The sequence below is a fragment of the Uloborus diversus genome, chromosome 7 (assembly GCF_026930045.1).
Source record: "Uloborus diversus isolate 005 chromosome 7, Udiv.v.3.1, whole genome shotgun sequence".
Taxonomy (NCBI): domain Eukaryota; kingdom Metazoa; phylum Arthropoda; class Arachnida; order Araneae; family Uloboridae; genus Uloborus; species Uloborus diversus.
This window is the reverse complement of record NC_072737.1, coordinates 70,907,523-71,051,701: the sequence shown is the minus strand read 5'-3', so window position 1 is coordinate 71,051,701 and position 144,179 is coordinate 70,907,523. Positions and strand designations below refer to the sequence as shown.

The window sequence follows — 144,179 nt, the reverse complement described above, 5'->3', positions numbered from 1 at the left end:
TATTTATCTTAGTGAGACAATAATTTCAAAAATGCCTGTTTTTATACCCATTCCACCCCACCTGACCCTACTTAAGAAGTTGACTTTGCATCATTATCTTCTCTTGTAAAATTTTTACTACAGTGGGCTCTCTCTATCTGAACACTCTCTAATGTGAACAACCCGATATTCTGAACACATTTTGATGGTCCCAGCAAAACTCCATAGACTTAACATAGGCTGTTCTCTCAGTACTCTGAACACCCTGTAATGTGAACACTCTAGTATTATGAACGCTATTTTTAACCCTCTTCAATAATTACCTCTCTTCATACTGAATATGTTCACAATCAGTACTCGGGAATTCTAATGAACCAAATTGGAAAACCTAAAATATCTTCACAATTTTATTACAATGACTGAAGAGCATTAGGAAGATGAAGAGAAGAAGAAGAAAAAGTATTTTTGTGGATATTGCTGCATTACAAAAAATCATTCAGCAGAGAAGTATGAGCCCGAAGTTTTTGCCGCTGAACAGTGTATTTCCAGAATTCAACCATTTTATCGAGTAGTATTCAAGCAATTTAAAGTACGATTACCTACAACCAATATGCGGCCGGAAACCTTTTCGCTTAAACGATTGGATGATCACACGTACCGTGTACGAAAATACACAATGCAAATACAAATTAAAATTAGCCTTTTTTACGGGTGATGCACCGATAACTGTATTTAAATATTTTTTAGTTGAATGCTACGTTAAAACCTTTTTTTTTTTTTTTTTGAAATTAAAAAAGAAAGAAAGAAAGAAAAAAACGCAAGAGTTTAGGTCCTACTGAGTTTAATTTGACATTGAACTTGCTACCAATCCCAAAATTCAGCACCTCTTATCTTAAAAACCGGTATGGCTCGATTAGCAAAGTGCTGAACGTGGTCCATTAATGCAATACAATACATATGCATGCATTTACAATCTTCGTATATCTGAACCCTTTTGTTCAGTCCCATGAATGTTCAAAATAGCGAGAGTTCACTGTATTTTCACTTCACACCAAATTGTTTTTCTTATTTCAAGTTTTTCAGATCAACCTCAAGAGTCCTATTACAAAAGAACAAGGCAGAAATGGAGAATCAATACACACTACTCTCAGCATTTATGATTTTTCTGAAACATTTCTGGTAATTTCCTCTAAGGTCCTCCCCCTGAAGACGTATATTTTTTTCTTTTCCCCTAAAAACAGTTTTTCGGATCTGAAAAAATTAGTAAAGTGGGACCCGACAAAGAAGACACGGTGCATACGAATCGCATTGCAGATTTATCTTCAGTAAAGAAGCTTACATTTACTGATATAATTGAGATTGGAAATGAAATGAAGATTGTTTATAATATAGCATTAATGCTATTTATACGTTTGATTGGTGTGTTGAATTTCCATGGTCAGTTCTAGTAATAATGTTGTTGTTGTTGTCTTGTTGGTTGTAATGAGTTTATTGACGCAAGAGCCTTAATAGGCTACTAGCTGCATCGCCCGGCTTTGCGCGGTCTACCTCGAAAATAAAAGGTGTGTCAAGTGACGCGTGTTCAACAATCAGGCTTGAACAAAAAAAAAATCAGTAAAATTTTGTGGTAGATTGCCGAAAAATAACCAAAAAGGAAGCATTTTAAATTCTCTGATTTCAGGAAAAGCCTCAAAACAAAAGTCAAAACTTTATTTGCTCATATTCGAGAAAAAGATGGCAACACACAGTTATCTTTTCTCAATGATTTTCTTCCATAGAGTAAAGAAATTACAAATGTATATTTCTTTACTCTATGTTTTCTTCACGCTACAAATTTTAATAAAAACAGTGTTACAGAAAGTTGCGATGAAGCACGGAATAATAATTTGAATAGAGGAAAGCCTTCGAAAAATAGGGATTTTATGTTGAAATCTAAGTCTTATAATTAATGGTTTTTAATTGATACCTCCGCTAATCATTATCGGAGAATTCTGTTAAATAGCCAAACATAAAGACTGGAAAATTAGGAATCTATCGATACTTGGCTCAATGGTTAGTTCATTGGTGTTCTGGAGAAGTAACTTGAACATACATACATAGATACATACGCTCAGTTTTTAATTATATAAGATACTGCAATGCTATTTTGCTACTAGGCTGGCAATTTAGGATGAGCTGCTTCACTTTTCCAACTGTACCGAAACATGATGTGAAGTCCGACTTCCACAGTACACACATGCCAAAAGGACCCGTTATAAGGACCAGTAATAATATGCTGCTAATAAGAGTTTTTTTTAATTACATTTTTCCGATCGAAGCATATTATTAATTTCTATTTTTTTATGCTTATTTAAAAATGTATTCCCTAATAAACTATTTTTGATAAAAGTTTCACATTGTTTTGCGAATAAATTTTGTTTGTATTTCTTTCTAATTATAATAAAAATTACAAATAAAAAAAAAAACTTTGAATTTTCACGTTTTGAATTCAAATTAGGTTTTTTGGAATGAACTTTTTGGAAATAGTTCCTCCCTATTTTTTCAGTTTTCTACAATTTCATAGCCATTATTTTGATTTGGAGGGGGAAGAGTGCATTATATTAACCATTACCATTGTTCTATAGAGGGGGAAAATAAATGAAAATAAACATTTGTAGTGAATAAAAAAACTTAGGGTGTATTTCCCCAAAAGTTGTTATAAAAATCATTAAAAACAATCTTTTCTTCTGATTTTTCTTGATTATACTGCTAGGGAGTTTGAAAAAAAAAAGAGGTATCAAATAATTTTTCAAGAAATATTTTAATCTGATTTTATAGCAGCAAATTCAAGAATTGAATATGAAAACTCAATACGAAAACCAAAAATAGAAAATAATCATGCTCCATTATGAGCTCACTTAATTTAATTTTCAATCTTAATTAAATCTGTGGCTGTTAGTTTCTTTACTGATGATCTGTGGTGTGATTCGTATCCAACATGCGAAGCTTCAAGATTTTTTTTTTTTTTTTTTACTTTTTACAAAGTGAACATATTTTCGGAAGCAAGTCTTACAGTGAGACCGATGCTCTGGTTTAACATCAAAAATAAATAAAAAAAATGCGGGGAAAAAAACAAAAAAAGATTGTTTTTAATGATTTTTATGACAATTTTTGGGAAAATTCACCCCAAGTCTTCTTTATTCGATACAAATGTTTATTTTCTTTTATTTCCACCCTCTATAGAACAATGACAATGGTTAATATAATGATCTCTTTCTCCTCCAAATCAAAATAATGGCTATGAGATTGTAGGAAACTAAAAAAATGAGGAGGAACTATTTCCAAAAAGTCCTTTCCAAAAAACCTAGTTCAAATTCAAGACGTGAAAACTCGAAGGTTTTTTTATTTTTAATTTTTATTATAATTTTATTAAAGACAAATTGGTTTGATTACTTGCATAACTGACCTTCTATGTAACCTTGAAGAGACTTGGAAGAAACTTGTTATAGGTCATATAAAAAACCTCTTGTGAATGTTCCAAATTTTAAGGGCTGTGGGACTTACTGTACCGTCTTGAGATGTTTACAGGAAATTTTAGCAAAATAAATTAGAAAAAAAAATAATAATTTGAAATTATTTTTATTTTAAAAAACACCGCTTCGACGTACACATTACAGTGAGCTGAAAAAAAGGAAATTTTCGGTAAGCAACTTATTAATATTTTTAAAAAAAGGTTGTGTGTTGACACTCTACATATGGGAAAAAATACTTTAAAAATAGATATTTATGTCTTTAGATTGCGCATGAGTTCCAAAATTGGAAAAAATAACAAAAACCGGTCAATTTTCAAAATGTTTTATGAAAACACAAATGTTTAAAACGTGTTGAATTTAGTTCAAATTCTTCCTTTTAACATATCTTCAAAATTATTTGCACTCCTTTGCAATTATGAATTCGGGCACAAACCTGAAATTTACGTGAAATTTACCAAAAATTGTTTTTTTTTAAACTTTTTGACAAATTGCTGGGGTACGGGGTAGGGAATGAAATGAATCATAACTTTCCTTATCAGATATTGAATTAATCAAGTACACTTTTGTGAAGTTATGATCTAAAAAGAAACACTTGGTCTGAAAAAAAAAAAAAAAGAAAAGAAAACATATGGCGTAAAAATAATTATCAATTCAATCCCCAGGTAAACCGTGATACTAGTATACTGTTAATCTTATGTACAGTGTAGGTGGAGGAGGGGATATACTTCGTCTTATTTTAAAGAACATTTACCCCATTTAAAAAAGCCTATTATTCATTTTGTTTTATTTTATTTTATTTTTATTTATTTATTTTTTTTAAACTGAAAAAAAGAAAAAGATTAAAAGTGGTGGTGCCGGGGGGGGGGGGGGGGGTTACCAATCTACAAGTTCATGCCAGTTCATTTCAAGCATAGTCATGTTTGTTTACTACTCATTTGACCATCACCAGTAAAGGAATCCCATAATTAACTAAGTATAATCTGAAAAATATCATTATTTCTTAAGTCAAATTTTATTCAAATATTCATAAAAATGTGATCCCATTGAGATCCCAACTTGAAATTTCGCATAAATAAAGAAAAAATACACAAAATGTTTTGGGATTTTTTTTAAAGAATATTCATCGCATGTTTTCTGAGAAATTTAAATTTAATTTTTTTAAAATGAAATTTTTTACAAAATTAGTCATGCTGCATATCATATTAAACAGCAACTAATGTACTTTAAAATGCTTTTTACCAAATCTTTCTATCTATATTTAGTGCTGAGTTATCATCCATTTTATGTTCAAGCATCCATGAAAAAAAGAGGGGTTTTCCAAAAATCAAAGTTTTATAAATAAAAAATAAAAGTGATAAAAATCTAAAAATTTGAACTTTTGATTGCCTTGAAGGATACAATCAATGAGCGAAATTTCAAAGAAATGCAAAATTGTGAGTGAACAAATCTCTCAAATTTTGGATCACTTGACATGGAATGACCCGTAAGTGAAAATAAGCGTCCAACATTATAAAGCACAACAGATAGTTCGGAATATTCAATTCATACTTTATCGAAATATCCATTATAAAAAAAGGCGTGTATACATGTTATTTAATAACAAAAGAATATCAGTTTCATTTTAAGAATGCATTTTTTTAATTAAAAATAATAAAATCCGATGAAGAGCTTTGAGTAAATAAACTATATGCATTTTATTTTTGCTAGCATTAGATTAATTTCTGTTCAGATTAAGTCAATGATGCAATTGCAATTTCATTGTGATATTGACTGCTGAAATCCCCAATCAATAGAGTAAAGTCATCCAATAGGTGAGTTTACGAATTAATTGTAACGACCCAATTATGGCAATTATCCAATTTATCCTATTCCTTACCTGGTGCAAAGCACCAGGTAAGGAATAGGTTCAAAATTCAACGTGCAGTTTTCCGATTTTTCCCTGCCTGAGGATTTTTTTCATATCAAACTAACCTGAAAGTTCACTATATGGTTGTATTTTCTTGTATGGGGTACCTTTTTTGATGGGTGGAACAGTATGAATATTGCAACCTATGCAGTTATTAGATATTTTAACTTTGATGCTAACAAACTAGCAACCGTCTGGTCAAAAGCTAGGCTTAAAAATATACAGGATAGTTAAAATAAAAATTTTAAAGTGCTCAGAGGATTATAGCTCCGCTTCAACTTGACGGATCTGAAGGATTCGTCAAATATAGGTTATATAGATCATATGGACGAGTTTTTTTTTTTTTTTTTAATAAAACGAAGTTTAAAATTTCTCTGTCAGGTGGCACTTTAACGGCGTAAAGATAAAAAATGATAATTAAAAATTAAAGAATAACGCATAAATTATTTATTAAAACGCATTTGCTCTCCATGTGTGCATCTTATCTTGCCGGTCCATAATATGCTAAAAGCATATCATCGTAATGTTAACAGCCTCACGTCCCATATAGGGTTATTCCGGAAGAGTAGGACAACGTTTTTTCTTCGCTCTCTGAGAGCTGTACGTTTGCTTATATTCTACTATTGATTGTACATACATATAGCGTATGATTTTTCTTACAAAAATAATAATGTAGAAGGTTATATCTTTAAAGCAATTCCTGTTATGAAGTTTTGAAATTTTTGCTATACCCGAAGAAATTCGGTCTCACCCGAAGTATACCGAGTCAGATGGACCATTTGAGTAGGAGGGACGGACCACAATAAAATTCTTAAATAATTGCACATTTATTGTTGTTTATTTTCATTACATTTTTTAAAATTAATCCTAAAATCTATCAGAATTTACGTAAGCAGACTGTGGCGACATTTTAATTGGTGCTCCAGGAGGTATTTCATCTAGCAACTCATCTTTTATATTGTTTCCTTTCAAATCAGAATAAGGATTAAAAAATATTCCCTTGCCATTACAACATGCTAAAAGTGGAATAGTTCTTCCTTTTACTCTAAATACAATAAATACATTCATTTTCGCTTCTTTAATGACCACTACTTCGCCGAGCCTATTATTCAACTGTAAAACAGTTTCATCTATATTAAAGATTCAAAGAAGCTTTTCAAAAAGATCATTTTCTGGGGTACTACCAAGGTACTTCCTTAAGAAAACCTTTGAACACGCATTTTTTTTCTTCAACGATTTTAACGGCATTTTTCAAATTAGCTACAGTCCATTCCCGCTCGTTTATGAACTTTTTCTAATATGGGTAGTTGACATATTCTAAAAACAGAAAAATATCGTCTTTTGGAATTAGTAATTCAGTTCTTTGAAAATCAATGTTTGAAAAATTCAAGGTTGTATTCAAGGTCCATCTCTCTTGTATAGACATGGTTCACTTATCCCGTCTTAACGTGATACATCTCTCCCGATTGTCTGGGTGAAAAGTACAACACCCTCTAACATTTTACTCTGGATTTCACGTCGCCATTTCAGGTTATTAGGAAGTCGACATGCATCCAGACATTACAACAGCAAAAGCAGTTAGATTACATTAAATACAATAGCTTAGATTGTATAGTTCTAATTATGTAAAAAAAAAATATTCGACTTACAATAAGAAACAATGGTTTTTAGCTAAACAAATACTTTGTTTTATGAGAAGCAAACAGCAGCATGTCATACAAGATATCTTTCCGTACCTGACCAAAATAGTAGTTTCATCTATTGAGAGGCGCAATAACGAAATTTGTGACTGGTCCACCTCACACGGTGTTCCATCTCTCCCGAAATTACACTATTAGAAAAAAAATTAGAGAAAAAATGGCGTAGGATGCTATCTTTCATTAGCATTTCAAGTCCGCTTCATTGTTACACTCATTGATAAACACAAAAGGTGAGAGAAACCAAACAACCAGAAGTCACAAGGGTTATAGCTGGTGACCTTGCTGGACAAGCAATTGGGAGAATACACGAGATGAACGTTCGTCGAGATAGTTGGCGAAAATCATAGCCTGTATTCGTTTCACCATCGAGCAATTGCTCCGTCATACGGAGGTGGCTTAACAGTCAATTCATCTTTTCTAAAGCATTGCGCTTATTCAATTAGAAAACAAACCTTACGATTAATGCGCGCTCTATCTTGTTCATAAACATGTTCACTGTGGATTAATAGATTCTTTTGAACTAAGCATATCCCCTTAAAGGAGAAGTAACGCTAGCTACTCATCGCGTACGCCATGGTTTTTCTCATCCCAACGTTGCGTAAGGCTGTTGACAATTCGGTTTTACACTTTCAACACAATATTGACCGGCAAGGTGTGCGATAGAGCAGATACGTGTGTCAATAAAAATTTAAAAAACAGTATTTGATTTTTTAACTGTTGTTATTTTTCCTTTTATGTCGTTAAAGCGCCACCGGGCGAAAAAATTTTAGAAAACTTTTTTTTTCTGAGCAATCACGAATTTTTTATTAGGCTCACTTGACCGGTGTTGACATTGCTCTGATTTTTCAGATTACCATGACGACGAGGATATATCTTTGTCGTTGTTTTAACATTTATTAGGAGGACAAAATTCCCTCACCTTGGTTAGAAACTGTTTTCGTTCAATCAAGGCTTAATTTGAGCAGATTTTACTTTTAAAAAAAGGCGTGAGTGAAAATTACGTTTTTCAGGGAAGAAAATCAATGTAGATGAACTTAAAAAGCAAAACTACAAAATTTCCAGATTTCTAATCCCTGTCATTTAAAATCAATAAGAAATCAAAATACTCTAAGTGTATACACTAAATTTATATCATATATTTGAAGTTTCATTGAAATTCGTCCAGTAAAACCGAAGCTATAGACCTCTGAGTAGTGTTAGTTTAATTTTAATCACTCTGTTGTATATGGATATTGAATAATAGTAGCAAATTAAGTTAGGGTTTGATTTGTTATTTCTTATCGCGCTAAAAAAAAAAGTTCATTTCTTCAGGAAACATTAAACTTGTAGATGTTTGTCATGTTTAATTTTGAAAAAATCCTAATTATAACAATTAGTAAAATCCTGTACAATATGCAGGTTAAACGGCTAGTTACAATAAATGTAACTAGCCATAATGAGTAATGTATATAATAACATATTAGTAAATACATAAATACCATATGTATTTACTAATATGTTATTATATATCCATGTAATAACATATTAGTAAAACCAAAAAAATTTGGTATGGCCAACAACTATCCCAATTACTTCGAAAAAGTATAGTAATTGGTGACTCACAATTTTAACGTTGATTCTATTTGAATTTCTCTAAATATTGCTAAACTGACACTGAACTTGGCACCTTTGCCGCTAAGCTGTAGAAAAAAAATTGGGAAACAAAAACAAGGAAGCTTTTTAGACAACTGTTCTGAGTTTCGTATGGTAAAGATCATTTCTCCGTAGAATCAAAAAACCCAATTAATCGAAGAGTAAATCTTGGAACCGACAATATTTGTTTAAGCATGGACGACACAACTTGGTTCCTTTCATCTTTCAATACTATTTTTGTGGTCAAAGATTGTTACCAATTCCGTGCAGCTTCAAGCTTTCTTTAAATGACGACACAGCTCTTGAGAAAACACAGGAGATTTATTTACAACTATGTACAAGAAATATCGTTAACAACTGCTAAATAAACCATAGCAATTAGGCAAATGTCGATTAACACCGTATACTCAACGGTCAACTACGTATTTATATCAAAATGCGCAAAAACACAGCGCAAGGCAAAACGCACTTTCCAAAGCAAGAACTAAAACGAGACTAACTCATCCCCCCGTCGGCTGTGGCTATTAATAAATCCTAAAGGAGTTTCCATAAAATTCGAAACTATTCTCGATATTTTCTTTTTATTCCATTCACAAATCTTAGCGTGCAGAAATGGAGAGACCGTATACTTCATTCGAATGTAAGGGGGTTGTATATTCATTACAAGAAACTATTTACAGGTTACGATACTAAGATAACTTTAGATGAAAGATAATGGAATAAACGCCAAATTTAGCTCGATTACAACAAATTAATCACAAAAATAATTACTATTTACAGAATTTGTAACAATATATACATCTATTCTGTTTTTCAGTTTGTCAGCACTAATATTTAAAACATCATTAACTTTTAATTCCATTCATTATTCCACTCATTATTCCATATTTTTCTGTATTGTAACGTGTTTGTATTATTTATTCCAACCTCTGTAGATAACACTTGAATATTCAATACATATTTATTTTACTTGCCGTGTCAAAATGCAACTCAAATAACGAGCCGTGGTACACACTTGTGTTTACCATTATTGCATGTCAATTTTGCCTGTTTCCCTCTTTAAACTTCTCGTGACATTTTATTTGCATTCACGCTACCGGTTTATCACCAAACGTGATGAAAACGAATCAAAAAGACCTGAAGAATGAAAACCATATTTTCCCTATTTATTATTTGGTGGCGATAAAATTCAACAGAAAAGCACGACCTTTCAGTTCTATTCAATAACTACCTCACAATGGATTCATTTTGAAGGAAGCTTTTAAAGGATTCATTTTACACATTTGCAAAAGGAAAGTGCTTTTTCTTTTGTCAATTTCGATCTGTTTGAATAAAAATATTAACACCTTTGTGCAAAATATTTTTTCATAAAAAAAACCTCAATGAAATATATGCTTGACACACAATATATATGTGATAACTTTGCATCAAAATACCCAACAATAAATGTTCGATCTAGTAACTTAGTTCTGTCTTTTGAAATGAAAATGCACTGCAATAATTTCAGTAAATTAAGCCCAACGTTTGGGTTTCTCTTCTGTTTCGGGCTCTGTATGCTTGGGAACGTATCTGCAAGCTCATATAATGTTGACGAAGCATACCGATTTTATTTTGACTGCTTTTTCGACATAGTTTGTGAAAGAAGTAAGTGAATTTTTTCCTACATCTAACATTCCTCAATGAAAGTTAATTTTCGTAAATTCTAACGTAACAAATTGGAAAACAATACTGGCGTGATTATTTGTGTTGTTTAACAATCTTCTTCAACAGAGTAGTAGTTATTGTCAGGGACACCCCGAATTTAAACTTTGGGAGTGCGGAAATTATCTATTTGCCGAATGGTACTCCAAATTTCGCCGAATGATGATAATTTTGCCGAATGGAACTCCAAATTTCGTCGAGCAATAATAACTTTACCGAATGTAACTCCAAGTTTGGCAGAATGGAACTCCAAATTTCGTCGAGCGATCATAACTTTACCGAATGTAACTCCAAATTTTGCAGAATGGAACTCCAAATTCACGCAATGATGATAATTTGCCAAATAGAACTACAAATTTCACCCAATGATGAAAATTTTGCCAAATAGAACTCCAAATTCTGCCGAATAATGATAATTTTGCAGAATGGAACTCCAAATTTCGCCAAATGATGATAATTTGACTAATAGAACTTCAAATTCTGCTGAATAATGATAATTTTGCAGAATCGTCATTCAACACCCGCCCTTAATCGCTTATTACTAAACAACACAATGACATAAGTTCATGCAATTTAAATTTAGGAAGAGCCTTAGTAAACATATCAGCAATTTGTTTATCAGTAGAAACATATTCAATATATATATTTTCAACATTTAAAATATTTCTAATAAACTTTAACTTAACATCAATATGTTTCAATCTACCAGAGCTATTTTCATTAGTTATACATTTGATTGCAGACTGATTATCTTCATATATGACAATGTTATTTACAGTAAGAAATTCACATGCAATATTTTTATAATACACTAGATCTAATAAAGACTTACCAACTGCGAGTACCTCAGCTTCAGTAGAAGAAACAGCTATTGAACTTTGTTTCTTCACGCTCCATAAAATTGGACACTTTTTATAAAAAATAACGTAACCTGAAACTGATTTGCGATCACGCGGATCTGATGCCCAATCTGAATCAACATACATAGATAAATCAACATTAGAGTCACAACACTTACTATACACAATTTTATAATCCTATGTACCTTTTAAATATCGTAAAATTCTTTTAAGTCCGTTCCAAGCCGATTCTGTTGGATTCTCCTGCAATTGGCTGAGACAGTTCACAGCGAACAGTATATCGGGTCGTGTTGTCATCGCAAGATACAATAAAGATCCAACTAGTTCACGGTAAGGTCCTTTGAAGATAGTTCCTTCCTCAAAGTCAGCTGGAGTTGACTTTGCTTCTAAAGGTGTTGCACTCGGCTTGCACTCACTCATGTTAAATCTCTTCAATAGTTTAAGAATATACTCCTTTTGATCTAGCACTAATTTAGTAGAAGTAAATTCCAAACGAATTCCTAAAAATTCAGAAGCTGGTTCGAGTTTGGACATCTGAAATTCATTTTGAAGAAGTTTAATCACAATCATTATTTTTGAAACATCTGATCCAGCGATAAGAATATCATCAACGTATAAACAAATTATTATTTTTCTTCCATTCACAATTCTGATGAAAATACACGGTTCCGAGTTTAGCTGCTTAAAATTAATTTTTAACATAAATTGCGAAAATCTGAAGAACCATTGTCTAGGAGCTTGTTTTAATCCGTATAAACTTTTATTTAATTTGCATACTCTGCCAGATGAATCGTTGAATCCTTGCGGTTGTTCCATAAAAACAATTTCTTGCAACTCACCATTCCGAAAAGCTGTTTTCACATCCATCACATAAGCCATTAAATCCTCTTGAAGAATCGAAACAAGAACTAATCGTAAACAAGGCATTCCAATGACTGGCGAATAAGTTTGTACGTATTCCTTCTGCTGGTCTCCCTTTGCGCAAAGTCTGGCTTTGAGAGTTCCGTTTCTTTTCTTCCTAAACACCCTCTTACACTTTATGGGGGTTGCGTTATCAGGGAGATCTACCAGTTCCCAAGTTTTGTTTATCTGGATGGAGCGCAATTCTTCCCCCATCGCGACTTTCCACTGGGCTTGTTGTTCTTCAGGTAGTCTTGAGATGTTATAAAAGGTCAACGTCTCTTCTGACGTGTACATTGCTTCAAATCGTTCTGGTTTTTTACTTTTTCTTTCTAATCGTCGGGGTGCAGCTGCGGGCGTTTTGGTTTCGTTTTCTCCTAACTCTTTATTTACGTTTCTGTCGTGTTTTTCCTCGTCTTTTTCTTTTCTTTTCAGGAGCTCGTCTGGTGAATTACTTCTATCTTGCACATATACTTTATTTTCATTGAAGCGAACATTACGTGACACAATAACTCTGTGCGTATCAGGATCCATTAATCGATATCCCCTGCTAGAATATCCAATGAAGATCATTCGTTTAGATTTCGGATCTAATTTTTGTCTGCGAGTATCAGGAATTTTGGCATAAGCATCACAACCAAATAATTTTATTTGATTTAAATCCGGTTTCTGGGAATATTTTAGTTCAAAGGGTGACATTTCATTTATGCTTGAACTAGGGATTCTGTTATGAATATATGCTGCAACTTGAATAGCATATCCCCAACAGTAAATTTGCATCATATAAAAGTGCACGGGCTTTATCAAAAAGTGATCTGTTCATCCGCTCTGAAATTCCGTTCAATTCGTGAGTATAAGGGGGGCAGGGATCTATCGTAACTCCAAGTTTATTTGCTATCACTTTAAGTTCACCTGAAACATATTCCTGGGCATTGTCACAACGAATTTTTCGAACGCTTTCATTCAATTTGAGAAACTTTTTGATTTCCACGGGAACATCACTTTTCTTTTTAAGAAGACGAACTTCACAAAAACGAGAATAATCATCAACTAATGTTAACACATACCTTTCACCCGCTTGAGTTGGTGGGTTGACCGGACCGCATAGATCAGAATGGATGGGAGCTTTTTCTCTACTTCGGTTTCCTATTCCTATAGGGTTCGCGGACTGCTTCGCTAACACACAGTTTTCACATAATTTTTCGCTTATTGGTAATCCTAGTTTGCTCAGAACATGGTTTCCGGAGTGTCCTAACCTGCGATGCCACAGTTCACCTCCATCTTTTTCTGCAACAAAGGAGTTTGAAATGAAGGGAACAAAATCACTTGCATATTGACCTTTTGAATTCAGCTTGCACAAAACGAAGTTTGTACTTCCCTTTTCAATAACTGCTTCGTCATTTTTGAAGCTCACAGTGTATCCAGCTTTTTGTATCTGTTTCACTGAAATGAGGTTTCCATTTAGTACTGGAACATATAACACATCTTTCAGTAGGATCTCCTGCACACCGTCATCTAATACACCGCGAATAGTTCCTATTCCTTTTACTTCCAGTTTACTGGTTTTTGCAACGCATGACACAGTTCCTGAGGATGGTTTTAACTCCTCAAACCATTCCCGATGTGCACACATATGAGCTGTAGATCTGCTATCTACTATAAATGACCGATGTTCTACTTCGCCAACAACGAAAGTCACTGCAACTGCTCCATCCTTTGATGATGCATTTTTTTCTGTCTGGACTGTGCAGTTCCTCTTAAAATGTCCTTTTCTTCCGCACTGGTAGTAAACTATGTTACTTCTACAAAATTTCGCAATGTGCCCTGTTTTGCGACACTTGTTACACACTACCCGATGATTTGTAGAAATGGCTGCACCGTTTGATGACTCTGTTTTCCAAGATTTGGGCTCCGAGACTCGACGATCTCTCATCAGCGCTTCAGCATCCAGAAGACGACCGCAAACCAACTCTAAAGTCAAGTTCTCCGAAAGCTGATTTTCTATTGCCGATTTCGATGCGTCATACTCTGCTGGAAGAGACATCAAAAGATAGACAATACTGTCCATGTCACTCACTTTTACGCCACATGATTTTAGCTGGGAAACTAGCCTGTTCATTTCATCAATATGCTCCTGCATGGATGAGTCCTTTTTCATTTTCAAAGTTGAAAGTCTCTTTCTAACCAATATCTGACTGACCGCTCCTTCTCGAACATAGATCGATTTCAATTTTGCAATTACTTCAGCACAAGTCTTTTCTTCCGAAAGCGAAACTAAAACCTTATCACGAAGAAATGATAACATCAAGGCATAGGCCTTCTTACTCGCTAAAAGTTCATTAGCTTTCGAAGAATCCGCTTCACGTTCCAAATACACCTCTAAATTCTTTGCTGCGAAAACCACTTCCATTCTCCTGCACCACAGAGAGAAATTCCTTCCGTCAAAAGGCTCAACGGAATATTTTATCTCGTCTCCCATGTTACTCCGCTACTGCAGTGATTTAGTAGCTGGGTGAAACTTAGAACTAACCACGCTCTGCTGTTGAAAGGTTGTGTAAAGCAGAGATTCAGACAGCTGAACATAAACAAATACGTTTAATACGAAACATGGGGACACACATACAACAAGACATAGAGAAATGTAGTGAAGCCCTGATAAATAGACTGCGGCTCTTTAAATAGAATAGAGGGCAGATTTTCAGTATCCAATGATGTTTCTCAAATAGCAATAAGCTTTCTCCTAAGTCCGATGGTGGATTAAAGAAGAGATTTCGCGAACTCCGTGGAAAGCTGCAAATGTCTCTTCCAATAAGAAATAAGCACAGTTCTTTCTTTTAAACCAATGGAGAAAGCGATTACATTCAACACTTACTTTAAAGAGTAGAGGCAATTTGAGATATTTCTATTTGCTGTGCAAGAAGTCGTAAAGATAACCTAAGAGAATGTCAAGTAATCAAACTTCAATATCGAACGATATTGCACATTTTTTCCTACACAAAGGTAAGTTTGGACTTAACCCCTTTAAATGAAATAAGGATAGTCCGGATCGTCATGAACTCATAAGAGAAAGTTCACAATTATGAGCGTTTCCTTCCAGAAAATACAGAGATTTGATCATTTTTATAAGGGAAGTGTGTGTAAGTCATAGCAAGTCTGTATTTATACACTTGTATACATACTTCTAGTAGACAGTAGAGTATATTTTGTGTAACTCCATACAGCTGAAAAGTAAAGAAATAATAATTAAGTGCAACAGTGTTAATTTTACCAGTCATATCCACTTTTGTGGAGGCCAATATACATTTTTCATAGCGCGTGAGGCCTTTTATCCGACATCACTGCAAGAATATGAAATTTTTGTGTGGCAGTGATTATGGCCACTGGTGGATACATGGCGATTATCATAAGGGTTATGACCTCCCCTATACCGTCGACAACAGTATCCGTCCACATTGTGTTCAAACACTTTATGCATAAAATGTAAAGGATTAAAGTATCTTTTTAATTCGTAAATTATTTTTGAAAGTAAATATTTGAACTACTACTTCGTTTCATTGCCAATGAAATTAATTTGCAACGTTTGTCCCCAATTAGGTGCCTTGTTTCTCGCCAATTTGGTGCTTTTTATTTAACCCCCAAACAGGCTCAAAAATTTTCGTACCAGAAACCATAGTTTCGTTCATGGAGGGAGGAGGGGGTATTCTATAGCATGTCCCCCCCCCAAAAAAAAATAATTTTCTGTATCCGCCCCTGATTATGACTGATGAACTAAATGATCATTGAAAGTCGTAGAAAGAAAGTATTTTCATGCGAGTTACATAAAGTCCTTAAGGAAAGATTTTTTTATACCAGAGTAAAAATGACTGCTGAACGGAAAGAGTATGAATCTTCAGATAAGGAATGGTTCGATGGTATTACCTTCCATTAATTCCGAGTTAAACAAAAGCTGGGATAACGTAGCAGTTTTGAATTTAAAAAGCATTACATTCAATTTCCATTATTTGCGCAGCAAAACTGTACGTTTATATATCAATTATTCCGCTTAATTAAAAAGAAGAAAAAAAACTATCGGCTACCCAAACAATGGTGTCTCAAAAATGAATTCCAGTTCACACACACAATTGGCAGTTATATTAGATACTCAAAATTTTGATTAAAATATACATTTACTGCTGAAAGTGGAAATTTAACAACATAAAAGTAATCTATATTCGATCGTCGCCACATTGAATCAGAACTACTTTGTAGTTATGAGAAATAGTCTTCAGCCTGTTGACACAAATGATCTGTACTCCATCTCCATGCAAAAAAAAAAAAAAAAAAAAATCAGCCTGACGGTTGATCCAGAAAATGATGGATGAACGTTTTTTAATTTCTTTATTTTCTTTGCTTTCGAATTTGGAATTTCCTGACGGTTAATTTTTGGTAAAATTTAAAATCAGCAATTTTTATTGATATTAAATACTTAGAATATAATAGTGAAACATACGTATGAGCTTGAAGAAATGGACATCGAATAGCATATTAGCAGCCTCTTCCGACACGTTGATGAGCAAGAGAAGTGAGCAATTTTATCTCTATCAGCATTTTCTGAAGGTGTTTGAATGCAACCATGTAGCTATGAAAGAGTAAGTTATTAGTCGCTTCGTTTAAAATATTACTTTTATATTTACAGAAGTTCCATTACTTTTCAAAGACTGCGTCTCAAAATTAGACAACAAGGTAAGTTACTCTATTTAGCTTCCTTTGAACGAAATCAATCAACCTTTTTCAATTTGAAACATTTTCAGAAAACTCCTTCGCATTAAAACACGAGGGGAAATGCAGCACGAAAATAAGGTTCTAACTTATAACTGAAATTGGGTACATGTTTTCTCTTACATGTACAATGTACACAAAATTTCCTTCTTCATTAGAAGAGAGAAAAATAACCGTGTTTCTCACATTTATGATTTTTATGAGAATAAAATGCTCTATGTAATGATAGATAGGTATTTTTAAATATATACATAGTATTATTTCATAGATTTTCATACATAGGCGTAAATCAGGGTGGAGGAGGCAAGTGCTTCCTACTTTTTTGAGTCGTGACCAGAGTTATTATTTTGCCCCTTAGTTTTTAAGCAAAAGATTTTTTTAATTGTTTTTCAAATAATCTATGCCTTATTTTCAAATTATAATAAAATATCATTCGTATATTACCAATGCAATTGTAATGAACTATATGCAAAAGTTGCATCTTTGTAGTCAACCACCAATTAGTAATTTCAACCCATAGTTTATCTGTTTTAAACTGCACCACAGTGGCGCAATAAATAGCCCAGAAGAGGTTCGAATACCGGATCCCTAAGTGATGATGACACCCCCCCCCCTCCCAATATCTAGAGGCCTAGTTTACTAAAATCCTAGTTTACTAAAATCCTGTAATCTTAGTTAACTAAAATCCTGTAACCCGAGTTTACCACCTAAATGTAGTAAACTAGGATTACAGGATTTGGACAATGAGTGTTTTCGAGAAAAAGCGGAAATGTTGCTGCATTTCCGAAGTTTTTCTCAAAGCGAAATTTACTTTTAATAGTTTAACTTGTCCTCACATAAATGAATTTACAACCATGTAATAGACGGGTCAAAACAGAACAGTGGCGACCCCAGAAAGGAGGCTCACGGGGCTCGTCCTCCCCTCCAAAATGCTGAGTTGAATGTTTTTCAAAAGTATTCTTTATTATTGATGAGAAGATAAGAATACTTCTTTGGGAAACAAAATGATTTTTATAAATTAATATTAAAATTTGGGAAAATCTTAATTTCTTTCAAAAATAAATCTTTGAATTAAAAATACTTGAAAGTTACAGTTCATTGATCAGCTAATCGCCCCCTCTCCCACCTGTCCTATTTATACTCTTCTTTTTCTAGTTCGTCAGAAAATAGGAAAAATGCGGCTCCTCTGAAGCCCCCCCCCCCCCCACCTTTCTCCCACACACACCGAAATCATTATGGAGCATCTGAAATTTAGTTTTCAGGTCTTCGTCGCGAATTTTCCAGGGGAAAGCTTTCAATTACCGAACAACATCGAAAATCGCTTAAAATTGCGTTTTTATAGAACTTCAGTTTCGAAAAATTACTGGCCCTAATATTAAAAAATATGGCTTTACAACCGCGTTTTTAAGACTTGAATTTCAGAAAATATTCGAGCAAGGGTCCCTATACCACCTTTCTCCAATATCATAAGCTATTCGATTTCTTAAACAACACTTACAAAAATTTTAAGTGGAATAGCCTCTGAATATAAAACATTGCTTTAGTTTTTGACACCTAAATTTTGAAAATTCTACCAGGGAAGAGCTTCAGGACCTTCTTCCATTAAAATCTTCAACGATTGTCTAAAATTGCGTTTTTGAAACTTCAATTTCGGAAACTTGCACGGGGAGGAGAAGCTGATTTCGACCAAAAATATCGATCGGGGACAGTCCCTAAGCTCTATCCCTTACCCAAAGGTTGATAAATATGGCCTACAATTGCGTTTTTAAAGCTTCAGTTACTAGAAATTTCCGCTGAGACCCCTGTGTGTTTTGTTCTCCTAGCATCAGCGAACAAAGTTTAAAATTGCGTTTTTAAAGCTACAAGTTTCAACATTTTTCCGTTAGAGAACTCCCCCTATTAAATAAAAAAAATGTCTTCCTTTTTTCAATATGCCCCTTCCCCTAAAAACTTTTTTCTGGGGTGCCACTGAAATAGAATGTCTCTTGCAGCATTTTAATTGGATGGCAGAATATGAATCAAATAAAATTCCCTTTAAGACAAAGTTTGCCCCCCCCCCCCCCCACTTTAGGTGGCCAAGTTACACCTCTGTTTACATAGAAGTGTATTATCGTCTGCCAAAACGCGTTGTTAAAAATATTATTATTACCCCAGACCAGATTCTCACATTTCCTATCGTAACAATGCTCAGTCTGTCAAGAATTTTGGCAAGAAGAGAGCTATTATTAGAATATAAAAGTACCAAGTGACCACTTGCGTGTACAAATTTTATAGAAGTTAACTTTTAGTATTGGACTCTTTTGAAAGAGTGAGAGATTAAAAGATTTCCAGCTGATAGAATTAAATGAATATACTACTCGAGAAAGTGTGCCATTTACTCGGGAGTAGACGTGTCTAGTGGAGATCCGCAAAGGCTCTGACGTGGGAATCTACTTTTAAATATTCTGTAATCTTGTGTTTCAGTTATTGTTACTTGCCTTCAACATGTTCTGTTCTACAACCAAGAAAACACTTCATTGATGAGAATTTTATGTTGATGTAATGACCCCACTTATCGCATTAGCATTAGTTTTTGCAAAATCCGTCATATAGCAGTGATTCCCCTTTCAGTAATCCAGATGTTAGACTCCATTCTAGGGATAGGTAAGTTAATCATTATTTCTGTTTTGATTACGAGACACGTATTCGTTGTGTTTTTATCAAGGTAGGTAAGTTTCTAACGCTATCAGTTCTCCGTGTGGTGACCAGAGCAAAATAGTCTCAACGTAGTCCATGCGCGTCGTAAAAGGCGATTAAAATGGATATTAATCTAAAGTGTGAGGCACCGTGCTGATGGATGGATAGCATCTGGGTTGTATGATGTCTTAAACGGTTCCCTAGGAACCGGCAAAACCTCGTTGTAATTACCCTTGCACTCGTACAGGGTGGTTATGCGGGTGTTGACCTTTTACCCCTCGCAGTTCCCAGCTCCTATGGAGCTGGTCACTAGCTTGATGGAGAGAACCAGCAATCTTGCTGCTGGAGGAGGTGAGGGTGCAGGTCAGCGACCCACCGACTGAAGGGGGTGAGGGCGAATTTCTGCGATCCCGCTGACTCTGCAATAGGGAGCAGGTGGTACTCATTTATGCACAAAAATGCAACAGGCAGGAGACGGGAGGCGAGAGCCACAGGGCTAGACATTCCTGAAAAGGTAGGAGAAACCAAACGTCTCTGATCGAAGGTTTCAACTCCTTCCCCCCGCACAAACTGCTGCATCTTAAAGAGTAAAGACATGTCAACCACAGTCCTATGCTCACGCAGTGTGTATGTTTAAGATGGCTGTTATGAGACCGTCCAAGAGGTTATCTCGCGATGACATTGAACATATTCAGCTTGTCATTCTAAGGAGGACAGTCCTGATTCTTTCTGAGGATCGCTGCCATAAATGCAGTTGGCTTCTTAGCAAAAATAGTATCAGGAAGGCTTTTGGTTTTTGTACTGGTCTTTACACCTTAAAGCGGCACCTTGCTATAATGGGTGTCAGTAATGATCCAATTTGCATAGGTTACCTCTTTAAGGAGGAAACTATTACTCACACCCTGTGTGATTATGAAGTGTTTTCTGCCTATAGGTTTGAACACCTTGGTCATCATTTGCTTGAACCATGCGAGATTCATGATATTCCTATTAGATGTTTGCTGAACTTTGCTTCAGCTACTGGTCTGTTTCAAAAATTCTGTTTGGAGACTAGTGAAATAGACCTCTGGTCGCAGTGCTTGGTTCGGTTGAGCTCTCTTTTCATTCATTTCATTTCATTTCATTCAAAGCTATCAGTTCAAGTGAACCGAATGACTCAATTCTTCGTTGAATTCTGCATGAATTTTCGCTGAGAATTTGTAATGAAACAGATTTTGGTTTGAATTGAAGTTTAACTTAAACGCTATTTCAATAGAATCATACTTTCGATAAAATTTTGAGATTGGTGAAATGCCTCCCCCCCCCCCAATCTGTAAAAGTTGGGAATTTTGAAGCGGGTATTGTTCTGTATTTTCAGGAATCTGAAGTAAAGACATGCGTAAATACTTACTTATCTCGCAATACGTTCAAAAGGAGTGCGTTGGAAGGGGGGGGGGCATTTTGCTGGATTTCAGTAGAAATAAATGTAGATTTTCATTTTTTGCATTCAACGATTTTTTACGCTTAACTGCATTTGTCACCACACTTTTATCCCTTTTTACTGATATCACTCACTTCCTGACCCAATCTTTTATACTTCTTGATATTTTCAAACTTTTCGAAGTCCTGAAAAAAGCTAGTTGGTGATCTTCACGAGAGATTAGTACTTGGAGAATTGTAATTTATGTACACTTGAAAAGGGTTTTTGTATTGAGGAACGTTTTTTTCGATAGCCAGGCAACTAGAGCAAAAAGTTTTTCAAAAAGACATTGGATTTAACAGAAATTGGGATGACAATCATTGATAAACCTGAGATAGACCATTACACCCTCATATACCTTATATTACTTTCTGCATCACCTACAGCTAACATTCAAGCATTAAAGTCTTGCATCTCACCTGTCGGTAACTTATTGAAAAACGAACATTCATTTTCTGCTGAGAAACAAAATCATTAACACAATCTATTAGGAAAAATGAAATTGCAGAAAATATACCTCTTGATCAAAATATAAAGATTAGTAACCCAAAAAAAGAAACTGAAAGATATTAAAATCTTTATGGTGAATGATTTTGAGAACAAAAATAACGCTGAAATTTGTCCTAAAACGAGGGAAAATCCTCTTAAAGTTTGATTGAATTAAAATTAATTGTGTTGTGATGCTCGAGAGTCGAATGACAGATCTAAAACCAATTAATGTTCTAAAGAAACTTTAGTCATGTTCGCTATAAATCAAAATTTCTTATTAAATAGTGTCAATAGACTTAAAAATTAAGTCTGTAAAAATAAATTCACATAGAAACAGCAAAAGATATACAGAATGAATGCTAAAAGAAAGCTGAAGCAAATGCCAGGCGAAGATTTTTTTTTGTATGACAAAAGTTCCTTATCTAAAATAGGTAACCTGACAAAATAAGTTAATAGTAATGTAAGTAAAAAATGTTTTCTTCTTTTAGACAAAAGAGGTAATTTACGAGTTGTTAATGCAAGCCGCTCCCCCAGGAAAAGAACATTTATGCGTTATGGACGTCTACTGGTCAAACGAACTAGCTCTAAAACTTGCTAATGAATTGGCTTGCAATTTCACTAAAGAAGATTTGGTAAGTACGCGCTTCACATTAAAAGTTGCTGTATTTTTTAATAAAAAAAGGTTTCTATGCATTGTTTATTTGTAAATTTTGCTGAAACGAAAAAGTAAACGGCTCAAGAACTTAGTAAACGGACGTGGGTAAACGGATGAAGAGCCAAAGAAGCCCTGAGGTAAATGGAAACAAACTCGGTTACCCCACTTGTGGTAATCTTGAAAGTAAGCAGTTTCAATTGAACCATATTTTTAATGCTCCTTTGGGTCTAGCCGAACTGTTTCCGGCACTGAAGTGTTTGAAACCACGGAAATCTCCAGGTGAAGATAACATTTTTGCAGAATTTCTCCTGCACTTAGGACCTCGTGCCTGTGAAACCATCTTAAAGCTATTCAATTTAATCTGGCATTCGGGAAATTTTCCCTCTCAATGGTGTAAATCCACTATCATCCCGATACATAAAAAAGAATAAGATCCAAGTATAGTGACAAACTACAGACCTATTTCCCTGACAAGCATTCTCTGCAAAACCATGGAGAGAATTATCCTGTGTAGACTGAACTGGTTTTTGGAAACCAACGGGATCTTGGTAGAAGAACAGGCTGGATTCAGGAAGTTTAGGTCAACCAACCAGCAAGTCTCATTGCTTAGTCAGAAAATAAAAGATGCTTTGGATAAAAGACAGATTCTCTCTGCGGTCTTCATTGACCTAAAGTCTGCTTACGACCTTGTTTGGAGAGAGAACCTCCTTGCGAAATTGTCTGACATCGGAATACGTTCCAATATGCTCAGATGGTTCGATGGTTTTATGAAAACTCGATTATGTAGAGCACGATACAACTATTCCTTGTCGAGATACAGAGCTCTTAAGACCGGCTTACCGCAGGGTGCAGTCTCCAGTTGTATACTTTTTAACATATACATCAATGATTTTATCAGTGAATTGAAAACGATTGACGGATTGCAATGCCTGCTTTATTCTGATTACCTTGTCATCTCGTCTACAGCCCCTAAGAACAAAGCCAAAGTCACCATAGAAGGGATTTTAGGAAAGGCTTTGTTAGTTCTTGAAAGATGGACAGATTCGAATAATATGAAGGTAAATCTTGAAAAGACTTTTGTTGAGTCTTTTTCACTGACGCATCAACCTTTTTACCCTCAAATTTTCTACAAAGGGTGTCAGATACCACTGACTGAAAACTTTATATACCTGAGCGTCAGTTTTGATAGAAAACTTACATGGGGGTCCCATGTGGAGGACATCACCCAACGTGCCATAAAAAGACTTAATCTCCTAAAAATATTAGCGGGTTCTAAATGGGGTTGTTCAAGAGACACGCTAAATTCTACATACAAAACTTATATTCTACCCATCCTTACTGCTGTGAGCCGCTGGTCACAGGACCAGAGCAAGTCCTTCAGCAGTGTGAGACTTTTCAAAATCAGGCTCTACGACTGATTACCGGAGCAGTGAAGACAACACCCATTGACTGCATGTTACTCAGCACTGATAATAGACTTCTAAAGATGATCTTTGAAGAAAGAGCTGTTCTCCTATGGGAAAGAATACTTAGAATCCCTGGGTGTCTGTCTCTGTGGAACCAGGACTCTCTGGTCGGCGGGAGAAACTTAAAATCACAAAAAGGTTTTCGCCAGGATGTAGCTGATATTTCTTCTAAACTAGATTTAAAATATGAGACTGAACAATTTCCTCCCTCCATAAACCCCATTTCTGAAAAAGGTTTCTCCATTCGTCTTAATTTGATTAAGAATGTGTTCAAAGCGGAGACAAATGATGTAGTGTTAAGAGCTCTTGCTCTCGAAACAATAGAATCCTGTTACCCCAAAGAGAAATGGTTGAGAATATATACTGACGGCTCTAAATTGAATGGATGTGTTAATACTGGTGCTGGTGTTTACTGTGAACTTTTTTCTTTTTACACCCCCATTGGCAACCATAGATCAGCTTTCGATGGCGAGATTGCTGCCATTTGCCAGGCCCTGTCGCAGCTCCAGCCACATTTAGACTCTTTTTCAAAAGCAGTTGTATTAACGGACTCAAAGGCTGCACTAAAAGCTATCGATACACCTAGCCAATCCCGAACTTTAACCACCGATAATTGTTTGAAGCTCCTTAACCGGCTTGCCAGAAATAATAAGACAGTTGTTCTTCAGTGGATTCCGGCCCACTGTGGAATCCAAGGTAATGAGATGGCCGATTTTTTGGCCAAAAAGGGAGCATCGGTTCTTCAGAGAACCAATCCTAAGCTTCCATTTAGTAACATCAAAAGCTTAATAAAGAAAACCTTTAAAGACACTTTTCACGAAGAACTCAAAAATCGCAACAGCAATAAACCATGGTTTGAGCTGATTCTGAATGTCCCTAATTGGTCTAGGATGAAATCTGTCGCCATGTTTCGTTTATTATCTGGCCATGATTGCCTACGAAAACATCTCTGTCGTATCAACGTGGTTCCTGACCCTTTCTGCACTTTGTGTGATCTCCACGAAGTAATGGACATGCCTCATTTGTCCAGATGTCCTGCTCTCCCTCGGACATCCATCTGGGAACGCTATTGGATTGCTTGTTTTCATTTATAGGTTTGTTGTTATCCTTTTGATGTTCAACTGTCTTTCTGGCGGTTTGACATACGAGCGGAATTTCACCTGGAAAAGGTCACCTTGGGAACATGGCTATCTGCTCGAAATGGTCAATACTTTTTATCTTGAAATTCCCTCCCCCTTTCGGAAGGAGATAAAAAGCACTTAATCCCTTTTGACCAGGACGTGCTGTCAAAGCTCAACCCCTTTCTTTTCAACGCGTGTCGCAGGGAAGAGTGGAACTCCTCCAGACATGCTGTCAAGGTCCGTCCCGCCCATTTCTCTCCTCAACACGTGTAGCAAACGAGTTGAATTCCTTTCAGCCAGTCGTGTTTTACTAATCACAACTTTCTGTAATATTTATGAAGTAATAATCTAGATTTTAAATCTCTGGAATTGCTATCTCCTACTACTGCTCTAAATTACTATTCACATATTTTATTATTGAATTTAACTACTCATATTCAACATTTATAAAACAATATTTGGAACAAGTTATTTCAATATGATATAGCTAAATGCATTTAGTTATGATTGTAATGTTTTGCATAACCTGAAATGATACGTAATAATAAAAAGCAATAAAGGAATTCCCTCCCCCCTTCCGCGCAACAGCAATTCGTTGTTTTTCTTTTAACGCTGGGGGAAAAAAGCACTGCAAATTTATACATCTATGCATACTTTTTACATACTATGTTTGTATATGTATATTTTTTTCTTTATTTGTGCATTTTTATGTTTCGAATCTCGCCATATTTGAGACTAAGTGATCGTAATAGCGGTATACCTAGGCTTGCCTTATTTCCTAAATGTTCTACCAGGACCCCCCCCCCCCCCCACCGTGGGTATTTCAAAAGGTACACACCCCGGCTGGTTTTCAGAGTGTTTTAGAAGCTCAATGCTATGGATAAATGATTACTAATTATCAGCCTAAACCACTAATAATAAATGATACATGACGCAAGCAGATACATTTAAACAATTTATTTTGTAAACGTTAATCTTTTGAAGTTACTTCAGCAAGAAATGAGGAATTGAATTTTGAACAATATTTACTTGTTTATTGGATTGGCTAGGACTTTTTTAGAAAGTCTTTTTTGTTTTAAATCTTTTTGTAAAATTCCTTACAAGCAAATCCGATAGTAATTTTATAGCTCATAAATTACAAATCTGTACCTCAGAGCTAAACTAACGTGATTCACATACGCTACTTTACAGGAGAGAAAAAAATATGTCATGTGAGTGCAATTTTCGAAAATATGTAAAATATCCGATATTTTCAATCAACGCAAGCTAATGTCTTCAAAATAGTAAATGCATCCTCAAATCACTCTTATTTATTATTATAATGTGCAGACTTAAAATTAAGGTTTCTTTAATTATTCATATCTAATATTCCATTTTACATTTTAGTCGATTTTAATAGAGTTAATATAGCGTTAGCTGTTCTACTCATTTGTCTTCTGTTAGCTACTTTTACACAGTTATATGATTCAAAAAAAAAACAATATGCAACAGTCAGGGGCATAGTCATAAGACATTTTCTTTTGTTCCAACCAATGGTTAACATTTAATTAGGTACTTTTAATATGCATTAAAATTGTTACATTACTAATAATTTTATGAATAAAAAAAATACATTATTTTGTTATATTAATGTGTAATAATACATCATAAAACTATAGTGCATAACTTTTTAGGTATTTTTAATAATAAATGAGCTATATTACTATGATTAATATAATTTTTATACTGAAAATACCGTAGTTGGAAAAATAAATATCGAAAATATCAAAATATCATGATATTTTCAGAACAAATATCGGATATATATCGGCGAACCCTAGCAGTAATAAACAGAAAATTCAAATTTTTGGACTTACGTCAGTCTGGCTACGAGGTACAGAAATGAAAAATTTATTATTTTAAATAATCCTTCACGGTTAATTATTTTTATATTTTTTAGTCATCTGTAATGAAACTTATATTTTACCGAGACGTGAAGTAAACTGGCGGGGACACTGGATTTTTGAATGAAAATCGGGACTGTCTAGGATCCCGTTTGAAAATCGGAAAACAAATACTAAATCCAACATTCACTGATTTATGGCGTATTTAACACAGCTATTATTAAAGAAACACTGACAATCACATGGGATCTAGTATGGGGCGCCTCGATGAGAGGCTCAGAAGGACAGTGTAACCTCCCCAAAAAATTCTCATTTGAAAAATGTGGAAACACGATTGCAACATTTAGATTCTTCTTTCAAATTTTAAAAATTGTTTTTAATGATGCATAATGTTGCTTCTCATTAGATGTTATGTAAGTATGATGTAATGTGCATGCTCATGTTTATCATTTGGAAAAAGTAGAACTTCATTCGAAAATTTGAGAATCCACCTCCCCCCCCCTCTCATTTTATTTCGGAGTGCCCCTGCTAGTAGTTAAGACCTAAGTGACCGAACTAGGTATCAAATCAAAGTTATGAAAACACAATTAAAGCAAAAAATAGTAAACAACGAAATACTTTTAAATTATAGTGGTAAAAAAAAAGTCGCAGCAAAAAAGTTGTTAAAATAATTTTACGAATTTTCATCCCCGTAAAAGGTTTATTAATTAGTATGAAGCATAAATTATGATGATTTTTCTATAAAAATCAAGGTTTTATAATTATTTTTGCTTAAGTTGTTCCAAGGAATTGAAAGATCATATGACTTGTATCAAGCAATCGCACAGATTAAATAGTGATTTGAGATAAATATCAGGCTTTGGGCAAATTGAGATCAATGAAAATTCTGGATTTGTTGCTTAATAAAGTACAAATAGTTAAGCTCTGCTGAAGTTTTATTTTAATTATAAAACGGTTTAAACCTTTATTTATTTTTCTCTATTTATTATTATTCCTTTTTTTACATAAAAGAATAGTTATAAATTCTCACTTAACCATTTCCCCATTTCCATCTTCCTACAAAATACTGTAGATCTTAAGCAACTCCATAGAAATTTCCTTTACTAAGAGTCAGGTCCCATTCTTCTGAATTTCTTCCCCCTCTTAATGAAAAAAATTCCGAGGCTCTTTATTTTTTATTGAAAAGAAAAAGCTACAAACGATTCAATTTTTGATTTTTTTTTTGAAAACTATTCATTTTCATATACTTTTCCATTTTTAATAACAATAAAAAAATATTATTATTGCTCTTTGCTAACAACTGAAGTTTTTTTTTTTTTTTGTATAAATGTTAACACAATAGCTGCCTGGTGTTGTGCAAAATTTTTGCTCTTACTATATATTGTTTATTTAGTTTTTTTTTTTTTTACTTATACAGAATTGAAATTGTATGCTAAGAGATAAATGTTTGTTTTTCTTTGTGATTAAGATAATTATAAGCTGAAGTATTAGACAGAATCGGTGAATTTAAAATGTTTCTGATATTAATGATTGAAATTTGCGACCAAAACCCAAGGCCAATCAGTTAGAGTAAATAAATTTGAAAAAATATCCCTTTTTTTTATATTTTTTATAATGTGTTTTGAGTACAACATCTGCCTAAATGTGCGTAAAACGCGACGTAAGTGCACATAAAAGTTGAAAATTGATCTTTTACGTGTACTCTTTGGTTTTTTTTTTTACAGCATTGTGATTTTATAACAGTTAAAGTTCCTAAATTATATGTTAGTAGCGAATAAAGCCGTAGCTATAAATTTATTTCCAAAAGGATACTTAGTTTGTTTTCGTTCAATTTGAAATCTCACGGCTTTTATTTATTAATTTATTTGAAATGTAATTGAATGTCATTGTCGTCGATTAAATTATGTTGCATCCATTTACAGCACAATCATTAATTAAATGTAAATTTTAAGCTTAGAAGAAAGAGAAGTGGATATTTCATTCTTGGAATCAAGTTTTGCTTTTAGCAGATGCTTTCAATAAATAGCAAGGAGGTTTGTTTAGAAATCTTTGCGTTGATAAGAAGGATGCACTGAACCTTGAAACCCCAACCTGATGAAAGGGTATTGTTTGCATGTGTGAATACAGAAGGTGGGCCCCTGCGCTCCGGGGTGCCGCTCTCAGGAGAGGGGAAAGGAAAAGCAGGATTCTACGCCTTGGACCGTTTGACAACGAAAATTTAGTGTCAGAAAAATACGTGTAAAACGCTAGCGACGTGATCTTGCTACGGCGTGATAAGACGTGCAAAACCGCCGGTAAGTTAAATGTGCCATTGGAAAAAAAAATATTTATGACCAGTTGGGGTTCAAGAAAAAAATGGGGCAAATGGAAACAAACTCTATTACCATACTTGTAGTAATTCTTGAAGGTAAGCTATTTCAATTGAACACCCTTTAGGTTTAAGGTCAGTTGGGGTAGAAAAAGGCATGAGGTAAATGGAAGCGAACTCTATCACCACACTTGTGGTAATTCTTGAAATTGAGCTATTTCAATTGAAACCAGTTTAAGGTCAATTGGGGAAAGAAAACCTGGGGTGAATGAAAAAAAACTTTATCATCACACTTGTGGGAATTCTTGAAACTAAGCTATTTCGATTAAACCCCATTTAAGGTCAATTGGGGCAAAAGAGAACATGGAGTAAATGCAAATAAACAAATTACCACAGTTATGGTAATTCTTGAAACTAAACTATTTCAAATGAATCCCATTCGAGGTCAGCTTGTAAAAGAAAACGTGGAGTAAATGGAAACAAACTGTATGACCACACTTATGAAAATTCTTGCAATTGAAACGTTGGTGAGTGAAGACTAGTAAAAAAGAAGATATTCTCTGAGAGTTTCACGTATTTCCAGTAACCATAAAATTAACAGTCGCTGAAATGCAGCACCAAGAGTAAGAAAAACTATTAAAATACTTATTACTATTGACAATTGTAGAAATTCAGCTAGTTACGTTACAGTTTCTAGAATTTTATTAAGGGTTTGATTTGTACCGCAATTCAATATAAAATTATGGATCATGATATTGTATCAGTCATTAAGTGTATAGAAGAGCCGCACATAGGAGTATTTGGCCAGTAAAACCGGATAAAAACCAAAATCCAAAAGTTTGACGAAAATTGTTTTAAACCTACTTTAATTCAAGTCAGATAACTGTTCTATCAAGGGACAGCAGTAAAAATCTCGCCTGTCACGTTTCCTTTGGTGTACGCTAGTCGGAAGTTAGACATTGTTGGATCCTCTCGCTTTTGCTTTCGACGCGTTTCATGCTACGTCTCCGTTTTATTGTTACTGTATTTGAATGCGATGAAATTTAGTAAAACAAACTTTTAATATGGAAAAGGGAGGTATGTAGCTCCATCTAAAATCCTGCTTCGTTGAATCATTTCGTCATTTGTCATTTTCTTACTCTGAAATTAAATCAAAATTGGATGTTTATTTTTCACTAAAATTTTTAGAAATTAAAGTTTTTGTTTACTTTCCGGGCCGAGCCGGGCTGTACTTTTGTTATGGGCATAAAATATAGACTGTCTGCTATGATATTCTGTAAAAACATCTTCCGCCTATTTCCGCCATTTTGTTTTTAAGGAGTTTAAAGTTGGTGAGTAAAATGTTCAGGAGTTCATGTTCAGGACACAATTGAAATATAAAAACTGTGTTAAGTTTACTGAAATTGGTTCAGAGTGAAGATATAAAAGCTGAATCAATTCAACTTAAATTGTTATTTAGTGGGCACAGTTATTTGCTCAATGATGCTGATTTTGCAGTTATAGAAGCTTATGCAAAAAAATTCCGTATATTTATAACCCTAATGACTAGTATCATATAATACAAAATAGTAAAAGAAAGAACCCTTTCAGAGTTGTCGAAATGAATCCACAAGAATTTCTTTCCACAAAACCATTGGAAGAAGCTGTTACCAACAGAAAAAAAATCAACAAGTGGACTAACAGTAAATTGGCTTAATATGAGATGGATAAAATTGGAAAGGTCAAACCCAAGCAGCATTAAGTTCAAACATAATTTTGACTAGGATGGTACCTTTTGTTGGATTAAAAAAAAAATAGGTAGGCCAGTAAATCAAAAAATATATAACTCAACCTATATTCAGAACAATTTCAAGAGAAACAAAAAAAAAACATATGTTTATTGAAGTATACACCTCCAACTAAACACGACTTTTACAGGTCATTAAGGACAACACATGGAGATCAAGATTTACATTTGAATAACTCGAAAGAAGATGGTGTTTGTTATGATGAATAAACATAAAACTTATGACCATAAATGTTATTTTACTATTTTTACATAATTTTCTTATATTTTTCATCTGCCAAAAGGTATAAGTCCTAAAAGTTTTAAGATGCTGTCATTATTTCAATGAATACTTACGTTTTTATTTACACATCCTGTACATCTCTTTTTTTTTTTTTTTTTGCAGAGTTTACATTTCGAAAAAAGATTTTATACACTTTTCTAATTAAATTAATAAACCAAGAATTTTAAAAACTAATGTATCAAAAAACATTAATTTTCTCAATTTTTGTGTTTTGGACTTAACCGCATTGGCTTCTGAGCGGCTCATATGATATCATGAAAGAATTCAAAGCCATGATACTGGATAAAAAGTTTACATTGTCGGAAGGAAAACTTGAGGAATTAGGGAAATAGGCAGATCATATTGAGTCGTGTTTCGAAGTATTTTTAAACCGAATTCAATTGTAAAGAGGCATCTGAATGCTATATTGATGATTGTATCTTGAAAAATAAAGAACAATGGCTAAGATATTTCATTACTGGTAGACAAAATCGGCGCAATTAGCAGAAACCATCAAAGTCCTTTCAAGAACCAAATTTGTGAAACTAAAGAACTACAAAATCAGGTACTTGTAGAAGAGATGACAAGTGTAGTTGGTATAAGCCAGTGCACTATAAAAATAGTAATAAATCCAAAATCATAAAATAACTAAATTCTTTACCAACTGGATCAATCAAACTTCGAAAGAACAACTATTTCCTCTATAATAATCTAACAGTTGTTATAAAACAGACACCTCAAGAGGCTCTCGCAATCTTTGCAGACAGAGACTTCCCTAGTGGGCATTGGGAAGAAATAAAAATGATAACAAAAGCAATTATCCCTAGACGTTCAAATGCAGAAAGTGTTTAGAAGGAATGTTACCCGGATGAGGACTCTGTACGAGTAGCAGATGCTGTCTCTGAAATTCAACTTCACGTACTGCTTGATCGCGATGGGTTACGACTGTATAATTACAATAGTACAGGGGGAGAAATGTCTTCAGTGAGAAAAATGCAAACTATGGTACTGATAGGGCTGTGATGGGTACCAGCAGACACAGTATAAACAAAAATTTTAAAACATTACCGAAAACGATGCAAATATTAAACAGAGCTCACACTACTCGTTGTAATTATTGATGGTGAAGGAACAAAATTACAAAGTATTATTCAAGATATTTAGATTTTGTCGACCTATACGAGTTAGGTTATCATCCTATGACTAAAGGTATACATAATTTTTTGATGCCAGGTGCTGCAGTTTACCTCTCAAGCAATCCAACCAATTGCTCAATTTTCTTAGAAGGCAGCTGTAACCCGAAATAAGCTCGCGCAGCGTCACCGAGTATATTTTTCACGAGTGGATTGTAAGAGATGCAGACTAAACAGACACTTATCAAATCCTATCCCCCACTAAAGAAGTGGTAATAGACGAGGCAAAAAGAACAAAGTCGTTTTCCATTGAAGCAGCAAATATAATGATCGCATGACGCAAAAGCAAGCAGTAATAAATACTACATGAGCAACCGTTTACAACCGTTAAGAGTATGGAAGAGAAAAAAAAGATAATTTTCTCAGAAATATCTTTTTTTCTTCATATAAACACCTTATTTTGATCTAGTAGCAAGTTTCAATGCAATATATGACAAAAAATCGCATCAAATAATTTTGTCCGGTTTTTTGATACAAATACTCCTATGTGAGCCGTCTAGTTTTCAAAACTGAGATCCCGATTATCAACGTATATATTATCCGTGCAGATTGATTACCACCTGGCTATCCTAAATTTGCTGTTTTCTGTCCCTTTTTAAAATAACTTACTGAACCTTACTGATACAAAAACATTCGTTACATCGCGTCTCACTATATTGCTCATTCGGATATACGGCGCTTTACCTTTGTCTCCGGAAATATTATACTTAAAAAAATATTGTTTCATAGGAAAAAACGGTCTAATGTGTACATCACATGAATACCTTTTTCACCTTTTTAATGATAATAGTGCATTGGAGTAAGCAAGGAAACACTTTAAACATTTTCACCCCTAGTTCGTCAAGAACCGATGCTGAAAAGCGTTTTAGAGAGATTAATTTTTCCAGTATCAAAAATTTTAACGTGATTCAATGGATTATTAACGGATAATTAACGTGATTCATTTCTGTAAATATCGCTAATAGCTCCAAATTACAACCAAATTCAAAAAATAAATATTTTTTGCCAAATTTATCGCCAACCTGGCGATAATGTCGCCAAGTTAGCGACAAAAACTTGGCAATATAAACCAAATATTCGCCAAATTATAACATCACTGGAGTTTGCATTGATATTAACGCTAATTTTTCCCCAAAAAATATGTAAAAGATCCCTTTTGGAACATCAGAATACAACTGAAAGGGGGAGGGGGCGCGACTAGACTCCACTGGGAATTTAGATACCAAATTTCAGTATGGATATTTCGGCCATTTATACGTTCATAGGCATGTATGCGGTAGGTTCGAAAGAAACCACTCAACATTCATTCGGGGATGAGTAAAATGGAAAATTAGGCCAAAATTTGAGAGAAATTACTTTCGCGAATACAATGCTTCCTTTACTATGTAAAGTTAAAATTATCTGTCTCAGAAAGTATTAGCTTCTTTTTCAATCAATAAACAAAACTAGTGGGTCTTCCACCAGACTAAATTCGCTGCAGTTTAAGCTGAAACTTTCGATTTGTATTCCACCATAAAACAAAAAACAAAAAAAAATTTTTTTTTTTTTTAAATTGATAAACTAGGGTTTTTTTTGTTAAATCACTATGATACGATAATGAACACAATCTTTTACTAGGTGCATATTATTCAATTTTTATCGTTACTGGCCTCAGATACATCGCGCTTTAGGATGTATCGCGCATTTTTGTTGTCTCCCGAAAAGAGCGACGTAACAAGAGGTTACTTTTCCATAATTGCACCCTTGCATTGGCAAGAAAATACTGATAAAATTGCAACTGCTGTGTTTGTATATTCATGAACAAGTATCTCGAAAACAAATAATCACTTTCAAGTTTAAAATTTACGACTACAGAATGTGATCTAAAAAGAACTTTCTCTATTTTGAACTAATTTTCGGTTATTAACGTTCAGTTATTTTTCTATTTTCTAAGTTAATTTAAGCATACATTATCTCGGATAGCTGGTTATTCAAAGTTATTGAAAGCTTCATTATAAAAAAATGTGATGTGCATGTATAACTTTTGAAATGTCTTTCGGTAAATAATGTTATTCTTTTAACTGCAGGAAGCGTTATCAGAAATCTTTGCTGGACCGCTTATACAACACTTTTCTGTAAGTATCTTTCGATAATGAGAGTTCAAATTTTAACACAGAATGATTTCAATTACGAATAACTCCTGTTTGCCAGAAAAAACTTTAAAACCATCCTTATTATAAGTACTTTAGAAACAATCTTTTACTTCAAACAGATTTTCATTTTGAGACCATTTCGAGATTAAATCTCCGAATGCAGAAATCTTTGCACCAGTTGGTTTATTTGCATAGAATTTGCAAGAATATCATATTTTGATCTCACTGCCGAAAAAAAAATGGGTCGTCTTTGGATTGTGATTGATAAGGGAAAGTGTAATAAAGGGTGTCCTAAAATTAACTCAAGATTTGAATTGGCCACTATTTTTTCCGTAAATTGTTGGCAGCCGTGAAAAAAGAACAATTTTACAGCGGAGAATTTAGGGTTAATAAAAATGGAGTGTTATGCTACCATACAGCCAGTGAAACAATTCAATTACTGCACGAGGAACAGTAATTGAACAATTTAATTACTGCATGAATCCTGGACTCTCTCGTTTTGGGGATCAGAACTGACAACCTAGATAGTGTGATTTAACACCATTAGATTTCTTCTTATGGGGTTCTTTGAAGTCAAAAGTCTATGTCAAAAAACCCACAACCACCTGTGCATTACCGTGTTGCGATATCGAGCGCCAATAACAGCAACTGCTTGAGCAGCCTAAACTTTCATTATTTTTGAAATAGTTCTTCAATAATGAAAACGCGTTACTGTATCGTTTAACACTCCATTTTTAATAACCCCTAAACTCGCCTCTGTCATATTGTTCTTTTTTCAGGGTTGCTATTAATTTACTTCAAAAATAGAGGCAAATACAAATCTTGCCTTAATTTGAGGATACCTTTACATTTAAGCAATACGGAGAAAGATTCAGAGCAAGGTTGCGAGGTGGCCATTGGCCAATTGATAAATTGTATAGCATTCTACAGAAAGTAGGGGAAAGGGAGGTTTGACCCATAGGGAGACTTGACAAACGGGTATTTTTGAAATGAAAAGGATATTTAGGGAAAACTTCTGTCATATTATTAATTGACTAAAGACGCAACAGTATTTTTCTGGATGAAGCCTTTTCAGAAATAATAAAGGTTTTCCAGAAATTCAATGTTAAATGATGCAACACCTTTGAAGTAAAGTTTGAAGATTTTTGAATTTGTTAAATTTTAATCACCAATTTTAAGGGAAATGAATTTTAAAATTGTAAATATTTTTTCCACTTTTGTAGCTATATATTGATATGCAGTAGTTTTATATAACTTTAATCTAAGTTGCTAGACATTTCAGGTAAACAAAAGAAAGCTACCTAGGAAATTTGAACAGAGCTAACTAGGAAGACTTGACCCAAGAACTAATTTGATGTCTTTGTTTAATTTGATGTTTTTTCAATGAGTTTTTATTCATGAATAGCTAAGATATTTTGATTGAGACCTAATGATTTGATTTTATTTAAGCAATAACTCTAACATTGTGAATAGAAAGGACCTGATTTTTTTTTACTTAATAAATGACTAAATATAAAATGTTTTGGTCAAATAAATTGTTTTTATTTGACAAATAACTAAAATACTAGTAGTCTTTTAGCCCAATGATTTGTTACTTAAAATATTGTTTAAGTCCAAGCTTATAAAGTTTTGAATTCGACTTCTGATTTTCGATAGAGTAAGATTAATTTTAAAAATATATGTAACACTTTTCCTTTTGTACGTTCACTTGAAGTATCACTTATTAAAAAAAAACCCTTCAAATTTGCGTTTTTGATTTCAGTATCTATGAGTCTTCTTACATTCATGGTCACGTCTTCCTAAGTGTTGTGTCAAATCTCCCTAGATATAGGAACAATATACCCACATCCTGATTTGAGGAATATAACTTTTTCTGCACCATTTCTACTTAGATCTGTGCTATCATTTTGAGTCATAATAATGTATGAAATAACAAACTATTTCTATATTTTTTTTTGTTCTAACTCTTCTTAAAAAATATGGAAAATAAAAAACCAAAAATTGGGTCAAGTCTCCCTAGTTTCACCTATTGAAAAGTGAACTTGTATTGGAAAATTGGAGAATGTTCCTGCTGAAGTGCACGCTCTAATCGTTGAGAATATAATTTGAGTAGAATTTGTTATAGAGTAAGAGCCCATGGGCGCCAGACCTACGTCATAGTAAAAATGCCCAAAATTTTTCTGCGTAAGGACATCACAGCATATATAAGGGTACGCTATTATTTAAGTTCAGTCACGCAGGCTTTGGCAGGAAACACGTAGCAAAGTTGCGTCGAAAACTGAATCATTCCATGTCAAGTGACCTCGTCGTCTCCACCCGACCATCTCCAATTTGTACGAAATATTACAGAGGTGCAGACATGTCTTTGAAACTCAATTGTGCAAATTTTTAGCTTGCACCTTTCTTACCTGCTGTGATGTCCTTGAGTAAAAAAAGTTTGGGGCTTTATACTATGACGTAGGTCTGACACTGGTGGGATCTTGGACTATAAGCTTTTAGCATTCAAGCGATTGCTCATAAATGCTAAAAGAGGAATTCATGTCCATTAAGGAAGAGGGTTACCTTTGACAGCCCCCGAAAATTTTGAACTTCAAAAAAAGTTCTGGCCCGAGATAAAGCTAGATAAAGATCACAATCTGGCAGCAATTTCTGACTTACAATTTTCTACAAAATCTTTTTATGTACTTTATCTTTGGAAGGGTACTAGGATTGTTGCGGTTTGTTTAATTAAAAGGAGGGTTTTTTTCTCAGTTTAAAACGATATGCTTAATTTTTAAATATGAGTTTGATTTTTCTTCCAATAATCTTTTGGGAAAATTTTTTTTTTCCTTTTCTCAAAAATGAATTTTCAAAACCTTTTTTACTGTTGGTAAGTACTGTTAAGTTGGATAGTATTTACAATTAATATCAAATTTGTAATAGTCACTAATGAAATTTAGGTGGTGTAGCTCAAATAAAGAAGTTAATAACGTATTCATCATGGCATTTCATTCACAATAACAACAAACTAAAATTTTTCTCAATAGTATAAAAGTGGATTTACCTGTGAAATTTTAATCCTGGATTCTTTTTTGAACGTTTATTAGTACAGTTGAAGGCTACACATGACACCATCATGTTGAAATCCCTTTGAAATTCGATGAAATAGAATAAAGAATTCAGAATCTTACGACATAGCCGAAAAAATTACTTCGTACATATAAGATGGTGGCGCAGTTACCGTAATAGCTTCAAAAAATGCCCTCCGTGTTCCATCCTGTTATTTCTACGTCCATTTATAGAACAGAAAAATAATCTTGCTCTTGACGAAGGCTGTGAAAGAATTCACTTTCACAACTTTCTTTTCTTTCCAAAACTTCTTCACAAACGACAAGCCCATCTTTTTTTTTGTGTGTGGGTGGGTGGGTTGTTTTCACTCATTTTCTTATATTTTATTTCATTGTTTCTTTTTTCATTCCAGAAAGTTTGTTCAAATCTTGATGGTCTTCAAGAATGTGAAAAGCTTGACGAATATAACGTGAGTATATTCAGGCAGTAATCGAAACCTTCTAAGCTGAGATGAAAAAATCGTTGACACCCAAACTAAAACAAGGTTTAAACATTAAATTTAAAAATGAGTTTACAAGCAAAAAATATGTTTACTTCCCATAAATTATTGATTTGAAACTTTTACGAACCCTCAAACCGGGCACGTAATATATATATATATATATATATATATATATATATATATATATATATATATATATATATATGAAAGAGAAGTACAAAGAGTCTGAAAAATGTAGTGTAAAAACCTTTAACGGAGAATGGTTACAAAAAGAGGGATCAGAATAGTATATTAAACCATATCCAGGAGGGCCAATAAAAGTGGTAGCAAGCACAGATGATCTGAAGGGATACCAGACAGTGATAAATGGAAACATCTGTCTGACATACTTACGCCAACATTACCAGATGATTCGAACCTTGGTCAGACAACCAAAACGCCGGTCAAAGACTTCTTCAGTCACTAAAAAAACTTAACCATGCTGTTCAGTTGTTTGAACTTCTTCAGCCAGTAAGAAAGCACAAACCTGCTGTTCTGGTGTCTGTACTTCTTCAGTCACCAAGAAAGCTGAAACCTTTTGCACAAGTGTCTGACCGAGAGTCGAATAATCAGATGAATACAAACGTTAGAGCAAATGTCTTTTTAGAGGAAAGAAGTTCACCTTGTTTCAACAAATGCTAGAATTTCTATTCTAAACAATTCGGTTTGTGCACATCATGTCTACTGGTGAAAATTTCGGTCAGCTGGCAACATTATGAACTGTTTTAGTTCTCAATTTGTGCTAGTTATATCTAATAAATGTTTCCCATTAATCAGTCTTACAGCAATTCCGATTTCCATCCCTGCTTCCACTTTCCGCTGACGCACAGGGTAGAATTTCGACCAAACGTTCACTAAACTATCTCGTTTTGAGATAGCACTCTCCCTTGGCTCAAAATGGGGGAAAGTTCTTCAACTTCTTGCTTGGTATCAGTGCTACAATTGCGAATTTCTCAGCCACCTTGAAGATTTTAACTTAACCCTCCTAAACTGACTTATTCGGTCTCACCTTTTCATCTTCGAAATCGTGACTTAGGTTCATTCTGAGCTCTGCTGGATTGAGGAAGGATTGAGGAATCCACTACTGTAACACCGACACCAAAAAGTTGGAAGAATTTTTCCGCATTTTGAACCAAAATAGACGATGTTACCTCAAAGCGCACTAGTTTTGTGGATCAAAATGCTGCACTATGTGACGTTTCAGGTTATCTACTTCTTTGCAATTCTCATTCCTTTAAATGTAATATTTCTCTCGTAAAGATGTTTTGCTATATATATAGGCACCCTTGTACATTGGACATAATGAGTTTAAAATATACATTTTAAAGTCAAAGCAAAAATTACTACACCGGTGATAAGAAAAAACATCATTTTCATTAAAATGCTTCAAAACATTTTAGTTTTTTTTTTTTTTTTCTATAAAATGAGAATTATGGTCACGTGCAAGAAGTTATACAATAGATATTTCTGTATAAGTTTTTTTTTAAATGAATAACTATTATTAACTCTACGTATACTCACAACAATTCCCGTTAATGAACAACAGAGTAATTCTGTGAGTTTGGAAGAAAAACGACGATTCCATATAATGACAAGAGTAGGAAACTTAAGCATAGAGTACAAAATGAATAATTGCAATAACCTCCAAAGAATAGTACCATGCAAAACTTTTAGAGTGACTTAACACTCAAATTGAAATTAATAATCAATATTGACTCATCAACGTATGTTTCCTAAGGTGCTGCTTAACCTATGCAAAATCAAAAACTTTACAGAGGTTGCTGGTGAAAATTTCAACAATGTCACTAATCTGGGACTGGATTTTCAGCACTTTCTTGGCATCATATTTCTTCAACTTAGCAACGTATAACGCCAAATGATCGCGGGTTTCATTATCATTAGCTACTTTCGTTTTATGTTAATTTTTTACTTTCATGTCTTCAAAAGAAATATCAGTTTAAAACGTTTCATTTCTTCAAAATAAAGAGTTTGTTTTCGTTCTTTTTTTTTTATTTTTATTTTTCTTATTTATTTTTTTTTAAGTTCAAAACTAATGTTTGCAAAGATTTTTGGAAAAAAAAATGTACTTTGCATTAATTGATGTTCTGGAAGCACAGATTAAAATAAATATTTTTTTTTTATTAGCAACAGAAAGTGAGACGACGGATGATATTGTTTTGCAGACTTAAAAATCGTTATTTGTTCTAATTTCTACACTTCAGAGCCATACTAACGTAAATCCAAAATTTGCGATTTCCCTTATAATTAGTGCATTGTATGTAGAGTGTAGAATTCTATTCCGCATCGAGTCATGTGAACGAATAGCTGGAAAAACTTTTGTAATTATCACCAGTGTTAGAAGAGCGCACGTCCCATCATTTTCATGCGCCAGAAAAACGTTTTCCCTCTCTCCTGTAAAGTAGAGATTACATGACTTGCGTTAGTCTGGTTCTAAGGTGCAGATTTTAAGAGTTCTTGCTATCATTTTTTAAATTTTTGTCTCGGCAAGGGACAAGGCGTTGAATGTCCACTTCTTCCGTCAGTTTACCCTATTTTTCGCCGATATTTAAAAGCCCTCCTAACCTTAGATATATCAAAAGGTAAGGTTGAAACTGAAAAACAGGGTCCTCTAGTTTAAATGTCCGAGAAAAGTAGGGGACACCATATTGTCTTCTCACTTCGTGCACATTGTTTAAAGTATTCTATTCTTGTTTACTGTAAAACTTTCGAAGGGCAGTGGACGCCGGTTAATTAAATCAACTGCTTTAATGAATCAAATCGTCAAAAACAGAGCAGAATCCTACTTGAATGAATTAGCAGCTTTGTTATATCAGCCGCTTTATAAAATCAAAACTGTTACGAAAAAACGTGATTCATATAAGCGGCGGCCACTGTAGTACTACATTAAAGGCGCATGCAGTTTGTCTCAACCAGCTGTATACTATCTTGAAGCTGTTCAATTTATGCAACATTTAAACTGAGTACAGTCGTCGAGAACTATAATATACCTAATTGCACTGTCTGGTATAGTGATTTTACCGTATCTACATTGCAAGCATTTTTTACCACTTTGATGAGTATTAAAGTGTCAAATTTAATGTATAATTTCCTTTTAAAGGTATGTTTCCATTCGTTGGTTGAAGAAAGCATGGTAGATGGCTACTGCAAATCAAAGGACAAAAGCATGTTTAATTTTGCAAAATGAAAGTGAGGATGAAACTTCAGAATGTTTTCACATTTCTACTTGCTGCTGAAAATTGAGTTCATAACTCTGATGATGCTGTTAACTTGAAATAAAATAAAGAAAACATCTAATTTGTCACTTATTTAAACAAGGACTTCACATGTCTTCAATAGATTCAAGACATCATACTGTCCATCCACGGATTGCATTTAATTTCCAAACGTCTAGATACGACGAATCTATGTGAATAAGGGGGTTAAGTAAAAATTTGATGCACGTATTCCGCTCATTTGAATGAGACTCTGCTTCTGCAAAAGCTGACATCAGTAAAAAATAATAGATTCGTCCATTTCCGGCTGTAAAACTGATGTTTGTCTTTTCATTCAATCCGTGGTCAGACAGTAGTCAATTTTTATACAGCATCAGGAATGGCTCCAAAAATTTAGAATTTCGGAAATAATAAAACAATACCTTTGTTATGTTTGAACAATGTCACTGTTTCACTAGTCCCTCTACGCTTAGAAATTTCCAAATCATGCTTAACAAATTGGGTAAAGTCTCTAGTTGTTAATTGGGACCGGGCACCAATTGTGGATGAAAGTATTTGCACCGTTTTTCAAGTTAGTAAAATTTGTCTCTTTGAGTACACGTATTATGAATCGATTCGAGAGGTTCAGTCACTTGGAGAGGAGGGAATGGACCCGGGCAGCATTTGTACACCAAAGTTTGAATTCAATAGCTTTAAAAAGAAAATGAGAAAAGTAGATTATATGTGCAAAATTGATTTTGTATATGAATGAGAGCTATCAAAAATTATTAGACATTTTCGCACATTTATATTGCATACAAACAGCTGTTCTATATGTGGACAAGAGCGCGAGAGTTTCTAAGGTAAACGGAAACATATACTTATTAAAAACTAGCTCTTACACGCGACTTCGCTCGCGTCCATGTAAATCTTGTTTCGATTCAGGTTTATGACCAATACAGGCTAGAGCCGCTATATAGATAGGCCGCCGCATCAGCTTAAGTTTTGCCATTTTGGATAGGATTTTTCATTGTTGCGCTGCTAGGGTTACCACAGCAAAGTTTCGGGTTTCGACAAATTTGCCGAAATAATATTTTATTTAATGAATAATTCACGTGCCGCTAATAATTGCTCACAGTGAAAGCGATAACTCGCCAGAAAAGACAACCACTCAAACACGCGCTCCGATCCAAAATGACTAATTTTAAGCTGATGCGCCGACTCGTATATACAGGAGCCTTAATACAGGCAGAAACCCAATAGTTACAAAGAAAGAAAAACTACATAATTTAAATGAGGAAAACTTATAGTACTAGAGAAAAGAAGTTAGGGAAGACAATTCTTAAAAATTTCTATTCGAATAAGGTCAACAGTTCTTAAACAAAGTTGACATTTCCCTTAAATCCCAGTCCCCGTCAAATGGTGCCCGGCGCTACGCCGGTTATCTAAATTAATGAATGTTTTTTTGCTGGAGAAAGGAATGGAGATTACGTGACTAATGTCGCTCATAAAAAATATAAGAAGAAAAACGCCTAAAACTGTAAAGGCAAATCCCAAAATAGAGTCAACAGCCATTACAAATCCTAATTCGAATTTAAATCCTAAAATGTCACTTTAGAGTTAGAACAACAAACCTTTAAAATCCTCATCAAAAGGAAGTCAACAATTTCTTAATAACATCAACGGCCTCGTTTAAAACACCAAAATGATCGGAATAAAAATCCCGTTAAAATCTGAGTAAGAATAAAAGTTTAAGGAAATTCCCATTTAAAAGAGGATACTCGCACATAAAACTTTACATTAAGTAAGAAAAAACATTCACTTACATCCCCATTAGAATAGCAACACCAGCCTTTTCACCACATCGGTTCTTTTTGAGCAATCACGATTGCTTATTGTTCTCACTTGACTGTTTTGAATTCCTGTGCTTTTATTTTCCCACCAGCACCCTCTGCCAGCACCACCGTCGCGTCGACCGGCCTCACGATGCTGCTCCTCTTGCGAAAACCGTCTCCAGGTTGGTCCATATCCTACACACACACGCTCATGCCTGCGCACAGACACAAACACACACTCCTACACACACACACATATACATACTAATGCCTGCACACAGACACAAACATATATGCCTACATAAACACACACACACATACACACACTCATGCCTGCACACACACACACGAACGCCTACACACAAACGCGCGTACACACACAGCACTGCATACTCAACACGCACACACATGCATTACATACACACACGCACCCACAGACATGCGCCTACACAAACACACACGCGCATTCATACACACAAACGCTCATGATTGCGAAAAACATAATTTGAATTCAAGATTGCAAAAATTCAAATTAATATATATATTTTTTAACTGATTTAAAAGTAGTTTCTCGAAATCGCGAAAAAGTCTTTTTTTTTTTGTATTGAACTGCTCGCTACTCTACTTTTTTTCCAAAGTAGTGCTCTACACTACAAACTACTAAAAATGTAGCTACTACAGTAGCGTCGCTACTTGTAGCGCGCTGCTTCCAACCACACTGTATAAATACTATAGAAACCACAAAAGTCAACTGTCCATTTTTCCTCTCCCTTAACTGCGGGAGAACTCAACAGATATCTATGGGACGGACAAGACGAATTCAACGCAGTTGGTTCTGTACCAAATATATGAACAATAAACCAGGATGACGAAAAGACTGACGACCTAAACCTGCTGTAACAATACAATACTACAATCCTCCCCCCTCTCTTTACTATGAACATTTGCTGCAAGTGAACTGGCTTTGATTGCTATTTTTTTACACAAGCACCGTAGAACTCCTATTACAATCTGCAGAACACTTCAACTTCTGTCTAGCAGCATCATGTCATTTTCACTGTTTTCGACATCCTCGAAAGTACTGAGTTCCTCCCTAACTTCTGGGTCCTTGTATTGATGTCTTGTTGCGCAGATGCCTCGTGTATTCTGCGGAGCCAGAAGCTTTTGGACCTAAGGTTTCTCAACACTAAAATGAAGCCCCAAAAATCCGGGATAATTGGCTTCACCATGATTTGAACTCTGTTCGGTTGCGTACCCGAACCTCATTGGAACACCACAGCGAAAGACAAAAATTCATCAAAATAATAGTAATACTAATAATAAAATAAATACGCAAAGTATTTTGTTCAGACATGACTTTAATGTACAAATCAGAGAGAACTGTAGATGTGTTGAGATCTCCCTGTTACCCACTGTTGAAATCTCAAATTACACAATTTTTGAGAACCACTAAAAACCAAAACCATTCATCGACACTGATTATTGTTGTCAATGCCAATGTTATAACTTAGGCTCTGTAAACTTGATGAACTTACTTCATTGGCTTCGAATATTTACTTGCTTAACCCGGTAAAACTCACATGCTAATTAACACACAAAAGGTTTAAGAACATTTTACCGAGCAAATTATCATAACGTGGAACATAGGCGAGCAAATGAACATAGCAAATTGGCGAGAAATTCATCATCCATTATTTGTAAATATACAAGCTAACCAAATGACCTTTTAATTTTCAACTACGGGCGAAGTCGTTCGGGTACCGCTAGTCTTTACTAATAATAAAGTAGAAAGTCCCTCTGTCTGTCCGGATCTCTCTCTGTCAGGATCTCTGTGACACGCATAGCGCCTAGACCGTTCGGCCGAATTTCATGAAATTTGGCACAAAGTTACTTTGTAGCATGGGGGTGTGCACCTCGAAGCGATTTTTCGAAAATTCGATTGTGTTCTTTTTCTATACCAATTTTAAGAAAAAAAATTCCTAGCAAATTATTACAACGTGGAATAGTAAATTACGAAATCATCATAGCGTGGATCCGTAACATGGGAGATCCATTTAACATAGCCAATTGGCGAGAACTTCATCATCCATTGTTTTTTAATATACAGGCGAACCAAATGCCCTTTTGATTTTCTACTACGAGCAAAGCCGTGCGGGTGCCACTAGTGAAGAATAAAAGAGTTCTTGCCTATGTGCATGCAGGACGCAGCAGCCCCTCACCTCGAATTCTCGGAAGTAAACACACTGCACATTAATTAATTTTGTGTACACAACGAGGTTCATAGTGTTACAAAACTATATTAAGTATACTGAGTATTTTTTTGAAAATCTAATGATAGTGTCGCAGCAGAGAGCGAAATTGTGAAAACACTAAAACGTAGAAAAGTTGGACTAAATTTAATTTGCAACTCCAGAGCTCGAATACGCTAGCTTGCAGTGATTAACAATACTACCGAACCAACAACCTTTCAACAGTTTATGGTGTAAAGTAATTTCAGAAGAATAGAAAAGAAAACTTCCCACAACACGATGAAAAATTACTGCCATTCACTAAGCTTTAAAACAAGTTTAAAAGTTACGGCATTTGTTTGTTTTACCTTTTTCATCCGGCATTAGACAGTGGCTGCAGCGCACGCTATAGTTTATTGGAGTTGCGAATAGTCAACATTCAAACTTTCAAGCAAAGGCTGAAATATAATATATCAAATGTTACAGTTTGCAGTCGATTTTACTAATTATGGAGTACCACTGTTTTATGAACTTGTTAAATAATAAATATGCTTGCGTTTATTCAGTAAAATCATTTAAAGTAAAAGTAAACGTTTGACGTTTGAGATTTTCATACAGTCACCAAATTTTGGGCAATCGTCCTTTCAATCTGATCAAATTGTCAAGGCCTAAAACATTTAGTGTTCAGAATATATTGACATTATTAGCATACTTTATGCTACATTGAACCCTCACCTGCTGGACTCTCTTGATGTAGTTAGTATGTGGTGAACTGATAAATAAGAGCGGTGAGAAAGGTTGTAACACTGGTGCAAGTGAAATTAGTTTATGTTTTTCTGTATTATCGGTAAGCATACGTTTTTAATATTATAATTACATTTAAAGGATTAATAAGGCATTGATTGCGATGAGTAAAACAGCTTGCAGTTTCCGGTGAATGGTAACCGATAGCGAGCACATGGCGGTAGCCAGAGTTGGGCAAATTTCAATTGCATGAAGAATTAAAGATTAACAATTGATTAATTGATAAACGTTACCACAACAACTAAGAATTGATCAATTGTAATTGTGGAAAATTACAATTAACGATTAATTAATTGTTAATTGTAGTTTGCTACAATTAACAATTGTCAATTGTTTTATGAATTTTAATTAAAACTAACTCTTAAAAAAAATACTAGTTTTGTATAATATACTGTGCAGGCGACAGGTCTACCTGGGACGTGGACGCTGGACGGATACCATATTATTATCTATTTAAATACACATGTTAGCAACTAATAAAAGATCAATGCTCAACAGTAACTTTATTACGAGCAATAAATTATTTACTGTAGCATATGACTTTTCCCACAAAATCTTATGTTTCCAGCGAAATTTACTCAGAAAAGGTATATTTCAATTAAAAATTCAGAAACATTTTTTTTCCTTTTTTTTTAACTAATAAAATTCTAAATAACATCTGAGAGAAATTTCAGAAACGTATATTAATTATATACATGATTATTATTTTTTTTTAACAGAGCTGTCTCTGAGACCTCACGTCCCCTGTTATGTCCTTCTTTCTCACCTCCCCTGTTATGGGTTAAACTAAAACAATGATTTACACAAATTTAAAACACTTAATTAAAACACAAACATTTACGTTTGGAAAAAGCTTGCCTAGACGAGCCTATTTCACGCGGCGAGCAAGCAATCAGCACTGAACGAAAATACGAAATTGAATAATACTTTTGACTCTGTACCCTGCGCTGTACCAATTGATACATAAAGTTAATTGTTAGTTTTAGTTGTTTCATAAAACAATTAAAAAAATTAATTGCAATTATTTTAATTGTGAAAAACGATTAACGTACATTAATCCAATTAAATTAATTGCAAAGTGCAATTAATTGTTCAATTGCAATTAATTTAATTGCAATTACTTTTTTACTCAATTAACAAGGCAATTGAAAAAATAATTGATTAATGCCCAACACTGGCGGTGACTCCTTATCATTGGGGCAAACTTAAGCAGGCAGAATTGTGAAAGCTACGCAAATCCCAATCACAGCATTACGACGCTGCCAGGGTAGTACTATAGTTAATAATTAAAATCCTAATATGTTATAAAAATACAACTCATACGAAAAATTAACACACTTAAACTAGGATAACAGTGTTTTCTTCACTAACTTCAAAAGTTCATTTTTATTAGTAAACTTGTTGTAGAAGTTTGGTGATAACATTTTTATTCCTAATGAATTTCAAATAGAATTTTACTTCCATAACTAAAAATAATAATGATAATGTAAGAAATGAAAACCAGACAAGAGCTCTGAACAATATATAGAACAATGAATAAATAAATTTAAAAAGAAAAAACGGGTAAAATATAATAGAAAAAAAAATAGATTTTATCGTGTCGGTTTTTTTTTTTTTTTTTTTTTAACGCGCACGCCGGAGGGTGAATCCATGAATTTCGTGATTTTCCGGAGGGGGTCCGAGGAGGTCTAAAGTTTGGAAATCTCCGAAATTGTGAATTAATACAAAAATAAGTGATTGAATGAACAAATAATTGAATTATTAACTGAAATAATGTGAATGAATAGTTAATAAAGGAATACGTAAGTGGTTTGATAAAGGATTGAATAAGTAAATGAAATGGACTGCTTCACTTTGCCCCATCTGCTTTGTCTCGCATGCACTTGACTAACTGCACAAAGCATTTAAAATACAAATAAGCTTAAAGTTAAACAAACAAATACTGCACTGAATATTAGGAAGTCTCAATTAATATTTAAGATGTTAATATCAAGAACCTGATCACATTTAATAATGACAAAAATAATTTTTGACTCCCAACAAAATATTACAATATGAGTATCAATTTTTGAAAATTGCTTGCTTTATCATATTCCTTGATTTTTAGAGGTAAGTTTTTCTTGACTGGAATAGACTACATGTGTTACTACATAGTTAAAATATGACTAGGCAGGTGGTGCTAAAATCAAAGTAAATATTTCACCATTTCACTTTGCTCACATTCCCCTAAATCGCAATTTAAGAGAGTTTATATTGATTAATTTAGCTCTTTTCCAAGAAATACTTAACATATTTCAAAAAAAAAAAAAAAAAAAAAACGAAACAAGGAAAAATCACTGGAAAGTCACTAAATACATACCCATATGAAATGTCACATGCTCTTGACCCAGACGTTTTCCAGGATGAAACTTGTAAGTTTTTCACATTTTACACAAGAGATTTTGGTTCTTTGGATGTGATCCCCAGTTGTATTTGGCCTACAGTTGCTTTTTTTTTTTTTTTTCAATAAATCGAATACGGTTTTTCAACAATTAAAAAAACCAATAACCGGAAGGTGCTCTTGAAAGAAAACATTTTTAAATTACGCTACTGAAGTTCGGGTTCAAGTTTGCTGAATTGCACATTCAAAAATAGAAGGTGCTAAAGGACTGGGGTTACTCAGGACTCCGCGCGACTTTTCTTGGGTTAATTTCTGAATTTAGAAGAGTTTCGATCAATAGCGATGAAGAATATTTTTCGGTCATGCCAATTCAGTGGCTTTCCATACGTCAAACTAGAGTACAGACCTTCTTTTCAAAGGGTTTTCCCATAATTTTTGAGATTTTCCCGGCGTTGAGATGCCCTTAAACTGCAAGAAATGTATTTTGTTGTGCATGCCAAGTAGATGGAGGCATTTTCGGTCCACAATGTATGACACATTGACACTTGCAATGTCATTCATCTATCATGCTGATAATACCATATTTTTTTTATTTGTTTTTGCTTTCCGTGTCATAATGCAGTCCTGAAAATTGCGCCTTGAGGGGCACTGCTTTCTGTTTGTCGTTATCGCATGTCACTTTGTTTATTTTCCGCTTGAGACCTTTGGTGATATTTTATTTGTATTTGAGCTACTGTTTTCACCAAACGTGATGAAAGTGAACTAAAGAATCGTGTGGAACAAAAACTTCTTTTTCCCTCAGTTGTTTAGCAGTAATAAAATTCTGCAGAATAGCACGGACTTCTATACAATAACCATCTCACACAATGTATTTATTTTTAAAATGTTTCTTCCTTTTGTCTTTGTTGGAGATGTTTAAACAAATGTATAAAATGTGTTCACTCAAAATATTTCATTCCATTATACCTTGATAATATGCGTTTATAAATGATAACTTTGTATCAAAATACATTGCAAAAAATCTGAGGTCGGTCCAGTTTAATTCTGTCGCTTAGAATGAACATGAACTGCAATAATTTCGTTAAGTTAGACCTAATGTTTGGATTTCTTTTCTGTTTTGGTATCTGCATGATCGGAAATGTATCTGCGGGCTCATATAATGCAGACGACATATACAGCTTTTATTACGACTGTTTTTCCGACATGCTGTGCGAACGAAGTAAGGGCCTTTACTTTCATTTCGAAGACGATAGTTTCCTCAACTTTGAACGTAGCATGTTAGAGAGTAGGATTAAAATGAAGTTTTAAAGTCATTGTTACTTGTCAATCCGTCAGGAATCTAGCTATAGAGATTGACAGCTGCCCTATAAAACGCATGTGCCTTGTTAATTTATTTCCGTACATTTTTCTGGTACAATAATGTAGATGTCCTACTGGTCGAACAGGATAAAGTATTGCGAGATTATACTATTTCATATTGTAAATAATAGGAGAGACAATTATGTAGTGATCACCTTTTGAGATACAGCACTCGCAGTGAACAAGAAATAAGGCTCGATTGCACCATCCCTTTTTAGCTGTTGGCGCACAAGTTAAATCAGCTCTTATACCCTCTAAAGATCTAAGGTCAACCAGTCAATCAATTTTTGTTTGATCCCGTTCATTGCTTCTCGAGATTTTCAGTCACAATCGAAGAGCAAGTGTTCGAAAAGTTTCATGAAAATCTGAGACGGTCAGGTTAAGATTTTTTTTCTGGGTTGAATTGATATGGAATGACCCTCTTAGAAACACAAATGATGTTTTTTGACCATATATTGTGAGACAAATTGCGTTACAAAAGGATTTTTTTTTCCAGGTATTAGATAATAAAACATGTACCAGAAAAAGAGAACGTTCTTAATGCTTAACTAACTAGATTTTTTTTTCTTTTTGTTTTAGAAGTGCCATTACGTGTGAAAGAATGCGTCGTAAAGGTACATAACAAGGTAAGTGTCTCCATTCAGCCTTCTTTAAAATCTTGATTTAACACAAACTCCAAATTTGCATGTCCGGAGTAAACTCAGAAACTATCAGATCTACTTTTTCGAAATTTTCCCATTTTGAGTAGGTTACTGATGGTAAGGCTTACAAACCGTTTAAAAAATCGAGGAATAGTTCTTTTTTTATTCAAACTTTAATTTTTGGACCACGGACCTTTCTGCAGGGTGTCCTGAAAAAGACTATTTTCAAAAATTTATAACAGGAAAACGGTAAATGATAAATAAATAATTCTTGCAGAAAATTCATGTGGTGGGCCGTAAATTCCCCCCCCCCCCCCTGAGTTCCAAATTTTAGTTGAAAACTTTTGCAATAGATGGCGCTGCAGATAGTAAGACCGTAAATAAAAAAAAATTTGAAAATTACACCATAATTTTTCGAAAATAATGAACAAAAGAACAAAACAATATTTTCAAACAATCGTCGGCTGTAATCCCACGTCGCAATCGGAGGAAAAAATCGGTGAATTTCAATTCTTCTTTTTTTGACTTACCGGTTTACTATGTGCATAGCTATGTGCTAAGCGCCATCTATTAAACCATTTTTGAATTAAAATTTTGAACACTGAGGGAAAACATTTAACGCCCACTACATGAATTTTCTGCAAGAATTTCTTTTTTATCGTAAACCGTTCTCCTGTTATAAATTTTTGAAAACAGTCAGTCTTTTTCAGGACACCTTGTATATGAAATAACTGTCGTATCGAAAGATTTTAGTTTTATTAGAAAAGAGTGGAAAAAATTCACTTCTAAACCCTTTTTTTTTTCTCTACCCGTGGGAAAAAAGAACGGACTCGTTTAATCAACGAACAAAAACGTTATGAGAATGTTGAATAAGTGAAAATCAATTCTTAGCTCGACATTTGAATCGCTGCCGATTGTCTAGAATGGTGCCGGAATTAATTCAAAATTACATTATAGTGCTTGAAAATTATCTTTCTAACAAAAAACTAACGTGAATGCAGCAAGATGAGAATAATTTACCGTAATTCCCAATACCAAAAAAAGTTTAATTTAGACTTATTGTCAAAGAATTGATTCGCTGAAATAGACAAAAATAAGTATAATAAAAAAATGCAACTGAAAATTTATTCAACGATTATAGCAATTGCAGGAATAAAGACATTTTTTTGCATTGCAAAAATTTTTTATTCACTGTGCCTCAAAGCCAATCCAACATAATACACATTATCACTACTTTTGAGGATAACGTAAAAACGTTTCTCTAGTGCATACGAATGTTGGACCTTGCGCTCTTATAACATTTGTTAATAAAGGGTGTTTTTTTAGAGGTATAGAACTTTAAGTTGGCAACAGTGTTCGATATGTGTGCCATTTTGATAGCTGTCACTTGTTTAGTGTTCAGTTTGGTTTGCCATTTCATCATGAATAGACAACAAGACGGTGCAACATGCCACAGAGCGCGTGTCACAAGTGATTTATTGAAAGAAACGTTCGGTAAACAAATAATTTCGCGTAATGGACACGTAAATTGGCCTGCAAGATCATGCGACTACCTTTTGTGGGGCTATGTGAAGTCTCTGGTCTACACCGATAAGCCACAGACGATTGACGCCTTGGAAGAGAACATTGGCCACCTTATCACTGACATAAGGCCTCCATTGCTGCAAAAAGTGAGAAAACTGGACTTTCCGATTGGACTTTCTCGGAGACAGCCGAGGTGGCCATATGCCAGAAATCATATTTAAATAAAAATGGCAAAGAATCATCTTTCGAATAAAGCAACATTCATGGCAATAAACAACATTTATCTGTGTTTTATTTGAACCTAAAGTTCTCTACTTCTAAAAAAACACCCTTTATTTATAAACATTTTTTTTTTCTTTTCTTTCTTTTCAGAATTACATTGTTATTGCTCAATGCGGAATACGATTCTTAATACAATGTAGTTATAAACAGAATATCGATAAGTGGATTTACGTTAGTCTGGCCCTGAGGTACAGATTTGTCGCTTGACTTTTAAAAAAGTAAATAATTGTGTTGTTTTAAAATATTTTACCTTTTAGACAAAAGACACCTTTTACGAACTTTTCAAAGAAGCCACTCCCCCAGAAAAACAACATTTATGCTTTATGGACGTTTTCTGGTCAGATGAAAACGCTGTAGAATTCAGTAATGAGATGTTTTGCAAGCTCAATGAAGAGCAAATGGTAAGTAAGAGCATCAAATAAATATTTATTTTTTATTTATTTTTTATTTATTTATTTATTTAATTAATTTATTTATTTATTTATTTTTTTGTATAAAGTCAGTTTTTAACATTTCTTCTTAATTTATTTTAATTTTAGACTTAGAAATAAAACTGAAATTTTTTATTCGGTTTGTAATTTAACTCGTGCAAACCCGATAATTATTTACATCTCAGTAGTAGTGCATACATTTATTTACAACTAAGCAGTAGTGTATACATATATGCCGAATTTCATCTTTCTATGCCTTGCCATTTTTCCGGAAAGAGCGATACAAATGCACACACACACACGCAAACTAACATCTTATTCTATTAGAGGAAAAGGTGTAAAAAGGGGCACAGAGGTGTAAATATGGGCACCCCTCCCTAGTGCTAAAGACTGGTGACGAGGACTGTTACTAATATAAGATAACAGAGAGCAGTTGAAGGCATTCTTTCAAGTAGGATGTAGTATGTGTGCAGCATGAGTTTTTGTTCAAATTGATGTTGACTGCAAACTTTTTAGAGAAGTGGGAAATCGTTTTATTTTCATGTTCTTATGTTTAGTTAAAAACAATTTCACAGTGATATCCGGAAAGCGGAGATCTTAAGCTACTTTTTGAAGCACACAAGGGTTGCGTTCAATGAGCGACCGGTTGCTCATCACATGACAAATAATGACGTCACCACCAATACTTTAGCATTGACTGATGTCATTAACTGTCACGTGATCAATCGACCAGTCGCAACCGTTTGAGCTCGTTAAACGAAAGCCATTAGTCATGCACGCTTCTACGTTTCATGTGATGGTGGCCATCTTTCTTACGTGTAGTTGGGGTAAATATGGCCCCCTTTTTAAAAAGTGCCCATAATAACATCCCCTCTTTTTTTTAACTAAAAAATTTATTTCTCAAGTGATGCTACTTGCATCTTTCATGATGTAAACTACTCTGGAGACACTCGGGGAGAAGTGTGAATGAAATGTGTTTCGTGCTAAATTTGAGTACACTTAGATTGTGCTGGGACTGAAAAGAACCAGTTATGTTTGCGATTCCTGAAAATATGTTTTCCCTGTAGGAAAAATTCTCCATAATTTTGCATAGTTTTATCCTGTTTTTAAACAATTTTGGTGAATTTATTTTATAGGTGCCCATATTTACAACCCATTTTTTCTGATGACTTTTTTAAAGCTTTTTATAAATTGTCGTTTCGAAATGAGATTGAATTTCAATGAAGACGATCTTCAAAAATCCACCTACATACTCCACAAGATATGCCAAGAATATAACATGACGATCTGAATCCCGAAAACTAAAACAATGGCATTTAGGGGAAAAGATCCAATTAGAAGTAAAATTGTTATTGATAATAGAATTATTGAACAGGTGAAGCACTTCAACTACGTAGAATGTGACATCCCCTTTGAACACGACAATGATGTTCAAAACAAACTACACAGTTTAACACTTATGTACAACCCTTATAAGAACCCTAAAGAGAAAAACGAGAAAGGAAACACAACTGCAGTTCTATAAAGTTATGGCGGTGCCAACCTTACTATGCAGTTCCGAAACATGGACTTTGAGCACTCAAGAAACTAGTAGAATTCGAGCAGCACAGATGAAGTATTTGCGATCACTGAAGAACTGCACTATCCTAGACAAAATAAGGAATGAATCTATTAGAAAGGAATCACAGATATTCGGCCTCAATAAAAAAAATTACGGAATATCGTTACGATTGGAAAAACCATGTTCGACGTATGACACGAGGGAGACTTCCAAGAGCTGCCTTTTATTACAGACCAAGCGGCATACGAGACCGTGGTTGGCCCAGGAAACGGTGGGGCGACAAAGAAGCCGGAACAGGCTATTTGTCTAATACTTAATGATGATGATGAAATGAAATTTGCGATATTAATCATTGCTTTGCCTTCTCGCTTTTAAGGTACTTGTCATAGTTGTTAACGAAAGACAAAAATCTAGAATTTTTCGAATCGAAAGTAACTTTAAACCAAAAACAAAAGAAGGTACCTATATTAACATTTTCCTCTATACCTGTAGATAGTTGTAAGTGGCGTTCTGTTTAACTAAAGGCCGTTTTGTTGTATATTCTACGCGCCGAATAAAGCGCTTGCATCTTGTCTCGATATTCCTTTGAAGCAACTTTGCTCAATTGCAGCTGTTTGGTTACAGCCCTTGGTCGTAGCTTAAGTAGCGACGTGCCCGACATCATGGGACTAAATGCCGCTTTCTTTCAATGTCTGCTATCATGAAGTAATGTCCTTTGCTTCTTGATTGCGGATTAACATAAAGTGAATAAGAAACCATAATGAAAAAATAATAATAATAATTTGAATTTTGAAATTTTGAATTCATATTATGTGTTTCGCAATCACGAGTTGCGACAGGACCCAACTCATTGGAGTTATTGTTTCTAGAAACGGCTCCTGTGCCTCCAAACCTGCCCCTCCTCCTGGGCGGTTAGGTGTGTATAGTTGTGTGTGTGCGTAGACCTGTGTGTACGCTCGTAGGCGTGTGTGTATGTGTGTGAAGGCATGTGTGTCTGTGTGTGAAGGCATGTGTGTCTGTGTGTGAAGGCATGTGTGTCTGTGTGTGAAGGCGTGTGTATGTGTGTGAAGGCGTGTGTATGTGTGTGAAGGCATGTGTGTCTGTGAAGACGTGTGTCTGTGTGTGAAGGCGTTTGTCTGTGTGTGAAGGCGTGTGCGAGCGTGCGTGTGTGTGTGTAGGACATGGACGCCGCAAACTAGGAGAAGCGGATTCGGAGGGACAGTGCTCAGGACCAGAAGAGCCGCGCCAGCAGAAGACGGCGGGCGGTGGTGGTGCAGAAGACCCTGGTCCAAGCTGAAAAAGGAACCGAACATCAAAGAGGGTCAAGTGAGAACAATAAGCAATCGTGATTGCTCAAAAACACACTATTTCACCATAGCAGGCATAGGAAGAATGCATCTTCTAGCACCAAGAAGGTGGACATGTTGCTACTTTACTCTACAGCTAGTGGTACCCGCACGGCTTTGCCCGTAGTTGAAAATTAAAAGGTCATTTGGTTCGTCTGTATATTTACAAATAATGGATGATGAATTTCTCGCCAATTTGCTGTGTTCATTTGCTTGCCCATGTTATAGTTCCACGCTGATAATTTGTTAATTTACTCGTTCACGTTGTGATAATTTGCTCGGTAAAATTTTCTTAAAATTGGAATAGAAAAAGAACAAAATCGAATTTTCAAAAAATCGTTCCGAGGTGCATACCCTCATGCTATAAACTAATTCTGTGCCAAATTTCATGAAAATCGGCTGAACGGTCTAGGCGCCATGCGCGTCACAGAGATCCTGACAGCCAGACAGAGAGACTTTCAGCTTTATTATTAGTAATAAAGAAAATATTCAGAGCTTTTTCTGGATAACCTGTGCGGTTTTGTCTTTACAATGTTCAAGATTCATCGGCAGCATTTAACGATAAATCCAGCCAAAGCTACGCAGATCGGCTCAGAACAAAAGGCACAGCATGCTGGCAGAGGGAATTTTGGCACTTCATGACAAGGGAAGGGTTCACACCGTAACTCATATATCAGCTTTATTGACTCCCTTGGCTAGGACGTTTCGGACCTCCCTAGCACTGGTTATACCTCATGACAAACAATTTTTCCCCCTTTTGATATCTCAAATATCATCGAACGACCGATACGACTGAATTCAGTTCGACAAACGAGAATCTCAAGAAACGTTTGAAATTCAGTTTTAAAACTACAGTTTATCGCAAACCTTTTGCTGTTTCTTTTCCTCCTCATAGACTATCGTTTCATCCTCCTCGTCAAAAATATTCTGTTTTTAATATTTTCGCTTTCGGTGCTATTAATATCTGTTTTTCACCGGAACTTCTTAAAGAGCAGCTTAACTATCTTAAAGCTGAGGCAATTGATAGAGACTCTCCGATTACTTTGATTCCATTTATAAAAAGCTGTCTAATAAATCCTCTCTCAAAATCAATGTTCTCAACAGAACTTTCATCACAAAGAATTCGGTTGCTTTGTCGTAATTTCCATTTGTCAGTTATCAGATTGTTATGATTCTTAAACGTTTACAGTTCCAAGTGGCGTTCTTTCCTATTGATACACTTTCGTTCTCTTTTCTTACAGATTTATTCCACAAGATATAATTGTTATGGAATTTATACAACTAATAGCAGTTGCAATCTTACCTATATAGATCAAACTTGGTGTGCTTTCAAATTTCGCTTAAAAGGGCATTAAAGTTTTCTGAAAAACCATTTAATATGTCTATTCGAACATTGTTGAGATTCAAATCACTCTATCGATTTTAACTGATATAAAATTATCCGAAAATACCACAATTACTCAAATCTTCATTGAGAATATTTCCATATCTTAAGGAATTGTTCTAACATAGTAAACAATCTTAAAGCTATTTCGTATTATTCTGCTCTGGCTTCCATTTTTTATAGTTTTGTTTTTGTTTTTAAAATTTAGTCCTTTTTTTTCCATCGATTTTTATCTACCTTGCATGCTTTATTATTTTTTCTCTTCATTTTAAATTATCTTGCTTAGTTATTTTTTAACTTGTAATCGATTTTGTAACACGCAGTTGGCATTTTCCCTTTCTTCTATTTGTCTTTTTCCGAAATTTTTGTGTTTACGTTTCAGTTTCTTTTCTCTTTCATTCTACTTTTTCTTTTCTTGCAGTTCACGGTTAATGAAATTGTCTTATTTGTTTTAGAGGCTAAACCTTCCGCAGATATAAATTCCTTTTCGCTTACGTTGAGTACCAGTGAGAAAGCTCATATTCATTGTTTACATCCCTATTGGTTCTTTATTGATTTATAATTTTCTCATTGGTGTTCTGTTGAATCGCTATTTTACCTTTTTTAGCTGTTTAATTTTCTGTTTCGTTGCTTTTGTCGAACATCTCTTCATCCAAACGCTCGCATCTTTTGCATTGAAAAAAGGGTTCATTGGAACGCCGATACAGGTGTCTGTAGTAATCTGCAATTTTGCGCAATTAAACGTTGTTATTTCTCACATTTCTTTTCAGGCACAAAGATGTTTTTTTCAACTCAGCTGTTTAGAATTTCTGAAAACACCACTTTACTAAACATTGTATCAGTCATTTTATAATGGTATTTTTTTGTAACATATTTAATATAAATACAGTGTTTTAAGGCCGTCTGTCAATGACAAATAATTTTTAAAAATCATCAAAAATGGACTAGCGCTTCAAGTATATGGAGGCTTTAAACTTTTCAAAGTAATGTCTCACTTTGTGCGTATTGCAGATACGATTTGCCCGCTAAGCACATTTGTTTAGGAAGCATTCACGTATTAACTTCGTCCAAACATTTAATTAACTAAGTAAATGGAAGATCCTCTGCGTAGACAATTATTTCGAATCCCTTCTCAATTTGAACACCTTTTTGAAAAGTTGTCGTGTTGGTACCACATATCAGTAACTTCAAAAGCAGTACGAGTTCTGAAGTACAGAAAGCATTACTACCACAACCAGAACTTTTGTATCTATTGAAATGCCTTTCGGTAAATAATAACATTCTTGTTTTCTTCTGCAGGCCAAGTTGTCAGAAGTCTTTGATGAGCCGATAATGGAGTATGCTTCCGTAAGTATCTTTTAAGAAATGGTACTGCGTGTTTAAATGCAGAAGGGCTATTCCACCGTCACGTGTGGAACAAAAATACGCTTAAATTTCATTAACATTTCGTCATATCTCTTAATATTTTAATGAAACAGGGGTAACATTTTTTTAATCTTGACGTTTGATACAAAGATACTAATGACACAATTATATTTTTATTAAAAAATTTTGTTATTTAAAATAAAATTTATTTACATGCGTCAAGTGCGGGGCATCCAAAGTAAACCTATGGGAACTTGCTTATGAATAAGCTAATATTTTTGCTCTATTAATACAACAATGACGAAACAAATTGTAGATTTTCAAAGCTGTGGTTCCAACGTTAAGGAAAAATGTCTCATTAGTTTAGAAATAATTATTTAAACCATTGAAAAAATAATATATATATGCTCATTCCATTGAAAATGGTCATTTTGTCCCACACGTGACAGTTTCTACATTTCATAAAAAAGAAATAATTTTTGAAGAAAGTTTTTGCTTAAGAAGTCACACATGCGTTTGTGATTTCTTAAGCAACAAAATTTTGTTCATCATCCTATTAAATTATTCTTTTCCGTGGAATGGCCCACAATGATTTTAATCATTGTCTAAAGTGAAAAAAATGATTGCCCTTTTTCTCCGAACAATTTTTGAAAGGGGAAATAAAGAAAATGCAGAAAAAAGCTGAAAACTTTAATAGCAATTCGTCCTTTCGCAATTTCTTTTATAGTGGACAAATCTTGTTCCATATATATGCCGGTGCATTGCTTGTTGGAGCCTTTCTTGCATTTCCTGCTTCAGGCAATTGGTGTTTAGGCAACCACTAGGTCTCAAAGCGTGAGCTAACTAAACGTGCTCGTGAAGAATATTCTAGTATAAATCAACATGAGCATATATGAATGCATCAGCATGAGCAAGAGTCCATGTTTAGTCTATAAAATGATCGAAACGGTCATTTGATATGCAAAGATTATTATCCGTCAAACATTCATAAAAGAAATGCATGCGAAGAGATTCTGTGTTTGGAGTGTGGTACCTCTGGATGGACACAAATACCTCCATGTTTTTCCAAGGAGGACCGTGAAGCTCAGGTTTACAGAGATGACATCCTTGATGCTCATGTGCACCCATATGCCAGGGCAATAGACGATGCTTCGCTGTTACAGGACAAAAAGGCAAGCAGGCTTGTATCGTAGATGATTATCTTCAACAGGCACATGGAATGGCCAGCTCGTTCGTAGGACTTGCATCCTATCGAGCACGTTTGGGATACTTTAGGGTGGCGTCTAGCTGTTTTCAATCCGCCCTTTCTGACTCTTGTCACACTTGCAACTGCTTTGCAAGAAAAATGACTCGAATGACTCTCTTATCCTATGGACCGCGTAACTGATTGCATCACACATCGCTGTATGCGTCATATTTCCCCTTGTGGGGATCATATTCCATATTGAAGGTACTTTTCCTATAGAAATTGACGTCTTCGGTTTGCTTATTTTATACAGGAGCTAGTTTCCATACCACAATTGTCTGGTAATTTCTTATTTTATACCTTACTATGTGCTGTATATTGTGGATAAGTTTCGTGAAGTTCTACATGTTTGAGTAATAGTCATTTTTGTAATATTTCCTTAATTGATAATAACTAGTCGCGAACAAATGACCTTTGTCAATCATTTGATAAAACGATTTTGGTGAGGTGAAAAAAATATACTTCTAGTATATTTTCGTTATGTGATTGAGAAAGTAAAAATAACAAGCTTTGCAATCTTTAAGGCAACTCTGCTCTTGGCAAATTTCAATTGAAGTTAAATCAAGACACGTTGTTGTCTCTAACCAATGGCTGCTGAAAAAAGTAAAACTAAGATCCATCCATTTACGTAGGATGTGACCTGTTCAATAAGACATCTATCTACCTTGGCCGAATAAAATTAAAATGTTTCACTTCTTTGGCTAATTTCTTAAATTCCAAGTTGACATATTCAGCTCTAGAACCAATAACACACTTTCAAATTTCGATCTTCAACTGTCCTTTCCGTATCGTCCCTCTACGAAAATGGAAAATTCTAAAACAAGGCGGGGCGGAGGTTCAACTCTTCGCTGTCATACTTAATACAGTATATGATTTGATGCTTTTCATCATTCGGAAAATCAAAGGTTTACATTATGTGAAACAAAATAAACCAACTGGAGGCAGTCTTGTTTACAATGACACAATTGACTTGTTCAATGTTAATTAACGTCAGGGTCGTCGGAAATGCTTACAAGACTACTCCATTGAACACATTTCTGCTCCGAAGAAATTTCAGAATTGTTAGGTGCAGACAGCACTAGTCATAGCGTTATCTCTTCATGGGCGCCCATATGCACAACTGTAGGGGAGCTCAGATATTTTCCCCATGGTTTAGCATTATATTTTCCCTTTGGAAACCGATTTCAGTAGAGATTCGAGTTAATTAAAATTGACATTTTTAATAACTTAGTCATTAATGGCTAGGGAAGAAATGTTTTACACTTTTGCAAAGAAAAAAAGTACTAAAAGCAAGGAAGTTCTGTGTTTTTTTTGGGGGGGGGGGACCTTGAGTCCCCACTTGCCCCCTTATATGGGAGCCCATGTCCTTGGTGAACTAAACACTATAAACCCAGAAAATATTTACGTTATTGACAAAAAAACGTGGAATTCTTCGTTATTTCAATTGATTTTCAATTTAAATTCTCAAACATTTTAATTGATATTATTTATATTAAAATTTTTAATGATATTAAAATTACATCAACATTACTTTTGTTTCATCACAGAGAGTTTGCTCAACTCTTGATGGTGTCCAAGAATGTCAAGACCTTCAAGAATACAATGTAAGTACGTACATTCACGTAGTAATCAAAACATGTTGAGCTAAGATACGAGCGAAATTGTCAACTAATATGAAGCAAGATTTCAATATCAGTATAATTATAGTCAACAAGCAGCGACAAAATTAAAAATTTTAAAAACCCTCGACTGAGTCGCAACTGTAGAATCAAGAGGAAAAAATTAAAATCCTGCCTTATATTGTTAAAAATAAATCTCAAGTATTTTATTTGCTATGAAATAGAAACTGACATCAGGTAAAATTTTTAAATCAATGCGTTTCATTTCCTTGTCGGCCAACAATGAATTCGTTTATCAATCGCATGAATAAAGGCTTAGCCGTTTTTAAAAACTGCTTCGAATTCTATGAAACGTGGAAGTTCCAAACACATTCTATCAGACGCGAGAAAAAATTCTCTTTATTTTGGCATTGCGGTGAAAATACAGTTTAATTTTTAAAAAATTAACTGTATTTTCACCGCAAAAATCACGAAAAACCTTTTAGAGGTTTTATTTAATATCTTCGTTAAAATTAATGTCATCCAAGACGCAACCTAGCTAAGAACACTCTCGATCAACTCTCCTTTCAAACTTTTTTTTTTCCAACATCGGTCCTTCCGTTTATGCGCTAGAAAGCCAGACAAACACACAGATACGTCAACTTTATAACCCCCTTCCTTTGTGTGCCGGGGGTTAAAAAATAAAGTGTATTCAAATCCTTTGAAACTTTAACACGAATCTATCACAATCCACAAACCAAGAACGTAAATAGAATGCTGTGCAGGAGATAAGGTAAAACGAATTTAAATTTTTATATCACTAAGTCTAAACAGGCATCGCTACACCTGCGGTTAAGGCAAACATTAATGTAGTTAAAATGTTGTAAAGCGTTTTTATTTACTTATTCTTCATAAAATAAAAAACTGAATGTTCTACTCATGTACACTAGTAAGAAGTTATGCTCATAAAATTGAGACTTAAATTCAGTTTTTCTAAAGGAATATTTCACGTGTTTACATCAATTCTAATCGATTAAGAGCATTATAACGCTGCGCGTTTTTAAGATAAACAGAGCAATCCATAGAGAACTTTCAGCGAAAAATTACGAAAACTTTTAAAGAATAGAAAATTAAAAATATTTTGCTATGAATTAAAATTTATGAGAAAAAATTCTCAATTTGTTCGAATAGAGTAAACGGTTTCACCGATTGGTTGATTTGATGACGTCACGGTGAATGTCCATAGGATGTTTTCATTAGCTTTCATCAACCTCTTTGAACGCACTTGGTTAGTCACCGGTTAAGCGCGGTTACTTGGTTACTCTATTCGAACATACCCTCTGTAATTTAATGGTGACTCACTCATTCATCAATGATTCCATTGAGGCTTCAAACCAATGCAGGAACGACGTTTTTACAGAGATTGTCAATAGAAATCGCGTTAATGGTTTAACATGGAGTTCTATAAGAATGATTTGGTGTTTCTATTTTTCAGTCCCAAATTTGTCATCAACTTAATGCTACACCGTCAAATAGTAACTACACGTTGACCAAAAGCTTTTAAATACATTCAATTTCTTGTCATCTTTTACCATGCTTTAAATAATGTTTTTGAAACATAGATTAAAATATATGCAGGGTGTATCAAAACTCTTCGGCAAAACTTTAAGGAGTATTAAGGGGACGATAAGAAGCAAGATCATATAGCAGCATATTGCAGCAAACACAATGCTGATGCTCTAAATGCACGCAAAGCCAGAAACTGATAAATGCAAAAGAAGTTAAAAATTAATTGCTCAAAGACAATTTTTAACAACATTTTAGTTTTTAAGAAAGAGTTAGAGCAGTTTGAAAATTTACGACCTGGAGTAGCTTTAATATATGCGTCGCAACACATTAAATTTTTTGTCAAAACCTGCTGTCAACAAATTTCAATAACCACTTAAAACCGTTATTAAAAACTGAAATGTCGTGTAAAATTGTCTTTGTGTAATAAATTTGTATCCTGTTTTGTATCCATCAGTTTCTGGCTTTGTGTGCATGTAGCACGTCAGCATTGTGTTTGCCACCATATGTTCCAATATGATTCTTTCTTCTTATCCTCCCCTCTAACGTCCCTTAAAGTTTTGCCCAAGGTTTTAGTCTCAATCTGTATGTATTATATATATATATAGTTGTTGATATATAGTATATATATATAGTAGAGTTGATATATATATATATATATATATATATATATATATATATATATATATATATATATATATATATATATATATATATATATATATATAGATTTTACCTGATCTACATTTCACATTTTCTTAGTCCTTTTGATTGAAATAAATTCGTTGAATTTCAATTGCATTTTCTTTTAAAGGCATGTATCCATTCATTAATTGAAGAAAGCATGGAAGAAGGATATTGCAAATCAGTGGACAAGAGTGAGTTTGCTTTTACAAAATGAAACTGAAGAAGGAAGTTCAAAATGATTTCACAGTTCTACTGGATGTACAAAATTAAGTACATAATCACTATTGTATTGTAATTTTTTATTCATTAACTTGAAGTGAAATAAAGAAATCATTATAGTCAGTTATCGAACACTGGGAATCACGTGTCTTTTTCTCGAGTTGATATATTCAAAAATCAACTATGATGTATTAATTAACTGTCAAAGAAGACTTATCAATCATTAGCAAACATGCCCAGCGTTGCCAGGGTCACTAATGATATTGAGAAACAATTTATACTTCCCTTTATGTATTTTTAGCACTACCCCGCGGTTTCATTCGCGTTAATACGACAACAATATATAAAAAAACTATTTTAAGTACATCACGCTGTGATATATATATGATATATAGTAAAAGAATACACACCCTTATCCACATCGATGTTTTCCGTTAGATATTTGAAAAGAAATATATTTCAATAGAACATAATTGAATCCCCTTGATTTATAAATTAATTTTTAAATGAGCTGGTTAATAAAAGCTGAATATCTTCCCGCCCGCAGCTGGGTTCGAACCCGAGACCCTAGGTTTTCTGGCCGAGAGCTTTACAGCCTGAGCTTTCGGGCAACAAAAGTTCAAGCTACTGATGCATCATAATTATTATTTAATTTCAATTTTTTACTGCTCCACTCCTATTAGTCATAGCGTAACGTTATATAGCCTTTGAATTTCCTCAATTAATGAACTATTCGACACAAAAAGTATTTTTCAATTCGAACTAGTATTTCCCGAGATTAACGCGTTCAAACACTCTTCAGCTAAATATTATTAGTAGATATAACGTACTGAAAGCCTATAAAATTGATCAAAAGAAAATAAATTAGCTTTGTTCTGCACTTTTACTCCAATGGGATGCTTGCAATCATCTAGACTAAGAATGTAAGACTAATAATCGTTCACAATCATGGTTTGGACAGTACTGACCTAAACATTCTTTGAAAATATCCTTATAAACGAAAAAAAAAAAAAAAAACTCTTAAAAGCAACAAAAATGACCTCAAAATAAAATATAACGCCTTTTAAGTTAACGGGAAGACGATGGAGGTTTTCCTTGATTGTTATTTTTTAACTGTAAATCGTAACTTTTATTTCTAAATATAATGTTAAAGTATGTAATCATGCATTATCATTTCAAAAAAAAAAAAAAAACAATATCAGTTAAAATAATAACGTATTTAAAAAAAATACATAAATACCTGATAAGCTTCATAAGAAATTATATATCTCTAGTTTTAATCTTCGAAAGCATCAGAATTTCATTTTATTATCGAAAGTTTTTCAATATCATCAATAGAAAGTGTGTTGTCCAATTTCAAGTTCTGTAATCTTGAAAAAACTCCGTTTTGCGTCAGCATTTGTCAATGGAGCATCCAGTTTAACGTTTAAAGTCTGCCTTTTTTTTCAGTTAAAATGCTCGAACTTTGCTTGAAAGCACGATATCCAGCGTAATTTTTCAAGCGAAATGCTCTTAAAAATAAAAAATGAACCTTGAAAATTCCATTTAAAAAATCTACAAAATACAAGAAACAAATTGAAAAATATTCACATAACCCAAAAAGAAATTTTAAAATGCTCAAAAACAATAATAATGCTGCTGAAAGTGTTAAAAAAAAATCTAAATATATATATTGCATTTATCATCAACATCCTAGCTCTATATAACATATAGGGTAAAGTCAACAGTAGTAGGGGTTGTTCAATCATCTCCTAGATTCATGGCCGATCCAGAGAAATAACTATAAGAATAACTACTAACAATAGTACAGCACTCAAAAAAAAAAAAGAGCATGGGTTACTCATGACTTTAGAAGTTAAATAGTATCAAAACTGATGATTTTGAAAAAAAGATCAAGATCAACGAGTCAATAACTTTGCAACACAGCTGTAGTTTCAGCCCATATGATGTAGTTCTAGATCAATGTTAGAAGTCTATGGTACCTAATCAACTTTAATTAAACTGTCACTTGAAGCGAAAAAAGAAGGTTCAAAATTGTAGTTCCTTTGGATATAGTATCCTTGAATAAACCACTAAATACAGACCTTTTTTTATTGCTATAATTTGTTTCTTTATTCCATCTTTTTTATCAGTTTCACATGCAGCTATTAACTGCTATGACCAGTGTCCTCTAACCGTTTCTTTAGAACTCCATTTACGAGGAATTATTGTGAATTCACCAAAGGATCAATATTTTAATCTGATGATCCATGGACATTTTTAACCAGTTGGTCTTATACAGTCAGGTTCAAGGAAATACAATTCAGGGCTTCTTCATCACTCCCAAGTGCAAAATTGAAGAACAAAAAAATTAAAATAAGTTTTAAACTGCTTTTTATTTTATTTTTTCGAAAAGAAGTTTTTTAGTTTTAAATGTTTCTGTTTAAATTAGGTATGTAGCAATCAGGTGCTACTGATCATTGCTGAAACCGTTGACCACAAAACAGAACAGTGTATAGTGCAGCTCTGGTTAGTTGAGCTGTGACCTTGACTATGTTTACCTGTTTTACGGAAGTTTAATAAAAAATAGACGTGTTATTGGCCCGGATTTTAGTTGGAATATTTTTTAAAAACTACTAAGAACGTTTCTCAACTCAACTTAGCGCCAATTACCCCTCCCTATTTACCGGAACAGAGGTAAAAATTGTTAGAGTCGGAGCCCAACTTCTCAGAGCCTCACTATATTAAAATCCTCAAAAAACTTATTTTTGTATGCTTTAATAAAGGACATTTGAATAGGCCTCAAGAAGAAGGACATTTGAATGGGCCTCTAGCAGAAGGACATTTGTAACAGTGGAAGGGCATATGTCACATTTAATCTTCATTAATATTTTGTCCTTCCTGTCCTAGAGGAAGGGAATATGTTACAAACAAAAAATAAAATTTTAACTCGTACCATGCGAGTATACCCTTCTTTCGAGGATCCATCAATCTATTCTTCTAACCATACATGTTTAAATTTACTTTTTAGTGTGTAAACCAATGGTCTACAAAATGTATATGAAAAAATTTTAACCTTCGTCGCAAGGTCTTATCATACGCTAGCGTTAAGTGCTTTTGTGCTTCAAACGAAACGCAAATGAGGTTGAAACATAGTCCCGTTCACATGAGACTTTCGTATCTCGCATATCATCGCTCTAGGTACGAAAAAACTGTTTGGAAAATTCACCGTCCACATGTAAAAAAAACCTTTCACCCGAGAAAACAGTTTTACCCAGCATCCTTAGCAGCTCGATTCGCATTGCAAACTCGTTTCGCATAGTACATTCTAGGAGAAAACCTAGCAAAAACCCTAGCAGAAGGCAAAAGAAAGACCCACATTTACCAGGGAAATAACCGGAATGTGGTGAAAAGCAAGTTTTATGCAGGGAAGAAAAACTCCACGTCAACGAGGCTATTAGTGAAAACAAATCGTTTCTATAACACGACAATGACCACTCTATAATCAAATATACACTTATGCAGCTCGGATTTCAAAACGAAACCAGTTCGTTGAGTGTAAGTCCATTTTACAAACCAGCCAACACATCAGGCCACTTGGATCAGAATTTCATTGTTGCAGAGCTACGGCTACAAGAGCAAAGCTTTAGGACATTGCCAAATCTCGTCAGATTAGTGAAACTAACTGCCAAAGAAAATGCATACACTTGCCGTACATTTTATTTTACTTATTTAAATTTCCTACACATCTAGAAAAAAGAAATTGTAGGGGGGGAAAAAAGATTTTCTGGATCTCCAGCAGTGGAGTCTGGTTATGTTTCGAAAATTTCAAATATCCTTCCCCCCCCCCTCCAAATGTGTTGTAAAGACACACGAAGGAAGTAAAACTTTAATCTTCTCTTTTTTTTTTACATTCTGAACTGTGTGTGTGTCATTTCACCCGTTCGTTTTTTCTCATGCCACGCCCTCTTGTTCTTTCCGCTCCTGGCTTAGGCATATTCACAAAATAATTATATATTTTAGAAAATGGATTACAAACAGCAAGAAAACTGAACAATATTCAAAATCCGCTTTTTGATTGTTGTGAGAAACGATGTTTTCCAATTAGAAAGTTAATTTTTCTAATAAAAGTTAAACTAATTTCAAGGTTGAAATTAAGCAATGTAGATTACGCTTCAAACTGATGACTTGACTTGAATTATATGCTTGCTTAAGTTCAGCCGTTAAATGAATTTGTTAAATTTCGCAACAATTAAAAAACCACCTACGTCACTTCCTGCACAAAAAAAGCTGCAGATAACACTTTCAGAGCCCTCACATAATAAGTGTCACTTCAAAAACGCAACCACACGAACACGCGCTCTGATCCAAAATAGCGGATGGGTTGGCTTAAGGGAGAGTTTTCTAGTTTCATTTGCCAACTTTCAAATGTAGATGGCGCAGAATTTCACTCGGTTTTAAAGGGGGGGGGGGGGAATAAAGGTCCCTCTCTAAACAGCTTCACACAGAGGGAAGTAATTAGGCGTTAATAGCTGTCACGGGAACCGACCCCTCTCCCTTCAGGCAAATGCAAAGACGAAGACCGGTTTGCTCTTTCAACATTTCTCTAGAGGAGCAAATGGTCAAATTTTAGCTTCGGAGCGATTTTTGTGATGCAGTTATAGGAATTAGTTTTTCTGAAAGGTATTGACACCAGGGCCCAATTTCCCAATAGGCAGAGTAGGCAGCTGCCTAGGGCGGTAAATTTTTCAGGGGCCGGCAAATTTCGCTTTAACCACACATTTTTTTCAATTCTTTTCTTGGTCTTAAAAGTAAAATATTAGTATTTTTTCATTTTTCGAAGATATTTTTTCTCATCATTTAATAATTATTACTTTCACACATCTTATGAAAATCAAATGTTTTTCAATTATGGTAATTAATCAGCGTAAAATAGTAAGTGAAGACGAAAAGCAGGTGTTAATTTCAGAAAGTGTCGTTGCGTTTATCCAGAAGTCGCAACAAGATTGGAGTTTGATTATGATTTTAGTGCTATACTTAGGTTTATTCAGGGCTGGTTTCTTGAGTGACTGACGTTTATTTTCGTTTTTACATTATTAATATTTAAAAAATTGTTTTCTGTTAATATTAAGTCTCGGAGATAAATAAAAATGAATGACGAGCGAAAAAGGCTGACTGCTTTTAAATAAAGGAAACATGCTAAATGGAAACATGTTAATAAACATTAAAAACCGAAAAACAAAAAAGAGTCATCAAAATTTTTTTAAACATATGTTTCTTTTTTCAAATGGGCAGTTTTCAAAAGCGGAAACTTTTGCAAAGTAATCCAGCTACAATTTACTAATGAAGTACCATTGAACAGTGAGGAGTGGTAAGAACACAAGAGAGTGAACGTAATAACAGAGTAAATTATTCAAATCGTTGATTCGTAGATTGAAAAAAAAAAAAAAATAATAGAATAAAGATGCTGCTATAAATAAAGATGACAACTGATAAAATGGTTAACGCACAAGACATTAAAGTTCAGTGCTTATCAAAGATTCAACGATATAGATATTAAATAATTAAGCAAGGTTTGATTAAAACACAGTTTTGATCAAAAGAGCACGTAAAAGTAACTTTTTTTCAAAAAGTAACAGAATTCATTCGGAATGTAATCGTGTTCTTTTTTTTTTTTTTTTTTTTAAATTCTAAATTCAAAATGTCTTTTTGAGCAAACAATGAAACAACAAAAAAGTTTTTTTCTCTGAAAATAAAGATGCTGTCTCATGTGAAACATACTAACATGCTTAGCATTCGTTGGATTGTTGACCCACCTTGCCTTCTCAAATTTTACAACGTGCACCTTGAGTAAACAAGTTTTGGGTACCCCTGAATTTTGCTACAACTTTTTTTTTTTTTCAAACGCATGAACAATTACAGGAAGAGTTCATTCAACTTTCTGGCTTGGGATGGAAACATTACTAGATTTACACAATATGAATCTATGCAATATGAATGTGATTTTATTGTCCCTTAGATAGGGGGTCCGGGGGAAAATTGTAGTTTTAAAATCAGTTTTAGACGATCTCTGGTGATGTTAGGGGGATAAAAGGTTTGTTGTGCCCTTCGCGGAAATTTTTCAATATTGAAACTTTAAAAACGCAATTGTAGATAGTCGAACGTTGTTTGAAAAAGGGCTTTCCTTTGTTTTCAAAATTGTAGTTCTAAAAACACAGTTTTAGACTATCTGTGATAATGTTAGGAAAAGGAGATCCTAGGGCTCACCCCAGGAAAATTTTCAAAATTAAAGTTTTAAAAATGCTATCTATGGTTGGGGGAAAAGCAGTTTTCTGAAATTGAAGCTCTAAAATCGCAAGCCGACCTTTGTAACGTTAAGAAAAAGTTTTCAGAAGCTCTTCCGGAATTTTCTCGAAATTGAAGCCCTGAAAATCAAATTTAACACGATTTTTTAATAATGTTGACGAGAATGGAGGGGGGGGGAGAGGGGTGCTCCACTTAAATTTTCGAACTTGTAACTTTGAAAACGCAGTTTTGATAGATCTCGATAATATTAGTGGGAATTGAATTTCGGTGCCATTCCCCCCGCAAATGTTTGAAATTGATACGCCAAAAACGCAATTCTAGGCTTGTCTTTAATCGTGTTAAGAAAAGAGGGGGTAATCAGGGGATCTCTCCTAAAAAATTTTCAAAATTGCAGTACTACAACCGCAGTTTTAGATGACTCTTAATGACAAAGAGGGTGCTATTCTGGCGCTGCGGTGAGGAGCGCTCTCCTGGAAGTTTTTCAAAATCTAAAATTTTTTCTAAAATTGAAGTTGCATATCCAAAAAAAGATGAATCAGACACCCCGTGACAGATATGTTTCGAAAATTCTCAAAAATTGATTCAGCTATTCAGTACACATCGAAAATCAGAACTCAAGAATTTTCATAAATCAAGTATCCTTCCTTTTATACATATCAGATATAGAAGAAAGTAAATATGATTTTCGAAAAATAATTTGAACACTTTAAGAACAGACTGTTCTACCTCCATCAGCGAAAACCAACATCACTGAAACTTTTAATAAAAATCATCTAATGATAAATTGAAACAATCAGTTTAAAAATGGTAGAGAAGATAAAAATGGTAGAGAGTAGTAAAGTGAAATGAAAAATTCTTCATAAGCCTGAACTCGTTAATGAAGACAATACATTAATTGTCGATTGGAGGGATAAAAAATATGTTATTCGCAAAATTCAAAACTAGTTCTTAACGATTGTCGAGGTGCAAATGAATCAATGGAAGACTGGAGCATACTGCTCAGAATTATCACAAACAACAAAACATTTTTGACCTCTCTCCCTATCATCATTTTTAAAACACGCATTCAACATGCAAAATTGTGCTACTTCCAGAAAATTTATAAAAAAATTGAAAAGAAATCAAATCGTCTGATCCAGCTTTGAAACGGACATCAACTCCATGCCGTCTGTGATGTTCCCTTCATTGAAAAAGAGACACGGTCATTAAATTTTGGAAAGAATCGTCGGTAGGCCGTCGCTAGGTCAAAAAACTGAGGAGGGCGGAGAGTACGCTTTCGGCGGTCCGTTAATTATTTCAAACGCATGTTCCAATATGCAGAGAGAGAGAGAGAGAAGATTTGCCTTATGGTTCAGCAGGGATAGTCGTATTACTAGACCTTAGTACTAGCACGATAAATTTAATTGTAAGGATAATATTCAATCAGAATTAAGGGGTGTCGGAGGGCTACCTTCTTGCATTATTTTGAAATTGAAGACATAAAAACGCAGTTTTAGATTATATTTTAAGTTTGGGAGGATGGGGGAGAGTAGGTCCAAGATAGCCTCTCCCGATAATTTTTCCAAATTTAAGTTCTCAACACAATCGTACGTTATATTTAATTATGTTCAGAAGAGGGGGTACGGGGCTCACCCCCGGGAATTTTAAAGATTGTTATTTGAAAAGCACAGTTTTAGACGACCTATGGTGATGTTAAGGGAGGAAGAGACTCTTGGTCATCGTTCTATAATTTTTCAAAATGCAAACTTCAACCACGCATTCCCATTTGTGAATTATTCGTGATTGTGACACGTAAAGGGGAGTCTGGAGGCTCTCTCCCGAAAAAAATCTGAAAATTTTAGTTCGAAAAATGCAGTTTTAGATGACCTATGGTGATCAGTGGCATAGCTACACTTTCTGCCGCCCGGGGCAATTTATTTTATATCCGATGAACCGTTTTTTTTTTTTTTTAATTGAAGTGAATGAATTACGAGCAGCATTTAATTATCAATTCCAGTTTAGTGAAACATTTTCTGCTCTTCAAATTGCATGTGAAACAATTGTCAATATTAAGTAAGTCCATTTCCTAATTATGATATTTTTCTATTTACTGTGTATCCGATGAACCGTCTTTTATTTTATTATTGAAGTGAATAAATCTCGTGTATTATTTTGTTTTATTTTATGGTTAAATGTAACATTTTCCCCTTTGTATGATATGTATATATCTATCTTGAGAAGTGTGAAAAGATGCATCACACGGTATGATGCATATTTACTGCATAACACAGTGCATTGTGTACAATCCCTTAGAGGCAATTCTAAAAAGAACTAACTTACGTAGTGCATGGTTCGAAGGAATCCCATTGCTAGTTTCAATGTGTGAATTTTAGGATGAAAAATCAGCCGATAAAAGTGGTAAACTGCAGCAGTGCCCACAGGGGGGGGGGGGGGTATTATGGCGCAAGTTGCGCCATCGAAATTTTTGGGGGGGATTTTTTTTCCTGAAGGTTTTTTTTCCTTTAGAACATGAAAATTTTTAATTTTGGAAAGAAAAAATATTCAAACTCATTCAACAAGAAATAAATGCATTAATAATACTTTTTCTGCGTACACTTCAGGGCTATCACCGTAGCCCCCCCCCCCCCCCCCCCGTTTTTCAGAAGTGTGGCCGACAATTTCATTTTAGGGATGCAACTAACGAAGAAAAAGGAAAACTCTGCGTAGTTTAAAAAAATTAAAATAATAATTATAAATGAACAATTGAAATGGTGCACTACAGTTGTACTGTAAACTGTACAATTGATCCAGGAATGATATTTAACTTTAAAAGACGCAGATGGTGATGATTTATGTGATATTTATTATGTGATTTCATAACGTTTCCATTCTTCCTGGTTTCTTAAATTTACAATACAAGAACAGCTTCCATTTTCATAATTTTTGCATTTTGCTTAGAAACTACTCTGTGAACTTTTACGGATTTCCTTTTCTTGCTTTTTAATTGCATTGCAGATATGGAAAATTCACTCATAACTAATTGTCGTGCTACCTTCGACGCATTTTATAATTGTTCAAGCACATAATCTTTAGCTTTTCTTTATTTGTTAGAAACTTTCTCTTTTTCATTCTAGCTTCAATCTTTAAATGAAACAGTGCTTTTATGTGTCATTATATTTCATCAACTTTCCCATATAGAATGAAAAAAAAAAAATGGAAAATGAGGAGTAGTTATTTGTATAAGCGATGTTTAAACTAGTACGGTGTGGGAACTTCCGCTCTCAGTGATGCCAAAGGGATGAAGATCCATTACACACCGTGATTCCCTTCGGAAAATTTTCGTGTTGCGGGCGGAGAATTCGCGTTAGGTCTAAAATTCTTTACCGGGGGAAAAAATCGCGTTATAGCCATTTCGTGTAAGTCGGATCGCGTTGTAGCGGGAGTCGACTGTAAAAGCTATTTTGATGAGGTATGATTTTCTCCTTTAAATCGCAATGTCTCGAAATGGTATTTTTGAAACTAAATGTTCCTTTTTCTCATAAATTAAATTGTGTTAGGCTTTGAAATTTTTACCACCTATTCCATACATCTAACTGCCTATACTGAATTAAATTTTTTCTCATATTCAAAAAGTATTTTTTATGGGGCTGATTTTGTGTTGCAAAATGGCATTTTTGGAAACAAATACAGTAACTTACATATTAGAATTTTAAAAAAACCTAAGCTTTCTTTCTATAAAATTTTATTTCAGTATAGAGAAAAAGTCTACTTAAGGTACTGAAAAAATTTCATAATTGTATTTTTAATAGATTTTCAGAAAAAGGTACATGAACCTGTGCAAATCAACATTGATGGTATGATGGGTACTGACTCCCCTTATTTGGTCACTTATTACAAAACTTTTATTCAGACCAGAATGAATTTTATGTTCATTTTATAAAAGTACTTACTCACAACTCAAATAATAACTGCGATTAATCTTACTGCTTTATATCAGCAAATTTCCTATAAACAGTGAGTTTCAAACTGAGACATTCATTTAAGCAGAAGGTTTTTAATTAATGAATTGAAGTCTAAGTAAACCTTTCACATTCACATAAAGTAATGACTTTCGATGCACAACTTTTCATCCTCTTGAATCAGTATCTTTAATCGTTCCTGTATCAGTGAAAAAGAAAACCATCCAAATTCTGTAATATAGCAGTATCGGATCTAGGAAAGCGGCGACTTCCGAGTTTTTCAACATTAAGGGAGGCACCCAAGAACGGATCTAAAAGGAAATCATTACCCTCTTTGACAAGCCCAAAGAAACCATAAAATTGCATACCTAGATCTTTAAATTAGGAAAATTTCCTGTGCAGAGCGCCGGCCTCTAAGCTCCTGCCTGGTGTCACCAAAGTTTAAAATGCATTTTTAGGACTAATTTTAGAATTTTTTCTGGACAGAGCATATTCTTTATTTTTCTTCGTAATTAAATTCTTATTTTTCCTTTAAATACTTTTGACTGTTTCTCAACCAAAGGGTGGCAAATTGAGGAATCGCCCCGGGCGGCAGAAAGTGTAGCTACGCCACTGATCACCATAGAATACACTATGATTTTTCATTTATCTCATAAATAAAAATAAAAAAACATATATAAATGTTTTTCGTTTCAAAATAGCCAAAAAATCGCTTTTATTATTATTATTTATTTATTTTATTTTTTCCATTTTATTAGAGAATGGCATTCACAACAACAAAATACAGACCGACAAAATCAAAAATTGCGAATGAAATTAGCAAAAGGAACGCATTCAACCCCTTCTCGATGGGGAGTCGATTCCTTGGGCCCTCGGGAAACATCGTTATCAGACTTTGAAGAAAGGAGGAACTCGCAAGTGGCTCGCGTTGGGAAAAAGGGGAGAAAGCTAAAGTGATTTATGGTAGAGTTAATTAGGAAAAGTGCCAGACACTGGTATTTTTCAGATTTCTTACTTCAGCGACATCTGCATGAGGAAGTTGGAACTAAATGTCCGTAGATTGAACAAGTTTTTAAAACATCCACACTTTAAAATATAAAAATTGATTAAAATGAACTTTAAAAATTATCATAAAGACCCTCAAAGTCTTATGAATCATCGATGACTGTTTTTTTTCCCAATAGTATTACAGGATTTGTAGTAGGAAGCTAAGTTGCTCAGTTTTTAGTGCGTGTATGGTTGCTATTCTGAAACCGTCGCCAAGCGAGATTTTCAGTTAAAATTAATTTAAATTATAAAAACGCAAAATTTTTTTACAATATTATCTCAATCGATTCTAGACTGAAAATCACGTCGTATGCAACAAAGATCGGGAGGCTATTTGCTGTTGATTTTGATTACGGGAGTAGATTGATTTTCCCTTGGCGCCAATCTCTTGGGACAACAGCTGTTATCCCAAGAGATTGGCGCCAAGGGAAAATCAATCTACTCCCGTAATCAAAATCAACAGCAAATAGCCTCCCGATCTTTGTTGCATACGACGTGATTTTCAGTCTAGAATGGATTGAGATAATATAGTAGAAAAATTTTGCGTTTTTTCAATTTAAATTAAGTTTAAATGAAAATCTCGCTTGGCGACGGTTTCAGAATAGCAACCATACACGCACTAAAAACTGAACAACTTTGCGTCCTACTACAAATCCTGTAATAATATTGGAAAAAAAGCAGTTATCGATGGTTCATAAGACTTTGAGGGTCTTGATGATTATTTTTAAATTTCATTTTCATCAATTTTTATATTTTAAAGTGTGGATGTTTTAGAAACTTGTCCAATTTTCGGGCATTTAGTTCCAATCTTCTCATGCAGGTGTCGCTAAAGTAAGAAATCTGAAAAATACGAGTATCTCCAACTTTTCCTAATTAACTCTACCATAAATCACTTCAGCTTTCTCCCCTTTTTCCCAACGCGAGCCACTTGCCCCAGGACTCTCTTGCCTGGCCACTTGCGAGCTCCTCCTTTCTTCAAAGTCTGATAACGATGTTTCCCGGGGGCCCACGGAATCGACTCCCCATCGAAAAGTGGTTTAATGCATTCCTTAGCTAATTTCAGCTTTTCACTGAGGCATTTCGCAATTTTTTAATTTTGTCGGTCTGTATTTTGTTGTTGTGAATGCCATGAATTTTCCATATCTGCAATGCAATTAAAAAGCAAGAAAAGGAAATGCGTAAAAGTTCACAGAGTAGTTTCTAAGCAAAATGCAAAAATTATGAAAATGGAAGCTGTTCTTGTATTGTAAATTTTAGAAACCAGGAAGAATGGAAACGTTATGAAATCACATAATAAATATCACATAAATCATCACCATCTGCGTCTTTTAAAGTTAAATATGATTCCTGGATTAATTGTACAGTTTACATAAACGGGGAGGGGGGCGGGGGGGGGAGCTACGGTGATGGCCCTGAAGCGTACGCGAAAAAAGTATTATAAATGCATTTATTTCTTGTTGAATGAGTTTGAATATTTTTTCTTTCCAAAATTAAAAAAATTCATGTTCTAAAGAAAAAGAAACCTTCAGGAAAAAAAATCCCCCCCAAAAATTTCGATGGCGCAACTTGCGTCATAATCCCCCCCCCCCCCCCTGTGGGCACCGCTGCAGTTTACCACTTTTATCGGCTGATTTTTCATCCTAAAATTCACACATTGAAACTAGCAATGGGACTCCTTCGAACCATGCACTACGTAAGTTAGTTCTTTTTAGAATTACCTCTAAGGGATTGTACACAATGCACTGTGTAGTCTATACATATAATAAAATAAGATGTTTGTGTGTGTGGCGCGCTTCCCGGGAAAACGGTAAGGCCTAGAAAGATGAAATTTGGCACACAGGTGCAGTTTTTGCTGAAGTTGTGCACCTCGGGCTTCGATTTTTGATATTTTAATTAGAAAAAAAGTTATTTAATGTTTTATGTGATTTTTAGCACTTTTAACCTCACAGACACCGAAACAATCGCGCCAGACAAATATTTTTGGTACTATAGTGTCGGAAATTTAATTTGAAATGTGATGAACAAAAAAATTTTGAAGATAGAGCAATTTTTGTATTTTTTATGAATTTTTGAAAAAACCTTTAATTTGCATGCTTTTCTGGGTTTATTTTTTTCTAATATCATCCTGCGAGAAGTATCAAAGCCTCATTTCTGAAATTTAAGTTGGTAATAGTAAAAACAGTTCGCCCTCTTCAAAAAAAAAAGTTCTTAAAATTACGCAATAGTATTTTTTTTTTTTTTTTACAATTTTTTAATGCTAAACACATCATGTCCTTTCACGCATCTGTCGAAAAAAGCGTTCTTCAATCTTTTATGCCTGTGACGTCACTACTTGGGTTTCGATTCGATATTTACGATGGAATCTTAATCGCAAGCAATGTTAATCTTTTTTTTTTTTACTATATAGCTTACTTCTACATTTTCTGACGTGATGACCACGTGTTTTTTCGGCAGCGCTTGCTTTCTTTCTTTCCTTTTTTTTTTTTTTTTGTTTTATTTATTGATTGCATTTATTTCTTTTTCCATCCCCCCCCCCCCCAAGCTGGACCTTTCGCTGTATCTGTATTACGTTACATTTCATAGTTGTGCGCATTAATTCAATAAAAACAGCGAGATTTTTTTTTATCTTTGTTAAACGCTACTTTTTGCACACTACGGGGAATTTGAGCTTTTTTTTTTTTTTTGCTCTACTTAAATAAAAAAAGCGGTTTTTTTAATGTTTTTTGTTTTTATTAGGAAATGGGTGAGGAGGTCAAAATAAGTAGAGATGGATAAGAAAATGTAGAGATAGATTGTAAAGGTAGATAGCCGCCGAAGGCGGCAATCTTGGCGTAAAAATGTGAATGGCACAAAAAAAAGATAGAGATGCATTGATTAATACTGCTGCCAAATTTATTTAAACAACCGCCGAAGGTGGCAAACTTGAAGTAAAAAGGTAAATGACAAGTTAGCCAAACAGCCGCCGTAGGTGGCTGCTTGCACATTGGATGCCAATGCCTCCCTCCCTCCCCCACATACACCATGACTTTTAAAAAACAATGCTTTCACATAAAAGTGGAAGTGCTTTTTGTTATTATTCGACAAAATTTGCATGTAGAGTACGTCGTTTGTGTCTCCCCCTCCTTTAAAAATATTCCAAACGACGAAACTGGAGACAGATCTAGAAAATATTTTATTCAAATTATTAATGATATAGATAGATATAGATTGATTGACACCGCCACGAAATTTATTTAAGCAACCGCCGAAGGCGGCAACATTGGCGTAAAAAAAACGAATGATAATACTGATTTGTAGAGAAAAACATTGATTAATGTCGTCGCTAAATTGTTTAAGCAGCCGCCGTAGGCGGCACCCCTGGCGTAAAAAAGCGAATGGCATAAAAAGGCGGACCAGCTGGTCGCCGCAGGCGGCTAGTTTATGCAATAAATATGCATTACACCGTGTGATGCATCTTTTCACACCTCTCAAGATAAATATATACATATCATACAAAGGGGAAAATGTTGCATTTAACCAGAAAATAAAACAAAATAATACACGAGATTTATTCACTTCAATAATAAAAAAAGACGGTTCATCGAATACACAGTAAATAGAAAAATATCATAATTATGAAATGGACATACTTAATATTGACAATTGTTTCACATACAATTTGAAGAGCAGAAAATGTTTCACTAAACTGGAATTGATAATTAAATGCTGCTCGTAATTCATTCACTTCAATAAAATAAAAAAAAACGGTTCATCGGATATAAATTAAATCGCCCCGGGCGGCAGAAAGTGTAGCTATGCCACTGATCACCATAGATCATCTAAAATTGCATTTTTCGAATTAAAATTTTCAGATTTTTTTCGGGAGAGAGCCCCCAGACTCCCCTTTACGTGTCACAATCACGAATAATTCACAAATGGGAATGCGTGCTTGAAGTTTGCATTTTGAAAAATTATAGAACGATGACCAAGAGTCTCTTCCTCCCTTAACATCACCATAGGTCGTCTAAAACTGTGTTTTTCAAATAACAATCTTTAAAATTCCCGGGGGTGAGCCCCGTACCCCCTCTTCTGAACATAATTAAATATAACGTACGATTGTGTTGAGAACTTAAATTTGGAAAAATTATCGGGAGAGGCTATCTTGGACCTCCTCTCCCCCATCCTCCCAAACTTAAAATATAATCAAAAACTGCGTTTTTATGTCTTCAATTTCAAAATAATGCCCTCCGACACCCCTTAATTCTGATTGAATATTATCCTTACAATCAAATTTATAGTGCTAGTACTAAGATCTAGTAATACGACTATCCCTGCTGAACCATAAGCCAAATCTTCTCTCTCCCTGCATATTGGAACATGCGTTTGAAATAATTAACGGACCGCCGAAATCGTACTCCCCCCCCCCCTTCCCAGTTTTTTGACCTAGCGACGGCCTACCGACGATTCCTTTCCAAAATTTAATGACCGTGTCTCTCTTTCAATGAAGGGAACATCACAGACGGCATGGAGTTGATGTCCGTTTCAAAGCTGGATCAGATGATTTGATTTCTTTTCAATTTTTTTATAAATTTTCTGGAAGTAGCATAATTTTGCATGTTGAATGCGTGTTTTAAAAATGATGAAAGAGAGAGAGGTCAAAAATGATTTACTGTTTGTGATAATTCTGAGCAGTACGCTCCAGTCTTCCATTGATTCATTTGCACCTCGACAATCGTTAAGAACTAGTTTTGAATTTTGCGAATAACGTATTTTTTTATCCCTCCAATCGATAACTAATGTATTGTCTTCATTAACGAGTTCAAGCATATGAAGAATTTTTCATTTCACTTTACTACCATCTTCTCTACCATTTTTAAACTGATTGTTTTAATTTATCATTAGATGATTTTTATTAAAACTTTCAGTGATGTTGGTTTTCGCTGATGGAGGTAGAACAGTCTGTTCTTAAAGTGTTCAAATTATTTTTCGAAAATCATATTTACTTTCTTCTATATCTGATATGTATAAAAGGAAGGATACTTGATTCATGAAAATTCCTGAGTTCTGATTTTCGATGTGTACTGAATAGCTGAATCAATTTGAGAGAATAAATTTTGGATTTTTGAAAAACTTCCAGGAGAGCGCCCCTCACCGTAGCGCCAGAATAGCACCCTCTTTGTCATTAAGAGTCATCTAAAACTGCTGTTGTAGTACTGCAATTTTGAAAATTTTTTAGGAGAGATCCCCTGATTACCCCCTCTTTTCTTAACACGATCAAAGACAAGCCTAGAATTGCGTTTTTGGTGTATCAATTTCAAACGTTTGCCGGGGGAATGGCACCGAAATTCAATTCCCACTAATATTATCAAGATCTATCAAAACTGCGTTTTCAAAGTTACAAGTTCGAATATTTAAATGGAGCACCCCTCTCCCCCCCCCCCCTCCATTCTCGTCAACATTATTAAAAAATCGTGTTAAATTTGATTTTTGGGGCTTCAATTTCGAGAAAATTCCGGAAGAGCTTCTGAAAACTCTTTTTCTTAACGTTACAAAGGTCGGCTACAATTGCGATTTTAGAGCTTCAATTTCAGAAAACTGCTTTTCCCCCAACCATAGATAGCATTTTTAAAACTTTAATTTTGAAAATTTTTCTGGGTTGAGCCCTCGGATCTCCTTTCCCTAACATTATCACAGATAGTCTAAAACTGTGTTTTTAGAACTACAATTTTGAAAACAATGGAAAGCCCTTTTTCAAACAATGTTAGACTATCTACAATTGCGTTTTTAAAGTTTCAATATTGAAAAATTTCCGGGAAGGGCAGAACAAACCTTTTATTCCCCTAACATCACCAGAGATCGTCTAAAACTGATTTTAAAACTACAATGTTCCCCCGGACCCCCTATCTAAGGGACGATAAAATCACATTCATATTGCATAGATTCATATTGTGTAAATCTAGTAATGTTTCCATTCCAAGCCAGAAAGTTGAATGAACTCTTCCTGTAAATGTTCATGCGTTTGAAGAAAAAAAAGTTGTAGTAAAATTCAGGGGTACCCAAAACTTGTTTACTCAAGGTGCATGTTGTAAAATTTTGGAAGGCAAGGTGGGTCAACAATCCAAACAACATTTCAGTTCAAAATGCTATTTGTTAGCACTACCCCCCTCCCCCCCATGAATGTGACTGGAAATTAAACACTCTAAAAACTGTTATATTTCACCAGATTCAAAAGCGAGAAACTTTTTTTTTTGGGGTGGGGGGGGGGGAATTTGCGCCATTGAGCTTGGGGGGGATGGGTACCCCTGTGCTGATGGGTGAGTGCTATCATCTAGTAGTGCAAGGAAAGTCAGTTTCTACAGGCGGTTAGTTTTAAATTCGAATGTAACAACTTACCCCGGTCTCCCCTACTGCAGGGAAGTTATCAAGCGATTCACATAAAAACAATTTAAATAATATTTACAATATGTATATTTATTTGCAATTATCAATTAATAGAGCATAGTTTTTTTTTTTCAGGGCCCTATAGCTTTATAAAACATGTTTTCTATCATTCTTTGAAGTTTTAAAACATTTCCTTGTAATGACAACGTACATGAATTACTGAAAAATGATACAGACTTGAGTTAAACCTATAAGGGAAAATATAATGATAGAAAACGGGGAGATAAAGAGTAACCGAGATTTTTCTCGAATGCTAAGCATGTTAGTATGTTTCTCATAAGACAGCATCTTTATTTTCAGAGAAAAAAAACTTTTTTGTTGTTTCATTGTTTGCTCAAAAAGACATTTTGAATTTAGAACTAAAAAAAAAACACGATTACATTCCGAATGAATTCTGTTACTTTTTGAAAAAAAGTTACTTTTACGTGCTCTTTTGATCAAAACTGTGTTTTAATCAAACCTAGCTTAATTATTTAATATCTATATCGTTGAATCTTTGATAAGCACTGAACTTCAATGTCTTGTGCGTTAACCATTTTATCAGTTGTCATCTTTATTTATAGCAGCATCTTTATTCTATTATTTTTTTTTCAATCTACGAATCAACGATTTGAATAATTTACTCTGTTATTACGTTCACTCTCTTGTGTTCTTACCACTCCTCACTGTTCAATGGTACTTCATTAGTAAATTGTAGCTGGATTACTTTGCAAAAGTTTCCGCTTTTGAAAACTGCCCATTTGAAAAAAAAAACATATCATGTTTAAAAAAATTTTGATGACTCTTTTTTGTTTTTCAGTTTTTATAAAGTTTATTAACATGTTTCCATTTAGCATGTTTCCTTTATTTAAAAGCAGTCAGCCTTTTTCACTCGTCATTCATTTTTATTTACCTCCGAGACTTAATATTAACAGAAAACAATTTTTAAATATTAATAATGTAAAAAAGAAAATAAACGTCAGTCACTCAAGAAACCAGCCCTGAATAAACCTAAGTATAGCTCTAAAATCATAGTCAAACTCGAATCTTGTTGCGACTTCTGGATAAACGCAACGACACTTTCTGAAATTAACACCTGCTTTTCGTCTTCACTTACTATTTTACGCTGATTAATTACCATGATTGAAAAACATTTGATTTTCATAAGATGTGTGAAAGTAATAATTATTAAATGATGAGAAAAAATATCTTCGAAAAATGAAAAAATACTAATATTTTACTTTTAAGACCAAAAAAAGAATTAAAAAAATGTGTGGTTAAAGCAAAATTTGCCGCCCCTGAAAAATTTGCCGCCCTAGGCAGCTGCCTACTCTGCCTATTTTGAAATTGGGCCCTGGTGTCAATACCTTTCAGAAAAACTAATTCCTATGACTGCATCACAAAAATCGCTCCGAAGCTAAAATTTGACCATTTGCTCCTCTAGAGAAATGTTGAAAGAGCAAACCGGTCTTCGTCTTTGCATTTGCCTGAAGGGAGAGGGGTTCGGTGATTCCCGTGACAGCTATTAACGCCTAATTACTTCCCTCTGTGTGAAGCTGTTTAGAGAGGGACCTTTATTTCCCCCCCCCCCCTTTAAAACCGAGTGAAATTCTGCGCCATCTACATTTGAAAGTTGGCAAATGAAACTAGAAAACTCTCCCTTAAGGCACCCATACGAGCTATACTATACGAGCCGACGCATCAGTTAACGTCATCCATTTTGGATCGGAGCGCGTGTTTGAGAGGTTGCCTTTTCTGGCAAGCAATCACATTTGGTGATTGTTCACTGCTAGAGCTGCTATATAGATAAGCTGATGCGTCGGCCTAAGTTTAGCCATTTTGGATCGGATGTTTCATTGTTGCCGAGCTAGGGTTATCACAGCAAAGTGTCGGATATCACCAAATTTGCCGAAAATAATATATTAATTAATAAACAATTCACGTGCTGCTAATAATTGCTCACAGTGAACAAACACCAAACGCGATTACTCGCCAGAAAAGGCAACCACTCAAACACGCGCTCCGATCCAAAATGGCTAATCTTAAGCTGTTGCATGGGCTTGTATATATAGGGGCATTATTCACTGCGATCGATTATTAGCGGCACGTGAATTGTTTATTAAATAAAGTATTATTTTCGGCTAATTGGGTAAAACCCGAAATTTTCCTCTGGTAACCCTAGCTCGGCAACAATGAAAAATCCGATCCAAAATGACTAAACTTTAGCTGATGCGTCGGCTTGTATATATGAGAGCTCTAGGTTGGCCCGTTGCCGTCTCTTTCGACTATAACGGTTGGCTTCTCTGCATAGTGGCTCTGGACGTGTCCCAGTAATATGTCTAATTTGAATTATAATTTGGTGGGCGTGATGAAAATAGAGTCAGCTGCAAAATTCATAGTTCTTCGGAAATTTTTCTCTCTAATGGATAGCTAAGCGACTGCTTTCTCACAACATGCGTTCCGTCGATGTCTTGCAAGGTGGACACACCTAAAAGAAAAGAAAAATCCACTTTAAATTCAAATTTACTCGTAAATATCGCTTAATATGCTCAATAAACTAACTTATGTGTTTATAACCACCCACCTATAGTTGAGGAAAACCTAACCTGGCAGCATTGTGAAGACTACGCATATCCTAATTACAGCATTGCTACGCTGCAAGGTTGCGTTTACTCCAACTAGAAATTCCGTAATTCATTTTACTTTTTTGTAGTGCCTAAGCCATTTTAATAATCAATTTTTTTTTGCCTTGCTTTTTGTTCAAATTATTTTAAGATAACAGAAAAACTTAAAGCTACCTTCTCTACATCAAAGTATTTTTAAAAAGCAGCAAAAAAGTAAGTTCTTGAGCAGAAGAAGAGATTCGCTGTAATTCCAAATACGAGTAAACAATTTTCAATGCAAACATAAAACCAACAACCTCAGATTTTTGAAAGTAATCACTACTGCGAATTACTAGTAATTCAATTTAAATAAAATTTCCTCACCAATGGTTAAATTGCTACCTGCATTAACGAAGCAAATAGTAACTACAATATTCATTTAAGTACTACTTCCATTAATGATCCAAAAGGTAATAAAGCTTTTTACGCATAAGCATACGAAATAGGATAATGTTTTGAAATAAGAATGAAAACAAAAGGTAAAAACTGAGGAAAGAAAGGCCAAACAATGGAAAAAATAAAAGAAAAAGAAATACGCAAAATACTGCAGATTTTTTGGTGCTGAAATGATGAAGAAACTTACAGAATAAGATAAAAGGCGCATTCATTTCCTTAAATTTTATAAAAGCATTAGGACAAATTTGAAACAAAAAATTACATTTTCTTCATAATTTTCAAAAATACAAGCGTTACTGTTGAACACGATGTATAACGCTTTGAAAGATGATTGAAGCAAATGGAAGGACCATCAAAAAAAAGTTCCATAATAAATTTTTGTGTTCAAACATTTTTTTTTTTTTTTTTTCAAAATTTTTCTCACAGTCTGCACAACCTGTAAGACAAATTTGATAGACTTACGTCCATTAGAACAAGCTCTAGATCAGTTCAAATGGGTTCACTTTAATGATAACCATCTTGTATTTTCATAGACAATAAAAGAAAATTGAAACGTATCAATCCAGCAAAAATCGCTAAAAAAAAGATACAAGTTGTAAAAAAATATACAGGGAGTTCCGTTTTGACCTGCAAGACCTGTATTTTCGCAACCGTTAGTGATAGATGTATTCTTCCAAATGAAAAAACTTTCAAAATCAGATGCAAAATTTAAATATTGAAAGTTTAAAATAAAAATAAGTCAAAAAGTACAAAATTTGACTTTTTATATGGGCCCCATGTCCCCTAACTTATATTCAGGGAAATAATCTCCAGTCAAAAACATTTCTAACACAAAAAGTTTGAAATTAGTACGACCAATATTCACCCAGATATGAAACGCAGCGTTTTGTGACATACACCACTTTTCACTCACCGTCAATAACGCCTTTTGAGGAAAAATATAATTTTAAATACATGTTAACTGCTATACTTGTGCATAGAGTATGGTTTTACAACTTGTTCGATGTTTTGTCGTGTGTTTTTGAGTATCATGGCGTAACATTTGCATTTATTTTTGAATAGCAATTAAAAATATAAATACCTTGTTTTTCTTACTTTGACGACCTGTTATTCTTCTGAAAGGGTGATAGGTTCCAATCTCATCTTTTTATGGTCCCTTAAAACTTTAAAATAGAATATCTCCCTGAATTTTGGTCTCACAAATGCCAAGTATTTTGTGTTAGTAATATCTTTCAATGGAGATTATTTCTTTAAATATAAGTTAGGGGACCTGGGGGCCCGTATAAAAAGTCAAATTTTGTATTTTTTGACTCATTTTTACTTTTGCGTGAAACTTTCAATACCTTAACTCTGCATCTGATTTTGAACATTTTTGCATTTGGAAGTATACACCTAGGACTAAAGGTTGCGAAAATAAAGGTCTTGCAGGTTAAAACGGAACACCCTGTATAATGAAGAATTGTGTTGGCTGATAAAAAAAGTCATTGTCTTATTTAACTCTTTTTCGATTATTCTCAAAACATTCCGAATACTCAAAAAAAGATCAAAACTTTATAGGACCTCTTCATTTAGTGCAAAGATTAATATAAGTATATATACAAGAATTATCTTGCCTGATAAAGCCATTGTCTGATCCAACTCGTTCTCCATTATTCTTAAAACATTTCTCACACCATTTTGACCCTAGAAATACAAAGTTCAGTTTTTAAAGTTGCGCTCTTGCTAATCGAATATTAAATGCACAAAAAAAAGTTCTCTTCACGCTTACACTATGCACAAGTCCCCATATCGCAGGTCGTCCAAAAAATACCGCTCTTGCTCCAAGCGACAGCGCTTTGAAGACATCCATGCCTGATCGAACCCCTCCGTCTAGGAATACCTCCGCTTGACCCTTGACTGCTTGTACTATCTCCGGAAGAGCGTCCAACTAAGTGGGAGAACATTCGAAGAGTTAGCAATAAGAATTTATGTCCTAATAACTAAATGTTCAAAGAATTAATAATAAGGATTTATGCACTTAAATGTTCAAAGAATTAATAATGGATTTTTGTAATGTAATGTGGGGCAATGTGAAATGGTGAAATAGTTACTCTGCTTTTAACGCCACCTTTCTAATAATATTTGAACCAGGGCCGATCCTAGGGTATCGGCCGCCCCTGTGCAAAGACCTAATGCGCCGCCCCTCAAGAGTAATTTGCATATTTTGACTAATCTTTGACGTCCATATAAATATTTCTTCAAATTTCTATATCAAGTTCGTTTTACGCGGGGGTTACGTTATACGAAAATGCCGCGTAAATTGAGACTTAATACTAGTGTTAAAATAGGGGTTTGGTACCGCAGATGACAAAATACTTCATTCTAGTGATGACTAATTGTGTAATAAGTTTAATGTGTACTTATATCGACTTCTTTGCACAACGTGCATAAAGAAAACACATATTAATTTCGTTTTCTGTTTATAAAGAGGAGCGGGTTATGATAGTCTTTTGGCAGCCATTAAGAACTTTTCTCTGTAATTCTTTGCAGAGCATTAACGCATCCATGACCACTTGCGTCATTTCCATGATAGAGTTTTTCCTTCACTAACAAATCAGACAGATCATTTCTATTGTCTAGGAATGGCTCAAAATTTTCAATGTGAACATTTTTGGTTGTGTGTCATCGATGACGGTATCCTCGTTGGTTTTGACCGCCTTTGTCACTCCTAAAAGCTCTTCTTCCAGTGAGTTCTGAACTGTGTGAGTTTAATAACTTTACTTCTTTAAAGAGCTCTGGAACCAATCGCATAAAATGTCTCTAGTGGCCCAAGCTCGATTATTAGCACACCAAAATGCTGTTTATTACGTGTAATCTGCAATATTTAGGAGTTTGGATTTTGGAAGAGGGGAAAATTTTATCTGTTTGCATTGCCGCATCCGCGTAAAAAAAAAAATAAAGGTGTGAAATCTTAAATCGTGTATAATTGAAATCGCGTAAAATAAACCCGCGTAAAACGAGGTACAATTTATATCTTTGAAGAAAGTAATAGATACCAAATTTACTAGTCGTAAAAACGCATTTTATAGTCTGTCTTCGGTGACATCAAGGAAAGGACGTAGGGGGGGGGGGGGGAATCAGGGGAGGGGAGATTGCTCCCAGAAAATTATCGAAATTGGCGTACCAAAAATAGTTTTAGTAATCTTTGGTTGTGTTTGGTTGCAAAGAAAAAAGAGTCGGATATATTCAAGGCGCATGGAAGAAATTTTCGAAATTGACGCTGTTTTAGGAAATACCGCTATTTTAGCAACTTTTTCGAGACTTCAGGGGAAAAGTAATGTTGGAGTTCTCTTCTAAAAATCTTTCAAAATTGAAATCAATTCGAAGCTTTATTTGTGACCGCAGCTTAGGAAAGATCGGCACTCTTCCCGAAAATTTTCCGAAACTGAAGTTTTAAACAAGCAGTTTTGTGTTATCTTTGTTGACGTTGCTCGAGGGAAGGAGATTCAATCATCTCCCATTGAAATTTTTCGAAATTGAAGTTTAAAACGCAAATTTAGGCTGTCTTTGGTGACGGTATTGGATCAGACGGCTTTCCTCCGGTAATTTCTCGGCACTATTGTTTCAAAAAACCATTTTTTTCTATATTTGAAAACGATAGAGGAAACGTGAAAATATTCCGAACCAAAATATTTTTCGGAACTAAAATCCATTTTAGTCTATTTTTGGGAAGGAAGGGTTTTGGGGCTCCCAAGCGGATATTTCTAAAAGCGCAATTTTATGCTATCTTTGGTGACGTTAACAAAACTGGGAAGCTTCGGCGGATCTTTCGGATATTTTTCGATATTAATATCTGAAAAACACAACTATAAACTTTTTTCCACCTCACTTCGACGATTGACGGGTATATGCCCTAGCGTCGTGAAAAGTTACATAAGCCAGGCAGTTCTCCTCCAGAGTTTTTTAGAAATTGAAGTCCCAAAATCGTATTTAAGGCATTGTTTGATAACGATGGGACAAAGAGCGGACGGGGGTTCAATGTGCCCTCATGAACTGTTTTTTGCAACTGTAGTCAATTTCAAACTGAGGGGGTGGGATTAGGGGCCTCTCTAAAGACGCTAACTGAGACTATCTTTGGTAGTAATGTTTGGGAATGAATTTTGGGGCCCTCCATCGCAAAAATTTCGAAAAAGAAATACGAAAAATGTCCTTAAGCAATTTTTGATGACATTAAGAAGGGCTGTCCTCTGAAAACACATTTTGGATTTTAAAGTCAACATTTTCAGGCTATGTTTGATTAAGTTAAATTGGAAGGGGTGAATCAGAGATTTAATTGGGTCCTTAAGATCGGTGGTTCAAACAGCAAAATTTCCCGAAATTAAAGTCCTAAAAGCGCTATTTTAAACCTTCTTTAGTCTAGTCAAAGAGGTCATGGCATTCTTTTGGATCTTCGTTTTGGAGCTACGTTTAAATTTACTACCCGGGGCAGTTCATTCGAGATTTTAATTCGAAAAACATGCTGTAAAGGGGGAAAATTACAAAATTTTAGTTTGTCACTCATATATGTTTGACTCTCAGGGGAGTCACAATTTTCCACTGTCTCTCCACGCATCCGCGATTGTTAAAAACAGAATTTGTTGTTTGAAATGCTTGCGAGAGTATCTAATCAGTATACCTTTTTTTAAATATGACATAAAATATGTCTTCATTGTTTAGGTCTATAAAAGCTTGGGGGTAAACATTAGTGGCCGCCCTGGCAGGGGCGTAGCTAAGGGGGGGGGTTTGGGGACAACCCCCCCCCCCGAAATGTTTGTCTCAAAAAAAAGGAGAGAGAGAGAAAGAAAGAAAAGAGAAGAGAAAGAAAAGAGAAGAGAAAGAAAAGAGAAGAGAAGGAAAAGAGAAGAGAAAAAAAGATAAGAGAAAAAGAAGAGAAGAGAAAAGAAAAAAAAATCAAAACGACTTTTTTTCTGAATAACAATGGTCAAAAACTCACTTTGCTCTCCCCCCCCCCCTCAGTGCCATTCAAAATCGGCTCCATGAGTGACCCTCAAGCCTAAAGACGCCTCACTCCTCACTCTGCTGCGACATTTTTTTGATAATTGAGTGAAATTTCACACTTTGCTTTAGAAATGAGATTGATTTGTTAAATCCACGTATATGTTGCCTTTTTTTGTCATAGATTCTGCAAATTTTTAAATATGTTTAATTTTTTGAGCGGCGCAGTGGAAATATTACATACAGTTGAATCTGTATATTTCGAATTTCACAGGAAGTAAAAAAATCGAGATAAAGAGGTTTTAAGATCCACTTAAGGGCTTTAAGAAACTTTATAGAAATTTGGAATATGATGGTAAAAATTTGAAATCGATACTAAAGACAATATGGGCTCTTGATCAAAATTCCTCTGTATTAGTTTCGTTAGGTCTTTATTCTATTATTACATTATTAAATGCTTTATTGCGAGTTTAAGGAATCATTTTGACAGTAAAAGAAACTTTAAGCGTATCTTTTTCAAGAAAGTCTTTTATTACTTTTTGTGCCTGATTTTTTTCTGTTTTTTTTTATTTATTTATTACTTATTTATCCTCTTGAGGTTAGCAATCGCTGCAAATCTAACCTGGCCAATATTCTAGGATTTTCCTTTTTTCGTTACTTGAAAAAATCTTAAACTTTCTTTTCACTCCTATCATCTCGGTTTTCTATAAGGAAACATAATTTTAAGAAAGAGGGCTACCAAAGAACAGTACTAAATCAGATAACCGAGCAAAATGGCTTTTAACTTGAATGAGTTTTTACCATGAACTTGAAATACTCATCCATAATGCAACTAATACTCAACCTGTGAATTTCAGCCCTTTACTCTTCTTCCAAGAAAGTGCTCGAAACGACTGTCCTTTTGTTAATCTTCCTAGAAAACCTATTAGTGGCATATTAACTCCCTTTTTTGCCCCCTCAGCCCTTTCTGTTTCGAGTTGAAGAAAATGCTTTTGCTTGCTGGATTGGGATTCGAATCCGAAAATGATAGCATAGCCGGAATTCGAGACATAAGGTTTTTGTTGGACCTTTGCTAACCAGAGTATTCACTGCAAAATAACATCGATTTGTCGAAAATGTCAGCCAATATTTACTGCGTATTCTTTTAAATACGTGCAGTCTGAACTATTTAGAATAGTATATTCTAAGTGAACGTTGTTGTATAATGAAGCAAGCAAAACTGATAACAAGCTTTTTAAAACCCAAAGAAAAAAACGTAAATGACGAAAATGGTTGCTCTAAAAAGAGAAAGTTAACACCGTCTGAAGAAAACGAAGTAGTCTGCAGAAGCAGCATTAATCCCATCGAACCCTACTGAAGGAAATTTTATTTTAATTTAAAAGAAAAACTGCATAGCATTACGGGAATAAAATGTTTAAAAACGAAATGAATCTAGACTGTTCTGTACTATTTCTGTTAGCTTGGTACGCATTAAAAAGTAGAAAATAACACTCGAAAATTGATGTTGCTCTCTCAAATAGATGTTTATGTAAATTCTAAAGCAGCTAATAAAATTAAAAATAAAAACTTGAGAGGAGAACAGAGGGTATGCAGCTTAGTGTAAATAACTTTCTACCGCCTATAATTTCTTCCCCCTTTTTTTAATTCAAATTTTAGTAACTGCTTTTGAATTAGCATAAATGTAAATGCATATAAAAAGCAACATATAAATATAACGATATGAAAAGTCATTTCATTTTTTGCAGGTTATAATCAAGAAATCTTTTTTATTTTATTTCATGCTTTTAGTGCGAACCAAGTTACTAAAAATAGTCTGACCACCGACGAGATTGAAAGTCAAACATTCAGTTTACAGGCGGAAATGGATGCATCGATTAGCTTTCAGCGATGCCAGCTTTTGTAGATGTGTGTAAAGCCTCTAAATTAAGCAGTCACACTGAAATGAACGGAACACGCTCATCAGATATTTGATTTTCCCTCTGATTTGGATAGACTGGTTTTGACTAGACTCGTTGCTAGAAGTTTCACTTTAAATTAAATGGAGGAAAAAGAAATAAAAGTTAAATTTTCCAAAACATTATAAAAAAAAATCAATAAATAAAAAAATTCCTTGCTTTTGTTTTGTTTGACACAAGTATCGAACTTGGGGCACCCCATTCCAAAGTATGTAATATTCACCTTCCTCTTATTATTTTTTTAGTACTGAAAAAAGTTTACACACATATTACATCTATCTATTTATCTATCTATCTATCTATTATTTTATTATATATATATATATATATATATATATATATATATAATAAAATAAGTAACCCCCCCCCGAAAGTCGGGTCTAGCTACGCCTCTGCGCCCTGGGGTCTGATTGCTCCTTTTAGAAGGCACCCTTTCATCCTTCAGGAGGAGGCCATTTCCCTCATCTCCCTTCCCCCGTATCCATGCCCGATTACCGGTTCTGTCATAAATTTTGCAACCAAATGAAGCATGTGTGTAAAGAGTAGATATTAAAGGACAATAAACCAACACAATGTTCCCTAACAATCTATTTTTCTTAAACTATTACATGATGTCGGGAAATCGGCACTTACATCGGCATAATTGAACATTTAAAATTCAGCACATTTATTTGACTTATTATAAGTTATCTTTTGAGAGATTCTTGAGGAATTTTGCTTGATTAAAAGAACTATATGATGCGCCCCGCGGCCGCCCCTTGCTTTGGCCGCCGTTATGCGGTGCACACTCTGCACACCTGCTAAGATCGGCCCTGATTTGAACTGCGTTTTAACACATGTAGTCTACTCCAATCAAGAAAAAGTTTCCTCTGAAAATCAAAGACGATGATAATACAGCAACCCACACAACATAAACTGGTGGAATAGACGTTGAAAAGTCGTCGAATCTGGTCCAAACACTCGTCTATAACTGATCTAAAAACCGTCCCTAACTCGTCGAAATGTCCCCTCATAACAGTGGAAAGTCGTCTTTACACGACACGACTACAATGGATGTAATATGGCGGAATCAGATCAATAATGGACGATATCCATAGCGCTAGGTAACGTTTCCAAGTACCGTTATAGATAATCTAAAAAACGTCTTCTAGGTGCGCTTATTAACGAAGCACACCTTTTTTTTTTAATTCTGGACTCTTTATTGTAATGTTTATACGACACATGACATTTTCCTTAACCTTTTAACATTCATACATTTTTCTCTAATCTGCCAGTCCAATTTTTTAGTACTTATTGCAATTACACTATTAAACTTAAGACCTTATTTTCAACTTTTCATGTGTGTAAGCTTATTTTTTTATCCAACAGTCTTATTTCCATATATCATTTTGAAACAGAAATCATCAACAAGATGAATAAGCTTACCGAAATCAATAAGGCGCTTGAAAACAGACGCTAAAATATCAGAAGTAAAAAGCGGCGGTGCTGCTCAACGTACGTTGAAGCACGTGCTTCAACACTAATAACATAGCAACAAGTGTTGCCAATTATGTCAATAAATTATAAATATCATCATTGTCATTAATATTTTTTAAAAATATAGTTCTAGCCCTTTAACCGTTGTTACATGAACTAATGAACTATTTTTAATTCACTTTTTGCAGCATTTAGCACCACCGCAATCCGCTTTCACCCATCACTGTTTGTGTTGATTCTACTGGACACTTCTATTCGACGTTTAGTAGACGACCCTTGTGGATGATCTAATTTACGTATGTAAAGGATGACTAATAGATGTCTAATTATAGACGTTTAGTAGAACATCTAGAAATAACGTTTATTAGTCGTAGAATAGATATCACCTTTAGATGTAGATGAGTATAGATGAGTTTCGACGAGAAATAGTCGTTTTATGGACGAGTGTGCTGTGTGGGAATTTTCAAAAGTTGCTCATATTGTAGTATTTTGATGTAAGTCAATAATTATTTTGTAACTATTAAATGATAGAGTTCACGTTATTAACATATTAAATATTAATTGAGAACTACTAATATTCGGTGCAGTATTTATTTAGTTAATAGTTAGCTTACTTGTATTTTAAATAATTTGTACAGTTAGTCAAGTTTATGCGGGGCAAAGTGGAATAGTTAATTTCATTTAGTGATTGAATCCTTTATCATATCCCTTAGATGTTCATGTATTAATTATTTCATTTATAATCCATCATTTAATAATTCCCTTATATTTATTCATTCATTCATTTTCTTATTCATTCACTATTTTATTCACTCATTTACTTTTTCTTATAGATTATCTTATTTATTTATTCTTTCATTCATTTATTCCTACTCTTATTTACTCATTTATTTGATAAAACAAAACTATATATGTAAAAATGGATGTTGGTAAATATGTAGGCATGTACGTATGTATGTTGCCGCTAAACTTGGAAACTACCCGGCCGATTTGGCTTTAAATTTAAAAGTTTGTTCATATTGGTACTAGGAAGGTTAATAAATCGGTTCGAAAAGAATTTGATTGAAGGTTCTTTTATTCCAATTTACTTCTCAATTTTCGCATAAATTCCCTAATTAGTCCAGTCAATAGATACATTTTACCTTGCAAAAAATGGGGTCAAAGATTTTATTTTTTTAATTTGTACATATTGGTGCCGACATGGAAAAACCAAGTTATCCAACACGAAAGACTCCGGGAGAACTTTTGGGGGCCGAAAAACCACAAAAATTTATGACTTTTTTGTTTTTTCCAAAATATCTCCGAAATGGTTCAACTTAGAAAAAAGTTTTAAATGCAAAGTTTAAAGAACATAAAATTTCCTACAACTTTTGTATTTACAACTTTTTTGTAGCACAAATAACAAGCTTGCTATAGCTCTTTGAAAATAGGCAGTTTTCCTCCACTCCGAAAAAAAAAGTTTTCACACCGAAAGCAAGGTGTCATAATTATTAGAACTTGAATAGAAACTTTAGTTTCAGAGAGTTTATCGACAGTTAGAGTAGTTTGAGTTTCTTACTCACCCCCCCCCCCCCCCCCCGCTGGACACAGAGTAGCAATTCTGGCTAACAGATTAGTTCCCACCAGACTCCAAAAACAAACGATGTATTATGAAACTGAAATACATATATACACATTCATTTAAAGCACATACGACGATGCAATAATAAAAAAAAACCTTCCCCACTGCTCACGAACTAACTTTTCTGATCTGACAGAGGTAGTCTTCATCAGACTCCAATAATAGATGATATATTGCTATTTGTAACTGGATTAGACAATATATACATTCATTTGAGGGATATAATTCGTACATTCTAGTCTAATTATTGCAATCAAAGATGCGATTTTTAAACATTACTGTGAAGGAATGAATATTAGGCAACTAATAAGCAAACAATCAACACAGTTATGCATCCTATGCTCTGATACAATAATAATAATAAACCCTCCCCCACCGCTCACGAACTAATATTTCTAGTCTGACAGATGTAGTCTTCAGTCAGACTCCAATAACATATGATTTATATTGCAGTTTGTGGTTGAATTACATAATCTTCTTATTCATAATTCGTACCATCTATTCTATTACAAGCGAAAATGTAATATTCGAATATAAATCTGAATGAATAAATATTAGGGTGATAATAAGCAAACAATAGACATAATAATGCATAAATAAAGGTACAATAGTAATACGTAATGAACACTTTGAAAAAATTCTGCAGAAACTGACATTTTGAGGCATGAAAAACCCAAAAGAATTACCTTTCACAATGAAAATCCAACTGTAGAAGCTTAATACAGATTAATTACCGACAGAATAATACAGATCTAAATTACAGAGAGATTCATTCGACCTTAAAGCAAATAGAGAAAGGACAACAAAATACGCTGTTCATCTTCTTCGAAGCCGTTTTGAAGGCCCAGGTTTTCCCGGTTCAGAATCTATAGGAGGTAGAAAGAAGCTGTGGTCCTTTAATTGTTCATCTCCTTGTTGCGGTAATTCCAAAAGCTCCTGGAACAAATCATCTTCTTCAGCAGCTCATCCAAAGATGAAATTTCTGCAACATTTTCACAATTTGTGATACTGCAGTGTTTGCACGTGCTGTAGCATTTTAAACCTGCCTTGTGACAAGAACAGGCTCCAGTACAATTTTTCTTGCAGGTACTAGGTACAATCTTCAAAAGATTCTGAGTAACTGAATCTCTTTTCGTGTTAACATGCATTAGACCTTGCGTTCTGCGTTCCCAACCCCATTTCTCTGGATCAACTGTGTTGCCTAACCAACTTTGAATTTGGTGGTAGAACCGATATGAGTGATAACGTCCAGCATCCCCCCTCCCCGCACGTTAGAGGTAGCCCTGCAAGATTTATCTTAGCCCTGTATACTAGTTTTATAAAAAGATTAAATTGCAAAGTATCCTAAGATAGGTTCAAATACTTTACGTCACCTGTGTATAATATTTGCAAAATGTTTTCTCCAGCTGCAGCTAAGGCATCATGATGACAGATTGGGTTCATAAATACTTCAACAGCTTCCTTTATTTCAGGTTTTTTTTTTTTTTTGACTATTTTCTACAACTTAATTTTGCCTTGGCCAAAGATTGCCGAAGTCGTATCACCCCCACTAAACACATGGATGAAAAGAATATTGTTGGGGTCAAACTTAAAAGAATTAGTGGGGGGAAAAACAAATCACAAGCATTCCCTCCTCCAGGTTTTAAAAAGAACAAGTTGCTGAAAGGCTGTCCTGAAGCTGTCATCAGCACCAACAGATCTATATCCTCTCGCCCACTATAACAACCTTTTCAATTTATTTTGCCTTTGAAAGAGCAGTAAGTAAGTCGGCATCATCTTGAGTCTGCCTAACTTCAATGCCACACTCTTCGAAATATGTCTCAAGAAGTTGAATAAGACAATTCTTGTTGTTATAATTTGCCAGAAATCTTTCTTGAGGAATTTAGTTAACATGTTAGGTTCAACCATTACTTCAAGGGAAGAGATTGATTGCTCATTGATATGGCTTTTGTGACAGGCAGTGTGAATTGTCACTTCTTTTAAGAACTTCAAAAAACGCCGATGTTCTTCATTTTGCCGTTTTGCGCTGCATCTTTGAAGATTTTCTATTCCCTTCTCCTTCAATCTTTATTTCGCATTCATGCAAACTGATTTCGCAAATAATAATAAAACACTTTGGTTAGGCGTAATCATTTCTAGGGAAAAAAATTGTAATACAGAACACACAAATTGATAAAACACACTCTCGCTCAAACCCTGAAGTTACCAACATGAGTAGCTATTAAGTCGATTCATCTCATTTGGAGAAAAAAAAAGGGGGGGGGATGGAATGGGGGTGTCTTGTTTAAGTTAAAGGGAACGAAGGCATTTACCCTCAGCTGTGAAAGACAAATGATTTCCAACGTCACACTGCCGGCGTTTCTCCTTTTTTCCTCCGTTTACGATGCGCTTTCACGCACTTCTCTGAAGGAGTTCAGAAAAAGTGTGACTTTCAAGAAGCTGTAACTCGCTTGCTTTTCATGCCACAAAAATGTTGTAATGACAAAAGTTGAAGGAAATTTAATCCTCTTTAACATTTGCATTGGAAGTTTTTTTGTAATTTTAACCATTTTTGAGATATTTTGGAAATACCACAAAAAGTCACAAATTTTGGGGGGTTTTCAGCCCCCAAAACTTCTCCCGAGGTCTTTCGTGTTGGATAACTTGGTTTTTTCATATTGGCAAAAGCATACACAAATTTAAAAAATAAAATCTTTGACCCCATTTTTTGTAAGGCAAGCCCGTTTTTTTTCTACCTATTGACTGGACTATAATATGGGGGTGAAAAAGTACTTGCACATTTTAACTTTATCTGTCCATCGAATGCGCTGGTTTTTTGGCTGAAGATGAATGGCATCTGTTCGAAATTTCTTAGTTGAATAAAAAACGAGCTATACGCATTTTAATTCCATGTTCGAATGCTTTCATCAACCCAATTCAGTATTTAGGGTATCATCTCAACTCCCTGTCGATAGTTAGAATTGTTGAATATTTTTGCTTTTCGTCTGACTGTTCAAGGTTTTTCTCAAGTCAAATTTTTAAGTAACGTTTTTCTACAAGATTAGCAAAAAATAAATAGATTTCGCTGGTTATTTTAAAATTTTAGTAGACTTTTAATGCAATTAATGGTCTTTTTATTTATTTGTGCTGATTGGACACTTACTCATTATCTAATCTAGCAGCAGAATCTTGCCAAACTATTTGCAGAAAAATCTTGGTAGCTGAGGTATTTGGCAATTTCTTTCAACTGTCGCTGTTTTTGAAGACGAAAACTACGTAATAATGTTTCTCTGCTTTCACCATGTAATCAACATATCACAGTTTAAAGAAACTTTAAAACTTTCGATAATGTGTAAAATAATCCACGAACTAAATTAGCCGAACCATAGACAGCACAAAAACTCGCATTAATTTGTCTTTTCGCACAATTTCAAACAATCGCCAATTTTTTTCTACTTATTTTGAAAACATTTCGAATGGAAATGTTAAGTGTCCTTTTATAGTGACCAAAAGTATATCAGCATTTCGCGACAATATTTCTTTGACGAAAATTAGTAAAAAAAACCGTTTTACAAAGTAAGGAGGAAAGCATTATCCAAGGTGTCCCAAAACGATTACCGCAAACTTGGTAACATTTTAAATCGCACCAAGAACCCACAATAATTGAAATTTCCCAAAATAACTAAAGCAAAATATTAGGGGATTATAGGCGACTCATTTTTTAAACAGTTCGTACTTCAATAGCCATATAGAGAAGGTTTTAGACATAGTAGACCCTCGTTTTACGCGGGTTTATTTTACGCGGTTTCGATTATACGCGGTTTAAGATTTGACACCTTTATTTTATTTTACGCGGATGATTTCGGTTTTACGCGGATGCGGCAATGCAAACAGATAAAATTTTCCCTTCTTTCAAAATCCAAACTCATAAAAATTGCATATTACGCATAATCAACTGCATTTTGGTGTGCTAATAATCGAGCTTGGACCACAGGAGATATTTCATGCGATTTGTTTCAGAGCTCTTTCCCGGAGTAAAGTCATTAAACTCACACAGCTCAGAATCACTGGAAGAAAGGCTTTTAGGAGTGACAAAGGAGGCCAAAACCAAAGAGGATACTGACGTTGGTGACGCACAACCAAAAACGTTAACATTGAAAATTTTGAGCCATTCCTAGACAATAGAAATGATCTTTCTGATTTGTTAGTGAAGCAAGATTATATCATGGAAATGACGCAAGTAATCATGGATGCGTTAATGCTTTGCAAAGAATTACAGAGAAAAAATTTTAATGACTGCCAAAAGACTATCATAGCCATCTCCTCTTTGTAAACAGAACACGAAATTAGTTTATGTTTTCTTTTTACATGTAGTGCATAAAAGTCGATATAAGTAAAACAAAGGTCTACTGTATCGGAAATTCTTCAAATTTTTATGTGCTTACATTTCGTACTTCCGTTTCTAAATGAATACTATTTTGTTCTTTATACTTATTGCTAATTTAGTTTTATGAGAAAGGAAGGAATTCGATTTTTAATCACGTCAAAGCGGTGTATTTTGATTTCTTTCAGTTAAAATGAAAACAAATGAAACTAGCAATTGTTTCTCATAATTATTACTGACTCAGGCAACGCAGTATATTTTTGCAAATCTTTTATAATCAAATAAAAAATATTTCATTAGAAAAATAATTTACTTTTCACTTCGCCCCATGAAAAAACAGGTGAAAAATTGTAAACTTTTTCTTGAAGGTACAAACTTACTGCCAAAAATAAAAAAATATTGCGTCAATGCACGTCTTATTATGAAATATATTGTTCTTTCTTTCTATACCGTAATTTTCAGAACAAATTTCGAATTTGTTTATTTTGGAAAAAGTTTTCGAAAACTATTTAACTCATTGAGAAGGAATAGATGGAGAGAGTGCAACCCTACTATCCCGATACGGCAACAGTACCATGTGACTTGGGGAGCAATTTCGAGTTGACCGTAACCGCTGAAGAAGTTTTCATTAGCTGAAGCCATGCATGATAACAACCTTTAATTGTAGAAGAGAAAAATTAGATTTATAGTAATAGTGTGGTATTTTAGCATTGTAAACTGTGAGGGAAAAGCCACACAAGGAGGGCCAATAACTTTCCCTAGCATGTACGAATGATTTTTACTTCTAAATAAAGAAAAAATAACATTTATATGCATTCAACGAGTACATATTCCACAGTTGCCTATAATTTTTAAATTTTTGGACTTATTTTACCTATAAAAATTATAAAACATTGTATACCTTGAGTGCAAATAACAGTTTAGTTCCACAAAAACATTTTTTACTTAACTAGTAATTATTTTAACGGCTCTTAAGCATTTTGTGTACATTAGCTTTGTTGGCGAGTATCTTCTCGCCAAGCTCCTGTGAACAGCATATACGCAAGAATAAAGATTTGCTATTTTTTATACTTCAATTTAAATACTAGTACGCCTGCGTATGAAATCATTTCAAAACATTGATTCCAATACATATGAATCCATAAATTTTCAGTCAATAACAGAACACTTTAAACTATTTGTACATGCCCGTCATTTTAGGAAATAATCAAAATACATAAAAAATGCAATTACATTATATTTTAAAATCGATTGCGTGCCAAAACGCGACAACTTCCCAACCAAACAAGTCGCCTGACCTGGGAAGCATTGGGTCCCAAGCTTATTTCACTGAGACATTTGCTATGACTCTCTCCATTAGTATTCCTTCTCCATGATTTCACTTTGCCCCACATTCCTCTACTTTATAACTAAATGTTCAAAAAGTTAACAATAAGGATTTATGCACTTATAACTAAATCTTCAAAGTATTCTTATATATATAATAGGGAATGATCGAGTAACGCTGACGTCATCAACAATAACATTTGCGCCACGACATGATAATTTGAAAACATTTTTTGGCACTATTTGACATGCAGGGAAATGATTTGTTTTGACGAGGCTGAACCGGATTCGGTAACTCAACTGATCCATTCCATTTCAGATCAGGCAGGGTCTGTCACATGACTATCCACGATTTTTTTGAAAAAATTACAGTAGTTACAACTAAGGGACATATGAAATATCCCAAAAAAATTTTCTTCAGTTACAGCCTATTAAAATTCTGAACAAAATCCGCCATTTTGGAAAAAACCGGCAAAACACTCCATTTGAAATGGACACTATTTCAAAAGTATTTAACCTACTTGAATTATTCTTTTTTCCAAAAATAAATAAGGACCCATATATCCTCTAGACATCGTTTTCGACAGTTTAGTCAGGTTTTTGATAAAGAAAAAAAATCATTTTTGCGGCAAAAAAACTGCATTTTTACCGATTTTGATTTTTTTTCTACATGAAAAAAAAGTTTTTTTACTAAACGGAGATGGCAGTCTAAAGCCCTTATATCATAGTTTCATAACATATTTTATTATAATCCTTGGATGCATACAGCCTCGGAAATAAAATTTAAAATTTTGAAGATTTTCAAAAATTAGCAATTTTTGAAGTGATTTTACTAAAAACCCATTTTTTTAAAATCTAAAAATTGGCTCATTTGAACCCCATATAATTCTTAACAAGTGGATGGACACCGCATCCCGTATTTTTTCCCATAAAATGTTTTATGATTTTTTGAAAGTGATCTTATCGCCCATGGCATGCATGTAAAATAAAAATTTCTAATAATTTCAGTCACGGAAAATCTGATTATATTAATGCCTAATAGTTACTATAATAGTGCACTTTATCAGCTGCAAATAAAATTTTACGGACTTTTAATAATATAGCAGAATCAAACCGCTTCTGATGACCCAGTCAATTCGTCTTTTTGTGCTTCGTTATATGAATATATTTTTCTGCTGATCAGCGCCTAATTGTTATGGTAGCTGAGCTCCCATACTTTCTTATTTGTTTCAGTCAAATTTTTGTATTTTTAACCGAATTCGGGCCACTTAAGCATTAAAATAAGTTCTGAAGACTATGGGGATCCTGCACTTCTTTTGTTAAAAATTGGATCCCTGGCTATAATAGCTACCTTTGGTGAGAGATCTGTTTGGTTACCTCAACTTACAACCACGTTCAATTGATTACTTCTCTCATAAAACAGGTGGACTTTTTAAATTCTTAAACTACAAGTGAGTTTTGCGGTTTGAATTTAGTATACATATTCTTACGTATAAAAGTAATCATACGAGGTAGGATCCAAAAATTATGTCACAACATTCGCCAATGACAACCAAAGCACGAAATTAAAATTAATCGTTTTAAATGCATTGTATTGTTCTTCCCTTTGATGATTTCCCCTATCGCGTAATTGAGTTGAAGGGAAAGAGAATTGAAAGAGAAAAAATATGATTCGTTGCTTTGGAGACAAAATAAACTAATATTTATAAAAATAAAAAAGGAAAGATTTTAACTGCTACTGATAAAGTACATCATTATCGTAGATATTAGTCATTAATATAATCACCAAAGGCTCTTCTATCTAAAGGCTATACACAGAGTCTTACAAAAAGACGAATTGACTGGATCATCAAAAGCGGTTTGTTACTGATATATTATTAAAAGTCAGTAAGATTTTAGTTGTTCCTGATAAATTGCACCATTACTGTAGCTATTAGGCATTAATATAGTCAGAATTTCAGCTACTGAAATTATTAGACATTTTTATTTTACATGCATGCAATGGGCGATAAGGTCACTTTCAAAAAATCATAAAACATTTTATGGGAAGAAATACGGGATGCGGTGTCTATCCACTTGTTAAGCATTATATGGGGTTCAAATGAGCTAATTTTTAGATTTTTTAAAAAATGGGTTTTTTGAGTAAAATCACTTCAAAAATCGCTAATTTTTGTAATTTTTCAAAATTTCAAATTTTACTTCCGAGGCTGTATGCATCCAAGGATTATAATAAAATATGTTATGAAACTATCATATAAGGGGTTTAGACTGCCATCTCCGTTTAGTAAAAAAACTTTTTTTTCATGGAGAAAAAAAATCATAAAATCGGTAAAAATGCAGTTTTTTTGCGGCAAAAAATTTTTTTCTTTATCAAAAAACCTAACTAAACTTTCAAAAACGATGTCTAGAGGATATATGGGTCCTTATTTTTAGAAAAAAAAATTATTCAAATAGGTTAAATACTTTTGAAATAGTGTCCATTTCAAATGGAGTGTTTTGCCGGTTTTTTCCAAAATGGCGGATTTTGTGCAGAATTTTAATAGGCTGTAACTGAAGAAAAAATTTCTTGCAAAATCCTTTTGGGATACTAACTTTTTGAAGCTATAATTTTGAAAATTTTCCGGGGGAGTGCCCCCGAACCCTCTTCTTCCCATCATCAGCAAGAATATTAATTTTTACTATGCAGGTGTTCGTATTATTGATTCTTTTTCTCCACATTCGTAAACGCAGTTCTCCTAATTTGAATACTCAAATTCTAATGGTGACTCCCTACTAAAACTAGAAGATGTATCCGCTCTATCTTTTATATCTGGAAAAAAAAACTTAAGGACGGTGGGAGCGTCTCCTCTTCAAGGAGCAAGTCTTAAGGGGGCCGGCTGACCTGTAAATGCCAGGGCCGGTTCATGTTGCCCCATCCGCCACTGTTAACGTTCAAGAACTATTTCTACATCATTAGTTTTACAGTCCAAAATAGTGTGGCTCTGATAGGTTAAACCATGCCCTTGACAATGTTTACCTCTTTTGGTGGAAAAAGTAAGGGTAATTGATGCTGAGTTGAGCTAAATTACTTTTGTAGCAGTTTTGCTAAAGTGCTCCAACTCAAATCCGCACCAATGACACGTGCCTTTTTCACTGAACTTTTTGAAATGAAATAAACCCTGTCAGGGTCATAGCTCAACTTATCATAATCACACTATGCGGAAGAGCTGGCGTACAGGGTGTTTCAGAAAGGACATAACTAAATGACTTCGAAACGAAATAAATGCGTAACATTGAGAGAGAAAACGTGAAATAAATGATGTGTAACAGATATTTGTTAAACACAAGTTTTCAAAAATAGTTCCAGTTTTGAACATAGGGTGCTGCAGTCACAAATGTTTTAAATAGGGTGTGAAAACGCGTTTAGTGACAGAGATTCAATCAAACTATAATGGTTTCGATATGATCACTTTTAATAGCAGTAACGTTATACAAATGAAGGGTCAAGTTCAAAGTCACTGGTTACAATGTTTGCATCCATTTCAGGAGAGAAGAGTGCCTTCGAACTTGACAGTTCTATTGCATAATATTGCTTTTGTGAAAGGTGGCCATATCTGACAAATCACAGGTGCGGTGTGATTTGACTTCAATTCAAAGTACTTTCGTACATTATTTTAAATACACTGACCTCTGACGTCAGTACACTTTGACGTCCAATTCTGGAATTATTTCTCAGAACAAATATACATTTCTGTCCAACATACCATTTTGCTCTTTTGTCATTTGAAAGTTGGTGAGTTCTTTCGAAATCGCTCTTTATATACCCCAACGTCAAGAAGCCTACCGCGAAGCCCTAATTTATAGTTTGTCTATCACAACTTTTGCGCAATTTTTTGCTTATTTGAACTTAAAAAAGTCTGTCTATTGCTAAAGCTTTACAGCATTCAATAAGAAAATAATAAATGCATCTATTACCGTTGCAGGAACTGTGTCAAGTTGTCTCCCACCATGATTTGATACTAATATTCCTGATGCGCCATTTTCAACTGCCAGTATAGCGTCTTCAGCTAAACAAATATACCAATAAAAATTTGAATAGCATAATAAAAATGTTGACTTTATGTGCAGCGTTAGCATATCGTCGTGGATGTGTGAAAATCGTTACATTTTTAAGCCCCGACACACAAAGGAAGAGGGTTATAAGTTTGACGTATCTGTTGCACTCTAGCGCCTAAACGGATGGACTGATTTTGAAAAAACAATTTTTGTTCGAAAGAAGAGTTGATAGAGAATGTTCTTAGCTAGGTTGCATCTTTGGATGACATTAATTAACGAAGATATTAATTTAAAACCTCTTAAAGGTTTTTCGTGATTTTTTTCAGTGAAAACACGGTTAAAAATTTTTAATTTAATATCAAAATAAAGAGAATTTTTTTCCGCATCTGATAGAATGTGTTTGAAACATCCATGTTTCATAGAATTCGAATTATAACGTTTTTTAAAGCAGTTTTAATAACGGCTAAGCCTTTATTCACGCGATTGATAACCGAATTCATTGTTGGCCGACAAGGAAGTAAAACGCAATGATTTAAAATTTTTATCTGTTGCTAGCTTCTATTTCATAGCAAATAAAATAATTGACATTGATTTTGAATAATATAAGGCTTTTAAAAGGATTTTCAATTTTCCCTCTTGATTCTACTACTTCCCTCTTCTCAGTCGGGGTTTTTTAATTTTTTTTAATTTTATCGTTGTTAATCTATCTAACTTGGTTATTAAGACTGCCACATTGAAGCAATCAATATTTAATAATAAAGACTTTCTGGAACTTTTAACAGGATCACTTTTCAGTGCGCAAATTTAAATTAATATGACAACCTTGAATTGAAGTACCAAGAAGCAAAGCGGCATAATTGCCAAAACTAAGATAGTGGGAAAAACTAGTACCGAAGAGAATATTTCCTTTTTAGCAAATGCTTAGCAATGTTCCAAAGTTTTAAAAACTATAACAACAATTCATCAAAAAGCACCACTTTATTTCAATAATCTGTTAGAAGTAAGAAATAATGAATAAAAGCATTTTGTTTTGATTTTTTTTTTCGACATGAGTCTTTAACCGTGTATGTTACTTCCGTCGACGTTTTCCACGTGTTTTACTTTGGAGACAAACACCTAATAATAGGACGCTACTGTCCGTGATGATTTTCAAAGGGGGGTTCCCCGAATTTGCGTAATGAAAAAAGTAAACCAAAAATACTTATGTCAGGAAACTCGATGAGAGTTGGAAAATGTGGCAAAATTACCTCTTGAGTCACCTAAAAGCAGAGATAACCCATATTGGAACTCGAGGCTATTGACCAGCAGCAATGTACATTGACCATGGTGCACGAGAAGAGCGTTTAATGGTGAATAGTAAATATAGTAAGTCCTAATTAGGGATTGCAATACCGGTATTTGGTGTTTTCAAAACGTGATACCGGGATACCGGTATTAGAAATTCCTCCAAAAATGGTCTAAAGCATATTGTTTCGTTGTCACATTTCATGATTTTGTGCATAAACTGTAATATTTATGAAAACTTATTGTGAAGAATATAAATTGAATTAACAAATGGTCATAATAAAAAATCAATAATAGTAAGAAACATAATGCATATACTGAACTATCTCAAAGTCTGAAACTCATGTTAGCGCACAACTTTCCTGAAGTTGAAAATACTCTTTTTGAATTCACTCAGGTCAGCAGTACTGTTACTGTTAACCATACGCGATACACCTCCAATAATTGCCACGAAGTCTCATCTTCAAATAATTCGGTCTCTTGCGTGTTATTTTTGGATAAATCCTTTTGTGTGTGTGTTTTTCTTTTGATTTTTTTTTTTTTTTTTTTTTTTTTTTTTTTTTTTTTGAATTTATAGCTAGTTGTAATTTATCCTCGAAAGACGATAATTTTCCAATATTGACATCATCTTCAACGATTTTCTCTCCACCAGGATAGGTTTGTGTTTGCATTTTATTAGCCTTTTAATTTGAAATTCACGATGAACTGAACAAAGTTTGATATTGTTAGTTTCTTTAATTCGTTTTCTTTGAAATTTTCTTTACAACTATAACTATGCAAATATCTGAAAATATGTTCCTGTTGATTACGCCTTACCTGTATAAACATTTTTAAAGTACTGTATAATTTCTTTTCGTATCTTGCCAAGTATAAAGCTAAATAGCGGGGCAGAACAATAATTACCATTTGTCATACTAACACGAAATGGTTTTTTTTTTTTTTTTAATTCAGTTTAGTTGAGGCAAATGTACTTTTGTTCAAAAAATCATAAAGTATTACTGTAATTGTGTGTTGGAATAAATTATTAATGGGACATACATTCGAAATTACAATTGTAATTTACTTTCACTAAAGTGAAAGTGAGTGATCAGGAAAACTGAAAAAATAAAAACATGGTGCACATCAGCGCACGAAAATGTAATTCATCTCACCATATAGCAAAGAAAAATGTCATTTTGCACTCTTTCCGATAATTTTATAAAATTATATTCTTTTAGTTCGTACTTCTGAAACCAAATTTTCAATAGATTGATTTTGGTTCTGTATCATGAAAAAAAAATGTACATTTTAAATAAAAGTAGCTATTTAATAATTTAAATTAAAAACTTTTTAAACAATTTATAAGTTTCATCAAATACCGAAAACACCGGTATTTTACCTCAGCAAATACCGGTATTACGAAATTGCAAAATTGCTGGAAATACCGGTATTCGGTATACCGGTATTGCAATCACTAGTCCTAATCGCTATTAAACGACGAATTCTTGATTAAGGACGATGTTCTCAGAACGTAACAATAAGGGAAACAAATAACAATCAATAAAGAAAAGGGGGGGAAAGTTCGATAAATCTCATTGTTCACTTTCCAGTTCGACAACTGTTCTTTCTTAAAAATCAGCATCACATTTTTCATTCATCAACTAGGAGAGGAGTTCCCAAAGTGGGTGCCACGGCATCACTTTGGGCTTTTCTATAGCACCACAGAGAGATGCGAAGGGAACCGCGAAGTGCCCACGAGATCAATATATATACACAAAACACATGGAGTAGGGTGTCATGAAAAAAAAATTCTTCGAATGGTGCCGAGAGGCGGAAAAGTTTGGGAATCTCTGAACTAAGAAGTAAAGAAACTTGTGAAATAAAATGATTTAAGGATTAAACGATGTTATTAGACCATTCCCAGCATGCAATGGCATAAGTTTTACACCACAAAATCGAATTTGTTTGTGAAGACCAAACGATTACAGCCCTGTGGGGGAGACCGTGGTACACAGGGCTTTAATACCGGTAACATTTGAATCAATTAGCAATTGACAATTTATTATCAATGTTTGCCATATTTAATTCATTGTTTGAGAGTGAATTAAATATGGCAAACTCTTTTCAGTTGATTAAAACTGTTAGCATGCCTGTCGCGAAATTCTCAAAACTTCTCAACACCAGATATATTTACTCATAGCATTACAGAAAAGAACACGCGTCAGAGAAAATATATTTACACATGCAAACAAAATCCTGGTGTAAACACATAGAAACAGAATTGCTATCAACAAATCAAAGGTTATAAACATTTTTTGTCAGAACAAAAAAAAACATTACATAAAAGAGCGTTGCAATTTTCGCAGAACGATATTGTAATTTTAACTTACATCCGAATAAAAAAAAGGGTTTAGAGACTTCTAATGATTATTAACTTTTAAATCTTACAAAACTTACGTACCAGTGAGGACTCCTTTCACCACTATTGGCAAACCAGTAAAAGTTTGAATCCATTGAATGTCCTTCCACGTGAGTGCAGGATCTAGCAGTTCTTGCTGAATTCCGACTCTCATATTGCCTCCAACATCTGGTATGAGCAAGTTCGGCAACCTGTACAGACTCGGAATTAGTGCTTCATTATCCCACTAAAGGAGCACGAATAAAATGCATAAATATTGACATGTCTCTTATATCCTATATATTTTGATTATTTAATCAAAGATTATCGAAAACTATAGTTTGACTCTATAACCGGAACTCTGAAGAAAGAATAAAGTAGTCCTATTTGTGTGTGTTAAAACGAGCTGATGTGTGCATCACATGACTTCCTTTCACGCAAATTTAATAATAATAGTGCCTTGGAGTAAGCAAAGAAACACTTTAAATATTTTCGTCCTAAGTTTGTTGTTAACCGAAACAAAAAAAACGTTTTACACAGAATAATTTTTCCAATATTGGCGATTTTAATGTGAACAGTAAACTCTCTAAATATCGCCAATAGTAGCCGAATTGACAATAGACCGGGATCCCTCGCCCTTTTTCGTTATTCATCACTAACAAGCTAATTTTCCGTTAGTAGCTTCATTTTGTCGAGACGCCAAACATTAGCCAGTACAAAAATTTTGTAAGTGGTAGCTAACAGGAGTAATAAGGACATAGTTTGTTGATTTGGCGGTAATCAAATATTTATAACTAGGTTTTTTTTTAATAATTCTCATAGTAATTATCTAAATTAGACGGAAAAAAATTGTCCTACAAAATGCACGATTTGATCCAAGACGTCCCACTTTTGCAACATGTACTATTTACGAAGACATGAAATATAATTACTAACCAGCTGAATTTTTTTTTTTTTTTGGTCATTTAGTTAATATTTATATAATTTACGACACACATTGTCCTACAAATTGCGCACTCCAAAGTTGTCAGTACCACAGAACCATTTTGTTTTCAAGTAACCGTAGGACACTAATATCACGTGATAGATTAGTGTGTTTTGTGCCCAAATAAAACAATGTCCAACGAGAAAACAGGTATATATCCCAAGTCCTACAGTAATTATTATTTTTGTTTTCCTATGTGAAACATAACGTAAAGTGAAAATATATTTATTGAAATAAATCAACTTTATTAACTTACATAAACAAAAAAAAAATTACTTTTACACAAAAAATAAATTAATTTTCATCTGACTCAGATAAATATTTTTCATCCTCGCTGCTAGTATCACTCTCATCTTCATCAGTATCTTCTTCATTTTGTTCGTCTGTGATATCTAAATCTGTAATAACATGAAAAAATTAAACCCCCAAGCGATGGCGCACCCTTTAAGTGTGACGGAGTACCCATCCAGAATAAAAGCCCTCAAAAAAGAAAGAACTACCCCTTGAAAAAACTGCCTTAAAAATTCCAATGACGCAATTTGTGCTGAGGAATTTTAATCTGTTTCTTTTTCAACATCTGGTACGTTGTCGTAGGAGGCTCCACTGCAGTGCCTGCACACGGATGAGCATTTCATCCTCGCCTTCCTGTAGCTGCAAGTATTCTCACAACATGTCTGGCAGCCGCAAGAAATCATTCCCCGGAGATGTTATGGGGCTGCGTTTCTGGCCATCCTTTTGTGGCTCAGGCCTTGTGACGTAGATACTATCTACCCACAGGAGAGAGGGTTCAGTGTGACTCCCAACCACGCGAAGATAGTTCACTAGCAGTTAAATAGAAAATTCTGAAAAAAAAGTTATTCATGAAGTGGATGCATGGATAATTAGTACCTGATGGTTTGGTCGCAAGGAGTGAAATCAAGCAGCGTTTCTTGTAGGAGGTAACCTGGCCAGATTGAAGCTGGTTTTCGTTGCAGCCCTTTTTACTGCATTTTGTTTAGTGTAGCGTTGGTGTCGAGAAAAACCTCAACTTCCTTTTTAACGTCTGGATATTTTTCGATTACGGACATCATTTGCTTCGTCCCTAAGCCAAGAAAGCAGGATGTAGAGTCACAACCACTAAATGCATGGATTAAAAGTAAAAGCTCCGGTTTCAATGAAGATCTTGAAGACGTGATGCTGGAATACATAGCATCTGATGATTTACCTCTTCCACATTTGTTAAAATAGATTTCACGTTGGTTTGAAATTGCACTGAGAGTGATTAGCAAGTCAATATTCCCACCAACAACTATCACAGCATCATAGGCAACAGCAACAGATGTAGTAATGATGAGCCTATTAGCATCTTTCTCTGCTTGAAATACTTAAATCTTGTGATTTCTCATTTTCGTTTTCAGAAAATTGATGAAACGAATTTGTTTTTCTCATTTGACAAGAACTTCTATTGACGAATCAGTGCTACGTTTGTCCCATCAAAGATTATCTCTGGCGATGAGTGTAACTTAGCTCATTTAAATTCAGATAGATTAAATTTAAATGAGCTAAGATTTAATATTTAAATTCCTCATCAGGCGAAGTTTTTTTCGATCTCGAAATGGAAAATGTCTTGTGGGCACAAAATATCAACGATAGATCGCCAACCCTTGATATGCATATGCCATCGCGATATGACGAGGCAGATACGGACGAACCTCGACTGGGGCCATCCAAGAGGGCTAAATTAACTTACATTGAATAACTCAACTGGATAATTGAATAAAAAATTAACTTAATGAAAGTATCTATTAAATCTTGTTGCGCTATTTATTTCATTATTCATATTGCAGCTTAACATTAAACATCATATTCCAAACCTTTTCGTTTTTTTAACATTCCATTGTAAAACATAAAAGGCTTCCATGACACAGCAGATTTAGAAATGAATGTATGAAATATTAGGGGGAGGGGAACCTGCTTAGGGTGCCCTCAAATCGCTTCAAAGTACACTAGAACGTGATGAGGGGTCGAAGGGGAAGAGGTTCTAAAGAAACGGGGTCAAAATTGATTTAGAATCACAAAATATAGCGAAAAATGGCTATTTTCAAAAAAAAAAAATCATAACTTTTGAGAAGCTATATCTCGAAAACTATTGGCTCTAGAAAAATGATTCTGGATTCATATTGCAGCAAATTTAGTCTACTTTAAAAACGTTTGTTAAAGGTATTATAAAACTTGTCGTTTAGGGTTAAAATCGCCAAAAACTACCGAAAAGACCGAAATTTCACAGTTTTTCGATTTTTAACTAGGATGCGTTCGGCCCTCGAGGTCACAAACTTGGATTATTTAATAGACTAATATCATAAACAACTCAGCAAAAAATCAGAACTACCAGATTTGACCCCCCCCCCCCCCCGTTTTGAACGACAAGGTTACTGGACTAATACTCCAGCTGTCATTTTCCAATAAAAGTTTAATCTAATATTCATTTAGGGGACCAGCAACAAATTGTAAAAACAAAAATAGATTTTTTATCATCCTTCAATGTAAAAAGCTGTGAATAAGCTATAAATTTCAGAAATAAGTAAACAAACTATGTAGAATTTATTTTTATAATTTCGTGAAAGTATCACTATACACAAAGAAATATGGGCATTTCTTTCAAAAATACAAATTTTATTTGAAGGTTTTCAAGTCACAACACGCAGTTTTCCGTCAAAGGTTACTATACATTCAGAATATGTGACAGCATAAAAGAGAAACATAGTAATAAAATTTGAAGTTAAAATATTGAAAATTTATTGAAATATAAACGTTTAAATCAGTTGAATTTTCACTGTGCAGATAGCAATTTATAATTTTCATAATCCAAAGCGACAGTAGATCCTGCAACTCATGGTACAATTCCAGCTCAACTTTTTAATTTTAAAGATATCATCAGCGATCTAATGAGCCAAATTTTAATAATTCTTGGATAAGCGACGAATCATTAGGGGTCGTCAAAACGGCAACACTTTCCTGTTATCGTGCAGAGTGATTCACGATAAAAAAGGATATTTGCGAATGGTCCCTCACGAGTCTTAGCCTACCCAAGAGTTATTAAAATTCGACTCATTAGATCCCAGATCACTTTTAACTTCAAATTTTATCATTATGTTTATCTTGTATGCTGTCATATATTCTGAAAGTTTAGTAACGTTTGATGGAAAACTGTGCTTGTTATGAGCCGAAAACCTTCAAATAAAATTTGTATTTTTGAAAGAAATACCCATATCTCTATGAGCAGTGGTTGGAAGTAGCGCGCTACAGGTAGCGACGCTACTGTAATAGCTACATTTTTTAGTAATTTGTAGTGTAGCGCACTACTTAAAAAAAAGTAGTGCCGTGAATAGTTCGATACAAAAAAAAAGTAGTTTGAAACTCTGAAAAGTACTCTTAAATAAAGTTTTAAAAAAAAGGTTCAAACGAATCTGACTGGTGCAAACGCTTTTACGAAAGTGCTTTTACACAAGTACATCAGCGGAAGCAATGAGAAATAAAACTCATAAAAATACGCGCTGACCTCAAACATATCATTTTGACGTCATACGTTCTGTTTGACGCCATTAGCTTGGCATCATAATTTTCATGTTTCGCCAATATTTGCATTCAATAGAGTTTGGCTTAGAAAGAAAAGTACATGAATAGGCTATAACTGATAATTTAGTAATTAATGCGTTTGTGTTTTCTGACTGCCAAGAATGTCCCGCAGATGAATGTTTTAGATTTGAAACAGATTATTTTTCTAACACTGTAAAAACACTTATTTTAGCGAAAATAAAGATATCGGTGATTTTGCAGTGAATTTCATATGAAGAAGCCGAAAGTTTGAAAAACAAAAATTATTTCGGGAGACTTAAGTTTTCGTGATTTCAATAGGTTAGCGAAAATTAAATCTTGCGAAAGTAAGTGCTTTTACAGTCTTCACCAAATCAAGAAACTATTGTAAATGTTATAGAAGAGGATGATATTGAACTGCCCTGGATGGCTTACAATACATACGAGTATTACAATGTTGCTTGAGAGCATTATGACGAAAATTTAAAAAAAAAAAAAAAAATAGATAATTCTTAATAATATTCCATGTCTAGATGAGCTAGTTTTTTAATCTAAAGCTTTTCTGTTCAATCCTCAAACGGCTATGTGTGAATGCTTTTTATTTCTCTCTTTTCTGAAAAGTAGCGAAGTATTTCAAAAGTGGTTTGTAGTTGCTACATTTAAAAAAAAGGAAGGTAGTTAATTACATTTCTAATAAAGTAGTTGTAGTTCGCTACAAAAAAAAATTTAGTTTTTTCAACCACTGTCCGTGAGTATAAGTGATACTTTTACGAAATAATAGAAATAAATTATACATAAACAATTTGTTAACTTATTTCTAAAATTTATTGCTTATTCCCTACTATTTACAATGAAGGATGATCAAAAACCTACCTTTGTTTTCTCAATTTGTTGCTGGTCCCCTGAATGAGTAGTAGATTAAATTTTTGCTGGAAAATGACAGCTGGAGTATACCTTTTATGTGAAAAATAATACAGGGCAATTGGTCTCTTATTCTTCGAGAAATCCGTAAAAATGTGAATTTTTGAAAGTGCCCCAATATTTTTTGTCATATAGTGTGGATATCCGCGTGTGGTCGAGTTGAAAAAAAAACTCAACATTCATTCAGGGGTGAGCAAAATGGAAATTAAGGAAAATTTTTGAGTTAAAATTTTTCGCGAATACAATTCTTCCTTTATTGTGCAAAAGAAGTATGTAAAAGGAAGTAAAAAGGGTGGGAAAAGCAGATTTGTTTTGCCAATAGCGAACTGCTCTAGTTACTAATCTTGTATCAATACAAGAGTTCTTTTTCCTTTTCCCCAAAGCATTAATGATCTATGTCAAGGAACATGGGCTCCCATATAGGGGAGCACGGGGGGGGGGGGCTCGACCCCCCCCCCCCCACCCCTCTCTTAGGAATTAGAAATTTCTTGCTTTTAGTACTTTTTTCTTTGCAAAAATGTAAAACCTTTCTTCTCCAGCCACTAATGAATGAGTTATTAAAAATGTAAAATTTCAATGACTCTAATCTGTCCTGAAATCGATTTCCATAGGGAAAATATCCTGCTAAACCATTGAGAAAATATCTGAGCCCCCTCCCCCTTACAATTTTGCATATGGGCGCCCATGTCAAGCATATGTATCTTGCTATCAGTGCCATACCCTGCCACGGGCAGATAAACGACAGTACCTGGAAAAATAAATTTTTGGAGAAATGTGTTCGGATTTTTACTCAACAGGGAAATGTTAGAAATAGACGTGTTTTTCGCGCTTTTCTTTAGCGGAAACCAAATAAACAAGGTTGTACAATATATGCCAAAAATGAAAAAGGAAAAATTTGCAGTTACTGCCCTTGGCTTGCCCATGGCAGTACTATACTCAATAGAGTGAACCTGTATGAAAGCGAGACTATAATTGATTCTTGAAGATTCAAAACAAAGATGTAATGAAAAAAGATGAACATTTTTAACTTCTTTCTCTGCTTCTATTTTATTTGAACGATAGGTAGTTTTGCGTTGGAATATTGTTTAAAATTTAAAAAAAACTCAGATGCTTTCCTTAAAAAAAAATTTAGAAAATTTTAGAGATGCCAACAGCGTGTCCTATTAACTACGTGTTGACCTCTTTCTCCCAAGGACGCGAGTTAAAAACCGACTCAAATCGGTTCGTTTTCAACATGCGGAAAACCACAAATGTGCATGTCGTATGCGACATGTTAACGATCTCTTGAGTCTTGGATATTCTCAGCTAAATTGAATTTCAAGTACAATATTGCGTCATTTCATCAGAGGAAAAGTGTCTCTATCTAGTGTAAAACTTTAAAAAGTTCTCGAGTGTTAATGATTATCCGCAACACGTGAAATAACGGATGGAGTTGAAATCAGCTGAGCAAACAGTGAGGAACCAATACGTAGTACCATTAGAAACAAACAACGAAGTTTTAAATGTAATTCAAAACTCACAAATAAAACCAAGCCAGCATCTTGATAAGCAAAAATAAAAGTGCAGAATATATTGTTACAGTAATGGTTCTTAATCTTTCAGAAATCGTGTACCCTCTTTTTCGCACTCGATGAGTGTGCGAAAGGTTTAAAATGAAAATTTGATTTTTCCCAAAACATTGCATGCAGAAGATATGCATGTATTCTGTATAACAACTGCTAATAAAATGTCTCTTAAACTTCTTTCGAAAAGAAAACAATGAATACAGAAGAACCACATTGTACTGATTAGTGGGGGACATGTTTTACATCAGTGTAATAGCATAGGAGCGGCATTGTGACATTTTCTTTTACACTTAGTATGATATGGAAAAGATAAGAAATAGCTAGATTAGAAAAGAAATTTTGAAAAAAAAGGAAAAATATTAAAGATATAAAAACTATACCATAATAACCGTTTATTCATGAAGGCCTACCCAAATTAGAAACTCAGACTAAAGTATGCTTAAAGTCACGTGGGTAAGTTTTCAACTTTTTGAAATAACACGTTTATTATACAGATAACTCACAATACACTATCTGGAAGAATGAGTGCCCATATGCAACATTTTAAAGGGAGGGGGGCTCAGATATTTTCCCGATGGTTTCGCAGGATATTTTCCCTATGGAAATCAATTTAAGTACAGGTTAGTTATTGAAATTTGACATCTTTAATTACTTATTCATTAATGGCTGGAGAAAAAACGTTTTACTTCTTTGCTTGCAAAGAAAAAAGTACTAAAAGCAATGAAGTTCTAATTCTAATGGGGGGAGCTTGAGCCCCACTTGCCCCCCCCCCCCATTGGGGCGCTTTTGTATGGAAGTAACTTTAATTTTTATTTCCTTCTTTTTGAATAAAAAAATCTGTTCCATCATTGGTTCTTTTAGCCTTGTTTTATTCTGTTTGAAATCTTACGTAGTTCCTTTTCTAATTTGCAGCAATTTTTTTTCACAGAATTTAAGGAACAGCAAGCTTTTCTTTCCCCGCATTTCATTATCTTGTTGAGGAATTTCAGCAACCATAGCTGCCATTAGTCCCAACTGTAATAACCTCAAGAAACGCAGTTAAAAAATTGCAAAAGCTGTACATTCATGCCAAAAGAATGCCCCTATGCATATGTAATAACACTCCATTAGAAAGAAGAAAATTTAACCGTTTATTTCAAAAACCAGTCAAGCGACAAACTCTAAAATTAAGAAAAAGCATTTTTACCTTCGTGTTAAAATTTTCTATAAGGATTACAATGTTTTAAACTAAAAGGAATACATATTTAAGTATATTTCTTTCAATAAACAATGTTGTAATCATAATTGAATATTTAAATACTAGAAAGTCGCCCGCGCGCGTCAAGGTATGACGGGTGAAAATTGCTTCTACATTTGAACGAAGCCATTGCCTGTTCGGCGATATTTTGACAGTTGAAACTTAACTTGGCTCCAGTGGATTAACCATGAACTCCAGTAGGCAGCGTTCGTTGTTGACCATTTTTTCATTTCTTCATTCTCCTAAAATGACAACCTTACCAGTAAAACAGTTAAGTTGCCGGATCGAGTTCAGCATGGTCACGATAAAGCCTTCCCTACATGTTAAACATTACCAAACATATTATCAAATTATCATGCAGTGGCGCGAGTTTCATGGTTGAAGCACGCGGGTTACTCGATCATCGGCTATTATTTATATGAAGATAGTGATATAAATGTGATCCCGAAATTAGCAATTTTGTCGTTTGACTGGTTTTTGAAATAAACGGTTCAATTACGTACTCTTAAACAATAAAGTACTTACGACAGATGTGGAGGAAGAGAAAGGTTACGCCCCATGTTCACTCCCCACATTCCGTTGACAGGGGAGTCCACAGTAACGACAATGGCTTTGAACCCTACTTTTTCGGCTTTTTGAATGATATTTTTGGTGATCTCTCTGTTCCTTGTAATGTACACTTGCAACCAGTGAACACTGTCTAGAGGTGAGCTGTTTGATAGTTCGTCCACTCCTGTCGTAGCAAGCATGCTGAGTATCATTATACCTCCGTGCCTTGCAACAGCTAAGAATGGAAAAGAGTTTGAAAAACTTGAGTATGCTCAAGAAACAGGAAACTTGGATTGTGAGCAGTAAATAATTGTCATCTGTAAAATGTCTAGAAAACATAATTATACTTATTACTGAATACTTGAATACAAACACTGTGCTTCGTATGTTTTTTATTTATTAGTACACTTCAAGAAAGGAGAATAAACGGATGAGCAATTACCACAGCATTCGGTAGCTGTTTGACTACTTTGAATTTAAAAAGTTTTGCGAGTGGAATAGCTAGGGAGGGGCGGAGGGGGCAGTTCTCCCCGGGCGGCACTTTTTCGGGGGTAGCGATTTCCCGATTTTGATGCCAAAAAATTCAAGGCGTTTTCCATATATTGTAAGGCGCATTGTAAGGTTTTAGTACGACTATGATAATAAAATTAATTTAATACAAAACATGTGTTTTTCTTGCGGACATCTCAGCTATATTGTCTCTCTCTCTCCCTCTCTCTTCGTTTGAAGTTACAGACTTCGTTTGAAACTACAAACGCATAGTCAAGGGACTATGTGTTTTTTCTTTTTATTGTTAAGGTTAACTTGCGGAGGAAACAATAAACTTCATAACTTTTCGTTATATGATGAAGCTACCACCTGATTTTAAGAAAGCTCCTTGGAAAAAATACTTTTTTTTAAACACTTGTTTTTAAAGGAAACTGACAATAAGAGTAAAAGGAGAGAGATCTCAAATGCTGGACGATTTCTTGCTCATTTCCAGGGGAGCATTACTTGTTTCTACGATTCCTTTGATTGGTAATTGATTACAAAATTTTCAATTACACAGAATAAATTTTTTATATTCATTTCATGAAAACACTTATTCACAACTCAAATAATAATTGTTTGTACTACTGTTTTATATCAACAATTTCCTTTAAACAATAAGTTTCACATCTAGTCATTCATTTTAAGGAAAAATTTTTAATCGGTAAAATGATGTCTACTCAAAGTCTTTCACATTTAGATCAAAAATCATTATTTTTGATGTGCAACTTTTTCTTTTCATGAATAACAATATGGTTAATCGAATGTAAAAAAGGGGGCCTCTTTACCTTATCTTCCTCTATCAGTGAAAAAAAGAATCATCTAAATTTGGTAATTTAGCGATCCCGGATCTAGGGAAGGGGCGAGTCTTGCTCGTACCCTAGGTGGCAACTACCCAGTTTGTCGCTCAAGGACGAATCCATAAGGGAGTTCAGTTATAAGTCCCTTTGAGAAACCAAATTAACCCTAAACTTACGTTTCTGAAACTTTTAATTAGGAAACTTTCCCTGACCTTCACGGTCCTTCCTACTGTAACAAAATTTAAATAGCATTTTCAAGACTTTAATTTTGAAAAAATTCCGAAGGAGAGCCATTTACCATCCCTTTCTCCCTTAATTTTGGTAAAACATAGCCTAAAACAGCGTTTTGGGGGATTCCATTTGTCCCCCCCCCCCCACCCTTTCCCGCTGTCTAACGTTGCCCATGATAGCTTTAGAATGTGTTTTGAAGCCGGATAATTTTAACACATCGATGACAGCTTGAAAGTGCGTTGTTAAAGTCTCAATAAATGTCATATTTTTCGGAAGAGCAAACGAACCTTTCTATCCCTTAACGTCACCAACCCAAAAGTGCAGTTTTAGGCCTTGAGTCTCGAAACATTTCCAAATGTTAACGCCCACCCCGTCCCTTCACATCTCATCTTTCAGCCTAATATTCAGTTTTTAAATTTTCAATACCAACAAATTACTAAGGGCGGTCAAGCTCAGCCCCTTCCTGCAACGTGATTAAAGATAGTCTAAAATGTGTATTTAGGACATCAACTTCGAACTTTAAAAGCCCCAACTCATCCAATGTCTACAAAAATAGCGAAAGTCGGGTTTTTAAAATTTCAATTTCAGAAAAATTCTAAGGTAAGGATCCCAAATGTGCACGAAATCACCTAACGTCATCACATTTGGCTCCAAATTTCGTTTTTAAAATTTTCTGAGGGAAGCCCGCAAAGCCTTTTTTCTCAGTGATTAAATGCTTAAAATGAGCAACAGTTTCGAAAAATATTTCGAGTGGGAAACCTACCTTCGAACTCTCTCTCTCCTAACGTTGTCCTTCAAACAACGGCTCAAGTCGCGTTTTTAAGACGTCATTATCAAAAAGTTTCAAGGAAAGACGGGTAAACCATCAGGCTTCCCAACATTTTCGGAAACATTTGGAAACTTAAGCTACCAAAGATAGCCTACAATTGCGTTTTTGAAACTTCGGGATCGGAATATTTCCAGAGAGCTCCCGAGCTTTCCCTATTCCCTTTAACGTCACCAAAGATAGCCTAAAACTGATTTCAAGTTTGAAAATATTTCGAGAGGAAAATCCAGTCTTTGTTGGATTTAGAGAAGACTCTTACGACACTAGATACAGCCTACATTTACGTGTTTATCAATTTAGTTGAAAATCTCTCTGGATAGCGCTCCCGAACCTTCCTCAAATTTTTACGCGTATCCACAGATAGCCTATAATTGCTTTTTTAGCACTACAATTTCGGAAAACTCCCTTGGGAACTTCCGACCCCCTAACGTCACCAAAGAAAGCATTAAACTGATTTTAATTTTGAAAAAATCTGGGGGAGCTCCAAGCTTGTTTTCTATAAGCATTACTAAAAATTGTCTAAAATTCCGAATTTTAACTTAAATTTTGGAATTTTCCGGTGGGGCTCTAAATTCCTTTTTTTTCATATACAAGAAATATAAGAATGACAAAAAAGCTTATTTCTCTTCTTTATTAAAATCTTATTAAAATGCGTTTAACTAATTAATGTATTAACTATTTCCCATCTGAAGGGCGGCAATTTGAGGAACCATCTTGGGCGACCGAAAGTGTAGCGACGCCACTGATTGGTGCTACATTGAAATTGTTCTTTTCTTTAAGATTTGCTGCTGCAGAAAATAAATTCATTAAAATCTTGAGTCTCTTCAAGGTTCTTCTTTTAACTTCTAACTCTTCCTCACTTTCTTTTCGATTGAGAAGCATCACATTATGTTACACCGCAGGGTCCCTTGTAGCTTTCACAGATGTGATGTACCTTGAGAAGGGCCCTGGAGACAGCTCAGACTCAGTTTAAGTTATTCAAGCATTGTTACAGAAGGTGATTATTGAAAAAAAAAAGTATAGTGAAAATGCATTCTTTTTGTTTACAATTTTCATTGTGACAGAATTAAAGAAAAGAAAATTGTTGTATAATATACATTTAGAATGTTTAAACAATAAGAATACAATAGTGACTGAGAACAACAAGAGTACATTTCCAAAATACTTTAAAACTCTGGATAGCGAGCAAAAGAGAAGCTGGCGTGAAGGGAGTGTCTAAAATTTGTCTAGAGAAAAATTTAATTTACTCGGTATTTTAATGGGAAATACGCATATGACACCCGTGTAAACCCATAAAGAATAAAACACTGAAGGTGGCTTTAGGAGGAAGGGAAGGAAGATAAGTCAATAGACAAGATCATGAGCATATGAGGCAATATGAACATATGAGGCAGTGAGATTAAGTGGACATTTTCAAGTTTTGAATAAGACGACTTGAAAGATAACGTAGCACCTAGCAGGGCTACTAGTATCATCTCTTGCCCAAAGATAGAGGAGAGGCTCACCTATCATTTGTACTGGTTATCTTCGAGTTTTTAATTTTTCCAGATACATCCCTTTGCTTCTCAATGCCTCATATAACTTTCTTGAGACAAATGAAGAAAGAGTGAATTCATGAGTTCCCTGAAATGGGATACTGCGGTGGGAAGGTAAAAGACAGTATCTGCAGATGTGAGTTTGAGATATTGAAGAAGCGCGTTTTGGATTTCATACTAACGATAGGGAATTGTTGGAATTGAAGGCTTTTCTTCGTGCTTCATTCTCAGCGGAAACTAAACAAGCAAGCTTGTACAAGGTGCGGCAGAGAAACTTGCTGATTTGAATTGGATGCTAATTAGCGAGGCATGGTCAGAAAGGAGTGGGGAGAGTCATTTTAAAGAGGGGGTCCTGAAGTTTTGTTACCTCACAAGCCAGATGTCGTCATGCGTTGACAAAAGAACAACGTGCGTTCGCCCTTGAGGCTTACTTTTCTAATAATCATTCGGTGGTCGTCACACAACGTGCTTTCCGTATTCAAACTGCAGGCACACCAACATATTTTTATGCGGTTAACTCAAATTGACCTTTACAACGACAGAATGTATGCAATATATAATAAAAATAAATAAATTGATATATGAAGTACTTTTTCTTTTATTGGCTTTTCAAATCAGCAAATTTCCCTGCCGCACTCTGTACAATAAAGTTAATATACTACAGATGACAAAAATCCAAAAAAAAAACATCTGTCATCCCGAGAGAGGTTTTAAAACTAATTAGAGATGCTTGAATAGTTTATTTTGGTCTCTAATTAATTAATTAGTTAAATTGGTGGGAGTTTATACTGTTTTACGAAGGTATTACTTGAGATTTTTTAAGATTTTTTGCTTGGCGTTATCCTAGTGTATCCATGTTCACGTGTGCCCCCTTTCCCCCTACTTATTATAGGTTTCATACTTCTCTTAGTGTAGGTTGCACACAGTTTTCAAGTACTTATGGTTAAGTCAACATCTACCCACCTACTCCCAAACCTACCTACACCCAAAAAATTGTGAACCTATCTCTCGAAAATTGAATTATACATCAAGGATTAGAAATCGAATTATAGATAACAAAATAGTTATTATATAAGGAAGCGTCATTGTACAGAGAAACATGTTTTACTGAATTCCCAATTTGAAATTTCGCATTTGAATTCAGTTCTGAATTGATTTTTCTGCTTATTATCGATTTCCCTATATATTGAAAAATATCAGTAGGCCATAGTCAGTTTATCTACATGATGCATATATTAGTCTTTCAGCCCTTGAAGTATCTCTATAACGGCTTTCCAGATTTCAAGAATATTAAAGCTAAAAAAAGGAATGTATATTTGTCATAAAAAAGATGTTCATGTAGTCCACAGAGATATAAATGAATCGAAGGGGTGAGAGAAAAACTCATAGTTTTCTGGAAAGGGTTTTGAATCACCAAATGGCGTTTAAACTTGCCTATACTGTAGACTTACAGACTTGACTCTTAAATTAGGTACTCAAAGGGGAAGTTAAAATATCCTAACTATTTAGGGCTAGGTTAATAACTTGGATAACATGTAGTTTTACGATTGTATTCTTAAATATATATAGTATATACCTAACTTACGTAGAAATTTAATGAAGCTCAAGCATTTTTGTTTCTGAACTCAGCAGAAAGAACTTTATGAATAAAGTTGTGTCATTTAAACTATCTTCAAGGAATTTGGAGTTTATTAGTATGGTTCAAAATATGTATTCTTTAGAACGCAAATCGGCAAAATTCAGCATAAGGGTACACGTTTGCGGTAATAGAAATGAAGATTTAGCAACCAGTGCGTATCAGCATGGAATGTCAAAAAACGCTTAAAAACTACTGTTAGCCGGAGCATAAGAAAGTCTTGAGTTTATTTCGGTATGAAAGAAAAATAAGTTATGTCTTTCTTTCAGGAGAATGGGGGAAAAAGGTTATTGTTTCACCAAGAAGTGCATAATAAGGGTGTAACTTCCTGCAAGCAGTAATAACGACTAAAGTCGCATATTTGACCAAGCAAGAATACACATGGCTAGATTTGTATCCAGAAGAAACCGAGGTCATCATTTTGCTTAACAATCCTTATAAGCTACTGGCATTGCATATATACAGGGTCAGAAAGATTCATTTATATCTCTGTGGACTACATGAACATCTTTTTTATGACAAATATACATTCATACATTCCTTTTTTTAGCTTTAATATTCTTGAAATCTGGAAAGCCATTGTAGAGATATTTCAAGGGCTGAAAGGCTAATATATGCATCATGTAGATATACTGACTATGGCCTACTGATATTTTTCTATGTATAGGGAAAACGATAATAAGCCGAAAAATCAATTCAGAACTGAATTCAAATGCGAAATTTCAAATTGGGAATTCAGTAAAACATGTTTCTCTGGTACAATGACGCTTCCTTATATAATAACTATTTTGTTATCTATAATTCGATTTCTAATCCTTGATGTATAATTCAATTTTCGAGAGATAGGTTCACAATTTTTTGGGTGTAGGTCGGTTTGGGAGTAGGTGGGTAGATGTTGACCTAACCATAAATACTTGAAAGCTATGTGTAACCTACACTAAGAGAAGTATGAAATCTATACTAAGTAGGGGGAAAGGTGGCACACGTGAACATGGATACACTAGGATAAAGTCAAGCAAAAAATCTTTAAAAATCTCAAGTAATGGCAGTACCTGCCTTACATTTTAACAAAACTTTCAGAGCAAGAAGTCAGTTTATGTTCTTGTGGTGACAGTTTCTTTTTTTTAGTAGAGGCTGGTGTAATTTTATTACTGTCTTCTTGTAAAAACATATTTTAAACAAAGTAATAAGCAAAATTTAATTATTGCGATCCATTATATGAACATTCACGTAAATTTATAACAATGTTTAAATTTTGTAATTAAATTAAAAAAATTTTTTTTTGAAAATTAGTTCTAAGGTAGATGACGAGGCACATGTGAACACAACATGAAGGGGCACATGTGAACAGTTCGCATATCCTCTCCGCAAAATAAATATTAGTGTACAGTGCTGGTAAAAGAAATTGCATCACTCTCTCATTTTCACAACAATGGGATACGTGAGAAGTTTTGGTCGACCGATTAGCGATTAATGTATGAAATTCTGCAAAACTTATGAAATAAAAATTTAACAGCAGGAATCCGATAATTGTTTATTTATGGAAATACATAGCCAATCTGTAACAAGTACAATGTGAAGTGCATCCACGTTGCCAACACTGTTAAAACTACAGGTTGCATTCGGCACCTTTCAGGGATGAGACGCTTGTTCACCAACGGCACCTAATACGGAGCCGAAATGGCACCTCTAACTAGGGTGAAAAACAGGCACCTTTTAAAAAATAGGCAGCCGGGGTGAAAAGAAGGAACCTTCGGAGAGAGAAATGGCACCCTTACTGTAGATACTCCTCCCCCCTCCCCCGCATTGTGTACGTTTTTGAATACAGTTGTGTAAATTTTTTTTTTAATAGTTTTGTTTTGATTCATGATATTCTACGTTTTGGACTTTTTCACATTGCATGAAATCAGTATTGGAAGTGATTAAAACTTGTTATTACACCATTTGATCATATTTCAGAGTTTTCAACATAGTTCAATAGTGCTCATTGCTTCAATTCATCTGATCGTGCTCTAACTCAGTGTTTCTCAACCTGTTTTGACTCACGGGTCGGTAAAAGCAAATGAAAAATATTGCGGACCTGTGAAAATTTTAGCCTTTTCTTTAAAAAAAAAATAAAATACATAATAATAATTGTAATAACTCTCTGGCCGTTAAAAACTTGTGAAAAAATTCTGCGTGAGGTTTTATTTTTTATTTATTTATTTTTACAAAGTAATATTAAAAATGAATAAAACAATAAATATCTACCCACTTTACTTGGCATCAAAGAGTTGTCACAAATATATTTAAAGTTAACGACGAGTAATTATTTCAATATAAATAGTTAAGTTAATGATCATTTGTGAGAAATAACCGCACCGAAAGTAAAGTGTAGAGGTACTTATGTATTATTTACATGAAGAGCCAAAAATATTCTGGGATATGACAGTTACGGAAAAACAAAATAGTTTCTCGAACGTTCAAAATTTCAGTTAAAAGTAACAATAAAATAAAATGCACATATGAATTTTTCGACATTTAAAAACCTAAAGAAATTCCTAACGCTATCGAAATATTAATCGCTAACAGGAAATGATTCAAACACTTGAATGAAAAAGCAAAAAAAAAGCTAGACTGAGAGTTTTTTTTTTTTTTTTTTTTTTTTTTTTGAGCTTGCTGTTTTGTAGTAATCCACGAAGCACAAGAATCATTTTTATTTAGGTTCTCACTTGTTGATTATTGATAATCTTATTGCGATTATTATTTGGTGATTAAATGTTGCTTATCGACTAATCAAGAAAATAATGATAGATATAATTGTGAGCGTTTTGAATGATGTACAACGGTACTACGATACCGTAACGGACTAACGGTAACTGAAAAGCAGTGAACGTACTTTTAACTATATTTGAAAGCCCTAAAAGCTACAAAGTTATCAAAAGCTGTACTTACTTGTTATTTTTAAGACTTATCCTAGAAAAGAGATTTAATCCAATCGTGTACTTCATTCAATGTGAAAGACATAGAAGGCCACGCATAGATGCAACCTATCATTCGTCCGCCATATTGAAGTGGTTGAACGGTAAATGTATGCCGGCAGCGCAAGCGCCAGTGAGTCATTTAGTGATTGCTTGCTGTTTTGGCACCCCTGTCTGCGATTGTCGCTGTTTTCGCACCCCTGCTCTATTTCCTGGCCAACATGGCACCCTTTCAGACCCTGCTTTCACCTTAGGGGGAATATATTCACTCGTCTGGAACCCCTGGTTCTAACAGTGAAGTGGACGACGAAAAATTAAGTAGAGGTTTTAATTGTAACACTCTTTCTGTTCAAAAATAAACAAAAGTAACATGGAAGCGTTTGAACATCATAAAAAATAACTAAATATTTTGTTGGTCTACCTCTAGCTTTGATGACAGCTTGACATCTTCCGGGCATTGAACGGATGAATGATTGAATATATTCTTTACTGAGTTCATGGTGCCAGACACAAATTATTGATTCTCGGAGTTTTGCAAGTGATGTTGGCAACAATCACTTGCAATTCCAAAAATTTTCGATCAGATTTAGATTGAGACTTTTCCGGGCCAAGGCAAACTGCTCTCCCCATGCTCATTTTTCCATTTCTGAACCTGTGGGTGCGTGAGTTTAGAGAGAAAAAATTACTTAACCCCATGAGCGTTTACTGTTCCTTGCAGAAACTGAAGCCCACCGACTCCTTGATCAGAAATACATCCCCCAAATCATCTGGGATATGGGATGCTTGACTGTGTGTTGAATGCAGCCGGAATGATATTCCTCTCCTTTGCGGCGTCTAACTGTGCGCTGTCCGTCGGACCCATGCAAATTGAATTTGGACTCGTCCGAAAACAACTGATTTCCATTGATCGACAGTCCACCCTTGGTGAGCTTTTGCCCAGTCTAGACGCTATTTCCTGATTTTTTTTTTGGTCGACAATGCCTCTTTCGTGGTCGACGTTCCACCAAACCCTCAACACAGTCGTTTTCGTACAGTAGACGTGGATGCATGAACACCCGATTCGCTTTCCCATGCTGTTCTAAGGTCCGTGGAAGATGATTGTCTGTTCCAAAGACTGAGTCGTATCAAATACCTGTCCTGCGCTGCATTGGATATTCGTGGGCAACCACTGTCCCTCCTTTCTTAATGTGCTTCCCGTTCTCTTTAGCTTATTCAGTAGTCGAACAATAGTCGATTGCGAACAGTTTATTCTTTTTAAAAAGGAATGTGACGACAATCCTTTGTTCTATGCAACGGCAACATTCTTCCTTTGTGGTGTCAGTTGAACGTATTTCGACATACTGCAACTCATAAGTCCCGATCGTAAATGAATGCGTCGAACGTTCAACTGGTTTTTTTTAATACAGTTAGAAGGATGACGCAATCTTACGCAATAGAGCTTGCATCATGTACCGATGCCAATTCGTGTTATATGATGCATGAAACGTTAAATATTTCATAATTACTTATAAATGCTAAAAGTATTTGGATTTCGAAAGTGATGCAATTTTTCTTACCACCACTGTAGGCTTATTATGAGTGTTAAAAGAGATGTAAGGATTTATAATTATTTATTTTCTGCAATCAGTTTGTAAATTTACTCTTAAGTATCATTACATAGTTTTAGTTATTTATTTTATTATTTTTAACTTTTTAAATTCTTTAATTACTAAATAGTTGGCCAAAAATTTAGTGGTTTATAATATTTGCAAGAAAAATAACGACAAAATATTTTCCTTCAACGAAAATCTGAGGTTCAGAATAATTTTAAAATTATTTTCAGCATCATATTCTCTATAAAGCTTAAACGCACTATATAACAAAAATAAACTTTACATAATAAAATATTTTTTGTAATTGTTTAGACTTATAAGATTTTTTCTTGTCCATCCAGTGATCATAACATGCTATAAAACTTTAAAATTTAACACTGAGCAGAGTTATGTAATTCGGGAAAAAATATTTTCTTAATGACAATTACTGTACACTTCTGACACAGAATAGGTAACAAACCATTGAATGTAATTGGTATATACGTATATGCTTCATTATAACGAGTGTTTCGTCGAAATATAATGCTCATCTTGCATTTTGCAGTCGTGTTCAAATGTGCCAAAAGCCTATTCTTATGTACCCCCCTATAAGGGCACATGTGAACATTTGAAGATATTTTTTTTTAATTCCGTAAATTAAAAAAAAGTTTTTTTTATATTTTAAATCTGAAAAAATTCCACAGCACTAAAAAAGGACTATTCAATCATGGGGACCCTTTTTCTGTAAGAAATTGATAATATTTTCTGAAAAATTAAGAAATGAAAAAAAAAATGTTCACATCTGCCCCTTTCTCCCCTACATTAATCGCTTGTTACATCACGCCTCATCATATTGCTCATTCGAATACACAGCGCTTTTTCATTGTTTCCTTAAAAAAAAAAGCTTAAAGTTTGAGACAACAAAAGAAAAATATTGAACTTGTCAGGATTTTTTTTTTAATCGATGAACAAAACTGGTATGCTTTTACTCACCTAAATTCACTGTAACTCTGAGCTCATATTTTGCTAAAAGACTGTCGAAGTATCTGTGATTCATTTTTTTAATTCAGAAGAAAGGCAATTGAATTTATTTTTGTGCTGTTTGTATTAGAAAAATCGACTTAAGATTATAGCGAAAGAATTTTTTGCACGCTACGCACAGTTTATTTGTGCGTTAAATGCATCGTTTCGTTACTTTTTCAAGACCTCAGTTACATTATGTTTTCAGATACATCGTGCTTGTTTTGTTGTCCTCCGACTCCCGACAAGCGTGTTCGGCGCGATGTAACGAGGTGTTACCGTATTTATTGCTGCTGAAAAAATGTTGCCTCTTGATTTCTGTAAGAACGTTTTCCAAGTACTAACCTCTAGATGTGCCCATTTCTCCATCAGGATGAGCCATCCTCTGGAAAGCAACCGGAGATACACCGATCGGCATTTTCAAACTTTGTCCAAATACTGTGAGACTCATGTTTCGATAGGCAACATTGCGAAGCACACGTGGACGGATAACGTATCTACAAAGAAGTTGAAATCGGAATTCATCTTTAGGGCAATGATAGTACAGTAGAATTCAGCACTACAAAACAAAAGGGGGAGAGGGTGTCGGGCTTAGCGCAAATCCCGACTTAGTGCAATTCATTTAGAAGACCATGGGATTGATTACGTTTAGAAAACGATGAAGCTTGTAAACCGATATTTATTATACAGTGCAAATTTCCCAATTCGGACGAAGAAAATTCGAGAAGTTCCGAAATTTAAATAATAGATAATCTAATACAGAATTAGCACTGACCAGACGATTGTCAGTGCTAATCCTGTATTAGCTACCATTTTGTTTGACAATCTTTGCTTCCTTAAGAGGTTTTCCACCTCCAGCTCAGTCACCTCTATGCCGGGCTGATGAGTGCTAATAAGCACGAAACTGCAGTCCTCGGCTGGAATTGACCGAGCTGGCGGTGTATTTCACGTATTTCTGCTTTAGCCCTGGCTATAGGGCGGTAACTTACTGAATACCCTGCTGTAATTTATCTGGACGAAAATAAAATTTGTTTCGTCTTTAAATTCCATCATCTTTTCTTTTAATAATTTATTGATTAGTTTGATAATCCTTAAAGCATTCTTGATATTGGTGCCAAAACTCAGCTGGATTTTAGCCGAGAAACAAATGTTGCTAGGTACGGTACTTTCTGATCATTTGGTTAGAAAAACCTGAAGCACCGATTCAGCCACATGATTCAACTACGACGAAAGAAGACACGTTTACCCGGTTTCTTCCAGTACTTTAGTAGGAAATTCATTACAAAAAGCGGAGCTGGCTTTTTTATTGTCCTTTGGCAACGGGTTAAATATTTATTTCAGTTCTCGCTCAACAATAGGTTAAAATAAATATTCATTTGGGAGATATAACCATCCAATGTTAAAATTAATTGACGAAAACGTTTCCGATTCGATCCATCGCGCTTCGAAACCATGCTCGCCACAACTTTATTACACACAAAAAATTTGATCAAATTCGGTCCAGCTGTTTAAAAGCCTTATGGTGATAAACGTCCACACAGAAGATTTTTATATATTAAGATAAGCTCTATAATTCTTCCAGAATCCTTTGAGTATCAACCATTTTAACAATTTCAAAACCCGCGCACATATACCTAAAACCTCATTCATTTCAGGCGTAGCGTCGTCCGAAGTTGAGTGCTGCTGCACCTGAAATATTCACTTCTAGCTTATAAAATACTCCGCCTTAACAAGAGGAAAAAAACGACTTTGTGCTTGTCTTTCAGTGCTTCCGAGTCGTTCAGGACAAGATAACTTCTATGGGTAGTGAAAAATTGTTCGCTTAAATAAAAAAAAAAAATACGCGCACGGTACGTATTTCCTTTTTTGATTTTAGAATGATATATTTTTATTTTCTCTGTGTTTTAATTTCGCTTACATGGTTATATGCGAGACAGTACATTTGAGTCGAGAATCAACTCGATCTACGGCTCTCTCATGTTTAACAATAGTTTTGTATCTTAGAAGTTTAAAAGGGAATTTAATATAAAATTGGTAATGTTTCGAATTTCGAGTTATGCTGAAATTCGGACACGCCATGGATTCTGAATTTCAGACTTAGTACTCGAGAACATATTATAACGCTACAAAGAGGACAAATCATGTAGACAAAACGAAGCAATCAGTAACCTCTTCAATAACTAATTATTATAATCAAATCTAATATTTCATTAATCATCCGGAATGGTCAGAAGATTTCATTGGATTCACGAGAGATTTTAACGAGCTTATACCTTCTGACTAAACTGGAGAACACTAATAAAATAGAATGAAAATAGTTTTTCAAATCATGCTCCTTTCGAATTCAAAAGATTTGAAATACGGAACATCGAAATTCATGAGATGTGCGAGAAAATTAAAATATTTCATAAAATGACATACATTATTTCGCAAGTGTGATTTTTGTGATAACGCCTAACGCCATTAATATTTTTTCACACTTCACAAGTAAAGCATCATTTTCAAGATTTTTTTCACTGCTTCCGGCAAAAAATAAAGATACATCTCACATTTTGGTGAGGTTTTTTCAAAAAAAAAAAAAAAAAGATTCAGTTTTTTATCACGGATTGTAGGATTTTGAGCTACAGTTCTGCTTTTTTCGAAATTAGGAAACTAGATATAAGTTATAACAGGGAAAATTGAATCATTTATTTAAAAAATATTTTAACAAAATAAAGGCCTCGATTTCTTTTTCTTTTTTTTATTAAGCATTGCTTTAGTGTATATTAGTAAGATCAAGTACGGTCAATCCTCTAATAGGGCAGAAAATGTAGTTTATGCATGACTAATTTTCCTCAGCTGAATATTCGTTTTAATTTCCGTGAATTTATATTGGGCGCTGACATATTGGGCGCAGGATTCTAAACCACAAATATATTTCATTGAAGCCAGGGTAAGGAAACATTTATTTTAACATGGTAAATCCCAGAACCATGTATTATTTCTTAAAGGTGCATTTTTGCGGAGAAAGGAGGGTGAGGGCATATGTTATAACTTTCATAATACTTCAAACTTCAAGAATAAAATGTCATTTTAAAGATTTTATTCACCTCTATCAGCAAAAAATAAATAAATAAATAAACGCACACAAGTCACATTTCTCCATTATTCAAAAAAAAAAAAAACTTTTAAAAACGTTTTTAGAAATCCTTCTGTCGTGCATTAGGATTTCCACTCCCGAAATCCCGAATCCCGCAGGATATTTAGGGAGTTGATCCCACGGAATTTTTCTCTCAATCCGCAGGATTTCCAATCCTGCAAATGTTTTTCTAATAAGGAATTGACCCGCTTTTGCCTCTCGTAAAACGACACAAGCATCATCTGTAGTTTGAATCTCCTTCCTCGTACGTCTTCAAGAATAGCAAGAAAAACTGTTTGTCTCACATGACCAATGATGGATTTGCTATTTAAGAACACAATAAAAATGCAGTATATTTTTCTGAGAATGAATTGGTATTTTCATTCAAGGTTTCAATTTTAATATGATCAGCAACTGAGAAAATGCATAAAACTTATAAGCATTTTCGAAAGCCATCACTAAAATTTAAAATCCAGTAAATTACGCTTTAAACAAAAATAGAGGAAATGTATGTTCCAAAACCCGCTGAAGGTGCCTGAATGCAATGATGAAGTACTTCTGTGAGCTTTAGTAATGCACTCAAAACCTTTAAGTTAAGTAAAGTGCACTCCAAAGAAGAAAGCAATGAAAAATCTGACATTATTTATATATTCGGCACGTCTTCAAAAGGGGCGACAGAAACTTTTATGAAACGCATGATGACTCGCATGACAGTGTAGTAAGTTAAGCTGCTCAAGTTTTTTTTTTAATTCCTCTTTAAAGCGAGAGGTAAAAGTAGCGAAGTTATCCAAAAACTTTTGCTGACACTGCGACTTGATGAAATGGTGAAATCAACGCTATTCACCACTTGCTGGAATTGAAACCAAATTCACTGATACAATGATCAACGTTGATGAAGCAACAAGGGTATTATCAATACACGTTAAACTGGATACAGCAAAACACATATCCAGCAGACGGCGTTTTTGTCAGAAATGCTCTTGAGCAAAAACCCAGCATAAGAATAGAAAAAGCTGTTTCAGAAGGTGATGAAGTTAATGCGGATCTTTTCTAAATGTCGACAATTATTTAATTTTAGTAAAACCAATTGTAGTGGAGCCACAGCACATGTTTTCATCAAGCGCATTATTTTTACAGCAAAAATCCTAAACCATCCCATACGAGTGGCACACTTCTGCTTACCAAACGATAATTACTAATTAGGATCTGACTTGGTAGTGCCATACAATTGCTGTATGGATTTCAAAGAGACTTAATTCCAGTAATAAAAGCACAACCTTTTCTCGTTGACATAAAAATTGAATTTTTGGAAGAATCCCACGAGATTGGCTCCATGCAATCCCGAAATCCCGCGGTACTGAATTCTGCGCGGGATTGGAAACCCTATCATGCACAAATGCTTCGCACGGATCAGCTATTTAAAAAAAAGAAAAAATACTATAGTAAGCGAGCTCAGGGCCGTAACCAGACTTTTGTTTCGGAGAGGGTTTTACCAAACACATTTTTCCTGAAATCTATATGATCATTTAAATTTGACTTTATTCCTATTTTCCTTTTATTTTTGTTACAATTTTAAGAAAAATTAAAAGATGATGCCCCTATTTAATTCAGAAAAAAATATGATGTGTATTTTTCATATAACATCCTTGTACCCCTATTATTAGTGTTTTATTTTCATACTAGTGGCACCCACACGGCTTTGCCCGTAGTAGAAAATTAAAAGGTCATTTGGTTTGCCGGTATACTAACAAATAATGGAGGATGAATTTCTCGCCAATTGGGTATGTTAAATGGCTCACCCATGTTACGGTTCCACGTTATGATGATTTCGTAATTTACTATTCCACGTTGTGATCATTTGCTTGGAAAAAGTTTCTTAAAATTAGAATATAAAAAGAACAAAATCGAATTTTCGAAAAATCACTTCGAGGTGCACACCCGCATGCTACAAACTAACTTTGTGCCAAATTTCATGAAAATCGGCCGAACGGTCTAGGCGCTATGCGCGTCACAGACATCCTACAGACATCCTCCGGACAGAGAGACTTTCGGATTTATTATTAGTAAAGAAGACCAATGCTTCTTTAAATTCATATTTTTAGACGAAAATAAGAGTATGTTAACTATAGAATTTGGTAATTTCAAATTCGAAGAATTTCGATGTTTTTGAATCTGTAGGAAAACGCTGTATTGTTTGGTAAGAAATGATGTTTGCAATAACTACAATAATAAACTAGTATGTTGTGGCCATTACAAAACTTTCTTCTATATATACAACACTAGTGGTACCCGCACGGCTTTGCCCGTAATAGAAAATTAAAAAAGTTTTTTGGTCCGCCTGTATATTCATATATAATGTATGGTGAATTTTCTCGCCAATTGGCTTGGTTACGGTTTCACGTAATGATAATTTCGTTTTTTTCTCGTCCATCTAATGAGAATTTTGATCTTCAAATTAGAATAGAAAAAGAACCACATCGAATTTTCGAAAAATCGCTTCTAGGTGCACACCCCCATGCTACAAACTAACTTTGTGCCAAATTTCATGAAAATCGGCCGACTTGTTTAGGCGCTATGCGCGTCACAGACATCCTATAGACATCCTACAGACATCCAGACATCCTCCGGACAGAGAGACTTTCAGCTTTATTATTAGTAACTAGTGGTACCCGCACGGCTTCGCCCGTAATAGAAAAATCAAAAGGTGTTTTGGTTCGCCTGTATATTTACAAATAATATAATTTATGGTGAATTTTCTCGCCAATTGGCTTGTACCCATGTTACGGTTCCACGTTATGATAATTTCGTATCTCGCCAATTGGCTTGTGCCCATGTTACGGTTCCATGTTATGATAATTTCGTAATTTACTCGTCTATATCTTATGATACTTTTGTTCTTAAAATTGGAATAGAAAAAGAACAAAATCGAATTTTCGAAAAATCGCTTCGAGGTGCACACCCCCATGCTACAAACTAACTTTGTGCCAAATTTCATGAGAATCGGCCGAACGGTCTAGGCGCTATGCGCGTCACAGACATCCTAAAGACATCCTACAGACATCCAGACATCCTCCGGACAGAGAGACTTTCAGCTTTATTATTAGTAACTAGTGGCACCCGCACGGCTTCGCCCGTAATAGAAAAATTAAAGGTCTTTTGGTTCGCTTGTATATTTACAAATGATGTATGGTGAATTTTCTCGCCAATTGGCTTGTACCGACGTTACAGTTCCACGTTATGATAATTTCGTATCTCGCCAATTGGCTTGTGCCCATGTTACGATTCCACGTTATGATAATTTCGTAATTTATGATAGTTTTTTTTTCTTAAAATTTGAATAAAAAAAGAACCACATCGAATTTTCGAAAAATCGCTTCGAGGTGCACACCCCCATGCTACATACTAACTTTGTGCCAAATTTCATGAAAATCGGCCGAACGGTTTAGGCGCTATGCGCGTCACAGACATCCTACAGACATCCAGAGAGACATCCTACAGACATCCTCCGGACAGAGAGACTTTCTGCTTTATTATTAGTAAAGAAGATAAAGAAGAAGATTACACATGCAAAAACTTGACGACCATCCCAATGTCTGAATTATTGCAAAAGCAAAGCAAAGAGCGAAAATTGAAAGTTATTTTAAAAGCCTTGGTTGAATTAATTACAAATATTTTATTTGTAAACAAACATAAGATGGCAACAGTTAAAAATTTTAAATCATTGAGATAATATTTCCGATCATTTCCATACAATTAAAATCACGAGAAGTACGCAGACGACAATCTATTACGATTTATCTTTCTTATTGTTGCATTAATAAAGCTATTTTTATTCGCAAAAAAAAAAAAAAAAAAAAAAAAAAAAATCAATACCTTTTGGAGCGATTGGCGTCAAAATTGAACCGAAGTCTGTTTACATATGGGTTCACATATATTTTCACATATATTCCAAATTTCAACCAGAACGTAGCATTACTTCTTGAGATAGGGCACTCACAATGGAAAAAAAGAACAGGTGATTGCGCTACCCCCTTTTTAGCTGTTGACACCAAAATAAAATCAGCTCTTATACCTACTAAGGGCTACTTGCCGATAAATTTTTCTTTCATTCCGTTCATTATTTCTTGAGATACAGCAGTCACAATTGACGACAAAAAACGTTCTATAGCTCAACCCCCGTTTGAGTTATTAACACCAAAATTGAATCAGCACCTGTTCCTGTTAATGGCAACATATGGACCAAATTTTGTTTGATTCCGCCAGTTACTTCCTGAGGAATAGCAAGCACGCGCAACTAAAAAAGTCCCATTGCTCCACCCCCCTTGGAGGAATTCGCGCCAAAAACCAATGGGCACAAGTTCACATTAGCGGCACATATGTGTACCAAATTTCGTTCGACTTCATGCGGTAGTTTTTGCTGAAGAGCGGCCACAAAAACTGGTCACACACAGACGTGACACACATACACACACACACATACACACACACACACACACAGACATTTTCCAAAAATAGTCGAAATGGACTCAGTACACGTCAAAATTCGAAATTCGAAAATTTGCACGAATCCAATACTTTCTTCTATATATTAGATATAGAAGAAAGTAAAAATAGGTAAGTGCTACAAATACAGCACTGAATTTGTACAGCTTTTCAGTAATAAAGATTTCATTTTTCAAATAAAATCGTCGAAAAGAAAAATTGAATAGCAAAAGTTGAAAACAAAAATAGTAGTAGGTACTTTTTGTTCAGCAAAAAAAGTATAATGAAAAGCTTTTTTTTTTTTTTTTTTTTGTAATACTCTTGAAAAATTTCTGTGAAGGGGGTTGATTCCTAAAAACCTATCCCTTGAATACGGCCCTGTGTGAGCTACATAATATAATGTATCATCTAAAATTTATGAAACTCAGAATTTTTTCTTTAACGATTAAAGAGAAGTATTTTTTTCCTTTTTAGCATTATTTTACAAGTTTTCTGCATTTCGCTCCTCGTCGGCATTAGCGGCATACCTTAAAAATTTGAAAAAAAGTAATGTTTCTTTCCAAAATAAAATCTGAATTCAATTCTCTTTCCTACCACAATACAGGAATTGAATTAGTTTATATGATGGGGTGGTGCATTAACGATATAATCAATAATACTCTAGCTCCTTACCTGGAAAAGGCATCTTCATTATCCTTAAGAGTCAGCATGTGATGCGCTGCACTGTTATAATAATCTCTAGCTTGTCCATCCATGTACGCCTCAGCATAGTCTTGGTAGTCTTTGATGGTTTTCATATAAAAGTTGTCTAACCTTAACGTTGAATTTTAAAAAATATACTTAATTCAAACCTTATAAGCAATACATGTTAATGACACAATTTACTTAAATCTCAGTCTCAGGTATTATCTTCAGGTATTATTATCAGGTAATTCTCAAGGGTGCTTTTTGGGGGTAATAACACCCTTAATATTTCAGACTTCATACGTAAGTCATTTCTTTTTAAAAATTCACCGCTATAGGCGAAGATTGAACTAATTATTCTCATTTTAGCTATTTTTCGAAAAAATACTCATAAAAAAAATTGATTTTAATTTTTGCTGTCGTGACTCGGAATTTGATAGGTAGACCAGTGCTGCCATCTTTATCGAAGCGATAAACGGAGGAAGTAACATCGCTGAGAGAAGGTTTGTCAATTTTCAAAAATAAAATACTAGTGTTCAATATTTTGTTTAAGCCTTTTATTATGAGCAGTCCCAACGTTTTACACATAGAGAAACATGGGGCAAAGTGAAATGGTGAAATATTTACTCTGCTTTTAGCTCCACATATCTGGTATTATTTTTACTATGCAGTACCAAATGTAGTTTATTCCAGTCAGGAAATAAAATAATAGTTTAAAAAACTAAAAAAACACGCTTTCGTAGCAAAATGAACTAAAAAGTGAAAAATAATCTTTGGATGATAGTAGTTGACCAATCACTTAATTTTAATGTAATACAAAAAACCGTGAGGTGCTGTCTACTTACATTTTTTCATGGACAACAAAAGGAAGAAATTCAAGACAACTGATAAGAAGCCCGCCACGCTTTTTTGTATCCTTATATATTATTTCTGTAGCCTGTTTTTGGTTTCTACGCGAGATTTTCCACAATTCTTGATCGATTTCTTTGATTTACCCCTTATTTTAAAGCTTATCGTGCAGGCTACTAACGAAAAATAGACCCACGGTCTAAAAATTGTTTTTTCGGGCAAAAAAACCTGTTTTAAAGTAAAAGAACCAGAATGAGGTATTCGGTTAAATTTATAACTTTAACTTGCACTGTTACCGACACAGCTGAATAGCTTGATCGGCAGAGCGTTCGACTGGTAACCAGGAGAATGCGTGTTCGGGCCCATGTCCGGACAATCTGCATCAAAAAATTAGAAAAATATCGCGCATTACATGAACAATGAATAACAAATATGAGGGAATACATGAGGTAGAAACGCTCCTAGCTGTTATGAAAACTTGATGCAGCACGGAGCTAAATTGATACTCAATTGTAAGGGTTTTTTTTTTTTTTTTTAAAGCTTTGGCTCCGGGAAGAAAATTAAATCATAATTTAAGCGAAAACATAAGTATCAGGTTTAAGATTTCAGACTACATTGGAATTGTTTTTTGTTCAGAAAAAAATAATAAATCGAATATTGAAATACAGATTCTTCTAATGAAACTTTGACTCTTTGTAAATATAAAAAAATTACTACCTCAATTTGAAGGGTAAAATATATTTTTTTTCTTCTTTTTGCAAAAAAAAAAATAGCTTATCACATTTTTACTACATTCGAAAAGCTACGCTTAAAAAAGAACTTACTTCAAATTATTTTGTATCTTAACCGTGCTGTTAAATGATGAACACGTGCTGCCGTCTAAGCCATAACGGTTCAAGCAGCTTGCGATAACAAATTGTAAAAATTTTCAAAAATAAAAACGCTTCTCTTCAGTATCTTATCTTACATATTATTTATGTGGATTATTTTTCTATCAGTATGCGAGATCTTTCTGCAAGAAAAAGAAAATTATTTAACCTGTGTGTGTGTGTGTGTGTGTTTTCTTTTCTTTTTTTTTTTTTTTAATAAAGCTTAAAAGCACTGGACTTAGTTGTTCGGTTAAATTGATAAGTTTTTTCGGTAGAGCGTTCGGCTATAAACTATCTGAACTTCGGGCTGTCCGACATAATAGCAAATTTACATTAATATTACGCATTACATGTACTCATAACATACAGCAGATAACACACGTAATAAAGTAAATGCAATGGGAATGCTACTTGGTGTTTCGACTCCTTTATGCAGGCTACAGTTACCATTCAGATAAATTGACTGTTAATCGAAGGATGTTCTTCCTTTTTTTAAAGCTTTGACTCCATCCAGACCACTAAGCATAATGTGAGCATACAAAATATTAGATTTACCTCAAGGGAATCTTTTTGGAGCAGAAAAACATTTTCATTGTATGCTGAAATGTAGATTTTTCTAATAGCAGTGTCCAATCTTTTGTACAAATGAAAAAATACTACGCCAAATTGAAACTACGAGTTTCACCCAGTAAAAGTTTAATTATTTATTCGAATACGATACAAAACATTAAAATTATTACCAACTTCATTAGTAAGAAATCATTTTCCACTAATCTTTTTTCGGCTGAAAAAAAAAGAAGAAAAAAACATTTTGTCTACATTCGAAAAATTACACTTAAAAAACGAACTCTGTTCAACTGGTTTTGGTTTCGAATTTTAAGTGTTCGGGGCGAGCATTTAAGCCGTAACGGTTAAAGCAGCCTGCTATGGGAAATTGTTCAATATTCAAAAATAAACACTTATTTTCAATCGAATTTATTACTTCTCTAGAATGTTTGTTTCAATTGCTACGTGAGATCTTCCTCATTCTTTAATCAAATTCCATGTTTTACGAATAATTTTAAATCGTATCATGCTGGCTAATTACAAAATATAGACGCATGATCTTATTTTTTTTCGGTGAAAAGCTTTTGTGCTGTTTTTATTACGCATTCCTTCAATGAATAGCATTCGAAAAGGAAGGCGCAGTTGCTAGGTTTTTTGGAATGTCGTGCTGTTAATCAGAACGGCGGCAGTTCGAATCCGGGCTAATAAATATCTCTTTAATGTTTCTTTTTTTTTCGTCAGATGCTCACATGGGCTGGACTGTATTTGCCACAACCTGTTTTTTCACATGCAAAATTACTGCTTTTTCACGAGTCACTCAGCCACACTTGTAATGATATTTATGGTTGCATTGAAATTACGTACAACCAAAAGGTGAGCAATGATCAAATTATCACATCGTTGTATTTATCGAGGTTTTGTTACTGATGTCTTCAAATTACATGCCTTCTCTTGTGCGCTTACTTTTTTCCGTTTACTTTTTTCGGTTCTTCTTCATAATGTTCTTTCCGTGAAATTTTTAAAGAGCGAAATGCCTTATGAAACGATTTGAAGCACAGTGCGGAGTTCCGCACGGGTCGTCTAGTTACATTAAAATTAAGTGATTGGTCAACTACTATCATCCAAAGATTATTTTTCACTTTTTAGTTCATTTTGCTACGAAAGCGTGTTTTTTTAGTTTTTTAAACTATTGTTTTATTTTTCTGTTTTTTAGTTTAACTTGTTTTACGAAAAAATATTCATTTCAACATTGTTCAAAATCTTTAATATTCATGAAATTTGCTCAAAAAAAAGTGGCTAAAGGTCTCGGGTGACATTTGAAATGTGGTCTCTCGAACTCCAAAAAGAGCAACTGTACTCCTTAAAGTGTAATAGCCGAGCTCTAAAAACCTTCAAATTCGCTGATAAATTGCCTGTGGAGTAATTGTCTAATCCAGCTAATCCATCTCGGTCATCGATGTATGTGTGCGGAAATCATATCTACATTACTTTGAAAGTTTGAGATGCATTTGAATAAAAATTTTGTTCAACAATGGTCTGATCAATGAATTTCCAATTGAAGGCTCACCTAAATCTTGGCATGAAATTAGTTAAAAACAATTATATTTCATGTTTTAATTCCCTTGGAACAAATTTTGTCTGATGCAGAAAAACTAAAGGTTTTTGTAGGTATTTTTAAATAATTTTTGCGAGCATTTTTTAATGTATTTTTAAACATTTTTCCTTGTTCACATTGTTGGATTTATGCCAAAATACTGATTAAAATTTGAGGAAACTAACAATCAAAAGAGTTAATTAATTAATTTGATTATAGAATATTGCATTGTCATCGGATCTGAGGTCGCGTGCCAAATTTCAAAACAATCCGATCGCAGGAAGTGGGCGAAATTTGAGCTGCAAAATTCCGTTACAAGATACATACATACAGGTAAAGCTAATAAAAGCGTGTTAAAAAATACCGCCGAAGATTAAAGCATTCGGTAATACAGGCAATTTTCAAAAGTTGGTACTCATATTTTAATATTTTGTTGTAAATCAAAAATTATTTTTGTTACTATAAAATGATAAAGTTCTTGTTATTAGCATTTGAAATATTAATTCAGATCTCCTAATATTCAGTGCAGCAAAAATTTAGTTAATATTGAGCTTATTTGTATTTTAAATAAATCGTGAAATTAGTCAAGTACATACGGGGCAAAGTGGATGGGGCAAAGTGAAATAGTATGTTTCATTTGCTCACTCAGTCATTTAATCTAAATCACTTACCTTTTCATTTATTAACTCATTTACACTCCTTCATTTAGTAATCGACTTATTTATTCATTCATTCACTTATTTTCTTATTCATTTATTCTTTTACTCGTTCATTTATTTTTCTACATACATCAATTTACTTATTCAATTAATTATTCGTTTTTTGCTTCATTATCTTTTCAGTTATTCATTCAACTTTTTATTTACTGATTCTTTTGATCAAAAATATGTTTTATGATCAAATAGAAAATATTTCATTAGAAAAACATCTTATTTTTCACTTTGCTCCATGAAAAAACAAAAATGAAATCTTTCCTTTTTTTTCTTTTTCTTTTTTGAAGACTTAAATTTACTTCTAAAAATAAAAAACTGTTTCAACGCAAGTTTTATAATAAAATACAATGTTCTTTCTGTATGTACTGTAGTTTTTAAAACAAATTTCCGATTTGTTCTTTTTTAAAAATCTCAGTCATCTTAACCATTTCACTTTGCCCCACCTTCCCCTACTTATAATTATATTTCGTGTTTATATCTCTATTAGTTAATTTTCAATAATTTAATACATATTGCGATAGGGTTTTATTACTTCCCAGTTTACGAACAAAAATAATACTTCTTCAAAGAGTACAGATAACTTGTGAAAATTTTTCAGGTTTCAAAAATAAAAATGCTTTTGTCGAATATTTTCCTTCATCTTTTATCACGAGCAGTTTCGATGTTTCACATATAGTCAGAACTACTATGTTTTGTGTTGCTATCTTAAATGGGTATTTTTCAATCATTTAATGCGTTTTGCGATAGGACTTTCTCACTTCCCAGTTAACTAAAAAAATAAAAGATTCAATAAATCTTTTACGCAGAATCTTTTAGCACACACAAAAAAAAAAAACGAAGATTGAATTTTGAATTAGTTCTCGCACTTCGTGAGTTATTAACACTGGTACTTTTGACAATATTTCGGGTGTATGCTTCGCTCGGATCAGTCAATAATCTTGTAGTTAAAAGGCAGTTCATGTTTTTTACTCACAGGATTGATACAAAACTGGTGAAACAGATAACTTTAGGTTAGTTGCACAATTAATGTCTTTCAATAGAAAAAATATAGTCTATTATAAGATTTCGATTGGTTTCCACACTTGGAAAAAAGCTACATGAAAATTTCTTGTTGAAATAGTAATATTATGACATGATAGTTACAGCAATACTAAAAAGGCATGGAACTTTCTAAGTAAAATATAATACAGATTTATGAAATATAGAGCTAAATTGAATAATAAAGTGAATCAAACAAACAAAACTACTAAAAGAGCGTAACATAAGATTTGCGACAATAAACATTAATTGTTGAATTGATGTACCTTTGAATGGAGTGCTGTCTTCTGTTATTTACTATGGAAAACTGCAAAATGAAATCATTGGTAATGATGCTCAATTTCAATGTTAGTCACAAAGAATAGGAGAAAGATATAAAAACTACCCTTACCGTATACATATCCCGAATAGTAGAAATCAGAATGCAAGACAGGAGGTTAACTGTAGTCGCGATATTCATCTTTGGAGACACCTAGAAAAAAAAAAAAAAAAAATGAATATCTGTTGTCATTTCTTTCTAAAAGCTAATGAAGGTGAATACAGAATGTCCCAAAAAAATATATCCCCCCTCTGAAGGACTATAACACAATCAATTATAATGTTACAGAAAAGTTTCAAGTATGAAAGTAAAGTGAATCAATGTGGAAACCGCCATTAAACGAAAGTGTTCAAATTGCTGGTCATTTTATTCAGGGCACTAAAACCCTGAATTGTAGAATAAATAGAGACACGACCGCAATCTCCGGGTTAAACGATGCTTTCTACTTATGTATGAAAATATGGTGAAGTTACGTGTTACGCTTTTGATTGTGATTTCTTTTCCATGTTAATCCACAGCCAATAAGCAGGATCATCAAGAAACAAAGCACGCCCCTTCATTCTAGCAGACAATAGGAAGAAAGCATGGGCGCCCATTTGCAAAATTTTAAGGGGGGACTGGGATATTTTTCCCATAGAAACAGATTTCAGTACAGATTAGAGTTGTTAAAGTTTGACATTTTTAATAAATTATTCAGTAGTGGCTGGAGAAGAAATGTTTTTACATTTTTGCAAACAAAAAAGTACTAAAAGCAAAGAAGTTCTAATTTCTAAGGGGGGCTTGAGCCCCCACTTAGCCCCTTATATGAGCGCCTTTGGAAGAAAGAGGTGTATAGCGCCAAGATGGCTGACGTGTCGTTACTTAAACTATGATCTAGGGTTTTACAGGGCACAGCAGATAACGCGGACCCAATGAAATCAAAAACGCTTCAAATCACTTCGACTGTTGTTTGGGCTACTCTAAAGACTGCTCTCAGTTCAGTGAATGTAGCAAGTTTTCAGCTGTAAACATTGTGTTTGACATGTCCCCACAAGCAAAAAATGATGAGGGTACAATCCAGGGCTCGTAAGGGATGTATGGGAGTTAAGCAGCCAATGTCAATTTTGCATGGTACTGTTCAAAGAATTCAATTTCCCGGTCATTATCATCTTCATTAAGATTGTGTACAAATCCAAGAATAAAACTTTTCCTTTTGGTTCGGCTAAAAAGGCGATAGAGTCTGAACTGTCTCGAGAGTCACTTGGCGTGCAATTCTTCTAGGAGATTGAAAGAAAACTTCAGGGACTTTTTTTTTCTCGTGGATAATCTTAATCATCTTTAACAGTTCACCAAACGAATAAGTGCAAGTTTCATTGCTACCATTCGTTGAAACTTTTTTCTAAAATGTTTCTGTACCTCCCTCACGTTTTCTGCTTTCCAGTAGCACTTACAGATGATTTTTGTTTACTCAAAGTCAAGACAGACTTCAACCATTATCTTAAGTCATCACACTTGAAAAACGGACAAGTAGCAGTTTTATGGACGTTCAAAGCGGTTATACATTCTTTTGGGGACACCCTGTTGTTTTTCTTCATACTTCCTTCGATAATTCTTTTGCAAAACATCATGAACCAAAATGCTTTGATCTCATCTATAGAAAACTACTTTTATGCTTTAAATTTAACAATGTTTCGCGTTACCTTCAAACCATATACTAATTTTAAATCTTATTAGAAATTTTGTAATATAGTGTATGAATGGAATGTCAACGTGGAGTGTGAATTTTGAATTGGTGTTAAGAGGATAATGACTTAGTTTACTGTTTAATGAACAATGTTATCACTCATAAATACAACTTCACTACAAAGATGATCTTACTGTCAGTTAAATTCCACCTAATAAATTTATTAACGATAGCAAATATTAAGTTAAAGATGTTGCTATTTTAAATTCCTTTATGCTCTCCAAGCTTCACGTACAAAACAAGATTTTATCTTGCATTAAACATTTTACACTGCAATGATACAGTATCCAATAAACAGATGAGTACGATTAAAAGTTTCAGAGAATTATTATAATTCTCCGATTATATACTATAAATCAGTGAATTATTAAATGGAAGAATGTAAATGAATGAATTAATTAAATTAATACGTAAGTGATTTGGTAAATGAATGAGTGAACAAACAAAATAAACTATTTCATTTTGCCCCATCCACTTGGCCCCTCAAGCACTTGACTGATTGTAGAAAATGTTTAAAATATCAATAAGCTTAA

At 34.2% G+C, this 144,179-nt stretch overlaps 3 protein-coding genes across 3 annotated transcripts; 2 read left to right on the top strand and 1 right to left on the bottom strand.

Moving 5' to 3' along the window:
* The first annotated feature begins 10,196 nt into the window (after positions 1-10,196).
* Positions 10,197-41,268, top strand: LOC129226437 (uncharacterized). Its single transcript, XM_054861039.1, has 6 exons — positions 10,197-10,373; positions 16,866-16,912; positions 22,061-22,204; positions 34,313-34,360; positions 37,839-37,895; positions 41,086-41,268. Exons 1-6 carry the CDS (start codon positions 10,211-10,213, stop codon positions 41,170-41,172), a joined length of 546 nt encoding a protein of 181 aa, XP_054717014.1. The 5' UTR covers positions 10,197-10,210; the 3' UTR covers positions 41,173-41,268.
* An 8,133-nt stretch (positions 41,269-49,401) lies between these two features.
* Positions 49,402-63,740, top strand: LOC129226591 (uncharacterized). The gene is made up of 6 exons (XM_054861214.1): positions 49,402-49,645; positions 50,365-50,411; positions 52,490-52,633; positions 58,254-58,301; positions 61,113-61,169; positions 63,544-63,740. The coding sequence occupies exons 1-6, from the start codon at positions 49,483-49,485 to the stop codon at positions 63,628-63,630; spliced, it is 546 nt and encodes a 181-aa protein (XP_054717189.1). The 5' UTR covers positions 49,402-49,482; the 3' UTR covers positions 63,631-63,740.
* A 19,957-nt stretch (positions 63,741-83,697) lies between these two features.
* LOC129226733 (uncharacterized) lies at positions 83,698-141,891 on the bottom strand. The gene is made up of 9 exons (XM_054861362.1): positions 141,871-141,891; positions 135,984-136,124; positions 128,057-128,208; positions 116,581-116,839; positions 107,838-107,986; positions 104,033-104,124; positions 86,132-86,290; positions 85,977-86,046; positions 83,698-83,792 (listed from the first exon to the last, which is right to left on the bottom strand). The coding sequence occupies exons 2-9, from the start codon at positions 136,106-136,108 to the stop codon at positions 83,698-83,700; spliced, it is 1,101 nt and encodes a 366-aa protein (XP_054717337.1). The 5' UTR covers positions 136,109-136,124; positions 141,871-141,891.
* Between the last annotated feature and the right edge of the window lie 2,288 nt (positions 141,892-144,179).

What these genes read in the sequence shown, in the direction of transcription:
- LOC129226591 (XM_054861214.1), top strand. Translation starts at nt 49,483, where the DNA reads ATGAACATGAACTGCAATAATTTCGTTAAGTTAGACCTAATGTTTGGA. An exon ending in CGACATGCTGTGCGAACGAA is followed by an intron (nt 49,646 to 50,364) that starts GTAAGGGCCTTT and finishes TTTTTGTTTTAG; the next exon opens with AAGTGCCATTACGTGTGAAA. An exon ending in AAGACCTTCAAGAATACAAT is followed by an intron (nt 61,170 to 63,543) that starts GTAAGTACGTAC and finishes TTTCTTTTAAAG; the next exon opens with GCATGTATCCATTCATTAAT.
- LOC129226437 (XM_054861039.1), top strand. Translation starts at nt 10,211, where the DNA reads ATGAAAATGCACTGCAATAATTTCAGTAAATTAAGCCCAACGTTTGGG. An exon ending in ATTTCACTAAAGAAGATTTG is followed by an intron (nt 22,205 to 34,312) that starts GTAAGTACGCGC and finishes TTTTAACTGCAG; the next exon opens with GAAGCGTTATCAGAAATCTT. An exon ending in CGCTTATACAACACTTTTCT is followed by an intron (nt 34,361 to 37,838) that starts GTAAGTATCTTT and finishes TTTTCATTCCAG; the next exon opens with AAAGTTTGTTCAAATCTTGA.
- LOC129226733 (XM_054861362.1), bottom strand. Translation starts at nt 136,108, where the DNA reads ATGAAAACCATCAAAGACTACCAAGACTATGCTGAGGCGTACATGGAT. An exon ending in AGAAATGGGCACATCTAGAG is followed by an intron (nt 116,840 to 128,056) that starts GTTAGTACTTGG and finishes TTCCATTCTTAG; the next exon opens with CTGTTGCAAGGCACGGAGGT. An exon ending in TCAGACAATGGCTTTATCAG is followed by an intron (nt 83,793 to 85,976) that starts GCAAGATAATTC and finishes CTTTTCTTTTAG; the next exon opens with GTGTGTCCACCTTGCAAGAC.